Source organism: Danio rerio, chromosome 5 (genome assembly GCF_052040795.2).
Source record: "Danio rerio strain M-AB ecotype USA chromosome 5, GRCz13ab, whole genome shotgun sequence".
NCBI lineage: Eukaryota > Metazoa > Chordata > Actinopteri > Cypriniformes > Danionidae > Danio > Danio rerio.
In genome coordinates, this window is record NC_141025.1 from 64,421,947 (window position 1) to 64,566,125 (window position 144,179).

The following is a 144,179-nucleotide window of genomic DNA, read 5'->3' on the forward strand; positions in this document are numbered from 1 at the left end:
GTTTCCTGTTCTTAAGTGACAGGAGTGGCAACTGGTGTGGTCTTCTGCTACTGTAGCCCATCCTCTATAGATGGTTGTGCATGAAAATCCCAGTAGATTAGCAGTTTCTGAAATACTCAGACCAGCCCATCTGGCACCAACAGCCATGTCAGGTGCAAAGCCACCTAAATCACCTTTCTTCCCCATGTTGATGCTCGGTTTGAACTGCAGAAGATTGACCATGTCTACATGTCTAAATGCATTGAGTTGCTGCCAAGTGATTGGCTAGTTAGAAATTTGCGCTAACGAGCAGTTGGACCTAATAAAGTGGCTGGTGAATATTTGAAAAAAAGTATTTGATTCGAGGAAGGAATCTACCACACACGTTATGATTTTAATCTTTAGGTTTCAAATGCTCTTTTTTCCAAATGCATCCAGAATCTTTTAATATTTAAGGTAAGGGAGTTTATAATGATCACATAATACTTATATGATACTAGAAGTGCACTAAAATACATCAAATATAGTTTATACTTACTCTTCTTTGTAAATATATCAATAAATAATATTAGATAAATAAATAAATGAATCAATTCAATTTCTTGGTTTAAAAATTGACACCTGATATGCTAATTCAAAACTTCTTAAGCATCTGTCAAGTCTTTTGATTCACTATTTGAATTTATGGAAGATTTGCACATACAAAAATAGTTAATCCCAGTGTCCTAAAGTTGTCAATAATCAGTGAGCATAATCAGAGACTAAAAGCAATTTTAGTTTCAAGGCCTCCACTGTAATTAGCTTCAATCCATCACCTAAGCGGGTGCATACTTTTAGATGGTGGGCCGTAATTACCAGCTGTCTGCAACTTGCTGCATCTCACAAACTAATCATACAGTAGCTGAGCCTCCAAATCACCCAGCTGCCCTCATATAGACTCCATGACCATACTCTCAGTTTTACGCCACATTTTTTTTTTATAATTATAACCTCTTATTCTTAAAAACGTTTTATCAATAAGGTTCTGATTGTAATTATGGTGAATTAAAAAGAGCAAAACAGTCATGAAGCAACCTTCATATGGCAAATAGAATGATCTGAGTGGCCTATGATCCAATGTCTCAAATATACGTTGAGTTAATAATGACCTTAAAGGCAACTACTGTATTTGCAAGAACTGTAATGTAATAATCTCTTTGTATTGCTAATTGCCAACAATTAGTACGTAAAAACAAGACCTTCCCAACCTCCTAAGCTGTCATTAGTCCTGTTTGGACAGGGCTAGTTTTGCAAGGGGCCATTAGTGTATTTTAAGTTTCCGAGACATAAATTTGTCTGCAAGGATGATAATGATCACTCTTTGATCACGCAAGTCTTTGGTATCTCAAAAGGCTAAGGTTAAAATCTTGTGTGCCAGGCCACCTTTGCCCTGCATTCCATAGCAACCTGCCAACAGACAGATGCCTTAAAAAAGATGCACAACAGTGGTTCCCTCCAGGTCTTGACCTCCAAATGTCTACAGATTATGCTCATGGATCTCATTTATAAACGTGGTTTACGAACAAAATGGAGGTGGAAATATGTATATGTCACTTCTCATTAGGGTTGTCAAAATTAATTGTTTCTTCATTGCACCGCGATGCAGACGTGGACTATTCGGCATCGGTTCAATAAAATCATAACCAGTTTCAAAGTGCTGATGTCAATAATCTCATATGCCCTATTTTGCTTACTATGCCAAGGTAGGCAAGCGCAAGTATTTACACACTCCAATTACTTGAAAATGCAGAAACTGTCCACCGTTTCACCATTTCGTGTGTTTACTAGACAGTCTTTCACTGACACTTTCAGCAGAAGTCCCAGTTTCACTGCAATTGAGAGAATGAAATTAAACTCCATTTCTCCCTGTCTCTCTCACTGTGGCCCATTTGACCTGCTGGCTTGACTTTTCCTCTCCTCTCGGCTGTTACAGCGATACTTCTGGATACAGTCACAGTTGTGCACAGCTTCTCCACTGTGTCTATCATGGATCAGCTGTGATTGCCGCTGCCATTTATCAATGTCACTCATCTAAAAAGAGCGCCAGCGTGTAAAAGCCAATTGCAGCCCTTTCTGTTGAGCGTGTGACCAATCAATGAGGTGTAAGAAAGAACTTGCCAGACAAGGATATTTATATTTGTTTATTTTCTATAAATGCTTGTGTTGTTTAAAGGTATTTTATATTTATGATTGTATTAAAGGAAAAAAAATGTTTTACAAAAATGTAGTACATTAATATATTTATACATTCAATACAACAATATAAAACTGTGTATGGAAAGCATCGTCAATGCATCCTGATGCGCTAAGATATCAAATTGAACTGAATCGATGGCATGATAACAATAACTGAACCTATTCATGACGCCAGTGTACATTCACACCTCTACTTACCATCCATCCTAAAAAAATTATTTACATCAGTGCCACTAATGTAAAATCAGTGATTTTCAACTCGGGCAGACAGAAAGTCAAACTTTTGGCAAAAAATACTTTTAAATGGACATTTGATTATCTGACATGACAACTATGACATCAAATTTAATTGGACATTCCAGGAACTACAAAGAAAGATACAAAGTAATTATTTTTTAGTCCATTCCACTAATATCTATAAAGATTACTTATATAAATGTCATATATATAAGAATAATTGGTCTCCTATATAAGCTGAATTCCCCAATGTGTCAGTAACTAACGTAACTTCTCTTTCGGGCTCATTCTGAAATCGTACCGCTATATATAATTTTGGAGAGCGCCAAATATGTCAGATGAGCTAAATTGTTTTTGCATTTTTTTTTTTTTGCAAATCCACCAGAGGCCACTGTAAACACTTTTTGAGATCTGCTGTTCGCGAGAAAAATCCACCAGAGGCCCCTGTTGACTGCCTAACTGACTGATTGAATGACTGACTGATCGAATGACCCATCCTCCTACTTCCCTAAATCCAACCAATAGACCTGCCCATACACTTCCCAAAACCTAACTGACAGTTTTAAAAAGCTGTTTAGAAAAAGATAAGCTCTCGTTTGGTTTTTACCACATTTTCAGACTTTACCACATTCTCACCCTGCTATTTACTTTTTTTGGCTTTTGTTTTTGTCTTACCTTTAACTGTTCTTCACCGGAATTGCGTTCATTTTAAAGATGAAATGGAGCCATTTGTAGCTCTGGCTACATAACTCGCGATCTCCAGAAATGTATATATGGGATTTACCAACCTACGTCACACATGACATCAGGTGCGTTTAACTGGGCATGTCGATTGCAAAAGACAAACAAGAAAAATGCACAGTTGTGTGGTATTATTAGATTATTATTAATATAATGTAATAATAATAATAATAATAATAACAACAGTAAAAACAATAAATAAATAATAACAAAACATTACAAACATAGTGTATGTGTATGACAGTTAAAAAAAAAAGTTAGACCTTTAAATACATATGTTCTGGTTGTTTTTGCAGTTTCAGTGATCAGAGTTACAAGAAGACTAGATAGCCTTCATTGTCATTTAACTGTTTATTGTAATAAATGAACATTTAGTTGCTGTTTAAATGTAAAAGTGGTACTCAATTAAATCATTTGGTTGAAAGAACATTTCGTTCTGATTTGCTTTATTGTATTTGGCAAGTTCACAATACCAATCCATGACCTTTCTTTTCACTCTGGCACACGTGTAGTGAAAATGGTGATTTCCTCTCATCTGTAATTTATCTGCCAGACAAAGACCGCTCACTAATGTTAATTTGGCCGAATAACAGTGCTTATCAACAAACTGTTGTTAAACACTTTAAACATTATGTAAAAAATATTTAATAAATATAACTTATCTAATAAAATAATTAATTTTTAATGCATCAGTGTCCTTCCTTCACTGCAAAGGGTAGTGCTATTGTTTTTTTCTGCAACCATGATGCACGCACATTCTGAATGTTTACAAACTGGTAATTGGCATATGGGGGCTACAATTTCAGAATGAGCCTTTTTTGTTCAGTCTTTTTTTTTTATTTAATTTGCATATAATTTCCTGTTTTGTTTGAAAAAGTGTTCAGTTTAAAAAATATATTAAAAAAATAACACCCACGAGTATGTATGCACTGCAGTCAGTAAGGTCATCATTTTCTTTATATTAATACTTCAAAGTGAAAAGTGAAAATACCCTTTTTTTCTTTAGTGAGTGTTATTTGATTGGTCAAATAGGTTTAAAGCAGAAACTGTGATTTTCCAATTAGACACACTGTATATAATTACATAGTGATTTAAGACCCACAAACCTCTTGTCTGTTCTCATACAAAAGATCATGCTCATTTATACACAATTTTCACAGTAAGATTCTGATTGCAGTTTTTGACATTTAAAAATTCCTATAAGCTGACATAAACAACCCTATTAAGATGAATAAAACACTTCAAGCTTCCTACATTTTGATTGTCTGAAATATCTGGGTTGATAAATCATTTTTTCCATTGTGTCTAGATTACCTAGAATTACAGTTACTTTTCATCTCCTCTCTCTTTTAAACATTGACCTTTTCTTGCGTTAGGCGCATTTGAAAGCAACGTTACACCATTTTGTTGCCAGCATATGATCAATGTATGGCAGATTACCCCTTTTAACATTTTTAAGGCCTATTAATAGATACTCCTATGAATAGACTTGTTTATGCTGAGTTAAATATCCTAGTAGCTAATGTGCAGCAGGCCTTTCTGTGAAAAAAAAAAAAATCACTATTCGTAATGCCTGACATGTACTTTTATTTATTGAGTATTTACAGTGCTATTACAAAATATCAGACATACCTTACATTCACTTACTATGTAAATGGGTTCTGGATGATTCTTATTTTTTCAAGGCTGAACAGATTTAATATACAAAGACATTGTGGAAAAACACATACAGCAGGAGTTATGGTGATTAAAAACTGTACATTATTTACATTCCATTATGTTTGCATTCTCACAAACTGACAAAAAAGTTGATTAATTATTAAAAGCAGGGCTCATTTGTTTATAAAAAGCAGTCATGAAAAAAAATACTGTGATAAAAAGGAACATTTTTAGCAATAAATAGTATTACTGTTTATTATTTTAAACCATTCACTACTGTACGCATAAAGCATAAGCTGTAATTTTTTGTAAGTTTACATTTTTCGAAATGAACAACTTACCCTGGACAATGCACTCAAAAGTTCCTTTATTCATTTTAAAATAGATAAATAAAAAGGTCACAGACTTTTCAGCTTAAAGCATTCTTTACTACTCTTAACACTGTATTGTAGAGTGAAAAAAAATGTTCATTTTAAATCTTATTTAAATTTTTTTTTTAAAAGATATATTTACCATGTTTTCATTTCCCCCCATTTTCTATAGACAATAAATCCATAATTTTCTGTATATCAACATGATGTAAAAAAACATAATAATAATAACAATAATAATAACAACAACAATAATAATAATAATAATAACATTAATAATAATCATCATCATAATCATCATCATCATCATCATAATTATTATGATGAAGATGATGATAATAATAATAATAATAATAATAATAATAATAATAATAATAATAATAATAATAATAAATATTTATTTTATTTCTCTAGTGAGACATAAATGTTTCAACTAAGTATAAGGATTTTAAATTCCACACGCAAATTCCATGTTGAAAACAAACATATCATTTGAGTTTATGAAAGACAATTGCTCAATATTTTTTTAATGGTATAATGATTAAATGTGTTTCTATAATTACTCCTTTTTGGTTATGTATTTGTGTGTGTTTGCGTAAAGTTCTCTGCAAAAATTATTCAAATTTATATTTTTTTATCAATTTCTCACTAAATATATCGAATTAATTTTGGTGTGTTTAAACTCTACTGTTTAATTAAACTCTTCTCTTAAAAAAAGAGCTTGGTCACCTCTTTAGGAATAGAAAAACAATCATTTCAATTTAATCTAGAAATATTAATACTAAAAATAAATACTAAAAATAATAAATAAATATGAAATATAAACAAATTTTTTAGTAAATTTGATATTATTTATATTTCTCTGAAACTTGCCTATGTCACTCATTCATTGTTGCTCTTATAGTTGTGTAAATTGCTTCCTTGTGCTCATTTGTAAGTCGCTTTGGATAAAAGCGTCGGCTAAATGACTAAATGTAAATGTCACTCGAGTGTCTGGAGGGGTCATATTGAACATTTATGAATTTGTTTTCTACTGGAAAAAAAAAAAAAAACAAAACTTTAAGTACTCTTCACATTGATTATATACCCAAGGTTCCATCATGTTTCTTAGATTAAATACAGATTTTTAAAGTTGTGGAATTCTTTTTGAATCATCCTGTATTAAATTGGGTGTACTATTTTTTGTAAGATCAGTTCCAGTTTTTTTTTTACTGACTAATCTAACATGCACATGCAATTATCGGCCACTTTATTAGGAACCCCTTTTGCCTTCAGAACTGCCTTAATCCTTGGTGGCATGAATTTAACAAAGAACTGGAATTATTACTCAGAGATTTTGCAGATTGACTTGATAGCTTCACACAGTTGCTGCAGATTTGTCGGCTGCACATCCATGATGCCAATATCCTGTTCCACCACAGCACCACAAAGATGCTCTATTGGATTGAGTTCTGATGACTGTGGATGCACTTGAGTATAGTGAACTCATTGTCATGTTCAAGAATCCAGACCCAGCAGAAATCGAGATTCATCAGACCAGACAAAGTTTTTTCAATCTTGTGTTGTCCAATTTTGGTGAGTTGTGTGAATTGTAGCCTCAGTTTTCTGTTCTTAGCTGACAGATATGGTCAAAGGTGTGGTCTTTTGCTGCTGTAGCCCATCTGCCTCAAGGTTGGATGTGTTGTGAGTTCAGATATGCTCTTCTGCATACCTCGGTTGTAACGAGTAGTTATTTGAGTTACTGTTGCTGTTTTAACAGCTTAGTCTATTCTCCTCTTACCTCTTGCATCAACAGGGCTCTTGCGCCCACAGAACTGCCGCTCACTGGATTTTTTCTCTTTTTCGGAACATTCTCTGTAAACCCTGAAGATGGTTGTGTGTGAAAATCCCAGTAGATCAGCAGTTTCTGAAATACTCAGACCGGCCCATCTGGTACCAACAACCATGCCACGTTCAAAGTCACTTAAGTCACTTTTTTTTCCCCCATTCTAATGCTCGATTTAAACTGCAGCAGATCCTTTTGAACATGTCTACATGCATAAATGCATTAAGTTGTTGTCATGTGATTGGCTAATTAGAAATTTGCGTTAATGAACAGCTGAATCTAATGAAGTGGCCGGTGAGTGCATATACAGTACTATTGTAGAGCATATACTCATTTAAAAGAGGGATATGTAGGAGGTGTTCTCATTTATGTTGAGCACTGTAAATATACAGTGCTTCTGATGAGTTTTGGTAATTTTTATATTGGAATTTTTTATTATTATTATTATTATTATTATTAATTTTTTTTTTTTATAAAGTGGCACTTTATGACAAAAGTGTTGCCAATCCTTGAAGTAAATAAATAATTGAAGAGCTTTTGCACTCAGAGCATTCGCCCACAAACAAAGGCAAATTGCATCTATTTCAGCTTGCTAGTCTGATATTTGTTACATAAAACAACTGAATTTAAGCCCTCATTGAAAAGACTGAGTCATCAGGATCGGCATTGTGTGATGATCTCATAGCAATTCAGGAGCTGAAAAGTGTAGAGTAGTAACAACCATCTGTAATTGGTCATAAAGTTACACTCTATTGGTTGAGCCAGTTTAATGCGATGCTTTGGTAGCAAAAACAGAGCTTACCTATAGTTGTATCTGCAAAATAGGCTGTAATATACTGTAGGATTAAACCATTTGACATAAATCAATACACACTTTAGCTGATATCCTAAAGATATTTTATTTCTGCTGACTATTACTAAAATGATCACTGGGAAAAAAAAAACATTATGCTGGGTATAATCTATAAAATGACACTGGTAACAGAATATCTTTCTCAACAGAAAAAAATGAAGCTTAATTACAATTGAAATAATTATTTATTGTACCTGCAGAATAGTCAAAGGTCATTATCCTGTATAATATAAAATTCTGTATTGAAACTTGTGTACTGCATGTACAGACTGTACAATGTACAATGTATAACGTGCCAATCCAGCGATCGATGTCTATGGCCAGGTTTAAAACAGCTTGCATCATTAAATATTTTCTTCACAAATGATTTGTGCTTTATTTTTATCCAACCACAAAAAAATGAACTGTCACATGACAAATCAAACATCTATTTCAGTGAACATAGCAGTATTAGACAGATAGAAAAGAAAACATAGACACAACGTTATATACTGTCAGATAAATTTGTGTAGTGATGTACACACAATCTACAACAGACATACATTGGCTGCAGTTTAATTCAGAATACCAATGTAACATGCATGATCATTTTTGTCATGGGCTTCAATAAAACTATTTAATTCTTATTTACATTGTCTTTCATAGTCGGTAAGTCAAAGGCATTAATTTCTGTTTGCTTAAAGGTGCACCCAGTAATTTCTTTATAAAAAATATCTAAATATAGAATACATATTATATTTATTTAAAATAAATTAATAATAATAATGATGATGATGATGATGATGATAATAATAATAAGAAGAAGAATATAGGAGACTACTTGAAAATTAAAAGTTTCTCTGGAATTGCAAAGAAATCTTTAAATAAAACACAACAAAACTACTGACAATAAAAAAGGTGCTATGTTTTCAGGCACAGTCTATATTATAGTCTATATTATTTTTTATACAACTATTATGTCTGGTTTTCAAATCTGGTTGGCTGATAGCAGTGTTTTATTCTGCAATATCAGAACCCGTACAGCCTCCACACCCTTCTGTATTACTCCACCCACACTCACTGCAGTTTGACAAATAATGCAGCTGTTGGACAACCTAATGTACTTTTAAGGCTTTTTAGATGCAGTTATGCAGTTTATTTATAAAGAAAATATTTTTCATTTTGGAGATACAGCACCATCCACAAGATAGCAACAGAGACTGCATAATAAGCCATTAGAGGAGAAAAACCAGCGTCATTTTAAGCTACAGCTGGTCAAATCACAATAAAACTAAAACTAAGTGACTTTCTAAGTTGATATCTCTCTTTTGTATAATTAGTGCTTTATTTATACCATAGTAATTGTAGTGTATTAAGTGTGAGATGGGACTCACATATCAGGAATGTATTTTGTGTTGGCCACTCTTTGTATAACCCTGAGTTACTTTTAGGTTAAGCATCTGATTGTTTCTAATGAATATCCTGTTTTCATTACTGCATACTAGTTCAGTAAAAAGAAAAAAAAAGAAGAAAATGCCCCCATGTGTTTAATGTTTTTCCCTATTACGAATCTGGTAGTGTTTGCGTTGCTTCAGCTTTTTCGAGGTTAGTTATTGTGATATCCCAATTGCAGCAGAGCAATACTGACAAATCTTTGTAGACTGATGGCATTTCATGCCATTCAGCCTTATAATCTTAAAATGTCAGCAAAAAGAACCTGTTTTATCATCACTTTAGATATCACGCTAGAGAATCACTCAAACACTAGCTCTAAAGTGACTTTGGTGATTTAGTACAGGCTTTTGCTGCTCTGACGTCAGCTGCCGGTTTTTAGATTCTCCATGTTTGATTTTCTTTTTATTTACATTATTTTGTCATCAAACTGTTGTATAAATGCAATATCACACGAGTAGCAGTGTGATATGGCTGTATATTGTCACTGGTGGGGAACTAAGGCACGCCTTATATACAGCCATATCGCACTTCTACTCATGTGATATTGCTCATTTTCAATGCTAATGCTTTAGCTTCAGAATATTACGCATTAATTGGATGAATAATTCGCATTTTGACCAACTGTCATTGTTGTTTTTTATATTTTAATCTGAAATTTGGAAGAATCCAGATCTTCCAGTTTATTCATTTATTTATTCACATATAAAGTAATTATTGCAAATTGGTGTACACTCTGACTAATCATGTCTGGTTGCAAACAGTTAATTTATAACTGAACACACATTGCGAACTGATTTATTTTTTTGTTTAAATTGCAGTCCTGGCCCCTACGTGTCAGTAACTGTCCAAGACGAACAATCAAACGTAAATAAAAGATTACTGAGTGCACCTTTACAATATCTGTGTTATGTTTTTTTTCACCATATTTTTTTTTTTTTTTACCTCATTTATTTATTTTTTTTACAATATCTATCCCTTTATTAACAAGCTTTCAATTAAATAAATAGTTTGATGGCTAAATAAATACTTGAATAAACAAAGCATTGCGTAATCAGTTTCTCACCACTAAATTGATACAATGATGTAATTACAACATTCAGATCCCTGCTTGCATAAAAGTCTCATTCGCTAGCTCATGTCAAGAAGATACACTTCTTTACACATTCGAACTAAAAAAAAAAAAAAACAGATGCATCCGCACACATGCATTCCACTGTCAGAAATAATGGAGACACATAAATAAAACTCCACTTTTACATTCATTTGAACCTCCATTTTCTGTAATGTATTCATCCGCTCTCTCCTAAAAGCACCGCTTTATAAATCCCCCATTTCACATGGTGGTGAAAGATGGCACTAACCTCTGGTGAAATCTCCCATCTCTTCTCTTCTATGTGTGTGGTGAATAATATCCTCAGCAGTGCAATATCTTTATGAAAGCCTTTCTGAACTCCACATTGAAAGTGGTATATATGATGGGGTTGACGGCGCTGTTCACATATCCCAGCCAAGTGAAGGCATTGTACATTTCCAGCGGCACCACGCAGCTCGTGCAGTGAGTTTTTAAAATGTGAGTAATAAAAAAGGGCAGCCAGCAAATAATGAAAACACCTGCAACAGAGAGAATGAAGCTGAGGTATTCTAAGGACAAGACCTCAATATATGCTGAGCAATTGTTGTGTAAAATGACCTCACCTAAAACGATAGCCAGCATCTGAGTGGCCTTCTTTTCTTTATGCTGGGACATTTTCCTCTTGCTCATGGTTTTGGTCACTGTAGTTCGGGTTTTGCCATTGGGCAGTGCCTGAGTTTCAACAGGTTTGGTTTCTTTTGGGGACTGGACGTCCTTGGCATGGCCATTTTTCTCATCTCCGTTGGACTGATATTCGGCGTGGGATGGTGAGCCATGATTGGGACTTGGAGGGGTGGCCAACAAGTCGACGACTAGCGAGGATGCCAGTTTTTTCTTTTCGGGCGGACTGGTGCCTGCCACCATTTCCATCCCCACATCACCACCCTGGTGCAGGACCTCTTTTATTAGTTGCTGTTGAAGACATGTTTATCATTAGCTGTATGATGACACTTTGAATCAGTATACACTTCACTCTTGTTGTTCAGAAATAATGGCTACATTAAAGGAACACTGCTGGGAGCACTTTCAGCTTATTATAGAATATATAATTAAATCAGATTAGACCATTAGCATCTTGTTTAAAAAAAAGTTTTTTAATTAAAATATTTTGCTTGACAATTCTGTGGTTATGTTGACTGCGAAGTTGTTATTTTGGTATTCAGGGCCAAGGGGCTCCGCCATGAACTGCCACCTTATCGTGCTTGAGAGCTTTTAGTGCCTGAGTGATCCTAAGAGCAATGTTGTCAGGGGCTAATGCCCCTGGTAGGGTTGGTTGGGCTAAAAGCTCTTAGGTGACAAATCAGTCTAAGTGCGATTCAAAACCCCTTTACAATCACAAAAGTATCGCGGACCATGACGTTGCCCAGCATGGCACAGCTGGGGCCCTACCCTTGAGTCAGGTCTGGGGCTTGTATGCGAGAACCTTGTGGCCAGGTTTTATCCTACAGAACCCAGCCGTACTCAGTCAGGGGTAGCTGTAAGGGGCCGGTGCACTGTGGAATGGGTGGTGGTCGAAGGTTAGGCCAACAACTGGATCATCAGGCACAAAAACTGGCTTTTGGGACATGGAATGTCACCTTACTGAACTCGTGGTTGTGAAGGAGGTTGAACGGTACCGGTGAGATAGTTAGGCTAGCCTCCAGGCCCATTTTGGGCTCTGGAACACAACTTCTTGAGAATGGCTGGATTTTGGAGTTGCCCATAGTGAGAGGTGGTAGGCTGGTGTGGGATTGCTTATAGTTCCCCAACATAGCTGCCATGTGTTGGAGTTTTCCCCAGTAAACAAGCAGCAAAAATTAGTTCGTTCACAGCATGGCAGGGCACACCATTATTGATTGGACATTAGGATCCCCCTGAAGGAGCTAGAGGAAGTGTTTTTGGAGATGGACGTCTGTGGTTCTCTCCTGTGACTACTGCCCCCACGACCGGGCCCCAAATAAATGGAACAAATTAAATTATTTAAATAATGAAGGGCCAAGGGACGCTGGATGGTTGCACCTTTGCTGCTGGTTGTACTCACGCTACTCAACTAGCATACGTACCCCAAACGCACAACAAATTCAGCTACTGTGACAGTCTTCATACATAACTCAGTTATCAATTGAAAGGGAATGTTTTGGTTACCTCCATAACACTCATTCTTTAAAAGAAAAAACAGAGACGTTATGTCCCCTTTGCCATTAAAGCTGAATTGCCTTGCTTGATCTGCTAGCCTGCAGGCATGCTTTATATACAGTACTCCTAATTGTGAAGTGGCTGCACCTGGAGGAGCTGCACTCACCAATCCTATACAAATTTCATTGGCTCTTTTTATACAAATCAGAGTAATTGGTCTTCTATGCGAACCCCCTAGTTAATCATTCGACATAACATTTCTGTCAGCATGGAACGAGGATTATGCAAGTGACCAAGACTATAGATGACTCAGCAATCCAAATGTAACAAACAAACAAAACAAATTACCCTAACCTGCCTAGTTACCTAATTAAACTAGTTAAGCGAATAAATGTCACTTTAAGCTGCATAGAAAAATCTTGAAAAATATTTAGTCAAATATATTTTACTGTTATCATGGCAAAGATTAAATTAATCAGTTATTAGAAATGAGTTATTAAAACTATTTTGTTTAGAAATGTGTTAGGAAAATATTCTCTCTGATAAACAGGAATTGGGGAAAAAATTAACAGGGGATTTAATAATTCAGGAATAATATACTGTATATTCATTCATTAACTCATTCATTCATTTTCTTTTTGGCTTAGTCCCTTTATTACACTGGGGTCGCCACAACGGAATGAACCGCCAACTTATCTAGCACATGTTTCACACAGCGGATGCCCTTCCGGCCGCACCCCATCTCTGGGAAACATCCATACACACCCATTCACTACGGACAATTTTGCCTACCCAATTCACCAGTATCACATTGGACTGTGGGGGAAACCAAAGCACCAGGAGGAAACCCACACGAACACAGGGAGAACATGCAAACTCCACAAAGAATTGTCAAGACGAGCTTCATTCTCAGATGACTCCCTGCGTTAACGCTTGTGTCTCTCTGTCTCTCCCACAGCGGACTCCAGCTCGTGACGATCCAGCACTCGAACTCTCACTATCCTTCACCTTCTCCCCGGAGCACCAGAGCACCTTTACCAAGAAGAGCACCGTATTTCACCCCTTTCACTTTGTAAATAAAGCACCCTCCGGGGACTTATTTGTAACTAAACGCAACTGTGTATGTGTTTTCCCTCTGCCTCGCTACAATATATATATATATATATATATATATATATATATATATATATATATATATATATATATATATATAATATATATATATATATATATATATATATAATATATATATATATATATATATATATATATATATATATATATATATATATATATATATATATATATATATATATAGACAGTTGAGGTCAGAATTATTAGCGCCCCAGAAATTATTAGCCCCCATGTTGACATTGTCCCTCAATTTCTGTTTGACGGAGAGATTTTTTCCAACATATTTCTAAACATAATAGTTTTATTAATTCATGTCTAATTACTGATATTTTGGCTAATATTTTGATCTTAAAATGGTTTTTAAATAATTTAAAACTGCTTTTATTCTACTCAAAATAAAACAAAATAAAATAAAATAAGACTTTCTCCAGAAGAAAAAAAATATCAGACATACTGTACAGTGAAAATTTCCTTGCTCTGTTAAAAATTATTTAGGAATTTAAAAAATAAAATAAGGGGAGCTAATAATACACATAGAATATCAAAATGTATGCAGCTGCATGCATATGTCAATCAGAGAAATACATGCTATTTACATAATTTTTTTTTGCTGGTTTTAAAAGTACTTACTGCTTTCTTATTTTTGGCAGGTACACCCCCGTTGGTCTTAATGATAACGGTGCACAGTTTCACATCTTCAGGATGAGTGCACTTTTCCTGTGGCAGAGGTAATAAGAATTTAATTCAGTGTGTGGTCGACATTGCATTTCAAAAACAGCATGAAAATCATTCAGATGTAGATTTGGCACTTTTTGATGACAGACAATGGAAACAAATCCAGGGAACTCGAAAGAGCCCTTCTTGCACTAAAATGGAATGAAAAAAGTGATTGCTTCAGTAATTTTTAAGCACCAAAAAAAGTCCTTGGGACCTTTTAAAACTAGACGGCTGAACCTATTGATCCAAAGGGGCCATTAAAAACAGCTGGTGTGAGAAATCAATGATGAAAGAGCGCAAAGGTCAGAAGAAAGAAATCATTTGTAGCTCTCCAGTACTGCGATGAAAATAGAATATGAATACTTAGAAACTGCACTATATCACAAGCACAGTCTGCCGTGACACATAGATTGCATGGGGAATTATGTTTATAAACCTTACAGCGGCAGAAAAAAAAATGGCTTACAATTGTTGGCATTGTGTTGGTTTTGTTCAATTTGTTGTAATGGCTTGTGTCCGGAGGGTAATGCATATTCAAAAAAGGTTAAATCAATGCCCCATAACAAAATACAAAATCCACAGTGGAGACGCAGTCTAAAGACAAACTACTCATTTTTTGTTTGGATGCCTATTAAGATGCTGTATCTATCTGCCAACAGTGAGAATTCAATTAAATAACTGAACTAAACAAAAACATTGATTTCAGGGCTGAATAATAGCTTTGGGTTTACTGCATACAACAAGTTCAAAATAATTAAAGAGTTTCAAATGTTTTTGAAAGATGTTTGTTCGCCCAAGGCTGAGCATAATTAATTAACAATGCATTAAACAGTAATATTGTAATATGTTTATGAAACTGTCATGACAGACCAGGTAAGGAAAAGGAACGGTGGATCTAGATGCAGCTTTTGGACTGATTTGCTGTAAAGTTATTCCCTTGTTTACAAACAAACTAAATAATTCAACAACAAAGGAGTAGCTCAAGATACAAAACAGGGCAAAATAAAACTAAAAAGAAAGTAAACTAGACACCGGTGACCACAATCTACCTGCATAAAAACAATAAACAAGCAAACAAGATTGAATGGACCAAAGAAAAAGACAACTAAACAATAATTACAAAAGCAAACTGATTGTGACGAAAATACATATTTTCTACTTGTACATTAGTTTTAAAATTAAATTGTATATGAAGAGCCAAAGCAGTCCTTAATCCAATCTTAAGAGTTACATGATCTTTCCGATAACATTGATAGAGTTTTTCATAATAATTCTCACAACTATAAACACAATCTGCAAACAGCAAATTGTTATATACACCCACGGGCCACTTTATTAGGTACACCTGTCCAACTGCTCATTAACGCAAACTTCTAATCAGCCAATCACATGGCAGCAACTTAATGCATTTAGACATGTAGACATGGTCAGGACAATCTGCTGCAGTTCAAACTGACCATCAGAATGGGAAAGAAAGGTGATTTACTGTAAGTGACTTTAAACGTGGCATGGTTGGTGCCAGATGGGCATTAGTATTTCAGAAACTACTGATCTTCTAAGATTTTCACGCACAACCATCTCTAGGGTTTACAGAGAATGGTCTGAAAAAAAGAAAACATCCAGTGAGTGGCAGTTTTGTTGGTGCAAATGCCTTGTTAATGCCAGAGGTCAGAGGAGAATGGCCAGACTGTTTCGAGCTGATTAAAAAGGCAATTTTTAACCTTTTGAGGCTTATACGTGTTATGATCTGTATTGCTGTCAAACTGCTGAAATGAACTTAAATTGTGCTTTCAGTTCATACAAATAAGATCAATACATCAATCACATCTGTTATGTGTCTACTTTTTGTTGTGTACACTAACAACAACAAACGTATTGTAATGATGTAAATTATGTGTTTTTCCAACCTACTGTACCAAGCATGATGTAATACCCCCCCCCCCCCCCAAACAAAATCAAAACCTTGGAAAAGAGCATAATTGAACCACTTTACACAGAAAGCTAAATTCTAAATTTCTAAGCATTTTCTAAAAACAATGTTGCTGTATTACTATACATTTTTGACCAGTAGTGCATCTCTGTTATGGAGCTCCAAGTATTACCACAGAAACTCTATAATAAACTCTGACAGCTACTTCCTATATTTCCTAGTAAGAGGTCAACTCCTTTTATTAAACGCCACTGACACCATGTCTTGTCCAGTGGGGAATGCTCTGTATTTTCCCTCAGGCTATTGTCTCACATGGTGCATATCACCTTGAGAGGGGGTTGAGCATCACCGTCTGTCTTCTGGCAGCTCCGTTTAGTGTTGACCCGTTTCCGCCGCTTGCGAAGAACCACGTAAATCTGCACGTAGACGAGGAGGGTGATAATGAAGGGCACGTAGAACGACATGATGGAGGAGTAGACAACAAAAGCGGGGTTGGCAATTTCACACACAGAGCCATCCCGTGTAGCTAAGAGAGATAGAGATAGGGAAAATATGGTTACTCAATTAATTATGATTGCAAAATGTAATTAGCTCAGTGACACACTAGCAGATGCCTGTATTTGGCAAATTTCCAATAGCAATCAAAAATTACCATGGGATTATAATTAGGTTTGAAACATTCTGGTAAATGTTTACAAATATTACAACAGTATTGGCTCAAATCAAAACTTAATGCAAAAGAACATAAATTCAATATGTTAGAGCAGTTCAAATTTAAAAATATCTAAGTGCCGTCATAATTTTTTATGTTATTTCACTTTAAAGGTGATAAAATAAATATCTGGTGATGATGTGTCGACTTTGTATTTTTTATATAATCAACCTCAAATGGATCCTATTTGTCTTTACTCACCTCAATTTGTTTTAATTTTGATTGTTATTGTATTGTTTAACTTAAAAAAATACATCTTTGACAAGATCTTATAGTGATGATATCATGCAAACCATTATATAATTATTTATTAGTTTGCTTCTGACATTTTCAGAGGTCAAAAGTGAGACAGAAATTTTGTTCAAATTGTTATTTCAGTGGCACTATATGCACGTTTTGCCACTTGAGGTCACATACTCTAAACCAGGGATTCTCAACTGAGGGCCACATCCTGCAGTGATCCTGCAGGTGGCCCACGGGTTTAAAATTAACTTTAAATACTATGATTTTTGAATTTCATTATTAATATACTACATCAAAATGATCAAAGTAATGCACTTTCTTTTGTTCTCTGATTGAGAACTTCAAACTCGGCACAAAAACTCATGATCTCATGATCGCATCAGGTACACGTAAATTTTTTCATACACAACCTATGCTTGAGGTGAAAGTAAAAGTCTGTCTTAATGTATTTTTGTGTGAACTATTTAATATATTTGCATAGTTGTCCAAAATAATGTCCTGTACTATAAATGTTTTATATTGGATGTGCGCCCATACAGGAGGATATAGCGAGGCTCAATGGTCTTTCTGCCATAGAATGTAAAATAAACTTGCAAATGAGCTTCAGACGTGCGCTGGCGTAGCTGTTCACTGTTCCTGTCAGCGATCTCCCAATAACATCCTGCTGCAAACTCAACTGCCATCAGATTGATGCATTTAAACAGGGTATTTTACATTTGTTTGTATCATTTGAAATGATAGATATTTAATAGTGGATATTCAGTCAGTCCAGTTTAAAGCAGAAGCTGGTCTTTTGCAATCTCCCTGTTGACCTGTGGTATATATATGTTTAGTAATAAATAAAGGTTTAAATAAGAATTTCATTCAAACATTTTAGAGAAAATGTCAGACAGGTGGGCCTTCAAAAATTGGTCTGAGAAAGAAGTGGGCCCCGAAATGGAAAAAGTTTGAGAACCCCAGCTCTAAACAACTTAGCATTTTTGCAAGTTTTTTGTTTTTTAAAGATGTCTAATAAACATTAGTCATCTTAGCTAAAACAAGGCAAAATTTGGGCTGTTAGTAAAAAAAATTAATAGATATCTAAGAATAGGCCAAAACTAGACTAGTCATCAAATAAACAGAAATGAATGACTACACATATAAAGTCTGTCTAATCTGTCTTTTTGAAGACTAGTCTAGTTTTGGGCAATTTTTAGATGTCTCTTAGATTTTCACTAACAACTCAAGTTTTGCCTTGTTTTAGCTAAGCTGTCTAAGTTTAGATGTCTATTAGAGGTCTATTTAGCACAAAATTGTTTGCTGGCCTTGTCTAAAATAACCTATACCAGGGGTCACCAAACTTGTTCCTGGAGGGCCGGTGTCCTGCAGATTTTAGCTCCAACCCTAATCAAACACACCCGAACAAGCTAATCAAGGACTTTTTAGGTATACTTGAAACATCCAGGCAGGTGCATTGAGGCAAGTTTGAGCTAAACCCTGTAGGGACACCGGCCCTCCAGGACCGAGATTGGTGACCCCTGACCTATACCATCCACTGTACAGTGCACTCTATTGGGTGTCTTTTATATTTTTGTACAACATTCATTCACTAAATTTGTAAAATCCATTGCTATGCAGCTAAAGAGCAAAATATTGTTGAATGGCTAGTGTGAACACAGGAAGCTGCCAATTCAATTGAAGTATTTATGGGGTTTATTGCTTTTATATAATACAGCAAAGCAATAAACCCCATAAAGACATGGTTTACATTGAATTTACACCTAACAGCTAAGGGCGTTTTAGGCATGGCACAGTTTCACAGGGCTTATTGCTTTTTAAAAGGGTAATTCCATATGCATTTTACAACATAAAGGAAATTTAATGGATTCTTAAGTTCAGTATTGATAGGAGTGTGATGATTGCAAAGCAGCAATCACAAATGCATGTTGTAGAATATATCAAAACAGCATAGAATGTGGCTCATCCAATCACAGTCATGGACTAGAACTATATATTTTATAATTAATAATAATAATAAATCCTTACGAACGAACAAATGTGAATTTGGTATTTTTATTTTAATCAAATAAATATAATTAAAAAGTAAATAGGTGGCTCAGTGGTTGTCAGAAGGTCACCACTTCGAGACCTGGCTGGGTCAGTTGGAATTTCGATGTGGAGTTTGCATGTTCTCCCCGTGTTGGCATGGTGGCTCCGTTTTCCCCCATAGTCCAAAGACACACGGTATAGGTGAATTATATAAACTACATTGGCTGTAGTGTATGAGTGTGTGTGACTGAGTGTATATGGCGTTTCCCAGTGTTGGGTTGCAGCTGGTAGGGCATCCGCTGTGTAAATCATATGCTGGATAAGTTGGTGGTTCATTCCTCAGTGGCGACCCCTGATGAATAAAGGGACTAAGCTGAAGGAAAATTAATTAATTAAACAGTAAATAACAAGCAAGATAAGCTGTTGCTTTGTTCTCTTTGTTGTCAAATAATGTTATAATGGTAAAAAATATAAACTGACATTTAATGCACAAAGCCTAATGGGATTTATTTCAGGACGGTTGTTGTAATGAGACTTATTGTTTAAGTCACTGTCTGAACTCACTAACTCATTTTAGTGCCCTCATTCCTGATATAGTCAATGCAACTGACATGCTTTATATAGTGATTAGTGAGTAGTGAATGAGTGAGCAGTTTTCAACATAGCTATATCCTGATGAACCTGTAAGTTTGCAGGGAATCATAAGATTTTGGGAATTCACACACCCATGGAAAAAAGCAGACAGGACACGAGACTAAAGGAGGATTAGAAATAGGACTAAAGTAGGGTTGAAATTTGACAATATAACTTTTTTATTTAACCATTAAACTTTGTATCAGAGTAACACCAGCAAAGATAATGAATAAGTGCCTTGCAAGATGCTACAGCTAGTATATTAGTATATTTGGATAATGTGAGAACACAAATACATACCATTGTTCTACACTACCTGTCAAAAGTCTTGTTACCCATCCAAGTTTTAGGTACAACAAATAGTAACTTAACTCCTAGTTGATCAGTTGGTGTCAGAATTGGCGGTCCCACTTTAAATTAAGTGTCTACTATGTACTTGCATCAAAAAGAAATACAATGTACTTACTGTGTTCATAATGTATTTGAGAACACCTGTGGTGCTCTTGAGTTGGGATAGGGGTTGGGTTATGGACAGGTTTGGTGGTGGGGGTAGGTTAAAGGGTAGGTTAAGTTGTAGGGAATGGTCAGCAGTGTATTTACAAATGTAATTACAGAAGTTAAATACAGATATAACTACATACATGTATTTAATCAAACATAAGTACACAATAAATACATGTATTTACACAGCAAGTACATTGTAACAAACTATTAACTCCTGTTTAAGTACATATTAGTTAAGGCCACTTAATGTAAAGTGGAACCGAATTGGCTTATACGAAAGGAAAAGGTCTCTAGATTGTGCTTGTTTTACCAAAATAAAAGATGATCATGCCTTGATTTTTAATGATTTAATTAGGACAGTAAGGTCTGACTTTGCTTAGAAGAAAGTCTTGTCACTTAACATAAATAATGTACAGTATAGAATATAAAGTCATGGAGCAGTGGAAAAAAAATTAATAATTGAAAAATTTATATTGAAAAATTAGACATCATTCAACTTGACATGCTTCGTGGGAAGTAAAAAGACCAATTGTATGAATTATGGAAAAAGGGTTGAGAAATTATAAGCAAAAAAGTTATTTTGAATCTCCGGACCACTAGGGGGCAGTGTGTTGAAACGGTGTAGCTATCTTCAGACCATGTTTGTGATAACACGCACCAAGTTTGGTGCAAATACGTCAATGCATTTGGGAGATTTTCACAAGCTCTACGTTAAATTGTTTGCAAGTTATTCGAAAACCCTTCGTCTAATCAACTTGAATTTAACAACTTTTGGTCAGCATGGTCTGTAGATCATTTGATTTTTTTTTTTAATTGGACAATTAGCCAAGTACGAGTTTGTTCAAATTGGTTATGTGAAAAATTCAAAATAACGATAATTTTTTTTAATCGGCTTGAGCAAAGGAATCAAAGGGGAAAAATAATTTTGATTGTAGCTCATTTGGTTGAAAAGTTATAAAGATTAACATAAGTGAAATTTTGGACAAGTGGTGGCGCTAGAGAGTTCAAGTTCTAGTCCAAATTTTTTGTAGATCAGACTGTCCTCTATCAGTGTGCCAAAGTTTGCGCAAATGCCACAAACCGTTCATAGAGCTGCCATACACTTCCCGAGCTAAAAAAAAAAGAAGATGTAAGAATAATAATAAGAACTGGAACGGATACAATAGGTGCCTACTGCCTACACACTTAATTTGTGTTACAAACGATAATAAAGGCAATTAGAACAACATTAGGGTGAGTAATTAATAACATAGTTTTCATTTTTTGGGTGAATTAACCCTTTAATGCACAACTCACAACTTACATATTCGCTTAAAGAATTTTAAGGAAGGAACAAAGCATTTACCTGTGTTATTTAATCCAAACAGCAGGGGGCAGGAAATGGCGAATGAAAGCACCCAAACAACCGAGATCATTACAGTGACCCGTCTCTTGGAGCTGTAGCGTGTGTTGTACAGCATCGGCATGGCAACAGCCGTGTACCTGCACGAGAAGCCCAGAGGGAAAGAGATGAAGAGGTGCTGGATGGGTTGGGCAGCTTTTTGCATTCAAGCCGACAAACAGAAGAAAACAATGACGGTCACATCTGACCAGCTGCTCCTGCTAACAGCTGCCATTATTGTGTCATCTTCTCTCTGGCTTTTGTAACTGTTTTAAATCTAAACATCATCACCACCATCGTTTTCATTTTTAAAGCCTCAGGAGGTCTTTCTACTCTAACAAAAAGCTTGTAAACTTGGTTTATCTCACTGAAATGAATAATGCTGCAAAAATTGTCCTGCTGAAGGAGTTTGAATTTGCATTGTAGAATTTCTTCATGTTTTTCAAAAGACTACTGTTACCTGCCATCCATTCTTATCATTATAGTTTTGATGCTGGTTTAATGGTTTAAGGGTGCTTTCACATCTGTGGTTTGGCTCATTTGGTCTGGACCAAGGGCAACAAATGATATATTGTAGCATTTTTTCTGCCGTTTTGGGTCCTTTTTTTACACCACACTGATTGCTTTGGTCTAAACCAATGATTGTAAAAAATATAGATGACGCAACAGCACTTTTTCCCATTGAACGCTTTGAAGGAAAAAAGCGTCGTGACAGAAAAAAACTGTTGCAAAAAACTGCTGAAACTGAAGCCTTGGCATGCGCAGAAGGGACTACCAGATGGAGCCAGAGGCGAAGCCACGAAATCAAGCTTCCAATCTAACGCTTGTACAATTGAAGTCAGAATTATTAGCCCCCTTTTGATTTTTTTTTCTTTCTTTAATATTTCCAAAATGATGTTTGACAGAGCAAGAAAATTTTCACAGTATGTCTGATAATATTTTTTCTTCTGGAGAAAGACTTATTTGGGGGTTTTTTTTTCGGCTAGAATAAAAGCATTTTTTAATTTAAAAAAAAACATTTTTGGGACAAAATTATTAGCCCCTTTAAGCTATTTTTTTTTCGATAGTCTACAGAACAAACCAACATTATACAATAACTTGCCTAATTACCCTAACCTGCCTAGTTCACTTTATTAACCCATTAAGCCTTTAAATGTCACTTTAAGCTAGAAGTGTCTTGAAAAATGTCAAGTAAAATATTATTTACTGTCATCATGACAAAGATAAAATAAATCAGTTATTAGAAATGAGTTATTAAAACTATTACGCACAGAAATGTGCTGAAACAAACTTCCCTCCATTAAACAGAAATTAGGGAAAAAAATAAACAGGGGTGCTAATAATTCAGGGGGGCTAATAGTTCTGACTTTAACTGTATGTCAAATCAACCACGCCCCTCAGACTTCCCATTTGACCGCCTGTATCTGCACTATAACAAAGGCTTGCTAAATAAATATAAGCACTGACATTCAACACATAATACAAAAGAACATGCAATAATATACAATTTTTAAACAATATGAAGCTGTTTTAAATAATTTAATAAAAACAATATATGTTAGAGTGCAAAATAAACAAACTTTCATTCACTCTAGCCTGAGTTAGACTCAGCTATGAGCACAAAAAAGGGGTAGAAATATCCATTGTAAAATTTGAACAATAACATTATAAACAACACAAACATTTTTAGAGGGGTTTTTATTTTTAATTAGCAATCAACTGGACCCAAAATATACACATCATGGACAGCTAGTTGCCATGCGGGAAAAATCACATGTTTACAATATTAACACAGTAAGATTTCTGAATATCAACATGATATTTACACAACCCATCCATGCACGATATAAAATAATCCATGTCAATTTGTGCAATGAACTTAGCAGTATTAATATATCAACTGATGTCTATATGATATAGGCCAGCTGCTGCAACCTCGCTTGTATATGGTTTATCATTTTTTCCCCCTGTTTTCATTTGGTTTATTCCATACCTTTAATTTCTGGCAGTTTACCATCAAGAATTTACCATCATTTTAATGTTTAGTATGTGTTTTCAAATGAAAAGCCACCGGTAAATGGTGTAGATAAATAATATAACATTTACAGCTCTATTTGTTTTATAAGATTATGCTTCAAGAAAATTTATATTTTTAACAACAAATTTAGAAGATTGACTCGACAACAAGCCATAACTCAAAATTTCACAGATGTCTCTTAAATCAAGTTCAAATAACGTTACAGGAGGTCAATGTGGAGATAGGCTAACCTTAGTTTTGTCTTCCTAATTATTATTTCAGATCCATATCTGCTTGATAACGATCCCCTGTATTTTCCACATCATGTGTCTATCAGCAAACTAATAATAAAGCCCTCACTTTACCAAATAAACAGTGATCCATCATATTCTGTAGGTCAGAAAATATGGTTTACAGCTGAACTCCTTTTATCATGGTAAAATAGGACAGAAAGTTCCGCCAATCTGCTTTGTGAAACTGTCAATCACGATGACACGCCCCGTTTTTATAGCAATTAATGGTTAAAAATATACTGTATACAAAAATGAACATCTGAACTAATATTAGCTTGATAGCCAATGCATCAATTGCAAGTGCAAAACAATTGCTCTAAAACAATGTTTTAATGCATTGTAAATGATGTGCACATCGCACCTCACTTCAAGAGGAGACATGAATTAATTTAGCTAAACTGCGACATGGTCATCTTTTGGAAATGTAAGCAACAATCCATCATGTAATTTTTCTTCCCTCTCTCTCTGTTTTAAATCAACAAATGTTTTTTACTCCACATCTCATAACGCACAGTGCATCGGACTACGGCAGCTAGATTAGTCCAAAAAGGCACAGTACTTTTTGTGATTGGGTCTGTTCTAGTTCAAATCATGTTCTCACCACAAACGAATCACTTCAGGGTTCATTAGAAAGTACCGAGACCACCTCTTCAAGGAGATCTCAGTACTATTTTTTTGGTCCCTTTTTAGTGCACACTCGACTGCGATTTCTACATTCAAACCTACACAAACAAACCCCACCAAGAGGGAAAATGAACTTCAAGAGATTTAACCAACTAAATAAGGCAGGTGAGAAAATACTCTTAGATTCTTTTTTGTGTTTGATGGGATTTTCTATATATACTGTTTTTTCAGCTTTGAATTGATGTTAATCTGGCAATTCCCCAAATTATCTCTAACCTTATTTAAATAACACTCTAACATTTCAGTTTTCACTGAATATGCAAGATGCTGAAACCACATATTATTAAGAGGAAGGTCAAAGGGAGACTCTTTAATCCATAGTATTGGGCACTGACCACTCCAAATCTGTAATGTTTGATTCTAGAATATTTCATCTTTACCATGTCAAACTAATTGATGTTGCTCTCAAAATAAAGATAATGCTAGAACGGATACAGCTGTGGGCGGAAGTTAATAACTGTTATATTGTTAATTAAATGATCCATTAATTGTATTTTATTAACGTCTACCCCTGCCCCAATTCTAAACCCAACCATCACAGTAATGTATAAACAGTAATTATACCAAGTATTATTCATATTATTTATTAAATAACCCACTGAATTGTTTTTTATTGTTTTCTTACCCATAAGAAATCCATATAAAAAATGCTGTTCTAATCTATGCTGACATGGTAATTAAAACGATTGATTTACAGATTTTATGTGCAACTAAAATTATTTCAAATTTTGAAAGTTATAGTCCAAAAGTGTAAACAAATTGTCCTCTAATTCTGATCTCCACAGTGCACTACACAGTGTTCAGCTACTGTATAATTGGTTATTGCAAAAATCTCACCAGTTGTGTGTGCTTGTTTCACATTTACAATTCAGCCTGGCATGAAAACTATATCTATAGAAGTTATGGTGATTAATTAGCTTGGGGAAATATAAAGTAAATCTTAGTGCCTGTGACCAATATTTACAGTCTGTTATTTTTTTTATTATAATATTGTCTTCCTAGATGAAAAAAAAACATTTAGAAGGACAATACAAATCAATTTAAAGCGTCTTTTTCTAAATAAAATAAATAAAGCATGAAGTATATTTATATGTGTGTGTATTCATGTGTGTGTGTGTGTGTGTGTGTGTGTGTCTGTGTGTGTGTGTGTGTGTGTGTGTGTGTGTGTATTAATGGCATAAATTTATTTATAGTGATATTTAGATATTTCAATTAATCAATCAATCCCGATTTTAAAGAGTACAGACTTGAAAGATCCAGAATTTAAAACAGAATGTTTGATCAGCAAATCAGGTACATGTGGCAATAAAAACTGGAGTACTGATCTTTGAACATAGGAATAAATTACAACATACTGTATTTAGGCTAGAACAACTGTTTGAGTCACAACATAGAAGATGTCTTTTTGATATGGCACACAAATCAACCCCCATTCCACTCCACCCTGAAGATCAATATTGATATATGGTAAGATATTATTGATATATGGTATTCGTGTCATTTAAGAGAATCATTAAACATTTCCTGGCCTGATAGTGGAACCTACCTGTCAATACTAATGGCACACAGATTAAGAATGCTGGCCGTGCACATCATGACGTCCAGGGTAACAAATATATCACAATGGATTTTACTAAAGCGCCACTCCCCGACCACCTGAAACAAACAAACATGAAAAGAAAAAAACACTTAAGACAAGTTTAGTTATTCCTTTGATGAACAGAAAGCTTGCAGAGGAGTTTTTACTTCAATAAGATATACTTTGTAATATTATAACAGTCTTAGTGTTTTGTGTCCACACCAAATTAAAGTGATTGCATTTACATAGAATGAATACACTGTATGCAAGTAAAAGGTTTACATTAATATTTTCAAATATTTTAATTTTAATGTTAAAATAAGGATAAAATTGTTTGTCACCATCATTCATTGTAACAATTATATCTGCACTCAATCACTTCACCTTCAGCTTAGTCTCTTCTTTATCAGGGCTTACCACAGCAGAATTAACCGCTAATTATTCTGACACGTTTTACTAGCGGATGTCCTTCTTTCTGTAACCCAACCATGAAAATAAACCCTCAGTGCTGGGAAGCACCCATACACTCTCTCATTCACAAACACACCCAAGCACACACACAAGGCTCTGTTTTAGCGGTCTAGGCGCAAAGTATAAAGAACATGGCGCAAAAGCATTAAGAGCATGTCTGAATCCACTTTTGCTATTTTAAGTACAGAAAAATATGCTCTGCGTCTGGCGCTTGGTCTAACAGAGTTGTACTTATTCTCGTAACGAGTTATGGGTGTGTTTTGAGTATAATGTGTATTAAACCAATCAGAGTCTCATCTCCAATTCCTTTTCAGAGTCAGTTGCGTAGCGCCATGGTGCATTTATGCTTCACTAGCGAGAAAACAGTTAAACAGACCATCTGCAGCGAGGATAAAGAATGAGCCGCCTCCATTTAGCCTCTTTACTTTGTCCTTACTTTAATTTTTACTTTACTACTTTACTTTCATGAATAAGAAAACTAAAGACATCCATTAGCCTACATATTGAATTTTGTTTGTTAAGCACAACGATTTGTTCAAAACTATTTCTAAATTCAGTTCTAATTTCCAGCAGATGAATAAATGAATTCTTTTTATAAATGAAACTATTTATAAATCTGGAGCTCTTATGGGCTTTTGAAATGACGCTCATCGTAGCTGTTGTCACACTGCAGGAAAGTGTCTGAAACCTTCTGACACTGCCAGAACTTCATCAGAGGGAAAAATCTGATCACAACTTTCAACAAGCAGCTGTCTGTGAATATGTCAAACCAACAATCAAAGATCACTGATTTTAGCCTAGGATTTCAGGAATCTTTTTTTTGATTTTCCAAATTGGTCTCAGATGACAAAATCCGTGCTGAAATCTCACACTGTGAGCAGGGCTTCAGGCACAGGTGTCAAAATCTGGAGGGCCGCAGCTCTGTACAGTTTAGTTCCAACCCTAATTAAAGACACATGGCTTAAACTAATTGTGTCCATCAGGCTTGTTTGAAACCTACAGGTTATTGTGCTGGAGAAGTGGTTAGGACTGTTGCTGGTTCACCCCATGTTCGCATGGGTTTTCTCCGGGTGCTCTAGTTTCCCCCAAAGTCCAAAGACATGCACTGTAGGTGAATTGGGTAAACAAAATTGGCCCTAGTGTATGAGTGTGTGTGTGAATGCAAGAGTGTATGGGTGTAATAAGTGTTTATAATAGGTTTGTTTTCTCTGTTTCTGTTGTCAGACACGGTCTGCATTGTGGGAATGTCTTCTCTTGAATCAAAGTAAGTGTGCAGTGTGCTGCTTTTTTAATTGCTTAAAGTGAAAGTGAAAAAAAAGTTGAACAAAGCTGATTTTGTTTGTTTGTTTGTTTGATTCATTCGTTTTTTCATTCTGCAAAAAACTCTCATATTTCATTATGCACTCATTATAAATTCAATGTGTTCCAAGAATTATGATGTGAGTAATTAATGATATAAATTGTGGGTGAGCTATCACTTTAATTATTATTTGGGGACTGCTCTATAATCCTTAAAAAGTGTCTTTTAAATTGTCCTCATTTTGATTCATAAAAAGTGCCTGTGGCTTAATTGAGCACAAATACACAGTTTTGGATTAATTAGGGTGCATAGAGTGGAACCATTTTGACTGTATTATATTTGAAGATTTTTCAAATAAAATTACTTACAACTGAATCCATCATTCTATTTCTATATTACTTTTTGTAAGGAATATCACATTATTTTGCCTTCCTGTCCTTTCATTTGAAGCCTTAATGCATTTTTGTACACAGAGGGTTTTAACATGCCATAGAGCTTTAGAAATACTGCTGAGATTAATACACACAAATCAGTGTGACGGAAAACAGAAGCATTTCTATGAAATATTCAAGCAGGCAGTTTTACAACGCAAGGGATGGTATGATAACTCACAGAAATGTGGCAAACGGCAATTGAGAGGTTGGAGACATGTTCATGCCTTGTTAATATTTTATGTTTGGCTATTTTCAGTTGTAGGTCTGCTGATTTGAATGAATGAGATTATATTAGATGTGATTTGAAGGCATTAGCATATGCTTCATTTACTTTCTATAATTATACAACATTTTTATATAATGTATTAGGGAGTGAATTGCATTAAATTCCTTATGCAGTGTAATCAGATTTGTTTTTGAATTATTCATGAAACAACAAATTAATTCTATGGTTGTTTAGCTTTGGTTTTACTATTCATTTCTTGATATTAGGTTTAAAGTCCATGCACAACCCTTCCATTCAAATATATTAAGCTCTTAGCTATTAAGCTCTTAGCATGAATAAGTAAAGAGGCACTTGAAGTATGCACACTTACAAAGCTAATTATCTGACAGTAACATTGCTTTTTTTTATAAGACCGTATAAAGCATTTGTGTTCACACTAGAATATGTTATACATACCTGTGTTGGGTTCTCTGAAAATCCAATTTTTCAAATATTAAATTAAGACTTTGCTTAGAAAGTGTTTTCTTAATAATGGTATATGCCCTTAACAACTGGGAACCTATTAGCACTCATAAGGCACCATATTAGCCAGCAGTAGCTAGAACCAGGGGAACAGAGGAGGGCAGAAGACTGAGAGAGCTAATAAAAGAGCAGGAATTTTCAAAAAACAACCTGATACAGTATCACCTCGAACTCTTTCAGCCAGCCTGCTTTCTTCTCATTCTCAGGAGACATGATGAATAAATCTCCATTTCCTGTGACTGCTAACCTGTCATATCTAATCTGTCCATCATTTTCACCAAGAGTAAATTGCAGAAATTAATGAAGTTTTTGTAAGTGACAAAAGAGCAAAAAGTTAAACTGTAAACTTTTTAATATTACTACATCTAGAGACAAGCAAATCAAAAGAGTGTCATCAGATCGATAAGCATACACATACTGTAAAAAGATGGATGGATGGATGGATGGATGGATGGATACGTATATAAAAATGTATAGATGGATGAATTGATGGATGTATGGATGTATAAGCATACACATATAAGGATAGGTTAATTAATGGATGGATGGATAGATGGAAAAGAATTCATATATGAAAATGGATGGATGAATGGAAGGATGGTGGATGCATGAATGGAAGGATGGATGGATAAGCGTACATATTCAGTGCATCCAGAAAGCATTCATAGTGCTTCAATTTTTGATTTTTCAGGTTTTTTATTTTTAATAGCTCAGATGGATAGATAATGTAATGTAATGTGTATTTATATAGTGCATTTATTGTGTACGGCCATGAGGGTGGGGCCTCTCCACACCACCACCAGTGTGCAGCATCCACTTGGATGATGTGACTGCAACCACAGGACAATGGCGCCAGTGCGTTCACCACACACCAACTATACTGTAGGTGTAGTGGAGAGACAGTAGCCCCTTTCACACAGTAATACTGGTAAATATCTGGAAAATATACGGAGAGACTTTACTGGTAAATTCAAAAAAGCGCTGTTCACACAGGCAAGGACGTTACAGAATTATTACGGAAAAGACCGCTCACACATCCATTACAAAATACCAGTAAATTCTCATATCATTAACCAGAAATGAGCTCCAAACTGCTGCGCTTGTATTTGTAAACATTTGACTAACATTACAAACTCTATGGATGGATCAGTAACATGAACAACTTTGATGAAAACATATAGAAACACTTTCGCATGTCGAGATGTACATGATATGTGTGTGTGCTGGCGCTCTCTCCTTCATGAGCACAAGCGACACGTCAAGCAACTGCAAGCAGAGCTTGAAGGTAAACAAACAACGGCTTATTATAAACATCTTACCGATAATTAATTACACAGTTGCCAATACGAAGGAGCAAAAAAACGTTATTAGACTAACATCTAGCAGCTAAATGTGTCTGGAAAAATATTATGGCTAAGGCTATTATGGTAAAAGGCTATTATGTACATAAACCGCACAGACGTGAATGCGTCTGACTGTTCTGATTGGCTAAAGTAGACATCTTACGTCAGCATGTTCTAGACGTGCACACGCTCTTTCCGGCGATATTCCTTCTGCATTCTCACAGCACAGCATTCCGGCAAATTACAGGTAATGTTACAACTTCTCTTTGCGGAAAATAGCCGGAACGAATTTACCGGTATTTTCAAAAATGGCCTGTTCACACATACACACCTTGAAAAATTGCCGGTAATTTTCCGGAAAGGTCTGTATGTGTGAAAGGGGCTAGTGATTTCAGTTGATGAAATCAACTTTCAGTTGACCTAGCCAATTCAGTTGATGTGGATAATTGGGAGTTCATGATGGTTAAGGGCCGAGAGGGAATTTGGCTAGGACTTTACGAGAAGTGCCATGGGATTTTTAACAACCACAGAGAGTCAGAACCCTGGTTTAACGTCTCATCAGAAATACGTTGCCCACTGACAGTATGGTGTCCCTTCCACCTTTACTGGGGTATCAGAACTCACACAGACTGCAGGTTGACCCCCTGCTGGCCTCACTAACACCACTTCCAGCAGCAATCCAGTTTTTCCATGTGGCCTCCCATCCAGGTACTGACCAGGCTGAGCCCTACTGAGCTTCAGTGAGCTGTGGCATGGATGAATGGGTGGGTGGACAAAAAGGCATTCAGAATGATTGTGAATGGATGGACAGTAAAGTATTTGACAAAGTAATAGCACTTTTGAAGGGGACATATTGTGCCACTTTTTGCAAGTTGTAAAATGAGTCTTTGATGAAAGACAAGAGAAATTTCATCTCAACACATGACATACATATTTTTAATGCTCCTTTTAGACTAGACCAAATTGTGCTGTTCTGTCGCTTTAAATTTAAATTAGAAATATATGTCAAAATAAGTGGTTTAGAAGTAGTCTGTGGAGACCACATTGTTCATTTGTGCATTCTACAACTTGATATTCATAATGCCTCTTAGTTGCTGGCCTTCTCATTGTCACGGAAACTATAATGACAGACAGCTGCGTCTCACTCAGGGCTTTTATAATGCTAATGAGGGAGGGATCTCCACTAATGGACTGGACTCAATCAAATGTCAATCAAAGTGTTTCTGCAGACTGTATTTATGTGTGTGAACATAAAAAAAAGGCATGAATTAAATTTAACCATTAGAAGCTGGCTATATTCACACACTGTGGCCACACAACTGTTTGCATAATATATATGCCCCCTATAGATGAGAATTTTATGGCTAATTTAGTTCATTCCACTGATAAAAAGTGTTCAGAAAAATATTCATGACACAAATGAACAACCTGTTCAATTGTTACTGCACGTTATTTTATTGTCATGCATTATGTACATGATATTTACATATTTAGCTGTTTTGACACTGGGTTACAATGTAACCTGTTCACCTAATGTTTACATTTGTAATATTTATATTATTTGCTCATTAGTAACCTCATGCGCAAAGAGCAAATCGCAGTGTGCAAACGCATTAAGGGCGTGTCAAAATCAACTTTTGCTAATAAAAGGACAGAAAAATCCACTTTGCGCCGTGGCGCATGGTCTAAAAGGGTTGAGCTTATTTTCTTAATGAGCTATATGTGTGATTTGAGAATAAACCAATCAGAGTCTCATCTCCCATTACCTTTAAGATTCAGCTGCATCATGCCATAGCCAATTTGCTATCTACATTACAACTTTGAAAGTAGAAAAACAGAGCATCTGCAGTGTGAGAACGAGAGATAAGGCCTCTCATTATCTACTTTCACTTTCGCTCTTGTGAATAGGAAAACCTTGTACGCAAAGACATCAATTAGCCTCAATCAATAAATAATTAATTTAGTTTGTCAAGCAAAAAGATTTGTTTCAAAACTATTTCTAAATTCAGTTCTAATTTCCTGCAAGTGAATAAATGAACATCAATAACGTGTGGTCAAAAAACAGAGTTATATCTAAATACACATGCTGTGCCCCATATAATCTAAAACCTGACAGGTGAGTAAATCTAAGCTTGATTTTAATAAAACAAATATAAATATGGATATAATAAATAATACTGCTAATAATAATAACATTATACAAAAGCAAATTGTTATGAATAAACCCTAACCCTAAGTTGAACACTAAACTGAAAAAGCCCCCATCCCACCCCTCGTCAAAACGACTCTTGTTGACTCTGTTGAAACTAGCAAACAACAATTGCATAGTGCCTTGCGCCACATTGCACCGGGTGTATGATAGGACCCTAAATCTGTGTCTCATTTCGGTGTCTGCTACTGTCCACCAGGAATTGCATTTCGGTCATGGACGCATGCTTTGAGAGCCATTCTAAATCAATGAATGAAACGTGGTTTTCCACAAAGGCAATTTCCACAAGTGCTGACATATAATTGGCTAAACTGCCATTGGGCGGGTTAAAAGAACCAGACGTTCTGGCATAAAACAGACATTTTCAAAGCAGAATAACTGACTTTAGCATTGTTTTTCAGATAAACAAGAATGTTTACTTGGCATGTTTCTTAAATTAACATATTATAGTATATTTATGGTTTAGAAGAGTCAAAAACTTACATACAGCACCTTTAACTCTCTAGATCAGGGATGTCTAAACTCAGGCCTGGAGGGCTGGTGTCCTGTTGAGTTTAGCTCCAACCCTAATCAAACACACCTGAACCAGCTAATCAAAAAAATAAATTATATATATATATATATATATATATATATATATATATATATATATATATATATATATATATATATATATATATATATATATCCTTCAGCAAAGAATTGCTCTTTGGAGTAGTCATTAATTTGTCTTTATCTTACTGTTTCAGCCAAGCCACTTTCAAATGCCTCGTATGAAAACACACATCCACCAAATCCCAGTAAATCATGCCCTGTCAGCTAGAATTGTCAACATAACTCAGCATTAATTCTCTCTTGTCTCTCAATCTTCAGTCCTTCACCACAGCGATTCCATTAACTTGGCTTAGTTTTATAAATCATTGCAGACATAATTCATCAGCCTTCTGTGTCTCCGTCCTCTTCATCATTAGATGCAGAAATCACAGTGAGAGCATGTCTGCCCGAGCACATCTTTATAAAGCCATTCATTATTTACAGGTAAACGGTGTCAAGACAACATTTCTTTTACATGGCCAGACTCTCTATCTCTGTCGACAGCTCAATACAGTGTGTCTACAGTACTGCCATGAAGCTCTAGAGTGATTGAGGATCTGTATCTGATCTATCTACCTCTAAATCTTAAAGTAGATGTTGCAGTAAACGCAAACGCTGTGCGCTGGGCCTAATCCAGGCTCTTCAACAGGGGGTCTGTGATGCTACTGCGGGGGGTCCACTAATTATTGTTTGATCTCAAACTATTTTTTGGAAGAAAGAAAATATGTCATGCAAAAAAAAAAAAAAAACAACAACAACAAAAAAAATAAATAAAAATAATTAAGAGATTAAGTTAACTTCAACTAAAATAATATTCAAATACACACTTAAATAGTGAGAGTTTTTCTGTGTAATACAGAAAAAAAAAAATTTTAGTATTAAGTGAGCAAGATTTTAGACACACTATGTCAAGAGCAGAACATGTTCATCTTGAGGCAACTGATCGTTTGATATCTACGATAATTCAATAATCTATTCATGAAGTCAATCGCTTGCTTCTTGTTGAATCCAACATCATGAATGAATCATTTGAATGAACAAATCAGCAAATCGCTAATTGAGATGATTAAAAAGATTCATTTTGACAATACAGATGTAATAGAGGCAAGCTAGCAAAGTGCTATGCAGATAAGTCTTACTCCCCTGAACTCTAAAGGAGTTCTAATGACAGACACTACAGGCCATGGTCTTTACCCTCTTAATTAGAGCAACTGACTCCTATGCAAAGAATCGCCGGTTTGATCCCAGCTAAGATTGACTTGGGTGAAGAAAGTCTGGTGGGTTACATGTGGGCTGTCGTCCAGGATGGGAGTGAAGCTAAAGGGTGTGAGTGTAACGGAGGCTAGCTAGTAAAGCACTATGCAGGTAAACCTCACTCTGCTGACCTCTAAAGGTGCTCTAATGACAGACGCAAGAGGCCATGGTCTTTGGCCTCTTTGTTACAGCAACCGACTCTCATGCAAAGAATCGCTGGTTTGATCCCAGCTCAGACCGACTTGGGTGAAGAAAACCTGGTGGGTTACATGTGAGGGCTCGTCCGGGATGGGAGTGAAGCTAAAGGGGGTGAGTGTAACGGAGGCCAGCTAGCAAAGCGCTATGCATGTAAACCTCACTCCGCTGACCTCTAAAGGTGCTCTAGCAACAGATGCTAGAGACCATGGTCTTTAGCTTCCTTGTAAGAGCAGCCGGCTCCCATGCAAAGAATCGCCGGTTTGATCCCAGCTCAGACGACTTGGGTGAAGAAGGCATGGTGGGTTACATGTGGGGACTCGTCCGGGATGGGAGTGAGGTTTAGTGGGGTTAGTGTAACGGAGGCCAGCAAGTGAAGTGCTATGCAGTAAACTTAACTCTGCTGACCTCTAAAAGTGCTCTAGCAACAGACACTAGGTCTTTAGCTTCCTTGTTAGATCAACTGACTCCTATGCAAAGAATTGCCAGTTTGATACGGGTTGGGTGCAATAGGAACGGTGGGTTACACAGATTTCACCCAGACAGGACTAGCACAAAAACACACATTACCTTTAATTTAATGATTAAACAAAGCTATATATTTTTGGCACACTAATAAGGGGGGAAAATCATTAGGGGTAAAATTTAAGCAGCAAAACGTGGTTGCCTTAAGTAACAATTTTTGCTATGCTGGTTGAAATTCTCTTTACATCCTGACAGCAATCAATAAATGATGCGAAAAGTGTAGGACCAAGAAAAGTTCATTCAAACAAAACATTCAGTCCAACCACTGTGATAGGCTGTCTTCTCTGCGCACTCCTTTCATATAGAAAGGATTACGTCATCAGTGCATTTACAGACACATTTCAGACTGTGAATGATCAATGAGTTTGTTTTCATGTCAGAGCTTCTACTATGCAACAAAATACAGAGACATGAAAAAAAAGATAATAAATATATTAGAATAAAAATAAAAGTAGTGACTGCAAATATGCAAAGTGTGTGTATGTACAGGCACATTTTTGGTATTCCAATAATAACAATAACAAATTTAGATTTAGACACAGAATAGAGTTGACAGGCTTGTTTAAGTTTAATTGAATTATTTCTGCCATTTCGTCTTGTTTTATTGTATCAGATATACACCAACCCAACAAAGTATTGGAAATTATATCTATTTTAAATACACAATAAATTGATATACAAAACAGCATTCATTTGTTACAGACTTGTAATTATTTATTAGAGTTAATGCAGTTTCATATCATATTTATAATAAATAAATCAAATGTAAATGCCCTCTATTAATATTGAAGTTACATTTGATTTGTGCTAGTGTTGCCATACAATAATGTCTTGAAATATAGATACCATGATAACAAAGGATTACACACATTGATGTTACGAGATAGCCCTCTTTGTGTTTTACAAAACCTTTTTTTATTTCTTTTTTTATGCTAGCAAGATTTACTTTCTCTTCGCAAACTAAGCATTACAATTGATATTTTTGATTTAAGTTGTGACTTTAGGCCTACCTTGTAATAACCATTAGTACATTACATAAACCCTTATAATCACTTATCATATAAGCAATACTGTAGGGTTTTTTTTTCAGGGAGGGTGAAAGAGCATCTTTGTGACCCTGAGAAGCGCAGACAAAGGGCAGTTTCACAGACTGATGCGGAGTAAGACGGACATTGGTAAGCGACACGGCAATGATGCCAAGTGGGTCTCTCCTTTCTCTCTTGACCTGCCGTACGGTACATGAAAAGCCAGTTGTGCAGATCCAAAGAATTTCAAAGTTACCAGCAAATGAAAATGTCAGCAAGCTCTCATTTTAACTATGACAAGGCTTCTCGCGTATCTTTAATAATGCTGTGCTTTCAATGAAGTTCCTGCACATACGAGATTAAGCTGATACTTGATATCATTGGCATTTCAGGGACACATTAACATTTATGCACTGAGTTCCAATTTTTATGGCACATGGTTTATTATTTTTCGCTGTGGGAATTTTAGTGAATTTAACATTTAGCTCTAATGCTAACTGTTTTTTTATAGTCTTTTTGCAGAGCAAAATGTCTGACGAACTTGTTTCATTGATATTATACTGAATGGACTGAAAGACCCGCCATTAAATTCTCCATTTGTGCTACAAAAGGCAGACATTTTCTACATTCCTAGCACTATTATCATTATTTCTGCTTAATAGTGCAACCAGAGAGCAGCTCAACAGAAAGTGCTCGTTGAGCTTTTGCAGTGGGATTGCTTTCAGGATAATATTGCCATGAGCACAGGCTGAATTTTATAAATCAAACGGTTGGATTTAGCTTCAAAACACCAAGAGGTTCCTCAGTCATTCAATCTAATAACCAGAGTAAAGGTTTTTTTTCATCATTTTTTTTGCTTTCACCATCAGTAGTAACAGGTTAGCACAAAAATACCATTGAAAATACTGGGGTAAAATAAACCATTTTAAAAATATTTTAAATACATGGCAAGGGGAAATGGAATTTAATGCAGTGCTTCTTGTCCAATCTGAGAACCACTTCTTATCGGATATCAAACAGGCACTGAAGATCACAGATTTTTAGAAAAAATCAGATCTTAAACGTGACAATTTTGTAATAGAAAGACAATTTATTGGAAGCCCTTGAGCTGATTGGGCTTAAAATGAAACGTCTGTGTATAGCCCATTCATATAATGTGTTAAATTGTTTTTTAACAGCTTAATTCAAGGTATTTGATTGGTGCAAAAACTTCTCAGAAATGTGAGAATTTTGGTTAAATGATACATGTTTGGTTTTGACTGTTGCTAAAAGCAACAGTCGATTCAGTTTAAAACCCTGCTGTTAATGTTGACTGACTGACTGACCAACTGACCGATATACTAACCCACTCTCTTCCCTAAACCCAGCCGATAGTGTATTCAAAATCAATCCAAAAAAAGAAAAGCTCTCACAGCAGCCTGATTTTCACCATGTTTAGACTTTATTATTTATTGGATTTATTTACTTGTTTGTTTTATTTTTGTCTTTTGATAATGTCTGACCTGCTTTCTAGAAACCGTTCTTCGCCAGACTCGAACCCCATCATCACGGTCAACTCTGCTCCGCTTCTCAGATCCTCTGACGTACGACAAAGTAGTAAGAACAGAAAAGTCGTCCACACAGATGTAAGAGGTCAGCTGGTAAGCACGAATAGGAACGTGTCATACTGCCCTGCAGCATTCATTTTAAAGATTAAATGCAGCCATATGTTCCCTTGGGTATATAATTTGCGATCTCCAGAAATGTAAACATCTTACATATGTTATTAAGCTAAAAAAGAGACAGAGCTAAACATTGAGCCACCGTGTCGCCCTTTTGTCAGTGTACACTTTCAAATATAATTGTATTTTTATTGTTTACTAAATAATTTTCTTATAAACACTTTTTCATATGTACGTTCTAAAAGATTGCATTTCATTTTGTCATAAATGTATCTGTTATGCTGAATAATAAGGAATTTTTATTTCAGCCATGTTTTGAAATTGGCTTTTTACAAAACTTCAAACGAAACATTAAAGAAGACGCTGTGCATTAAATATGCTTTCCATGAATATAGAATCACTTTTGTAATTTAATCCAGACACTAAAATGTCTTTGACCTTTTTTTCTCACAAGGAGAATCATTTCAGCTGTGTCAAAAATATTTTGCATCACATTTCGAAACTAAGGACGCAAGGAGAAAAAGTGAAATTACTCTATGGATGCATTGCTACAGCTCATTTAGTCCTCTAGTTCCTTTGGAACCTTTGTGGGGCTACAAATTACAGTTTGATGTACAATTTGTTTCAAGGACAAGGGGCAGATCAATCGGTTATCTGGGAGCTGGAAATCACACAGCCGACACAAAAGCTGTATGCTGTCAAAAATCTGAAAGGCAACAGCTTACTGAAACCATCGAGACATGTCCTGAAGGTGTTTTTAAAACATTATCATTATTAAAACATAATTCATTCAATAGCACATATTTAAACAATTTCCAGACTCCTCAAATCATGCCTCATTTCCTGTGTGTTTAAAAGTCAATGTTGGGGCTCATTTTTCCAACATGCTGCATCACAATTCCTAAATTTATCCTAAACCCTATTTGAATATAATTAATGTGTCGCAAATCATAGTATGTTAAATTGAGTATTCCAAAGTTACCTGGCTGTTCTTCTATTTTACTATTATGCAATAATTTGAAGTGCACAACTGTACTCACTCTAATCACCACTATTGTCCATAATACATTTGTCTATTTGATTAAAACTACAAAAGCGGGAAAAAAGTGTTAACAAATGACAAACATGATGGATGAATGAGACTGACTATATAATGGAGAGGTTTTGGTAAAGATATTTGAATGACTGTTAAATAACATCTGACCTACTGGAAAATATTTCAAGTTTTCCATGTTCAATTTTATCTGCGACAACAATATGAACTTTTATTAAGACATGTTTGGTTATTAACTTCTGAATATGCTATTATGCAAACACCTTTTTTTCAGCATGAAAGACCAATGGTGGATTACCTGCTTCAAGGTTTCTGCAGGTTACATCAAGTCAAATGTGAGACTTTTAAAGACCCTTTTAAGAGCATTATGAATTAAATTTTAGACTTATACAGGGCTAAACACTAATGAATATTTCTTAAGGCCTGGTTTGCCACGGCTGTAATTGTAATTTGGACTTGTGGAGCTGCGCATCAATTGATTTCTTCTTCAGTGTTTGGACTTTCAACAGTGAAATTTAAACTACACTGAAATGAACCAAACTGAAATTCAACTCTGAAAACTAGACTAACAAAGTTTTAATTTACTTCTATACTTCTTTAAAAAAATGCATAGGGAATTTTTAATAAAGTAGTGTGCCCCAAAGCCTGCATACTATTCTGTTACACACTTAAAGGTATGTTCATTTTTAAAAAAAAAAAAATTAAATACTAGCAGTGCACAACAGAAATTCCTAACATATTGTTTCCTAACAGTCAAAAGGCTGTTATTATTGTTCTAGAAAAAGGTTAATCCTCCAACTGCTAAACTATGGCTTTAGGAATTGATGTTTACCCTGAATTTGAACAAAACCAGATATTCTTTAAAAGGCACTTGCACAATTTTACAAGTTTTTAGACCCCTTCTTCTTGTCACTTAATGGGGGGAATTCTATTTCCTAAAGCAATGTATTTTAATTAAAACATTGTTTTGATTATTAGTGTATTTGCATACTCACAGGCTGGGGTTGGGGTGTTGCTCAATGCTGTGTTCTTTTCTTTTGTTCGCATGTTTTTGTAAGCTTATGTGCATATCACAATATTTATTCTGGTATTTGGGATCATTTTAAGTCTGCTTGATGACCAAATAAAACTTATTTGACAAAAAAGTAACATACTATAAATAGGCATATTGGGATGCAGCAACAGTCTGTGGTTACTTCTAGCAACCCCGAAATCTGGATCCATGTGACACAATTAATGTTTCTTACCTCAAGATACACCACCCAGGGCATAACTAATGTGGCCACGAGAAGATCTGCCACCGCCAAGCTGACAATGAGGTAATTAGTGGTGGTCTGCAGCGCTTTCTCTCGGGAGACTGCCATACACACCAACACATTGCCGAAGACAATGACAAAGATGAGGAGAGTCAGGAGCATGGCATAGTAGTTATACTGATGCTTGGCCTCACAGCCTGTGCAGTTGAGGGCCCCGGTCCCATTGTCATAATAAGTGTCATTGTAGGGATACTCCGTGAGGAAATCCATGAGCTGTGGCCAGGGAAGAAGCCTGAAACTGAGAGACATAATTCACTGTCAGTCAATGCAACAAACAAAGGATGAAGGAAGCAGTAACACGCCAAGGCAAAAGGGAATGTCATTGATCAGAAGCTTCCCCATCATATCTTGAGTTGTCATTTAAAGCTAAATCTGGTCATTTCAACACCTAAAAAATACTTTTAATTTAGGGTAAAAGACAGCTGTGTTTAGCAGAATTTTACCATGAAAAATATAGAAACATAAACTCCAAAATTTCTAAAACAAGCATATTGAACCTCAAAGTACTCTGGGATATGTTTTACTACTATATTTCATTAATTTCCAATGCTATGCATCAATGTTTTAAAGTACTGACATCGACACAAGGTAAATTTGTTGAACGTCACATGAACTAGTGCTAATCACAAAGAACATTTCCCACAAGCAAAGAAACAAACATAATATACAGAAGGAGCTCAGTTTCATTCAAACAACTAATAGCTATTATGGTTACACACATGAAAATAAAATAATGTGATATATATATATATATAAAACCCTTCAGAAATCACCAATTTATGCTGAACTTTCTTCTGTCAGCAGGTGGCGCTAACATGACTGTGACTCAATATTGGCATGCAGATGTCTTTAGGACTGGAATTTTTTTGAACGTGAATTTTCAGGCAGGTCAGACATTGTGTGGCTGACTTATAAGCCAGACTTCCTTCTGTCAGCAGGTGGCGCTATGACTGTGTCTCAATATTAACATGTAGATTTGTTCAAGTCAGGACTGTTATGAAACGTGTGAATTTTGAGGCATATGGGACAATGCAAGCTTGAGTTATAACAACTTCCTGTTTCGTGGCGAATCGTCAAAGTTTGTGAGCAAAGTTTGCGAACAAAAACTTTAGATCTTTTCAATTTAACATCGCCAAGGCTGTTTAGTGTTGATCAGATAAAATCCCTAGGAGGAGTTTGTTAAAATAAAACACCTGGAAATGGCACTTTTTTGGCACAGGAAGTTAAAAATATCTGACTTCCTGTTGGGTTTGAGATTTTTTGTAGGTATTGACAGGTTTTACATGTGTGCCAATTTTTGTACGTGTGTGTGAATTGTAGCTCAGGGGCCAGTCCATCAAAAGTGCATAGGTGGCGCTGTTGAGTAATTTTGCCATGCCCACTTCTAATACTATAAAAAAAAATAATAAATTTCGCCACTTTGCACTTTCCAGGGCTCGGTGCCTAATTACTTCAAAAGACCAGTGTGATCAGATGATCATTATCCAGAAAATGATCATGTGTAGAATGGCCATAAATAAGGTTGATGTTGTGATCTCGTTCTTCTTGAGTATGCATGCGCATTAGCACGGGCAACCTGAAAATATGCAGATTTTGTTTAATTCAGACATTTAGAAGTGAAACTTATGGGACAGTTGTTGTTTAATTTTAATTGGTGGTTTCAAATATGTAATGTAACCGTAAGCTTGGCAAACAGTTTTAGAGATTTTGATGTTTCCACATTGAGACAGAATGCCCGAGCATACAATTTTTCAAAGATGGTGGCTGAGTAAAATGACTTGCTTTAAAGTATAGGTCTCAAACTCAATTCCTGGAGGGTATTGACTAGACTACTAGACCAGTGGTTCTCAAACTGTGGTACGCGTACCACTAGTGGTACGCGGGCTTCCTGCTAGTGGTACGCGGAGGAACCGCTGAATAATGAAAGAAACAATTAACACTTTTAATCCTTTAATGCCTAATATAACATCGATGTGATCAGCATTGGCTGTTTTGTGAAGCGTACGATCACAACGCTGTGCTTAGAATGTTTATTTTAGTGCATTGTGTCATAAGCTGCTGAAAATCAGTTTCCGAAGTTTAAGAATTGATTCTGAAGCGTGATTTGACTGACATGAAAAGTAGCCAATCACAGTCGACCTTGTCTAGTTGCGTGAAACGTAAGGGCGGGACAAATGCTTTCTGTGTTGCAGAGACAGAAAAAACAACTTAAAAATAAATGTTTTGTTGGATTAATGCTTCTCGGATGTTTTCACTATCGAGATGTCTAGCAGAGTAATTAAACCGCGGACATATTTCCTGCCTTTTTGATGATCTACAAACACGTTTCGCTCTCCGACAGCCAGTCGACTCGCCTCTGACCTGTCACTCCTCTAAATACATTCTGAATGGCGGCGCGGGAATGGAGGTATTGCGCGATAACTCATTTCTACAAATGTGGCGAGTGCTTTATTTTAACACGAGAGCGCATTCATGTACGCAAATCGCTAAAACAGATATGTGAGCTCTTAAATAGGCTTTTTTTTTTTCAAATGAACTGCAAGTCCTCTCAGGATCGCCTGTGTGCTCAGATTGAATACAATCGCGATCTTTCCACTATTAAAGTAGACATTATTTATCTTTGTTCCTTGACTAAATTTAGTCAAAAGTATTCAAAGTAATCAAGTATTAAGAAATAGATTGATACATGATCGATGACAATGCTAATGGTCTTCTTATTTGGCTGTCTTGTGAAGTGAAACTTACTTTTAGCAAAGGTGTATTTTTTTATTTTTTTTCTTTACGACAAATTAATTATGCTGGAAATGTTTCTGGATGAGGTATTTGTGTGATTTATACATTTAGCTGTATTCTGATCTGTCTTAAAGCATTACAGGTCAAAGCAATCCGTTATTACTTATTGTTTATTTATCAAAATTAACAATAAGGCTCTTAAAGCACTGCTTTAATAAATGTAGTGTTGTCATATTTTAAATACCTCAAGTAAAATGAAGTCATTTGTTTTATTTTATTTTTTTACTGACAGTGTACTTGTATTTTTTTTAAAGTTTCTATTTTAGATTAGGTTAAATGTAAAATAAAATCTACATGTGATGTACAGCTTTTTAAGAAACAAATTTGCCATATTGTAAAGAAAAATAGTGTAAAATATGTAAATAAAAGGCTAAATTTAAATCTTTTTACCATATACTTCAATTAAACCTTTCAAAGCTTGTAAATATCGTTTAAAAAAATTGGCAAAAAGTGTCTCTATGGCCTTAAAGATTATTTGGTAGTTTTACCAGTGCTATTGAAAAAGATTAATTGTCATGAAAGGAAAAATCGACCATACTTTCTTTGTTAGTGCAATTTCCTATACATGTAGCTTTGGTATTTAAGCAATTAAACCATTCAATCAGGTTTCCACGTAAAAAAGTGATTTCATAATGAAAATCTGATTTTTTTTTCAAAAGTAACCAACTAGTACTTTTTAAAAGAGTACTTTGTACTTTTACCTAATATTAATATTATTTACTAAAATTTGTGTTATTTTAGCTGTGTAATAGTATTTTTACTTGAGTACAAAAAAGATTTCTCAAGCGTTTAGTGCAGGTTTATTATATTATTAATAATATGATCAATAAATATTATTTTTTTATGTTTTTTATTTGTATCTATTCCTATGCAATGTTTTATGGGTTGCTGAGAATACTTTTCAGGTCTTCAATACATGTCAGTCTTGAAAAAAAAATAGGTGCTGTAATTGATTTTTCATTAGGTTGTGCCTGTATGAACCCTGTCATATGTACATTTAACATACTTCAAGATTTGTCTGAAAGTGTAGGAATGTGACATATAGCCTATATTTATAAGGTCCAAGCAACATCTCCAGCTTTTGATGAATAGGCTACAATGAATACTTTAGATTTCAGTACAGCAGTTTTCTTTTTACTTTTTAAGAACAGCGCCATTTTTTAATGAACTTTTAAAAGCACATTAACAAAAACTTTTTTTTAAATCTGCAAGCACAGTTAATGTTCAGACTATTTCAAATGTTTTAAATGAATGATAATAATACATATTCTTAATAATAGGAATTAATGTGCATCGTTTTTAAACTGTGCACACCTGTGGCTGCTTAATTTGGCCTACGACGCTATTTTTTAATACTGGTTAAAAAATAGCGTCGTAAGGTGGTACTTGGAGAGACAATTTTTTTCTAAGGTGGTACTTGGTGAAAAAAGTTTGAGAACCACTGTACTAGACACTACTAGATCAGTTATGTTTGATTAGGGTTGGAGCAAAACCATGGAGAGCTGCGGCCCTCCAGGAATTTAGACTTTGACCATATATATTGAGGAAACCTACTGTTAACCAGGTTACATATTTCTACTGTAGCATTTTTATCACCATTAAAATCACAGCATTTTTTTTTACAGTGAAGGCTATGTTTGCTAATAAAAATCATTAATTAAAATGATGATGGTTTTCTACCAGATATCCTTAACAATCTTATTTTTTTTTTAAATAGTAAAATATATTTTTTTGTAGCATTTTTGTTGTTGTTGGGAAAATCATCAGTTTTCCAATATATGTTATGCACACTGCAAAGCATAAGCATTAGTCAGTATTTTACTTCACAACTGTACTTAAAAACAACGATTTACCCAAACATAAAAAATGTACCATTTATTCACCCTCAAGGCCTCTTTCTTACTCTTGAACACAAAAGATTCTCCATTGAAATCAACAATTGACATTCACAGTGTCCATGGTGGTCAGCCATTTACATCCACTGTATCCATTAAAGAACCGTGAAAGATCATGAAAGATTCCACAATTCCTCAAACTATCTTCTGCTGTGTTTAACAAAAGAAAGAAATTTGAACATGTTTGTGGCAAATGAATGGTGAGTAACTGATGACAGACGTTTCATTTTTGAGTGAACTATCCCTTTAAGTGCCTTATCTTAGAATTTTTATTTCAAGAGTTCACTCTAAGCTGAAGATTGATAATAAAGCATACATTGAATGTTGTCTTGGGAGAGAGCCCTGAGCTCAGAATATCCTTGAGCCCGGGGCTCCCTCCCGTTTGAAGGGCGAGAGGAGAGTTTGATCTCAGGTAGGTCTCGAGAAGTTCACCTTCTTGTGAACGTGCTAAGATATATCTGCCTGAGAGTTGATTAAGATGCTATTTTGAAGTAGTCAATTTACTTATGGTGTATGTCTTTATATGGTGGGAAGAAACCGGGAAATCCGTGAAAACCCACTCGAACACAGGGAGAACATGCAAAACTAAAACATATTAGTGTAAATGGGGTCTTAGTCTTTAACCTCCCTTTTGGGAAATAGGAGGTCAAAGTCTGGGAAGATCTTAGTGGTATACAGGATAAATACATTTGTAAGAAGTTGGAGTTGTACTGTAACCTGCATTGGTGTCAAAGCATGAAGCCCTTTTAAAATCATCAGCAGCACCTTAAATTGTACAAGTTGCTAAATAGGACTACAGGTGACATCGGAGACATTATACGTCATTGAGCTGAACTGGTCTGGAGCACAGCTCGCTTGCGCTGGGCATTTTGATTTGTCTGTTATAAAATATTTTCATGAATAGTATTTTATAGTTTGTAGTATTTTTATAATTGGTAGCTCATATTGTGGGTAGATAATGCCTTCACATGTAAAGACTATAAAGACAGATTAATTCGTTGATCATTTACTTTAATTAAAAAATATTATGAATAAACTGCTTACCAGTGGAGTCTGTCTCTTTCCTGCTTTCAGTAATGCAAACGTGTGAATAAAAGTGTTTTATTCAAATTAAGAATTTTAATGCGATCAATAGATTTTTCTGCAATAACTGCAATATTTACACTCCTCCATAAAATGAATAGCAGATGTGACTGTATGGGCTGCTTTTCGCTGTACTTTGTGACATAAAAAGAATATTAAATGTTGTTCTCGATCTATAATGGGATTTGTAGGCTTTTGATAGACTTGTCTCTCACGACTCATTTCTGTCGTCTGTTAAGGTAAGCAGGCTGTATGCATGCGAGGAATACTCTTATTTAAATATGTCTTATGCTATATAGGCACATTTATACATACAATTTTAAAACTTTTACAACAACCGTAAAGCAAAACAGATGTATTTCCCATGTAAAAACGATCCAAAAGGCACACTGGTCTATGCATTTTTGCGTATTTAATTGTTTATAATATATAGCGTAGATAATATATTAATAAACAGAGAGATTAACTCTTTGTCATGCAGCATATTTCTAAAAATAAGCTTGAAAAGTAGTCTGTAGCAGGGCGGTGCTGACGTCACAGGCGAGCGCCCCGAGGGCTCTGTAGTCCGTTTATAGCCTAATGTTAGCTTTTCAGCTCTTGCGTTTGCATTTAAGATCCAAAAGTGCTAAAACTTGTATTTTCGCTTGAGGATTATTCGGCTGGACAAAACGTGTAAGTGTAATGAACAGTGTTTGAACACAGAGCTTATTTTTTGCCATCTTCGAAAAGCCAATGGGAAAATTCTATAGGAATTTTATTGAGGAAACCAGTTTTGTGCTAGCAGCCGATTAGCCTACAAAGTGACGTCATAGTTTCTCCACTCTATGGGTACAGGTTTCTAACAATTTTCAATATATCTTTTTTATTGGTTGACACAAGACTCATAAACTCATAACTTTTTTAAACAAGTAAAAAGGAGTACTGAAAATAATAAAAGAATACAATTTTTGGTGAACGTTCGAGGTTACAGAAGTAACCCTTCGTTCCCCGAGGAGGGGAACGGAAGTGCCATAAGTGGATGAAATCCACGATGGGAGGATTCGGATCAGAAGCCGCTTGACTAGAGAGCATTGAACGGGCCAATGAATGAAATTAATTGGCAGCGTAAGCTTGCGCAGGTGTGCGGCATAAGCAATTATCCCAGCATATAAGCGCACCTGAAGCCAGCAGACGCTATCCTTTTAAGCTGAAGAGACTTTCAAATTGCTAAGGGACAGTCATTATGGCGACGGAGTATGGCACTTCCGTTCCCCTCCTTGGGGAACGAAGGGTTACTTCTGTAACCTCGATCGTTCCCCTTCGGTTGGGGAACTTCAGTGCCATAAGTGGATGAAATCCACGATGGGAGAAGTATGGAGAGCGCCATAATGACTGCACCTTACCAACGCCCCCGATGAGGAGATAGTCAAGCAAGCGTGACGCACCCACATCATGGGAGGCGCGGTCCTCCAACGTGTCCCTGGCCCTAATTTATCCTACTTCAACAGAAGTTTTACGGATTTAGATATATTTTTTGGGAAGTCGTGAGCATCTAGATAATTCTAGGAAATACGACAGTACGTTGGGAAGCGTGCAATCCCGATAGGGAGGACGCTGCGGAGGCCATCCGTTACCCAAGGAGGGGATAGATGGCAGAATTACATATGGACTAGCCCTAAAAAGGGGGAGTACTCATAGCAAAAGAGTGGTTAGCGGAGAGGAAAGACACGGGTCTGCCCAGGGGGGGGACTTAACCGTGGCGGAATAAGCATATGGGATTGCCTAGTGGGGATCACGCATAGCAGGCACCTATACCCAAAACGCGGGCTGACCAGCGGGCAGACCTACAACGTAGTGGGCCAGCAAGTGACTCCTCCGCTGAGTCAGTGCTGGGGGCCACGGAGGAATCTGCAGGGCTCACCTGACGGGGAACTTTACTGACAGATAAAAAGGCGCACGTACCTCCGTGTTAGGGAGAATGGCGCAGCAAGCGTGTTTCAACACCCTACCGAGTTGTCTCCTCAATCACCAAAGGGTTACCTAATACCCTTGAGGAAACCGGCTCCACTCGCAGATTGTAAAACCTTGCAAATGTGTTGGGTGTCGCCCAGCCCGCAGCTCTACAGATGTCTGTTAGAGAGGCGCCGCGTGCACGCGCCCAAGAGGATGCAACGCTCCGAGTGGAGTGTGCACAAACTCCCGGGGGACACGGCTGACCTCGACTCGAATAAGCGAGTGAAATGGCATCCACAATCCAGTGGGATAATCTTTGTTTCGATACGGCACTTCCCTGCTGCCGACCGCCATAACAGACAAAGAGCTGCTAAGATGATCTAAAATTCTGAGTACGGTCCACATAAATGCGCAGAGCGCGAACTGGACAAAGTAAAGAAAGGGCTGGGTCTGCCTCCTCCGGGGGCAGCGCTTGCAGGTTCACTACCTGATCTCTAAAGGGGGTGGTAGGAACCTTGGGCACATAACCGGGGCGGGGTCTCAGGATGACGTGAGAGTAATCCGGCCCGAATTCCAGGCACGAGTCACTGACCGAAAATGCCTCCAGTTCCCCGACCCTCTTGATGGAGGCCAACGCAACCAGCAGAGCTGTCTTCAGGGACAGAAATCTTAGAGATACTGATTCGAGTGGCTCAAAGGGATCGGATCGCAGACTCGTGAGAACGAGGGCGAGATCCCAAGAGGGCATGAGAGGGGGGCGAGATGGATTAATTCGCCTAGCACCCCTAAGGAACTGGATGACAAGGTTATGCTTTCCCACGGTGCCGCCAGCTACCGTGCTATGATAAGCGGAGATGGCGGCCACGTAAACCTTGAGAGTGGAGGGCGACAGCCTGCTGTCCAACTTCTCTTGAAGGAAAGAGAGCACAACACTAATCTGGCAATTTCGGGGGTCTTCTCTGCGAGAGACGCACCATTCAGTGAATAGACTCCACTTCAGGGCGTAGGTGCGCCTCGTGGAGGGGGCTCTAGCCTGAGTGATGGCATTAACCACCGCAGTCGGTAGGTTACCTAAGTCTTCCTCGCGTCTAGGGACCACACGTGGAGGTTCCAAAGATCGGGGCGAGGGTGCCAGATGGTGCCCTGTCCCTGAGAGAGTAGGTCCTCTCTCAAAGGGATCCGCCAGGGGAGGGCCGTCGCGAGGAGTGAGAGCTCTGATATCCAGGTCCGGTTGGGCCAAAGGGGCGCAACTAGCAGAACCTGTTCCTCGTCCTCCCTGACCTTGCACAGAAACTGCGCGAGCAGGCTCACTGGGGGAAACGCATACTTGCGCATGCACCGAGGCCAGCTGTGGGCCAGTGCATCCGTGCCGAGAGAGCCCTCGGCCAGGGGAAAAAACAACTGGCAGTGAGCGTTCTCGGGGGAAGCAAACAGATCGATCTGGGCCTCCCCGAATCGCGCCCATATCAGCTGAACAGACTCGGGGTGGAGTCTCCATTCTCCAGGGCGTAACAGCTGTCGTGAGAGCGCATTGGCTGCACGATTGAGCGTGCCTGGAACGTGAATGGCACGCAGCGATTTCAGCCGCGGGTGACTCCAGAGGAGCAGACGGCGGGCGAGCTGAGACATGCGGCGAGAGCGCATACCCCCCATGCGGTTGATATACGCCGCCGCCGCCATACTGTCCGTCCTGACCAGCACGTGTTGCCGCTCCAGCACCGGTAAAAAACGGTGGAGAGCGAGGAACACTGCCAACAGCTCTAGGTGATTGATATGCCAATGCAGCTGGGCACCCTTCCACAGGCCCGCAGCCGCATGCCCGCGACACACGGCCCCCCAACCCGTGTTGGAAGCATCTGTTGAAACAACAACATGGCTGGACGCCTGTCCTAGAGGCACACCGGCCTGTAGGAACGAGGGGTCGTTCCAAGGGCTGAGGGCGCGGCGACACAGCGCAGTAACCGAGACCCGGTGTGTGCCCGCGTGCCATGCGCGTCTGGGGACCCGATCGTGAAGCCAGTGCTGAAGTGGTCTCATATGGAGACGCCGAGCGGCGTGACGGCGGCTGCGGATGCCATATGCCCCAGGAGCCTCTGAAAGAACTTCAGTGGGACCACTAGTTTGCTGTCGAGCTCCCTCAGACAGTTCAGCAACAGGCGAGCGCGTTCCTCGGAGAGGTGCGCTACCATGGTGATCGAGTCCAGCTCCATCCCGAGAAAAGAAATTCTCTGCACGTGGGCGAGTTTGCTCTTTTCTCGGTTGACCTGAAGCCCCAGTAGGCGGAGATGCCGAAGCACCTTGTCCCTGTGCATAATCAACTGCTCCCGCGAGTGGGCTAAAATCAGCCTGTCGTCGAGATAATTGAGTATGCGAATGCCCGCGAGCCCAAGGGGCGCTAGGGCACCCTCCGCGAGTTTGGTGAAGACCCGCGGAGACAGAGTGAGCCCGAAGGGGAGGACCTAGTACTGCCACGCTCGACCCTCGAGCGCAAACCGCAGAAATTGGCGGTGGCGTGGAAGAATGGAGACATGGAAATACGCGTCCTTCAGGTCTATAGCTGCAAACCAATCCTGAGGACGAACGCATTGGAGAATGCGCCTCTGCGTGAGCATTCTGAACGGCAGCCTGTGCAGACAGCGGTTCAAAACGCGCAGATCTAGGATCGCTCTTTTTGGGTACGATGAAGTATGGGCTGTAAAACCCACTCTCCATCTCGGCTGGAGGAACCGGCTCGATTGCACCCTTCGCCAGGAGGGCAGCAATCTCCTCTCGCAAGACAGGGGCGGACAGGGGGTTGACCCTGGAGAAATACACGCCCGTAAACTTGGGGGGCCGTTTCGCGAACTGAATCGCGTAACCGAGTCTGATTGTGCGTATGAGCCACCGCGAGGGGCTGGCCCACGCTAACCAGGCAGGCAGAGCCCTCGCTAATGGAGTCATCGCTACAATCGCTGACGTACCAGCGGTGGGGCAGCGCGGAGTGGGTGTGCTGATCCGGGAAGCAAGAGGGTCCCGCGGAAGAGCTGGAGGAGAGCGATTCGCTCTGGCTCCGCACCCTGACTCCGGAGAGGGGGCTGGAGGGCTGAGGGAAGGGAGACCGTCCCCCCAGCGCTCGTGAGCCACTGGCGAAGCATGTAGAGTCTGCGAGCCAGAAGGCAGCGCGTCCCGGACTGGCAGAACTCGTGCAGTCACATCCGGGGAAGGGAAAAAGTGCTCTTTAACTGATGTTTTGGTGGCACTGAAAAGTACCGTTGTTATAGGGGCCCCGCCCTCCAGCGGGGAAAGAGCAAGTTTCCTCTTCTCCAGATGGCCTGTCTCAGGGACGCTTCGCGGTCCGTTTACCGGACTTAACGGCGCCCTGGGCAGGAGGGGCTGCCTGCTTTCGAGGTGTACGCCGCGCCCGCTTGGCCGGAGACGCAGGCGGGGGCGGGGCAGCACTTGTTGGCGGGCGCCCTCGGCGAGGAACAGCGGAGGTGGATGGCTCGGCGTGCGGAGCGGGCTTACGGCCACGCCGATAGATGACATTGCCCATCGCATCCGACTGCTTTTTCACCGCCTTGAGTTCCTGGGTGAATTCACCGACGGTGTCGCCGAACAGGCCAGCCTGGGATATGGGCGAGTCAAGAAAGCGAACTTTGTCAACATCGCGCATATCGGCCAGGTTTAGCCAGAGGTGGCGTTCCTGAACCACAAGTGTGGACATCGTCCTCCCCAGCGCACACGCGGCGGACTTAGTAGTCCGAAGAGCATAGTCGGTCGCGGTGCGCAGCTCATGTAATAAGCTTGGGTTGGACCCGCCCTCGTGCAGCTCGGCCAGCGCCTGCGCTTGGTAGCGCTGGTAGGTGGCCATCGCGTGCAAAGCAGAAGCAGCCTGGCCCGCAGCCTTATAGGCTCTGGCTCCGAGGGAGGCAGACAACCTACAGGCTTTGGACGGGAGGCGGGGCAAACCCCGCCACGTAGAGGCGCCGCGCGGACAAAGATTGACCGCGATAGCGCGCTCCACTGACGGGATCGCCTTATACCCCCTGGCAGCTCCGCCGTCAAGGGCGGTGAGGGCGGAGGTACACGCAGCGCGGGCAGAGAAAGGTGCCCTCCAAGACTGCGTGAGCCTACTGTGCACTTCCGGGAAGAAAGGGACGAGAGGCTTCGAAGGCTTCGCCTTCTGATCCTCTACGTAGCACCCATCTAGTCGGTCCGGCCGTGGAGCTGGGGGATAAACCATCTCCAACCCCACGGCCGAAGCAGCCCGGGAAAGCACGGCTAACATGTCCGCTTCAGGATCCGATTTGACAGCGCTCACCTGCCCGGAGGGGGCGAGCGGGTTCGGATCTTCTTCGGACAGTGAAAGCCCACCCTCCGATGCCGCGGAGGACATCTGATCTCCGGTGTCAGCGAGTGTGAGAGCTACCATCTGGTTAGACGGATCACTCCCACTACCCGAAGCTTGGATGGAGCGCCGTGAGGAGCGAGAGGTCCGCGAGCCCGTGGGCGGTGGATTATCTCCCGCTGGAACCCTCAGATCTGCCCGAGCGCCCGCTGCTTTTTTAGAACAGGAGGCAACTGGGGTGGCTCGCTCTCTTACGAAAGTTAGCCGCGATCTTAGCTGTGCCACGGTCATGGCATCGCAATGACGACATGAACCGCCCGCGAGCACCGCATTAACATGCTGGACCCCAAACATGCAATGCAGTGATCGTGTCCATCATCCGGAGCCAGGAAACCCCCGCATCCAGAAACGCACAGTCGGAGCGCCATCCTGAAAAGGACGTGCTGCACGACTGTGTTGCTCTTTTAGGAAAGTTTGCAACAATGCGCACCGCTCTGGAGGACCGGACCCAAAGAACCGCAGGCAAGGGAGAAACCCAGCTCGATCGTCTGCCACCGCGAAGACCCACTCTGGACCGGGAGACACACTCGTTCGCTCTGAAGTGCTGAACAGCAAGAGGAACCCTCATCGACTCACTCAGAAAGGATCTGAAGCGAAAAGGATAGCGTCTGCTGGCTTCAGGTGCGCTTATATGCTGGGATAATTGCTTATGCCGCACACCTGCGCAAGCTTACGCTGCCAATTAATTTCATTCATTGGCCCGTTCAATACTCTCCAGACAAGCGGCTTCTGATCCGAATCCTCCCATCGTGGATTTCATCCACTTATAGCACTGAAGTTCCCCAACCGAAGGGGAACTATAGCTTTAATTTATTAACACATGTTCCCAGAAGTTACATCCTTTAACGGTCCATGTTACTTTTTGTGTTTTTTTGTTTTGTACTAGTCTACATGGTATATTTTAGTATTTTCATATATTTGCACAATAAGTGTACACTCAAAATAAATTTTTTACTTGTTCAAACTACTGTACTTAATTAAAATGAGCTGAAACAACACAATTCTTGAGATTTCAGTAGGACAACTTTTTTTTTTGTTTAATCCACATTAATTGTTAAAAGTGTTAAGTTAACTTGATTTATGTTAGGACAATATGAATGAATTGTGTGGAACCCTGCATTTTTACAGTGTATGACATTAATAAAATTAGGCAATTTTAATAATATTTTTATCTTTAATAATGTTGTTCATTAAAGGTCTAGTATACTTAAAAATTAGTATACTAGTATAATAAAATTGAAGAGAAGAAAAAAAAAGATTTCTGGAAAAAAATATATACTAAAGGGCTCTGCTTTCAATTTCCTCTGCTGTCCAAGAATAATAGTTTCAATTCATTTTCTCCTTTATGCTTAACTCATGGAACAGAACTAAGCTTGACAGAATTGAAGAGTCCCCAGTGAGGGGTCATTTATTTAACATGACATGTTTTGTGACTGTTTAATAAAAGATTCAATATCATACAGTTACAAAAGCAGCAAGACACCAAGGAAAAGAAAATTAATGAGAACAGGGAATCACATGCACATGAGCACAATGTGTGTGACATTGAGCATTGTGAAAGAACAATCAACGCGCAACATTCATCGAACACGCTCAAAATCACACCCGTCTTCATTTGCCCTGCATAATATTTGAGGCATTACTGAATATATCTGCCATCCTTCCACCATTCTCTCCTCTAAGCTCCATAACATTGGACAGCTGCTGAAACAGAATTGATTTTTCTGTGTGAATAGTGGCATAATAGCTGTCTTGTATTGATTTGGAATTTACACAGCAAGATCTATTCTTCCTCCAAAATCAACATCTCAAACTGACAGGAAAGAGCTACGAGACTGAAGATACGAGCATAGGGAGGCAATTCTCATGTGTAATTAAAACTGTGCAGGTTTTAATGAAAGACTATTTGAATGCCACATTGAATATATTGTATATGCAGTTTTCTGTGTATTTTGTCCTGTTATTTAAGGGATTTTAAACAAGAGAGTGCTAGGAGTTGTGTGGAAATAAAATAATTAACAAAATTGTACGGTGTATATATATATATATATATATATATATATATATATATATATATATATATATATATATATATATATATATATATATATATATATATATATATATATATATATATATATATATATATATATAGAGGGTGTGCAGGAGCCAATCAGCAATCAATATATACTGATGGATCTCTGAGAAAGGGGCTTGAACCAGGCATACATTTCTATAGATGTTTTGTGATTCAAACATTTAGAAATGAACTAAAGACACAATAGCTGTTTAATTTTATTGTTGACTCTTACTATGAAATTTAATTGTAAGCTTGGCAGGCAATTTTAGAGAATTTGATCTTTTCCCATTCAGACAGAATGCCCAAGCATATTGCCTTAAATCAAAGAGCATAGAATCACCAAGAGGCAACACTCTGTGACTATTTGGCAAACAGCCACTAGATACCACTAGTGTCACAGGCGACCATTTTGAAATGAAAATTCCAATAGGACAACAGCACGGATAACGCTAGACAGAATGATTTAAAATATTGGGTTAAATTTGAGTAAAAATATGACATGTCAGCATTCATTTGTATTATACCAATGAGTAAACTATTAAATTAAAGTAGTTTAAAGTAATTTTATCACTAACGTAATATTAAAAGTACTGATGATCACCACGTTGTGATTGTAAGTGTTTTGTTGTCATCTTTCAGGTTGTATTTCAGCTATAACATGCTTTTAAAAAAATAAATAACAAACAAAACAGCTGCTTGTCATCGTGACTGCAATAAGATAAGAAATGAATGCGCTTCTCTTAAACTTTTGTAGTTAGTAACTCACATGTGCTGCACAGGATGAGGACTGTTAATGGCGGACAAGAATCTGTAAAATTAGAAAAAATACTCATCAATCGTGCCACAAAATCAAGTTTTAAGAAATATAGTAAATTTAAAGTAAAATCGGCAATTTATGTTTAAAAATTTTCAGAGCTCCATGTGGTCAGCAGCTTTCCCCCGGCCAGACCATCTCAGGACCTGCCGCTGGATCGCATCTCTTGCATCTCTTGTCATTTAAAACATGATATATAATTAATCTTTAATGTATCTAATGGTCAGTCTTTTGTAGTTTTGGACCTATCATTTGTTCTTAGGTGTATTTTTTGACAGATCGCAAGATAAGTATCATAATAATTTATGACCATGAATAACGTAAAATTAAACTGTTCCTATATGTTTGGCTGATTTCTTAAAAGAAGGAAAATAAACCAGAATGTTCCCTTATGTGACTTGATGTTTATATATATATATATATATATATATATATAAATATATATATATATATATATATATATATATATATATATATATATATATATATATATATATAAATATATATATATATATATATATATATATATATATATATATATATATATATATATATATATATATATATATTGTTTGTATTGTTTGGGTTTTTACCAAAATCTGGTTTAATTACATATCAACAGCTCCTTGAGATATTTTTTTCCTAGAAAATAAAATAAAATAAATAATTTAAAATTGTTGAATAATTTCTTCCCTCACTGTATAAAACAATCAAACATTCATACCTGTCAACATAAATAATAGATACCCTCATTCATTCAGAACATTATTAATGACCAGAATTAGGAAAACACTCATGATTTGTGGTGTTTTTGAAACGTTTCACCATAAAGTTACCAAAACATTTATTATTTATATTTGTTTTTTATCATTTAATTCAGCTTAAAAATATTCAGGCATAGAAAATTGCATTTCTAACTAAAGATTAATTGCATTTATAAAGGTGTTATTTTACATTTGATTATTAAATATTGCTAGACTTTTAAAAAAATCATAAAGCAATGTACACTGTAAAAAGCAATAGCTGTTCTCACTAATAAAATTAAGTGCAGTTTACTTATTAGGAATAAGTTTGTTCACCTTACAATATTGAAACATGTTATCCCAACTTTTTAGCACATTTAATTACAATTACAATAACTTACAATAATATCTATTTACAACTTTTGAGAGGTCATTTGTCAAAAGAATGTTAATGATAGAGAATGTTGATGAGGCAACAGAGGAAACATGACGTTCAGTGCACTGTAAAAAATTGCTGTTAAAAAACGGTTAGATTTTACGGTAAATTAATGTTTTTTTCACTAAAACAGTAATATTCTGTTAAAAACAGTGCTTTCTGGGTAACATTTTTGTTTTCGAGAAAGTAACCAACTGCAGAAAACTGTGAGCTAACAGAGTTCAGATTCGATGTTTTGAAGTCTGTGTTTAAAATCACACTTTGTGTCCTTGTTCACTATTTCATACACTAGTTAACTAATATAGTTCACCTGACAGTTTTAATGAACACTAATGAGTGAATTCAGACACTGATGAACACCTGCTGTTAATAATTACAATTACTGAAGAAAATAAACAAGAAATACAAACAGTGACTTGAGTTACAGCATTAAATAAAATAAAACAGCTTCAGTCTCAGCAGAGGATTATTAAACAACTCCACAAACAACAGCAGACACACTTATTACTGACTGATTTGACGTCCATACAATTCTCATTGAGAGCCAACAGAAATTAAGGTGTTTTTTGTGTCACCGTAATAGAGTGAGGGACTGATTTAGTTGGGCTCTTCACCCTTGAACTTATTTAAGAAGACTCTCCAACTGCTGTACTACAGAGTTTACAAAACGTTTGTACTATAGCAATAAAGTTGGGAAGTCAATAAATAGAGAAATCTGTTTGTCTGAAATTATTTCTGATGAATGTTATGGTATAAATCTGGATGAAGGGCCTCATGCAATAAATTTTATACTTAGTTGCAGGTATAAATTTAATTAATGAGAAGTGGAAACAGAAATGATACCTCTGTAATTACTTAACAGTTAAGAAATAACATACAAAAACAGTTCAGTTATGATAACTACACACTCAGACCTCATGAATCTGACCTTGTATCTCAACAATGGTAACATCTCAAATGTTTCATGCTGCAATGCATGCTGGGAGTGGCACTGTACAAATATCCCAGCATGCATTGCGGTATAAATAAATGTTGTATAATAGTCTAACAGTTTTCTTTATTTGTGTTTGATTCTGCTGTTGTTTATGTTCAGACTTTCAGTTGCCTGTTTGTGAGTTAAACTGTTAATTTTGTTAAATTTGTTGTTACCATTATTGAGGTTCATATGCTGATTATTGATGTCTCTTTGAGTGCGATTTACACCATAGAGCAGTGTTATTGTCCAAGATATTCTTAAAAACTTCCAGAAATCTTTGTCATATATATATATACATATAATGTAAAACAATAGATTTAACATTGAATAGGAGCAGTAAATTTTATTATAATAAATGAGAACAGACTCTGCCATTCAATAGCAACATGAAAATTACCAGATCTAATTTAGGTTTTTGGCTGGCTTGCCTCAACAAAGGAGCTTTTTAAACAAAGTTCTTAACAATTGCAACAGCCAAGATATAAAAATGTTAAAAATGACAGGGCTGAGAGCCCAACTAAGCAAACTCTGTTCTCCATGATGGTGACGTAAAACTTTAACTTTTTCTCAAGAAGAACTTTAGTAGATGTTATACAAAAATACATGTATTAAGTAATAAGTGTAGCTGGTGATGATGTTTGTAGAGTTGTTTAATTATCCGCTGATCATTTAAATGATTTAATCATTTGTTGTTCTTCAGGTTATTTCATTATAAAGCTGTGACTAAAGTTTTGTATGTTCTGTTCTTGTTTTTTCCCTTCAGTATTTCTTCATTTGTTCATTGTTAATCCTCAATTATCATTTAATTAGTCAGTTAATTAATGAATTTACTTCAGCTTTGCTCCATGTTTCTTGAACACTCAGTAGTGTGGACACTTCAATTAAAACTGAAGTATATGCTCTGGGGTTTAAAGGGTTAAAGGTGTGAGAGGTAAAAACACAGTGTAAAAATGTATTTTAACAGTAATAAACTGTTAATTTACACAACGGAAGTAGACTGTAAAAAAACAGTATATTGCTGGCAACCACAGCTGCCAGTAGATTACTGTTAAATCAAGGAAAAAACAGTATTTTACTGTAAAACCTGAAGCTAATTTCTTCTGTCTGTCACCGTTGTGGAGGAGAGTAGAGCCAGTGTATGAGTTAAAGATGAACAATGAGCTGCTGATGTTATTCTGCATGTTTCTTTATTTAAAAACTACAGCTGTTTAGTTGCTGATGCAGTCAGAATCTCTCTGGTGATTCCAGATTTACATGTATGTGTGCTGTTGTAAAAAATAAGACATTAGAGTTAAACTGAACTTTTCTAATTAACTAAAATAAGTTATCATTATAAGTATGCTTCTAAGCATATATAGCACATTACTTCATAAACTCATTCAGCAGTTGACCAAGTTGAGGCAGTTGCTTTCAGTGAGCAAAATGAGTTCACTTGAGTATTGTGTAAATCAATGTAGTCCATGTATTTTTACAGCAACATACTGTAAAATAACAGTACATTGCTGGCAACTGCAGCTGCCAGTATTTTACTGTTTTTTAACGGGACAATTTTTAACAGTGTGGGTAGCGCTGTCACTTCAAAGAAAGAAGGACGCTGGTTTGAGCCCCGGCTGGGTCATTTAGCATTTCTGTGTGGAGTTAGGTAAATTAGGTAAGCTAAATTGTCTGTAGAGTATGTGTATGTATGTCCTGGTCTTCCAGGTTGGAGGTTGACAGCTAAAAACCCACCTTGTAAAAACTAGTTGTTACAATACACCAACATGGTGCAGCTAAATATCAACTTTGATATAAATTAAGAGTAATAAAGAGTAAGTAAAGTGTAATTTGTTTTGGTCTTTACTTAAATGTTTTAGTTGAGCTTACTTGATCATTGTAAAACAATCGGTTTCTTAATATTTTCCTAGTAATGTGAACAATAAGAAGAAGTTAACACAAGTAATTATTTTAAGTTAATGATACTGAAGTTTAATTTATTGAGAAGTTATGAATACGCTGTTAAGTGAGTTAAGCTCACAATTGAGCTCGACATTAATACACTTTACTTGTGGATGTACACACAGAATCACTTTCAAAATAAAACCAGTGAATTCTTTCCAATAAACATGCTAAAATTACATGTTCAAAATCGCAATCTAGAAAATTAAAATATCACAATGTCATTTTTTTTTCAATATCATTTAGGCCTACTACGCAGTTACCTAGTTGTTTAGCTGGGACTACTTTCAGGTGCTACATAATGTCATTGTGCCTGCATTCATGATGGTTCCTTGATTAGAAAAAAATATAAAAATGATTGGAACTCTTTTTTATTTAATTATTTTATTTATTTATTTTTTTGAGAGAGAGAGAGAGAGAGAGAGAGAGAGAGAGAGAGAGAGAGAGAGAGAGAGAGAGAGATGCTAATGATCTGTTGAGTTTTACCTTTTTTTTCAATTCATTCAGAAGATCTCCAGGTCGGATGGGAACACTTTTAACTAACATAAATCATTTAATCGGATTAGATCATTAGCATCTCTCTCTCTCTCTCTTCTCTCTCTCTCTCTCTCTCTCTCTGTTGTAAAATAAGCTATTCAAAAAATGTGAGTTTTTCTTTACCAACAAGACAAATTACCAACAAGAATGGAAAAAAACAAACAGCCTTTTACTGAAACAATCTCAGTGTCAAAGTGTCATTTATGTTTATTTATTTTTTTAGCAAGAATCTATATCGGCTGGCCTCCACCTGTGCAGCATTACATTTGTAAATGTGTGTGTCGATGGTGTCACCGACTCAATGGAGCAAGTCAAAGCCAATGATTGATGTATAATGGCAAAATGATGTCTGTGTCAAACACAAAAGAGCAGACCCTCCATTTGGCTTTGACCAACAACAATCAATGAACCACACAGCGTCTAGCTTTATCTCAGAGCCACTCATCTAAATTGCTTGTTTTGCACATATCCATTCTTAGATGATGAGGAAGAAATCATTACAAGAGAGAGGGAATGGTAATATTTTCTGTTATTAGAAGATTTTGTAAGCATTATTTGTATATTGTTCATGTTGAGCCAATTTATAGTATACTTTCAAATATAATATAATATAAAATAAAATATATAATATAATATAATATAATATAATATAATATAATATAATATAATATAATATAATATAATATAATATAATAATCAGGGCAAATTTTTGCAGGAACATGCCGAACCCAGCACATCTGAAATCTGATTCAGCACCTCATTTTACCGATCCCCCTCCTCAACCGCTCTCTCCGCTGTCCACTGTTCACTTTTCGCTTTCTCTCGTGAAACCCCTACCCGGCTCACTTTCATCTGTGGAATCACTATACCATCCACTGCATCAACAACAATAATGTATATAATAATGTAATTGTTGTTAGATTTTGAAATTTTCAAATAATAAAAAATTTATGGCTAAAATATTCATTTATTAATTAATTTTCTTTTTGGCTTAGTCCCCCCATCAATCCGGGGTCGCCACAGCAGAATGAACCGCTAACTTATCCAGCACATTTTTACGCAGCGGATGCTTCTCCAGCCGCAACCTATCTCTGGGAAACATCCACACACACTCATTCACACTCATACACTACGGATAATTAAGCCTACTAAATTCATCTGTACCACATGTCTTTGGACTGTGCGGAAACCGGAGCACCCGGAGGAAACCCACGCGAAGACAGGGAGAAAATTAAAATTCCACACAGAAACGCCAACTGACCCAGCCAAGGCTCGAACCAGCGACCTTCTTGCTGTGAGGGAACAGAACTACCTACTACTATTTTTTTTTTTTCTGGTGTGGCCATAGGAAAATTTGGTAAAGTATGTACTTTATGTTGAGCCCTAAAAAGACACGTGAAATAATAACTGATTGCAATGCAATACAATAAAACCACTACTGATTTAATTATGCTTATTGAGCAAAATATAAATCAAGTAATTTTAGCATGCAAAATCAATTTTTGCATGAAAAATATATTTTTCCAAAAAACAACGTTGTGGCTATTGAAAATGGTGAGTGGCTAGTAATGTTGAAAATCTACTAGCCACAGTGGGCGGGGATTAAAAAAAAGTTAATGTCAAGCCCTGATTATGATTTGCAGTAAAAAAAAAAAAGGTGTAAGCGTCAAAATTAAGATTTTTTTTTTTGCTTTCATGTCAAAAACCTTAAGCATGTTCCATGGAGATATTCAGTAAATGTTCTACACTAAAACTTGACAATGAGCTTAAAAACAATTTGGCTTCCATTTATTTATTTTTATCTTTTACTCTGGGGTGACATGGTGGCTCAGTGGTTAGCATTGTCGTCTCACAGCAAGAAGATTGCTGGTTCGAGTCAATTCAATTCACCTTAATTTGTATAACTCTTTTACAATGTAGATTGTGTCAAAGCAGCTTCACATAAAAGATCATTGTAAATTGAAACACTTTAGCTCTGTTTTTTTAGTGTTTAAGTTCAGTTCAGTTCAGTTCAGTGGGGTTTAATAATCACAACTGAAGGTCTAAATACTGGATAGCAAATCCATCGATGTGTAACTCTACCGATCCCAAACCATGCAAGCTAGTGGCGACAGCATAAAGGAAAAAAAAAAAAAAACTTCACCAATTGGCGAAAGGGAAGAAAAAAACATTGAGAGAAACTAGACTCAGATTTCCCCACTGGAGTCCCATAGGATCAGTTGGCATTTCTTTGTGGAGTTTGCATATGTTCCTTGTGTTGGCACGGGTTTCCTCCAGGTGCTCTGGTTTATCGCACAGTTCAAAGACATGCACTATAGGTGAATTAGATTAACTAAATTGGGCGTAGTGTAGGAGTGTGTGTTTGAATGTGAGAGTGTATGTGTGTTTTTGTCACACAACCAGCGATCGATTTCCAGAGATTGCTGGTTCTCACACGAACTTCAGGACTACACTTCCGCATTTCCTGGACTACATTTTCATACATGCACTGCTCCCAGACACCCATGCTCACACATCTATCCTGATTACAATCACCAGCTGAACCTTGTCACAGACTGATAGCCTACCATACATAAACCACTCATGAACTCATCCAGTTTGCCGAGTCTTGTTAGCTGTACCAGTAGCATTACGGTTTCCCTGTCTTGTTTCTCCGTGTTAGACCCTAGCCTTGTTTACCTTTGTTCTCCTGTTTAGCCACCTGCCTTTTGACCTGTTGCCTGTTTATACCGACTACGATTCTGGACTACCTTAATATACCCGTTTGCACCTGTATGACCACTGCTTGCCTGACGCTAAATAAACCTGCATATTGGATCTTACCTCCTGTTGTCCTCTGTCACTCCACCCAGTCGTTACAGTTTTCCAGCACTGGGTTGCAGATAGAATGGCATTCTCGGTGTAAAACATATGCTGGATAAGTTGGTGGTTCATTCCCTTAATGCAGGGATGTCATAATCAAGTCAAATATTAAAGAGGGCCAAAAAAACTAATTTGCTACAAGCCGAGGGCCAGACTGGTTCAATGTTTATTAAAAAATATTGAAATGATTGCATATAACCTATTGAACCGAAACCAATGACAGTGCATATTATTTAATGATCAAATTAATAAAGCAATATTTTCTTATGGCTTCGTCAGTAATTTCAAGATTTATTTTTTTTTTTTTTCAAAAGGCACAAAGAAAAATCATTCCAGATCTGACCCGCGGGCCTTGACTTTGACATATGTGCCCTAATGAATACTGGGACTAAGCCAAAGGAAAATGTATGAATATTTTTAGTATGAATATTTTACTCTCAAATTCCAAATTTAAATAGTAGTATCTCAGCCAAATATTGTCCTATATCCTAATAAATTATGCATGAATTAAAAGGTTATTTATTTATTTATTTTATCTATAAATTTTTAGATGATGCATGAATTTAAATTTTCCAAAAATGGGCGCTTTTGACTGGTTTTATGGTACAGGGATTCATAAGCTGATTGTTTACATATATATATATATATATATATATATATATATATATATATATATATATATATATATATATATATATATATATATATATATATATATATATATTTTTTTTTTTTTACAGAAAACATTTGTATTAATTATATCAGTTTAAAACATCGCTGTTGTTGTGCTACTTCATATTTTTGCAGATTTTTAATGAATAGAATGTTCAAAAGAACCAACATAATATATTCTATTTAAATGAACAATAGCTATGGGCAGATTTGACAACTGTTTACATCAATACTACACACGTATTATGCTAATCCATGTGTGTCCTTGATCTTTATGTTGTGATTGGCAGGTCAGTGTGTTTCAGTGCTCCAGGCATAAAGTATGTTCTGTTATCAGGGTGCGACTGTTGCCTCTCTGCCCTTTGCCTCATGGGAAATCTAGGTGAGGACAGAGATACAATAAGCTTTCGAATTAAAATAATGTTGGAAAGGGACAAGGTTATTTCAGCCTTTGCTAGGAAACAATTAGTCTCAAAGATCTTTCCCCAATCAATAGCATGTGACACTTTAAACTGAATGAAACTGAATGGTTTCCAGCGGCACAGAGGAGCTGATTAGCTGTCCAATACATCTCAGTTTAGCAGGATACAGTATGTGACATGTTTTTTATAGGGCCATGTTTGCGGGCAGCGCATGATCGCGAACACATAAATGAGAACAGACTTCCAGACAAACCAGCCGCTGGTAAAGTATCACAAGACACAGCAGGACTAAATCCAGAAATAGGAAACTACTGAAAAAGAAAAGGCAATTTCAGTGTCATTTTCTTCATATCCGCCCCCGCCCACTATGAAAGTGGTCTTTTCGTGATACGCACTTGAACAGATGATGGGGAAGAAAAATTGTATTGCAATTTCTGCAGGCACAGCATCATTCAACTCCATCTCACAGCAGCTAATACGTGCAGGCCGTGGCATTGGCCTGAGATGGAGGATATCTTATTGCAGAAGTCATGTATCCAATGGAGATATATTGGGTTGTGAAATTAATCGAGAAGGTCTCTTTTCAACGCTCCATGGTAACGGTCATTTTTAACGTTGATTCAGTTTTAGTAGTAACCCTTAAAACCCCCCAAATTCCGTAAAAATGCTAAACATTTCAGAGTCAATTAAAGCAGTGACACTGTGTTCTCCCCCGTCTTCTTTAAATTAGTAAAAGAAAGAGGAATAGGCTACATATTGTATTCATCCAATACTGCATAGAGAGGAAGGAGAGCTGTGCTGGATTATCTAATTTTTTTATTATATTATTATATTTTACTATTACATTCATTTACTATTATAATAAATGCAAGGTTTATTTAAGGAAATCAGTGGATTTTTGAAACTGCTTGTAATACTTCACACATTTCCGTAAACAAATCCTGAACAGAGTCTGGCAGAATGTCCAATATGGACACACACACCAAACAGCAGCAGGGGAGAGGTGCATCATTTACAGAATCCAGCATAGGGGTTCTCAAGTGTCCGCCACGCTCTGTTTTTATATTATGCACTGGGTTTGTCATTAAGTGATCTGTGCTCAAGGCTCAATGGCATTCTGTATTTTGCCTTTCACTTGTATGGTGGTCTCAATTGTCAAGACATATCTCAAAACCATATTCAGATGGAAAAAACTGAAAAAAAAAAAGATCCCGATTGAAATTTTATATTACAGATGAACGTTTCAGATGCATTGTGTTATCATGATTGACAGGTTGAATTTATTTTTTAGCAAAACACTCAATGGCCACTTTATTAGGTACACCTTACAAGTACTGTGTTAAACACCCCTTTTCCTTCAGAACTAATCTTTCATGGCATAGATTTATCAAGGTACTAGAAAATTCCTCCGAGATTTTGGTCGGTCCATATCATCATTATTGCATCACACAGTTGCCTCAGATTGGTCAGCTGCACATCCATGATACAAACCTCCACATCCCAAAGATGCTCAATTGGATTGGGTTCTGGTGACTGTGGAGGCCATTTGAGTACAGTAAACTTATTGTCAAGAAATCTGTCTGAAATGATTCGCGCTTTATGACATGGCACTTTATTCAGCTGGAAGTAACCATCAGAAGATGGGTACACCTTGGTAGGCTGTGGTGTTGACATGATGCTCAATTGGTACTAATGGGCCCAAAATGTGACAAGAAAATATCCCCCACACCATCACAGCACCATCACCAGCAGCCTGAACCATTGATAAAAGTCATGATGGATCCTTGCTTTCATGTTTTTGGGGCCAAATTCTGACCCTACCATCCGAAGGTCGCAGCAGAAATCAAGACTCATCAGACCAGGCAGACGTAGATTATACTTATTAAAAACCAGAGATGGCATGAAGAATAAAAGTGTGGGTATAATTAGTTCCAAAGTAACTAGTTAAAATGGTTAGATTACTTATCCACCAGTAAATAAAGGGATTTATTTACTTACAGAGATGTAATAAAGGGCATAGGTGAATAAATAGGAGAATATGTTTAATATGTTGAATGCAGAACTGTTACAATAATGTACTTAAACCATAAATTACATATATTACTATGAATAATATAATTAAATTCCTCACATAATTGCATTACTTGATTTTTAAATTAGAATTAGTAATGAATCACATTTTTGAAATAACTTACCCAGCACTCCCTTTTGCAATCATGTTTTGATCCTGTTTGCATTTAATATATAATTTACTTGTTTATTTCAGAGATTTCCCATGATTCAAATTTGTTTAACTTTTTAGCAGTGAAATTTTTAAATAATATTCTTGTACATCTTAATTCAATTACGCAAAAGACAATCTAACATATTTGAGTGACCTGTTTAGACATGAGAATATAAAGAGAGACCTTAGTTGCACCCTAGAAATTACATCTTAAAGAAAACTTAGACATTCTACAAACATAATTAATTATTTATTATTATTTTTTAAAATGAAAAACCAAGCTCAAAGCACAATTTGTTAAGTGCTGTACTTGCAGTTTAAAGGGCACATTTGCATAATGGTGCAGTGAACTTTGCTTATCTTGGGTCCTTAAGCATGCCAGAAGTATGTGAATATGTGAATTTTGCAGTGGAGAGCGGTTTTCTTATTTCTCTCAGAAATGTTAAGGTCAACACATGGAAGGATGTTCTTAAATAAATCACAAAAGGGACCTGCACCTGGAGAATGTTGCCCTGCATTTGTATCTTATCTCATCAGGAAAATCACAGCTTAAATCAAGGGAAACAGCGGGAAATTTCCCAGGATCTATTTGCAGTATGTCACTCTGCGTAACACAGAAACGTGCCTTTGATGTTTGGCCTTGGCCATTAAGGCCAAGTTTTTAGAGGTGCTAATCAGGAAGCTGTGCATTTTGCATTATGTTCAGTGTAAGCCATTCTGATATTTTTAGATTTATTATACACTGTAAAAAAAATTCTTGCTACCTGTGATTTTTTTTTGTTGAATCAAAGAACTTTTATAGTCGTCTCAAAGTGATTAAATAAGAAATAGTTAAACTTTACTAATTTATTCATTCTATTCGACTTAGTCCCTTTATTAATCTACTGTAGGGTCACCACAGCAGAATGAACTGCCAACGTATCCAGCATAAGTTTTACACAGTGGATGCCCTTCCAGATGCAACCCATCACTGAGAAACATCCATACACTCTCATTCACACTAGCACTAGGCACTGTTTTGCCTATCCAATTTACCTGTACTTGTCTTTGGACTGTGGGAGAAACCGGAGCACCAGGAGGAATCCCACACAAACATGGGGAGAACATGCAAACTCCACACAGAAATGCCAAAGAGCCCAATCGAGGCTTGAACCAGCGACCTTCTTGCTGTGAGACGATTATGCTATCCACTGTGCCACCGTGATGCCTAGTTAAACTTTATATAGCTTAAAATAGGTATTTGAAACCTGATTAACTTATTAAAATAAGTAACAGTAACAGAAACAGAAACATTTGTTGCCATAACATTTTTGTTAAATTGTTTTTTTGCCGTGCAGGGATGCAGACGTTTACTTTTTATGATCTGGCAAAGCTTGTTCCACTATCTGTGTGACTGTGTAGTTCCCTGTTAGTCAATCATTGCTCCACTTACATCAGCTCTGTCAGTCATCCCCTAGTGGATTTTTCTAAATATTCATCATAGCTCCTCTATTCCCAACACAGGCTCATTCTGAAAACGTACCGGTATATACATATTTGGAGAGCACCAAATACGTCACAAGAGGTATGTTTTTTTTTTTATTTTGCAGTTTTTGTTTTTGCAAATGCACTAGAGGCCACTGTGTGTGCTTTTTGAGGTCTCAAATTTTTCTGTGTAACTTATCTTTATTTATTTATGATTTGGTTATGGGTAAAACAAAGACCATGTGGGTCAGGTAGCTGAAACGGTAGGCTACAAATAATGAATCCGTTATAAGTTAATTAATTATTTATAAATAATTAATTCACCGATGCCATTGTCCATTGCAATGTTTCACATCGTATGATGCCAAAAACATTTTTTTCACAGAACAACTTGCTGGATGCTAACCTCTCAGGCTTCAAAAGGGGTAATTCCACTGAGACTGCTTTGCTATAAGTCACTGAAGCCCTGTGGATTGCTAAAGGGGGTTCTAAATCATCAATTCTGCTTATACTAGACCTGTCTGCTGTCATTGACATGGTGAATCTTCAGATTTAATGGGGTTTACTGGAATCCCTCTCCACTGGTTTCAGTCTTATCTCAATGATAGATCTTTCAGCTTTGCCTTGAGGGGAGAGGTATCCAAAGCGCATCAGCTAATCATGGGAGTTTCTATGGAATCAGTTTTTGGACCTCTGCACTTTTGATTTACACATTTTTTGTGTAGTGTTGATCTGCGATGGCTCATTCATTCATTTTCTTGTCAGCTTAGTCCCTTTATTAATCCAGGGTGAGATTGAACAGAATGAGCAGAATGAACCGGCAACTTATCAAGCAAGTTTTTACGCAGCGTATGCCCTTCCAGACACAACCCATCTCTGGGAAACATCCACACACACATTCACACACACACTTATACACTATGGACAATTTAGCCTACCCAATTCACCTGTACAGCATCTCTTTGGACTGTGTGGGAAACTGGAGCACCCGGAGTGAGGGCAGGGAGAACATGCAAACTCCTCACAGAAACGCCAACTGAGCCGAGGTTCGAACCAACGACCCATCGACCTTCTAGCTGTGAGGCGACAGCACTACCAACTGTGCCACTGCCTCGCCCGGCTCATAACATCATACCAAAATTTTGGCATGTTAAATTTTTTACCTTATTGTTTACAATGGGTTCTGTCATGGGTGACATTTACCAAAAAGAGCACATCAATTCTTTTTACGTAACAAAATGAAAGAGAGAGGACAGTGCTGCTTCCATGACATGGAAACAAGCTTTGTGGAGTTATGGCAACGGTATAGTTGCCTGTATTATATGTCATCACTGGACTCCCATGAAAGATTAAAAAGATAAATGTTGGCAATCAATAGCTGGGGGACTTCTGCAACCTGGTAAATGAGTACTGTAATTACTATGTAAGGTAACCAATATCTTACTACAGTATGTATGCAATCAAAACGAGATAGGTCAATTTTATTTGAGTGTATCATTGAATAAGGTGACACGGTGACGTAGTGGGTAGCACTGTCGCCTCACAGAAAGAAGGTTACTGGTTTGAGCCCTGGTTGCATCAGATGGCATTTCTATGTGGAGTTTGCATGCTCTCCCGTGTTCACATAGGTTTCCAGGGTGCTCCGGTTTTCCCCACAGTCCAAAAACATAAGCTGTACAGTAGGTAAATTGGGTAAGCTAAATTGTCCATAGTGTATGTGTGTATGTCCTGGTCCTCCAAATTGGGGGTTTATGAGGTTTACAGCTCATCTCATAAAAATTAGATGTTACAAAACACCAACATGGTGAGGCTGAATATCAACTTCGATATAAATGGCCCAGAGATTAAGTAAGTATCTTTGAATAGACTGTCTACTAATTTGTTTACAGACGCTGCTGGGGAAAACAAAAATAGAAGAAGAAAAACTTGAGCTCCAAAAGCACCTCTTGCTGGCACAGCATGAATCTAAACTTTTCAATTAAATAAAAAAAACAAAAAAAAAAAACACACACGCACATATATTGAGGAAACTGGCATCTTTGGGAAACACTTAATGGACAATAACAGAAACATTTGTAACAAAAAGCATATGGATTCTTGATGACAGAATGAATGTTACTGCTTCAGTGATTGACACATCTGGACTGATTGTATTTGTTGTTGGAATGTATAAACTGAACCATGACCACAGTACCATGTCGGTTTGGGACAAATGTAGGTTTACACTCCTACTATACATATATTCATTTATTAAAAAAACAAATCAAAATGCTTTAAAAAATTGGCACTTTCTCTTAAGAAGACAAAATGATAAGTGCTTAAGCACCCATTTACTGTATGTCTAAGGCCTCTGTTTTGACGATCTAGGCACAAATTCCAAAGTGCAGGGCGCAAAAGCATTAAGAGCGTACCAGAAACTACTTTTGCTATTTTAGAGACAGAAAAAATCCGCTTTGCGCCCGCCACATGATCTAATAGGTTTGTACTTATTCTTTTAATGAGTTATGGGTGTATTTTGAGATTAAACACATCATAGTCTCATCACCCATTGCCTTTAAGTGTGAGTTGCATCGCGCCACAGCGCATTTGTTATTTACATGGCATATTTGTAATTGGAAAAACTGTGCACTTCCCTAGCGGGAGAACAGTTAAACAGACCATCGCAGCGTGAGAATGAGAGAATGAGCCTCCTCATTCTTTACTTTCACTTTCACTCTCTTTCTTGGACAAGGAAACGTGTTGTACGCACAGACATCCATTAGCCTTCATAATTAATTTTGTTTATTAAGCACAAAGATTTGTTTTAAAACTGAAAGCGGTGTTTTTTATATTTACGTAAAAAATAATTATTTTTGTAATATTTCATTACTTTAATTCTTTTTTATTTGTAAAGATATTTGCGTATTGCTGTACATCCCTTGTGTATTAAGCAATGTTTAAGTGAGGCGCACAACTAACGTGCTCTGCGCTGGACTTTAGACCTGCACTTAGCTGGTTTACTGTGCTGTCTATTTTAGATCCTCAAAATAGCAACGTGCCAACAATACTCATTAACACACCTCATTTCTAGATCAAAACACCCATGAGTGCACAAGGTGGCTTAAATGGATTTGCTATTTAAACGACTTGGCAGAGAATGGGAAAATTATGGTCTGAAAATAGCAACACGTCATACAAACACGTCTTGTGCCTTATTGCGCCGGGTGTATGATAGGGCCCCAAGTTTGCATATGCCTGCTGAACTGGTTGAATCTCACATTAAATTATTAAATTACTTTGGCTTTTGGTTGGTAAGGAAGAAACAGTGAGCCTCTAAATCCTTTTCCAGAACCATGATGAGCTATAGCAGCAGAATACCAGACCAATGCCACTCCTGTCTATAACTAGTTAAATGGCCTCCACAGCCAACAAATAAAGAATTCAGATGCAAAGTGCCATCTGAAATTTTCTTTTAAAATCACTATTTTTCTCAGGCTTCTGTCTATAGGTTCAGTAATTTCACATTTATGACAAATAATAATTTATTTTATTGTCTTTAAAGTGAAAAAACTGAACATAAACATTGGAACCTGAAAAAAAAAAAAAAAAAAAAAACTATTTTTAGACAAAAATTTCAGATGGCACATAGAGGTAGTTGGATCTCTTCAAATCTGAATTCAACAGAGGACAGGAGATTGCAGACAACAAATTTTCAGCAACTATGTTATGCTGTCGTGTAAAACTGAACCAAAAATCTTTAAGGAATGTTTCCAGCACCTGTACCACTAAGAATGTTTTTTTTTCTGTAAGCAAGAGAATCCAACCTGATTCTAGCAGTTTGTGTCTAATAGAGTGGCTGGTGTAGAATATATCTGAGTGCTCATGTCTTGCTGCGCCATCTGAGAAACAACCCATCTGAGACCTCATGACAGACATTCTCCATCCAAGCAAGATAATGCACCTTCTCTAAGTTCTGTGCGCATGTTCTGTGTCTGGGGTCACATCAGAGAGTCTGCCTGTGGAATCGCTCACTGTCTCTATTAGAGTTGTGTTGGAATATGCTAGTGCCCCAGGCCACTGTAGCTCTGACTTTGCCCCACTGACGCCCATGCTCTGTCTGAACTCATTAGTTGGTAGGGGTGCAGGTAAAGACAACAAAAGAGGGAGGGAAGGACAGTAGAAAATGAGATGGGAGGAGTGATGGAGAATACAGAGAAAATGAAATGAAAGATGGAGGAGTAGTGAAGAATAAAGAAAAGAAGGCATTCATTTAGACAATATCTTAACCCAGGCTCACTCTGAAAACACACCGCTATATACATTTCTGGAGAGCACCAAATATGTCAAAGGAGGTGCTTTTTTTGCAGTTTTTGTTTTTGCAAATTCACCAAAGGCCGCTGTGTAAGTTTTTTGAGATCTCAAATTTCTCTTGCGAGTGCCCTTCGCACCTGATATTTTCATATTAATTCACCAGAGGGAGCTGTTGACTGAATGACTGACTGACTCACCCATCTCGTTCCTTAAACCCAACCAATAGTTTTTTTCAAAAGCACAGATTGACCCAAACCACCCACTTCCCTAAACCCAAACAAGTTTTATAAAACAATCCAGTAAGAAAAGCCCTTGTCTGATTTTTACCTCATTTTCAGATTTCATCACATTCTCTCCCTGTTATTCATTTGTTTATTTTATTTTTTGGCTTCTGTTTTTGTCTTACCTGCTTTCGCCACTTTTGACGCTCATTAACAATCATAAAGTCCTTGTGCTGCAGGAATTAGGAGGTTTGCTAAAGGTCCAGCTGTCGTGAGGTGAGGGGAGAGGGAGTCTTTAATAAGCTCTGGCAAACCTCTTTCAACCGGGCCAAGGCCGGCCAAGTGAAAAGCGTCTGAGGCAATTCAAAGCACTCACACTTCTAAAACGTTCCGGGAAACGGGCTTGGGCACGGTTTGGATATGTAGAAAATAATATTTTTTGTAATATTTTATTCCTTTAATTATCTAATTAATTTAACTTTTTTTCATATGTGAAGATATTTGCGTATTGCTGTACACTCTGTGTGTATTAAGCAATGTGTAACCAATTAAGGAGCACAACTAACGTACTCTGCGCTGATCTTTAGACCTGGGGCTTATGTATCAACGCTGCATACGCACAAAAACTTTGCGTACGCCAGGCTTCACGCTCAGAATCGCTTGGATTTACTAACGATGAACTGAACGTGGGAATGTGCGCAGCTCCACGCCAGCTTTGTGGCTGGTGTACGCACATTTTTTGTGCGTGTCTGTTTTATTTCCATTGGCGACTCCTAGAGGCAGTTGTGTTAAATTGCTCTCTACAAAGTGTCTGAGCCTTGCAATGGCAGCTGTATGAGACGGGCTCATCTAGCAGGTATATAAGGATTCCATACCATACAGTTGACCAGCTAAACATTAAAGCACAATTTGTAGCGATCGCCTGTTTTGCCAATGTAATCTGAGCTATCTTCTGCACGCACATTTCTATAAAGACACTATCTGAGGATGAATTTGCATGCGTGAATCAGAAACATTTCCATTCAATAAATGTGCAAATAAAATATGATGCAAAAACTTATTATTAATTCCTACTAGTCTTTCTCGTGATAAATAGTTGGCAAAATCTGATATGTAGCAGGGGAAAAAAGAAGAAAGAGTTCATCAGACACTGGATTCGAACCGAGTTCATGCTCGAACGTGTCAAAACATGTTGACATGCGTCTTACGAACTGCGCCACTGAGACTATTAAGGGTACTGCAGCATTTTAACCACACTATTTCTTTTTTAAGTCACTCAGTCTAAACTCTCCCACTCTATTTTTTTTTCTTTTGTTGTTAATTCCGGAGAACAAACTTGCAAATAACACCGCTTTTCTCTGGTCTCCTCCGAAAGCAGCACCTCCAATTCACATTCTGTTCAAAGTTTCTCTTTTTTCGCTTGCTTTTGAAATTGCTTTTTCTTTGGGTTTTGTCAAAGTAGAGTCATTAGCATATTCATACGGGGGAGGAGGCAGGGAGGGGTTTTGTGCTCGTGCATGTTGCGCTCAGTTTCACGTTCATTCGGATGTACAAAAGAATATGCGTGAGATTCGGCGTACGCAGTGTTTCATACATCTAAATTTTTTTCTGCGTACGCACAAAGCTGTTTTAGTATGATTTCCACGCAAGTCTTCGCACATGAGGCCCCTGGTCTCAGTTGGTCTTTTGCACAGTCTATTTAAGTTCCTCAAAATAGCAACACTAAAACAATGTGCCTTAACATACCCCTTTTGTAGACTGACACACCCATGAGTCCACAATGTGGCGCAAATGGATTTGCTATTTAAACAAGTGGTGGAAAACTGAAAAATTACTGTTGCGCTAGTCTGAAAATAGCAACACGTCCCATCAAACACGTCTTGCCCTTTATTGCACCGGGTGTATGATAGGGCCCTATGTTTTACGCAGCAGCCTACCCAATTCCCCTATAGCACATGTCTTTGGACTGTGGGGGAAACCTAGCACCCGCCCATGCAAACACAGGAAGAACATGCAAAGTTCTCACAGAAATGCCAACTGATGCAGCTGAGGGTCAAACCAGCAACCCACTGCCCCACAGCACAGCCCTATTATTATTATTGTTATTAATTGTAATATATTATTATTTTTTATTATTTGTAATGTAATTTGCTATGTCAAATTAAACACTTTGACTAAAACAAAACAGACATACTGTATATCACACATTTATTTACTCATTTAAGTTATATTTGACTGCTTTATACTATAAAAATGACATGGTTACACAATTTTGTAAGCAAGCTCTCTGGGATTTTGAAGAGAAGAGAAGAGAAGAGAAGAGAAGAGAAGAGAAGAGAAGAGAAGAGAAGAGAAGAGAAGAGAACTATTATAAAGACATGAGAGAAACGAAAGCTGGCCTTTCATCAAATTAACGCAACACCACGAAGAAGGACACTTCATATATTTAACAACAAGGCAATTTTATCTTTAAAGCTAGTCAGCTAATTTGGCACAAATACATTAAGGCAGGCAATTCAAAGACAGTGTGTGCTTCACAGGAGGTGCATTGCAGTTTTCCCAGCCTTAAATTGCCAGGCCAAGATGAGAAAAAAAAAAAAAAAAAAAAAACACTCAAGGAAGGCATAAACAACTAATCTTCAATTGTAAATTGGGTGCAGATTGACATGTTAGAAATCATAACCATCCAATAACATAACCACTCTTTTCAGCTGTTCTCTGCAGACTGTTTAATTTTCTCTCTGTTTCTCAGAACAAAGAAGATCTGTCAGCAAAAGCTATATCTGTAAAGCAACTGCAGGTGATGTTCTTGGTATGAAATCTGTCAAATAAATGTATATTACTGCACTTTTTCCTAACCACAAAAAAAAAAAAAAAAAAAAAAAAAATTATGCATCTTTTTGAGAAAACTGAAATGTATTGCTCTATGTAAATATTTCTGTTGTTTCTAGGTATTTCAACTCTGTCGATTGTTTTAAATCACACTCTATTTAACTGTCATATAAACAGTATTTTAATTCTGAATGTCGCAGCAGAAATCGAGACTCATCAGATCGGGCATTGTTTTTCCAATCTTCTATTGTCTAATTTTGGTAAGTCTGTGTGAATTTTAGTTTTGATAAAAATGTATCTCTGAAGGCAAATGGTCCGTTTTAGGATGTATTTTAACCAAAGGGAAGGGTCTCTTCACCAAAGGAAGGTCTCAGGTGGCTTGGGATGTCATGAAGGTGAGATTATTTAATAACATACATTATTTTTTGTGAACTAACCCTTTTAGGCGGACAGGGGTGCATTTTCATCTAAACCTAGCCATATTAACCCTAAACCCATTTCAACCTGGATTCAAATCTAATTTTAGATCAAAAATCCAACCTCAAAGGAGAGGACAACATTCTCTGATGCATTTAAGCCACTTACAGAGCATTCAAGGTTCATTCTATGTGATCTGGGAGTCGAAGTCATGACCTTGTTGTTGGTAGTGTTACGCTCCATTAGTACAGCTACAGAAAACCCTTAAAAAAGGTTCACAACAGCATATGTATCCAGCTCACCCTCAGGCTGCTCTTTTACATGTGACATGTGAATTATTTTCAGGTCTTCTGGATCCATATGACAGTTCTGTCTGAAGAACAAATCATGTTTACCCATATAGAAGTCTGGTACATGGAAATATATGCAAATTACTTATATGACATGCAAGTTTATATTTATTTTTTACACATACAAAATATAAGACATTTATTTAATACAACCCCAAATCAGCAAAAGTTAGGACAGCATGGAAAACGCTAATAAAAAAAGAAAGTAGTAATCCTAAATTTATTTTGACTGTAATTTCTTTGCTGACACAATGAACACAAAATATTTCATGTTTTGTCTGGTCAACTTCATTTCATTTGTAAATGAACATCCTTTCCTGTCATTCAGACCTGCAACACATTTCAAAAAAATTTGTGACAGGAGCAATTCTGGGCTAGTGCTCAGGTAAATTGATTAAATAATGATGTGATTTGAAACAGGTGATTTGATTATGAGTTGGTATAAAAGCAGCATCCAAGAAAGGTCTAGTGTTTTAGGAGCAAAGATGGGATGATCACAAGTTTGCCAATAAATATTGAGAAAATTATTGACTGACTAGTAATTTGTGTGACTTAGCCACTAAACTGACAAAACGTAAAATACTTTAGTTTTCTCATGAGATCAGGCTGATATTTCACCTTTAAAAGTCCATAACATAATTAAAAGATTCACAGAATCTGTAGGTATTTCAGTTTGTAGTGCACAAGCCTAAGCCAAACAAATGCGATATCTGCCACTGCATCAAGAATCATTCATCTATAAGCGATATCACCACATGGGCTCAGAATTATTTTGGCAAACCTTTGTCAAGTACCTCATTATGTAGTTAATCCACAAATGCCAGCTAAAACTGAACGGTGCCAAAAAGGAAGCCCTATGTTAACAGTGTCCAGAGTCGCTTTTGTCTTCTCTGGACTGAAAAGTATTTGGGATGGACCAGGACACATTGGAAATGTGTACTGTGATCAGATGAATCTGTATTTCAGGTTTTTTTTTTATTTTTATTTTATTTATTTTTTTGGCAGAAATAGACGGCGTTGTGCTCCAGACCAAAGAAGATAAGGATCACTTGTTACCAGTAACAAGTCCAAAAGACAGAGTTTGTCATAGTATGGGGTTGTGTCAGTACCGTTGCCAAAGGTAACTTGCACTTTTGTGATAGCACTATTAACATTGAAAATTACATATACAGATGTGACCACTACAAAATGTGCCCTCTGGTGCTATTGTTAACGCCGCCGCAGAGGTACATAGATGCGCCAGCAGCTTTTGACCGCTGATTGACACTTTAACCATAGACTTTTAGCTTTGCCTTATCACAATACTAGAAAGGATAGTAGGCTACTGTTTGTGTATCTTATGGGATGTGGTGTGTTAAATTGAAATATAATTTTATTTGTTTTGGGGTTTTTTTTGTAATAAACATGCCTTTACACTTCACTGGAAGTTTTAGAAAAGATAATACATGGTGAGAAGTATAGCCCTTAAATGGAAATATAAGAATTAAGTTTTAATTAAGAATTAAGTCTTTTAGCCTTTATGGTGTGCTATGAAATTGGGTTGGGGTGAAAAAAATGTGTTTATTTCATAGACCATAATGGCGATGTTATTTCCTTAAATCTGCGCACACTGCAAGATAGGAAAACCATGCACAGCACACACTACAAACTACAACATATTAGGTTATTGAGCGGATGGAGCACATCACCTGATTGCAGTATAACTTGCTTTATCAATAATAATTATTATTATTAGCACACTATGCTGCCTTCTTTTCCAGGGACGCCCATGCATATTTTAACAAGACAATGCAAAACCACATTCTGCACACATTACAAAGTCCTGGCTGTAGAGAAAGACAATACAGCTAATAGACTGGCCTGTCTTCACTCCCGACCTGCCTCTAATAGAGTTTGTGTGGCGCACTTTGAAACACAAAATGCAACAACAAAAACCCTGTACTGTTGCCCACCTTACAAGCAAGGAAATTTTCACATCACAGTATGTCCGATTATATTTTTTCTTCTGGAAAAAAGTTTTAATAAACATTTTATGTCAAAATTATTAGCCCCTTTAATATATATATATATATATATATATATATATATATATATATATATATATATATATATATATATATATATATATATATATATATATATATATATATATATATGGATTATTTGCAGAACAAACCATCATAATACAATGATTTGCCTAATTACCCTAACATACCTAGTTTACCTAGATAAGCCTTTAAATGTCACTTTAAGTTGTATAGAAGTGTCTTGAACATGATTTTGTCAAATATTATTTACTGTCTTCATGGCAAAGATAAAATAAATCAGTTATTAAAAATGAGTAACTAAAACTGTTATGTTTAGAAATGTGCTAAAAAAGCTTCTCGCTGTTAATCAGAAAATAGGGGAAAAATAAACAAGGGGGCTAATAAATCAGATTTTAACAGTATATATATATATATATATATATATATATATATATATATATATATATATATATGCACATATATATATATATATATATATATATATATATATATATATATATATGACATTTTATGACATGTCAAATACAAGTATAAACTTGTATGTCATGTAAGTAATTTTTATACATTGCCAAATATCAGGTTTTATATAGATATTTTACATTATGAGACAAAGATGTTATTAATAAAAATAAATGAACTAAATTTTAGTTTTAGCACAACATGTGGTTTTGTAGTTAAGAAAATGTGCAAATTTGAGCAAAAATGTATTGGACGTTTTTAATTAAACTAATTAATAATTTACGTAATTTAATTAATTTAAGTAAATTAATGTGCATCTATGGATTGCTCTTCGGTGTTTGGACTCCACACTTAAGTGAGCTAAACTTAAATGAAAAACTCTGAAAACTGAACTGTTTCAATTTACTATAATCTTCTATGTAAAGCTGCTTTGACTAAATCTACATTGTAAAAGTGCCATACAAATTAAGGTGAATTGAATTGAATTGAATTGGATAATAGCAAATATGCAGTATTTGGCTGTATAAGAGCAGCTTGTAATATAAAACTGTTCACCTACTGTGACACAACCTTTTATCTCAACAAAAAGGCATCCTCATATGGAAGGTCACATGTTAAACAGATTAACCTTGACTTTGGACTTTTCATAGTGCCTCAAGTTATATCACTGTTGATATCTCCAGGTTCAGTATTACTAAATCTAGTAATTTGCACTGGATTTACCTCCAAATTTATTATAGTCCCAAAGTATAGAATATATTCACAAAGCTCTGGTTAGAGTGTTTAAATTATCAGCATCTGTCGTTTGGCAGCCTAAGCACAATAACCCAACGTCTGCAATAACCCAAATATCTACATCTTTTAAAATCTGGAAATTATGATTTTGAATAGCTATTGCCAAAAATAGATCCATGCATCATAGGATTTAGTGACCCAGGGTAACAAATAATTAAATACATTTAAAATATTTTAAAATATATTAATAATAAACCCCTTCAGACCCTACATCCATTACAATGGACATCACATGACATTCATTTTTCTGAAATTTGGAACATAATTCAGGTCTGAAGTGGTTAAATCAATTAGGGGCTCGAACCAGCGACCTTCTTGCTGTGAGGCGACAGAACCTACTGCACCACTGCATTGCCAGTTTATTTATAACATACACACAATAAATAACCAATGTATAATGAGATCTTGCAAGATTAAATTGCGACGAGAAGTTGCGTTGAGGTGAAAAGTCTCATGAGCTGTGATGTCCAGCCTGATCTCACCAGGAAACAATAAGTATTTTACATTTTGTTCATTTAGTGGCTAATTTGTACGAGTTTGTACGAGTTCAGTCGTACAAAAATGTACGAGTTTAAAAAGGAGACATGACACCCAACACCCCCCCTAACCCCAACCGTCATTGGGTGATGAGCATTAAAATTATAATGTAATAAAATTGTCGAATTAGATTGTACGAATTCATACGAATTAGCCACTAAATCAAAAAGTTACGAATTGTAGTAAGATTGCGTTGGCAAATCAGGTGCTTTGCAAATCAGGAGTTGTGCGTGTGAGGTAATCACTTTTTTTCACATACACATTAACCACGCTTTATAATCATGCGATGGAATAGCACTTTAGATATGCTGGAAGTCATAATCGTCGTAAACACAAATTAAATGAAGACATGTCGAGCATTTGTATTTCACTTGCATTATGGAAGTACAGTACAGACATATAAAGACCTGAATCATTCATTCATTCATTTTTTTTTCGGCTTAGTCCTTTTATTAATTCGGTTCCCCTTCGGTTGGGGAACTTCAGTGCCATGACTGGGAGGATTCGGATCAGAAGCCGCTTATCTGGAGAGTATTGAACGGGCCAATGAATGAAATTAATTGGCAGCGTAAGCTTGCGCAGGTGTGCGACATCTGCAATTATCTCAGCATATAAGCACACCTGAAGCCAGCAGACGCCATCCTTTTCGCTTCAGATCCTTTCTAAGAGAGTCGATGAGGGTTCCTCTTGCTGATCAGCACTTCAGAGCGAACGAGTGTGTCTCCCGGTCCAGAGTGGGTCTTCGCGGTGGCAGACGGTCGAGCTGGGTTACTCCCTTGCCTGCGGTTCTTTGGGTCCGGTCCTCCAGAGCGGTGCGTATAGTTGCAATTTTCCTAAAAGAGCAACACAGTCGTGCAGCACGTCCTTTTCAGGATGGCGCTCCGACTGTGCGTTTCTGGATGCGGGGGTTTCCTGTCTCCGGATGATGGACACGATCACTGCATTGCATGTTTGGGGGTCCAGCATGTTAATGCGGTGCTCGCGGGCAGTTCATGTCGTCATTGCGATGCCATGACCGTTGCACAGCTAAGGTCGCGGCTAACTTTCGCAAGAGAGCGAGCCACCCCAGTTGCCTCCTGTTCTAAAAAAGCAGCGGGCGCTCGGGCAGATCTGAGGGTTTCAGCGGGAGCTAATCCGCCGCCCACGGGCTCGCGGACCTCTCGCTCCTCACGGCGCTCCATCCAAGCTTCGGGTGGTGAGAGTGATCCGTCTAACCAGATGGTAGCTCTCACACTCGCTGACACCGGAGATCAGATGTCCTCCGCGGCATCGGAGGGTGGGCTTTCACTATCCGACGAAGATCCGGACCCGCTCGCCCCCTCCGGGCAGGTGAGCGCTGTCAAATCGGATCCTGAAGCGGACATGTTAGCCGTGCTTTCCCGGGCTGCTTCGGCCGTGGGGTTGGAGATGGTTTATCCCCCAGCTCCGCGGCCGGACCGACTAGATGGGTGCTACGTAGAGGACCAGAAGGCGAAGCCTTCGAAGCCTCTCGTCCCCTTCTTCCCGGAAGTGCACAGTAGGCTCACGCAGTCCTGGAGGGCACCTTTCTCTGCCCGTGCTGCGAGTGCCTCCGCCCTCACCGCCCTTGACGGCGGAGCTGCCAGGGGGTATGAGGCGATCCCGTCAGTGGAGCGCGCTATCGCGGTCAATCTTTGTCCGCGCGGCGCCTCTACGTGGCGGGGTTTGCCCCGCCTCCCGTCCAAAGCCTGTAGGTTGTCTGCCTCCCTCGGAGCCAGAGCTTATAAGGCTGCGGGCCAGGCTGCTTCTGCTTTGCACGCGATGGCCACCTACCAGCGCTACCAAGCGCAGGCGCTGGCCGAGCTGCACGAGGGCGGGTCCAACCCAAGCTTATTACATGAGCTGCGCACCGCGACCGACTATGCTCTTCGGACTACTAAGTCCGCCGCGTGTGCGCTGGGGAGGACGATGTCCACACTTGTGGTTCAGGAACGCCACCTCTGGCTAAACCTGGCCGATATGCGCGACGTTGACAAAGTTCGCTTTCTTGACTCGCCCATATCCCAGGCTGGCCTGTTCGGCGACACCGTCGGTGAATTCACCCAGGAATTCAAGGCGGTAAAAGAGCAGTCGGATGCGATGGGCAATGTCATCTATCGGCGTGGCCGTAAGCCCGCTCCGCCCGCCGAGCCATCCACCTCCGCTGTTCCTCGCCGAGGGCGCCCGCCAACGAGTGCTGCCCCGCCCCCGCCTGCGCCTCCGGCCAAGCGGGCGCGGCGTTCACCTCGAAAGCAGGCAGCCCCTCCTGCCCAGGGCGCCGTTAAGTCCGGTAAACGGACCGCGAAGCGTCCCTGAGACAGGCCATCCGGAGAAGAGGAAACTTGCTCTTTCCCCGCTGGAGGGCGGGGCCCCGATAACAACGGTACTTTTCAGTGCCACCAAAACATCAGTAAAAGAGCACTTTTTCCCTTCCCCGGATGTGACTGCACGAGTTCTGCCAGTCCGGGACGCGCTGCCTTCCGGCTCGCAGACTCTACGTGCTTCGCCAGTGGCTCACGAGCGCTGGGGGGACGGTCTCCCTTCCCTCAGCCCTCCAGCCCCCTCTCCGGAGTCAGGGTGCGGAGCCAGAGTGAATCGCTCTCCTCCAGCTTTTCCGCGGGACCCTCGTGCTTCCCGGATCAGCACACCCACTCCGCGCTGCCCCACCGCTGGTACATCAGCGATTGTAGCGATGACTCCATTAGCGAGGGCTCTGCCTGCCTGGTTAGCGCGGGCCAGCCCCTCGCGGTGGCTCATACGCACAATCAGACTCGGTTACGCGATTCAGTTCGCGAAACGGCCCCCCAAGTTTACGGGCGTGTATTTCTCCAGGGTCAACCCCCTGTTCGCCCCTGTCTTGCGAGAGGAGATTGCTGCCCTCCTGGCGAAGGGTGCAATCGAGCCGGTTCCTCCAGCCGAGATGGAGAGTGGGTTTTACAGCCCATACTTCATCGTACCCAAAAAGAGCGGTGGGTCACGGCCAATCCTAGATCTGCGCGTTTTGAACCGCTGTCTGCACAAGCTGCCGTTCAGAATGCTCACGCAGAGGCGCATTCTCCAATGCGTTCGTCCTCGGGATTGGTTTGCAGCCATAGACCTGAAGGACGCGTATTTCCATGTCTCCATTCTTCCACGCCACCGCCAATTTCTGCGGTTTGCGTTCGAGGGTCGAGCGTGGCAGTACAAGGTCCTCCCCTTCGGGCTCTCTCTGTCTCCGCGGAGGGTGCCCTAGCGCCCTTTCGGCTCGCGGGCATTCGCATACTCAGTTATCTCGACGACTGGCTGATTTTAGCCCACTCGCGGGAGCAATTGATTATGCACAGGGACGAGGTGCTTCGGCATCTCCGCCTACTGGGGCTTCAGGTCAACCGAGAAAAGAGCAAACTCGCCCCCGTGCAGAGGATTTCTTTTCTCGGGATGGAGCTGGACTCGATCACCATGGTAGCGCACCTCTCCGAGGAACGCGCTCGCCTGTTGCTGAACTGTCTGAGGGAGCTTGACAGCAAACTAGTGGTCCCACTGAAGTTCTTTCAGAGGCTCCTGGGGCATATGGCATCCGCAGCCGCCGTTCGGGTTGCTCCATATGAGACCACTTCAGCACTGGCTTCACGATCGGGTCCCCAGACGCGCATGGCACGCGGGCACACACCGGGTCTCGGTTACTGCGCTGTGTCGCCGCGCCCTCAGCCCTTGGAACGACCCCTCGTTCCTACAGGCCGGTGTGCCTCTAGGACAGGCGTCCAGCCATGTTGTTGTTTCAACAGACGCTTCCAACACGGGTTGGGGGGCCGTGTGTCGCGGGCATGCGGCTGCGGGCCTCTGGAAGGGTGCCCAGCTGCATTGGCATATCAATCGCCTAGAGCTGTTGGCAGTGTTCCTCACTCTCCACCGCCTTTTACCGGTGCTGGAGCGGCAACACGTGCTGGTCAGGACGGACAGTACGGCGGCGGCGGCGTATATCAACCGCATGGGGGGTATGCGCTCTCGCCGCATGTCTCAGCTCGCCCGCCGTCTGCTCCTCTGGAGTCACCCGCGGCTGAAATCGCTGCGCGCCATTCACGTCCCAGGCACGCTCAATCGTGCAGCCGATGCGCTCTCACGACAGCTGTTACGCCCTGGAGAATGGAGACTCCACCCCGAGTCTGTTCAGCTGATATGGGCGCGATTCGGGGAGGCCCAGATCGATCTGTTTGCTTCCCCCGAGAACGCTCACTGCCAGTTGTTTTTTTCCCTGACCGAGGGCTCTCTCGGCACGGATGCACTGGCCCACAGCTGGCCTCGGGGCATGCGCAAGTATGCGTTTCCCCCAGTGAGCCTGCTCGCGCAGTTTCTGTGCAAGGTCAGGGAGGACGAGGAACAGGTTCTGCTAGTTGCGCCCCTTTGGCCCAACCGGACCTGGATATCAGAGCTCTCACTCCTCGCGACGGCCCTCCCCTGGCGGATCCCTTTGAGAGAGGACCTACTCTCTCAGGGACAGGGCACCATCTGGCACCCTCGCCCCGATCTTTGGAACCTCCACGTGTGGTCCCTAGACGCGAGGAAGACTTAGGTAACCTACCGACTGCGGTGGTTAATACCATCACTCAGGCTAGAGCCCCCTCCACGAGGCGCGCCTACGCCCTGAAGTGGAGTCTATTCACTGAATGGTGCGTCTCTCGCAGAGAAGACCCCCGAAATTGCCAGATTAGTGTTGTGCTCTCTTTCCTTCAAGAGAAGTTGGACAGCAGGCTGTCGCCCTCCACTCTCAAGGTTTACGTGGCCGCCATCTCCGCTTATCATAGCGCGGTAGCTGGCGGCACCGTGGGAAAGCATAACCTGGTCATCCAGTTCCTTAGGGGTGCTAGGCGAATTAATCCATCTCCTCCTCTTGGGATCTCGCCCTCGTTCTCACGAGTCTGCGATCCGATCCCTTTGAGCCACTCGAATCAGTATCTCTAAGATTTCTGTCCCTGAAGACAGCTCTGCTGGTTGCGTTGGCCTCCATCAAGAGGGTCGGGGACCTGGAGGCATTTTCGGTCAGTGACTCGTGCCTGGAATTCGGGCCGGATTACTCTCACGTTATCCTGAGACCCCGCCCCGGTTATGTGCCCAAGGTTCCTACCACCCCCTTTAGAGATCAGGTAGTGAACCTGCAAGCGCTGCCCCCGGAGGAGGCAGACCCAGCCCTTTCTTTACTTTGTCCAGTTCGCGCTCTGCGCATTTATGTGGACCGTACTCAGAATTTTAGATCATCTGAGCAGCTCTTTGTCTGTTATGGCGGTCGGCAGCAGGGAAGTGCCGTATCGAAACAAAGATTATCCCACTGGATTGTGGATGCCATTTCACTCGCTTATTCGAGTCGAGGTCAGCCGTGTCCCCCGGGAGTACGTGCACACTCCACTCGGAGTGTTGCATCCTCTTGGGCGCGTGCACGCGGCGCCTCTCTAACAGACATCTGTAGAGCTGCGGGCTGGGCGACACCCAACACATTTGCAAGGTTTTACAATCTGCGAGTGGAGCCGGTTTCCTCAAGGGTATTAGGTAACCCTTTGGTGATTGAGGAGACAACTCGGTAGGGTGTTGAAACACGCTTGCTGCGCCATTCTCCCTAACACGGAGGTACGTGCGCCTTTTTTATCTGTCAGTAAAGTTCCCCGTCAGGTGAGCCCTGCAGATTCCTCCGTGGCCCCCAGCACTGACTCAGCGGAGGAGTCACTTGCTGGCCCACTACGTTGTAGGTCTGCCCGCTGGTCAGTCCGCGTTTTGGGTATAGGTGCCTGCTATGCGTGATCCCCACTAGGCGATCCCATATGCTTATTCCGCCACGGTTAAGTCCCCCCCCTGGGCGGACCCGTGTCTTCCCTCTCCGCTAACCACTCTTTGCTATGCGTACTCCCCCTTTTTAGGGCTAGTCCATAGGTAAATTCTGCCATCTATCCCCCCCTTGGGTAACGGATGGCCTCCGCAGCGTCCTCCCTATCGGGATTGCACGCTTCCCAACGTACTGTCGTATTTCCTAGAATTATCTAGATGCTCACGACTTCCCAAAAAATATATCTAAATCCGTAAAACTTCTGTTGAAGTAGGATAAATTAGGGCCAGGGACACGTTGGAGGACCGCGCCCCCCATGATGTGGGTGCGTCACGCTTGCTTGACTATCTCCTCATCGGGGGTGTTGGTAAGGTGCAGTCATTACGGCGCTTTCCATATTCTCCCATTCATGGCACTGAAGTTCCCCAACCGAAGGGGAACGTTCGAGGTTACAGAAGTAACCCTTCGTTCCCCGAGGAGGGGAACGGAAGTGCCATATTCCGTCGCCATAATGACTGTCCCTTAGCTGTTTGAAAGTCTCTTCAGCTTAAAAGGATGGCGTCTGCTGGCTTCAGGTGTGCTTATATGCTGAGATAATTGCAGATGTCGCACACCTGCGCAAGCTTACGCTGCCAATTAATTTCATTCATTGGCCTGTTCAATACTCTCCAGATAAGCGGCTTCTGATCCGAATCCTCCCATTCATGGCACTTCCGTTCCCCTCCTCGGGGAACGAAGGGTTACTTCTGTAACCTCGAACGTTCACCAGAGAAGAACGAACCACCAACTTATCCAGCACATGTTTTATGCAGTGGATGCCCTTCCAGCTGCAACCCATCTCTGAGAAACATCCATACACACTCATTCACACTCATACACTATGGACAATTTAGCCTTTGGACTGTGGGGTAAATTAAAGCACCCAGAGGAAACCCACACGAACGCAGGGAGAACATGGAAACTCCACACAGAAACGCCAACTGACCTAGCCGAGGCTTAAACCAGCGACCTTTTTGCTATGAGGCGACAGCACTACTTACTGCACCACCGCGTCGCCAGATCTGAATCAAACTATTAATATCGTGAAGGTCTTTTAGCTGCATTTTGTAACAGGACATATACAGCTGTTCGGCTGTTTGACACTATTCTTTGCACCTACTATATTGAGTCAGTAAAGTACCCCAGATACACACATTTCTAAGTACGTACACACACACACACACACATAAACTCCTCGAGACTTGTCACATCATTAATACAAGTACCAAAAATTACATAATTTTTTTAAGCTCAATTTGTGGAAAAGAACTTGATTTCTTATGTATAGCTAAATATTTTGCAGTGTTTACCTGTCCTTCATGGAATATAATTCATTAAAAAGAAGTAAAAGATAAGATTAAATATAAGATTAAACTAGAAATAACATACTATCCATTGCATTTATTTTTAAAAGCACCTAAATTGTTTCATTCATTCATTTTCTTTTCAGTTTAGTCACTTTATTAATCCGTGGTCGCCACAGCGGAATGAACCTCCAACTTATCCAGTACGTTTTTACACAGCGGATGCCCTTCCAACCGCAACCCATCTGTGGGAAACTTTGCATTTTGTGTTTTTTTTTTCTTTAGTTGATTAAAGATCTATTTTCCATTCACATATTAGTAAATAATTTGCTAATATTTAAAAGTATATGTAAAAAGACTATTTCCCATTCATAAACTGTATAAGCAAAATATTTTGCAGTGTTTGCATGCCCTTTACAGCATATAATTCATTAAAATAAAATAAAAAAAAACATTCATTAAAAGTTGGTTCAAAACATCATTTAAATAGTTCGCATTTTGTGATTTCTTGTTTTTCAGTTGAATAAAAGACTATTTTCCATTCATATATGTCAAAAACGAAGATTCCAAAAAATAATATAAAATTCTTGTATCGTCTGGTTCTCGTGAACCCAATCTTGTGTCTCGTCTTGTGGAGTATGCATCTCATCACACCCCTAATAAATAACCATTTTAGTTCTGCATTTGAGTTCTCATCCTTTCCCCACCCATCATTTTTTACCATCACTTATTAATAATCAGATATTGGAAATTAAAAGCTGCAAACGTGTAACATAATATAATTATGAAATGATAATAGAGTGTAAGCAATTATAGTTTTCAGTCACATATATAGCACAGAGGACCTGTCAAGATCACCCGCTTCGAATGTTATCACTCAATTGAATAGGCGTTAGTGGTTAACAGCTGATAGATATGGGCCAGTAGGGGCCTTCTGCGCCGCTGTTATCATTCATCAACATAGTTAATCAGCCATAATAGAGAAGACTCCAGATCTCTTTTTACATTACTGTGATGGTTTGGTTAAGGGTTATGGTAGGGGTAGACGGTAATAAAATACAATTAATGTAAAATTTAATAAATAATATAAATAATTCTCGTTAACTTCCGGCCGCAGCCGTATGTGATCTATAACGTTAACCATGTGAATATATGATAACAGCCAATTAGTAGGTGCAGAAGGTATATCTATCAACTGATAACCATTGATAACGCCCATGTTAATTTTTGCTCCAGATAGCATTACCCCAATGATCAGGCAAGTTTTGGGGGGTTTGTCATCTTCAAATTGCAGTGATATTAGAAATCTTGGTGTCATGTTTAATCGAGCTCTGTGTTTTAATAGCCATTTTAAATCTGTTGTTCGTACATGCTTTTTTCAACTGAGGAACATTGCAAAAATAGGAGATATTGTGTCAAAGGAAGAGATGGAGATGCTTGTTCATGCCTTCATCTCTTCTAGATTGGATTATTGTAATATTCTTTTCACTTGTCTAAACAAATCCTCCATGGAGTGATTGCAAGTTGTGCAGAATGCAGCTGCGAGATTTTAAACCAACACCAGTAGGAGGTCACACATTACACCTGTGCTTCATTGGCTCCCTATCAGTTTTAGAGTAAATTTTAAGATTCTGGTCATTACATATAGAGCTCTGCATGGTCAAGCACCCCTATATATTTGAGATCTTTTAAGTAGTCACTCATGCAACCGGTCACTGAGGTCTTCTGACAAAGACCTTTTAGCCATTCCCAGAACTCGTCTTAAAACTAAAGGTGACCATGCCTTCTGTGTGGTGGCCCCACGGCTCTGAAACTCTCTCCCGATAGCACTGAGAACTCTGGGATCAGTTGAACTTTTTATAAAAAAAGCATTTAAATACACACCTTTTTGGTCAAGCTTTTAATTAACAGTATTAGCGATGTTGTATTTGGATTTTTTATTAGTTTTAATATGTTTTAACATGCCTTTTTTATTGTCATGTGTTCTTTTACTTGTTTTCTCTTATTGTAAAGCACTTTGTGACTCAATGTCTGGGAAAGGTTCTATATAAATAAACCTTTACTTACTTCAATCGAGTGATAACATTTGAATCAGCTCCCAAGATTCTGTTTGTGTCAAACTTTTGGCTACAGATACTTTTCACCCTTATTTTGGTGATTACATGAACACTGTATTGAATATAAAAATGCTTATCGTCATTTTTGAAGATTCCTTATAGAAATGAGCACTGTGGACATTTCCATAAACAAACTATTTTGTGGTCTTTTGGAGAAAGAAAGTCATATAGTTTTGAATATGTCAAGAAGATGAGTAAATTCATGTTTTCCTACTGTAGTAGTGGTTCTGATTTGATAGCCCTTGTAATTTACACCCTTTCAAAACTGATTAAATCCGAATGTTAGAGAATTTGTTTAGGTCTAGGTTTGCAGCTACATGTGAATGGGAACCACAGTATGAGCAAAATCTAAATCAGCAACCTTTCTAATCTTTAAATATAATATGAAAACATCCTTATAAATTGTGTATGGCAAGCAGAATGTATTGTGAAAAGCAACTGACAGCATCATTCTCCCCAGCATGTCCTAGGTGGATTAAGTTACCAGGCCATTCAATATTTAAGGCTCTTGACTGACAGTCTCTCCTATTGAAATGACAAGGGCTTTGCTAAATTCACCATATCGAGATGCATGGAAAGAATAAATCTGCAGGTGCTAAAGCGTGATGTGGGATCAGAAGCAAGGAGTTTTCATGCATTTAGCTGATACACTCTGTCTCTCATACACACAATTATACGAAAGGCTTTGTAAATGGATGCATGAATACAAATAACTCCAAATGCTACAAAAAATAAGGATGTAGTACCAAAAAAAATGCTACCTTCCTTACAATGTCAAGATAAAATACAATGTATTGCATTCATTCTTCTCGAAACATATGATGAGACAAGCTACAAGAGAAATGTATATTGAAAATGGCTCCTTTCAACCTATTGATATTGAAATTAAAATTGAAAATCCACCTGCTCCTCTTGACATCAAATCATACCTAAAAGCATTTGTGCCAGACACGGAAGCATGGCTGCATTCACACTGCCGAATGGGTAAATTATACAATTCATCTAATAGACATTTTCTGAATGCCTCCCTTTTGCTGCTACGGTTAGACGGGGAGCCGTACCTGAACCTACAATGAGCACAGTGACCTACATGAAAAGGTGGAAATCTCTTAACATTTAACCACAAGCAGTCAGTTTGATTCAATATAAGAAGCGTCACCCATGCTGACCCTGCACGTTACACCAAGACATAATGACTCTTCAGTTCTCTGCGTTCATGTGATCCCGAGGTGAATTGTTTTCCAAAATGGTAAAGAAATTGCCTGATACAGCCCAGCAACCGCTAGACAGAAGGTTAATGTAAATGGCTTTTTCATTGAACAAGCTGTTGGAAGTATGAGATTATGATAACACTTGTGCCATGACATTTACATGCATTGTTTAAAATGCATTAGCGGAGAAATATAAATTGTGAGATTTGTGCTAAAGTTTGATAATACGGTCATTCATAAAAAATAAAAAAAAAGTGTTTCTGTTTATAAATCCCTAGTAAGTCCCATAAAAAACTATATTTTTATCATGGTACAACTGACCTTCTCAATTTAACACTGCATGTGAATCTAGCTCGATAAATGTGGATTATTGCTGCTGAAAAGTCAAAATCAATAAGCAATTTTCTTAATCTCTAAATTTTAAACGCTCCCATGAAATAAATACTCGGTGCAGTGTTTCTAATTCACACAGCAAAATAAAACACTGACCACACATTTTCCCCTGTATGCCCTACAGCTGGATTAAGTTACCAACACAGAAAATACTGAGCTTTGCCGGATTCTCCCCTTCCACCTTGAAATGGAGGTTAATATAAATAGCTTTTTCATTGAACAAGCTGTTAGATAAATGAGATTATGATGATGCTCATTATACTGTAAATCATCATGAATTTTAAAACGACATCATGGGAGTGCTGTTAAATCTTTTTTTTCCCGTAAGGTGAAGCAATTAAACAAGCACAGATTTTAATCTAATATTTTGACATTAAAACATCTTAAAATGATATTTCAACATCTATATCAATTAACACACTGTAAGTGTCAGGAAATAAAATTAATGATTCAATCTATTGTTATTTCAAGATACAGTACATTCCCAAATGTTTTGGTACATCCATTTTTATACGCATGTGAAGTTTAATGACGACCAATCTTAATTTGTGGGATTTATTATAGATCTGATATAGATTATAGATCCTTTTGCAGCTATAACAGCTTTAACTCAAATGTTGGGAGTATGTGGAACTTCTTGACCATTCTTCTAGAAGTGCTTTTGTGAGATCAATCACTGATGCTGAATTAGAAGGTTTTGTCGGTCTCCACTCTTCTTCAGTTTTATTTGGTTGAGGTCAGGACTCTGTGCAGGCTAGTCGATTTAAATGGCTAAACAGTTGAGGGTGGAATATTTAGGAAATTTCACAAATGGGCTCATTGCACAGGTGGCACATTATCATAATAGCACACTTGAGTTCATTGAGCTCCTGAGAGTGACCTATTCTTTCACAAATTTCTGAAGAAACAGTCTGAATGCCTAGGTACTTGATTTTATACACAGATGGCTATGGAATTCATTGGAAAACCTGACCTAAATTATCTGAAGGTGTACCAAACTTTTGTCAATGCATTGTATCTCCTTGTTACGGTTGCAGACGCGTGTGCTTCCTATTTCTTTGGTGTTTGTTGTCACGTGGTTGTGTTTTGCTTTACTTCCTGTGTCGGTGATGCATGTGTTGTGATCATGTGATTAATTTACGTAATGCTGATCAGCTGTTCCGATCAGCAGCTCAGATGTGCCATATTCAGTTGCATCATTATTTGAGCGGCAGTGCTTGACTTGGTTGTCAGTGCGTTATTATTTCATTAAGTTCTTTCTGTGTTTTGTCAGGACTCTCGTTGAACGCTTCTCTGCCGTGTATCTTGAACATTATTCACACCCTGCTACTTAACTGATCAATGTTATTTAGTTTTTGGACTCTTTTTGCACCCTTTTGATTTTGACCATTGTTCATTAAAGACTTGCAATTGGATTCACCTTGTTGTTTTCTTTTTTCTTGATTGAGTCTTTTTATTTACTTGTGTAGATGTGCGTAAATTAAGACTTATTCAGTCTTTTAAATTAATTTCAGTGGTATTATTGACAAATTTGAAAATGTTTGTATGATTTATTTACAGTACAGTTTGGAAAGTAATATTTTCTGTCTTTTAGTAGATATATTTATATGATAGTTTGTTAACATATTGTATATACGTGATTTTGGAGGTAAGCACAGTGCAAATTACTAGATTTAGTAACACTGAACCTGACACTGTAAACAGTGATATATCTTGACACTCCCAATATCATTCCACATATATCTGCAAATTTATATATATATATATATATATATATATATATATATATATATATATATATATATATATATATATATATATATATATACCAAAACACAGCATCAATAAAATGCAGTAGTACTAGTGTGGTGTTTTAAAGATATGTTATCATGGCTAGTTTTTGGGAGATGTGCGTTTTCATATTTCATACATTTTTCATACAGCCCAAGCCTTTACTGTATTTTCAAGAGCAACAGGTGCAACTTGCATGTTGTTTTGTATTTGTTTTTTGTTTTTTTTACTCTCATAGTACTGGCAGCTGTTGACTTTGGCATTTTACCAATCTCCAGGGACCACAGTTTCAGTTAATGATTTTTTAAATTTTCTGTTGAACAGAAAAAAAGACTCATCTTGAATGACCTGAGAGTTGTATATTAACACCAAAATTTCCTAATTTTTTCAAATTTTTTGGTTTTGGCTGAACTATTCTTTTAACTTTATCCTCAGTATGACCTAAATAAGGTTGTTTTGAAACATTTACGATTTGACAAAAAATAGCTAATAATAATAATAATAATGATGATGATAATAATAATAATAATAATAATAATAATATATAAATTAAAACAATAAAATGCAATGCAGAGCAATTATGTCTGGACATAACTGTACATTGACTTGTAGGGTTTTGTGATTTAATTTTTATGCCATGGTCTGAAATTACTACCCTGGCATTTCATGATGGAAGAAAAAAAATCAATTTACCCAAAAGGCCACAGTCTGAGTTTCTGTTCCACCCACAGGTGATCAAAGCTTTAATGGAACAAAGATTCTCCACATAATCTGAATTAAATAAGCACACAGAACAATGCTGTAATTGTTAGAAAACACTGATTTAAGTATTGTGGTGTGTCAAACCCACATTATTCCAGTGTTCCAGTTCTGTCGGTTCCTGAACTCACTCATTCTGAAGCAACCATTAGGGAAACTGGAGAAACGTCTGCTTCTTGGAGAGCAGCAGCAGAGAAACACTATAACAAGCCTCAGATGAGCTCATTAGGACTGTGTGCCCATGCTGTATCCTAACAACCGCGTCTCAAGCCTGTTTCCTGTATAGGAAGGTGTCACCATGTCTCAAGGGTCAAGCAAGACCTCTCCTGCCACAGCAGATTGGAAAATGTCATCAAGCGGATGATGATGTGGGTCTGGAACACCCTCTTTTTATATAGCATTTGGCTGGTGTCAAAGCAAAACAATTATGTGTAGCGTGTTAGGGACTGCCAATAAATCTAATTTAAAACATATCAAAATTTAGGGGATAAAAGCTGCAATTGTAATGATGAAACCCAGAAAATCACAAAAGCAGTTGTTGATTAAGCATTAATTAACTTAATGATTAAGATTAAGATTAAACTGCGTTGTGTCACAAACTCCAACAATTTAGTCCTCGTGGATCGCTGGAGAACTACACACACACCACATTAAAAAACTACAAATACAAGCATGCACCTTGCACACACCAATTCCTGTTTTCCACTGATAGCAAAGACACACAGCTAAGGCTATTCATGCACTGATCCAAGGATTAAACTGTTTGGTGAACTTTGGTTTTTCTTGCCTATATTTGACCCCTGCTTTTTCTATTTGCTTACTGTTGATACCAAAGGCCGTAGCACACTGAGAAGTTATGCAAACGGCTGTCATTAATGCAGAATGATTATTTTCGGTTTCATTCTTGTGTGATTACCATTAGAACTACCGAAATTCTATAACTTCTAGAATGAAGATGGAAATCATTTTGACCATTCATATAAAACTGCACTGAATTAACTTTTTGTCACATCATTTTTACATTTAAAGCCTCCATTGAGTTAACAAAGACTATAGAATACATAAGACAAGTCACTCGTATAGTTTTGAATGGTGAAAAGTGTAACGATCAATATGGCGAATGAAACCCCACCTACAAGTACAGAAGCCAATCATTGATTGCTATAGACTGATGTTTCTCTGGGGAGAAGCTCGGATGAGATGTGTGCATTTACAGCAGTTTGGTGGTCAATGAACACACTAGAATCTCAACAAATATTTCCTTCAGGGACATAAGAAATATATCCACATGAAGCTTGAAATATGTACTTTAAGTTCACTTAATAACAAAAGTTTTTAGGATTTGTAATCAGTCTGTCCAGTCAAATGCACCTCACATGACAGCATTTCTGGGGCAGATTTGCCATCAAAACCAAGTTGTGGATTACTTCAGAAGAGCAGCAAGATAAGGCGAAAAATTATCCTAATTAATTATTTAATTATCCTAATTAAAAATTAGGATGATAATGTATAGAACAGCCATAAAAGAGGTTGGTTTTGTGATCTTGTGATCTTCCTTTTGAGTGCGCTTGGGCAACCTAAAAATATTCAAATTTTGTTTGATTTTGACGTTTAGAAATGAAACTAATGAGACAGTTGTTGTTTAATTGTATTGTTGCTACCTAATATGTCATGTAATAATAAGCTTGGCAAACAGTTTTGGAGAATTTGATGTTTCCACATTCAGCCAGAATAACTTGTCTTAAAGGGATTTTGTTGCAGTTTTTTGCACGTTCTTAAGCTGATTATGCTTAATAAACTGTTATGTGCTGATATGTATGTAGTGTAAAGCTTTATCCAGATTTCTATTATAAGTTAAAGGTTTAAGACAGCTTAGGCCAGTATCCAGACTTTGTATTATCAACGTTCTAGTAGTTTATTTATTTGCACATGTCTGATTGTATGGTGAGGTACAGCACATGTCACAAACAGAAGTAAAAAAGACAACATCCTGACTACCAATAGTTATAGGTGCAGTATGTACCATTGACACCAGTAGTTGAACTAGGTATTACATTCCTGGATCAAACAAAGGTTGCCAGATCAAGGACTAAAAAGAGCGAGTCTGATGATCGAGCCTAAAACCTGATTTAAATCATGTTCTATATAAAAGCAACGGCATGTGATAGAAGAAATATTTTCCATATTAAAATAAGTTTTTGTTCTAAACAACACCTTGAATTAAAATATCAGAGAGGGCTTCTATTTCTTGCAGCTAAACAACAGAAAACTAACAATGATTACCTCAGGTACACCTCATGTGCTTTATTCGGTGTTAAATGCTAATAATGTGAGTTTGAATGTCATTTCACATGACATGCATTGCCATCCTACTGAAAGCAGCAGCAGATAGTTCTCCTCAGATCTTGAAAATAAAATGAACCGTTTGAATATGAACTTTAAAACTGTGACTCACAACCAACACATAGTAATTCATTATGTACATTCAATAATGTTAAAGGGGTTTAATATGTATTAATTCTATTACAAACCTCACCATTTTGTGAGTGAGTCTATGGTATGCAAGGAAGTGTTAAAGCATAAAAATTTAAAATGACCAGTGATTAGTATTTTGGGGCAGCACCGTGATCCTAAAATAGTCTTTTTATGATATCGTTTGGTAAACAAACTTATTACATTGAATGTCATTTGAGCGAGTATCTTCTCTAAATCATGGTAAAAATGTGCCATTTGTCACGATAACCAGCGATCTTAATCAATAAGATCGCTGGATTTCACTCTCTATAACCTTGGACTACAATTTCGCCATTGTTGGACTACATATTCATACATGCACTTCGCCCAGACACACATGCTTCCTCATCTAAACTGATTACATTCACACCACCTGAGGATTGTCAGCGACTGATTGCACACACTATTTAAGTCACACACTCACCTATTCAGATTGCCGAGTCTTGTTATCTGCCATAGTGACATTACTACGTGGTTTCCTAGCCTTGTTTTCCTGTGTTTTGACTCTAGCCTTGTTTACATAGTTATCTCTGTCTGCCACCTGCCTTTCGACCTCTCGCTTGTTATATCAACTACATTTCTGGATTTGCCTTTATACATCTATTTGCACCTGCATGTGTTGACCATTGCTTGCCTGACCACTGAATAGACCTGCATGTGGATCCAACCTCAGTTGTTTGTGTCACTCCCCACGGTTACACCATAATTACTTAGGAAAAAGACATTAACACTCTTCTGTGTTTTGCACTTTAAATACAATAACCATGTTACAATGAAATATACACACATCTAGAAAAGGTTAGTGCTACAGTTATTTAACAAAGCTATTAAATTACAAAATTGAATGTACATCCATCTGTAAGCGCATGCTAGAGATTTACTACTAAAAATAGACATGTCTTCACTGAAAAATGCACAATACAATCACCTTTAATCTTCCTATTTTTATTTTAAATGATCAAAGCCAAAGGCAGCATTGCTTAACAGGGAAAGGCAGTGTGCAAAGTTCATCCGTATTAAAAACAGGACATGATGATGAATGCATCCTTAGGTAATTAGCTTCATGCCATTAACATGTAAAAGATGCAACACATTAATCAAGCCTTTAGTAGACACATGATGCTTTTTTTGTATGTTTGCAAGTAATAGGTCAAGGATCCTTTTCCCAACGACTTATGTTTACAAACCAAAAGTACATTGTGAAGAGTGTAAAAATAAATGCGGTTTTTACATGAAGGTGAGCATACAATAAAAGAAACCAATTCTGCCAGCAATGTGCTTATATTTGCAAATTAACATGCTCATATTTTATTTTGATGATCTGTTAGAATAGATGCATAATATTTATTGTATGGACTTTTGTGTTTTATTCTTATTGCTGTTTGTGCATTATAGTTATTATTTGTTCTTGTTGGGTTTTGTAGGTGTTTTTTAACTGACATGGCTGTTGTTATCCTGTTAACATAGACAAAAAGAGGTTTCATGTATTAAATGTAATAAAGTGTCTTGATGAGAATTGGTGTCTTTGTATATTGTGTCTTGAGTAATAATGACACATTTTTAACATGGTTTAAAGAAGATGCCCAATGAATTGATCTTCAGTGTAACAAGAGTTTATATATCAAAACTTGTCATAAAAAGACTATATCAGAGTCTCAGTGAGCCACAAAAAAAACTAATTAATGGTCATTTTGTATAGATTGCTTGTACTTCATATACCAGTCTTAAAATTGCTATGCACATTTTGATTGTCTCTTATTTGATAGTGTACATAAAGTTTGAGCCAGAGATTATTGTACTATAGAAAGAGTCTCTCCCCTGGAACAAACACAAAATTTACCTGTTCACATGAAGCATCTCACAGACAATCGCATAATGGCCTTGTCTACTTCCCAGTGTACCACCAAAGATGCAGCATTAGCATTATTATCCATTATGTTTTTTGGTTTTTTTGGTTAATGGTTTCAGGCTTCCATACGCTTTACAGGAGATTATTATTATTATTATTATATATATATATATATATATATATATATATATATATATATATATATATATATATATATATATATATATATATATATATATTACAATATTGAATCATATAGTTTGATGTTTACAAGCCCGATTAGTTACAAGTCAGAATGATGTTTTTCATATACAGTTGGAGTCAGAATTATTAGCCCCCCTGATTTATTACCCCCGTTTATTTTTCCCCAATTTCTGTTTAACAGAGAGCAGATTTTTTTCAACATATTTCTAATCATAATAGATTTAATAACTAAGGTTAACTAGGCGGGTTAGTGTAATTAGGCAAGTCATTTTATAACCATGGTTTGTTTTGTAGACTATCAAAAAATATATATAGCTTAAAGAGGCTAATATTTTTTGTTTTTAAAATGATGTTTAAAAAATTCAAAACCGAAATAAAGCAATTAAGACTTTGTGTAGAAGAAAAAAATAAACAACAGACATTTTGTGAACATTTCCTTGCTGTGTTAAACATAATTTGGGAAATATTTAAAAAAGGAGAAAAAATTCAAAGGGGGGCTAATAATTCTGACTTCTGTATATCTGTTGCATTGAATGACTATTTCACCATATTTTGACATTTTATTTCTTTACAAGGGATTTGAAGCACTAAAGTAGACAGTTTACTTGTATGTGTTATGCTTTCTAAGTAAATAAACAATCACTTTTGGACAGCAAAAGGAGGACATCTTGCCTTTTGAACTCTATGTAGCCTTGTGTTACATTTTTATAAATTTGACTTCAAATCATTTACCTCTTTCTTTCTTTGATCTTTCAATTACTATTACAAAGTCGGTTCTTTTTATCTGCTTTAAAAATTATTAATTAAAATAAAAAATGAAAATAAAAAGCACAATAAAGGGCGATAAACTTGACAAAATAAACTTGCTTACTCATATCGTCATGATGTCCCAAAAAGCAGTGATTCTTGTCAGTAATGCATGATGCATCAAGTGCTCTATGTATGTGCATTGCTTAGTACTTGTAAGCAAAGAAAAGAAAACCCTTGGATTATATCACTCCATTAACATGCATAATATAAAAGTACTTTCTGAATGTTAAAAATGTTTTCAAAGAACGATATTAAACAAAATGTAATGTTTTTAGTTAGCTAACTCAAAATTATTTTAATTTTGAATCATCAATCATTAATTAAAGGAATTGATTGAGTCAATTCAAGTCAAGTTGAGCTTTATTGTCATTCTGCAACATGTGTGGATATACAGTAAAATGAAATGTCATGTCTTGCAGTACTGTGTTGGTACATGAATAAACATAATCATAAATATAAACAAAAGAGTAGAGGTGAGAGCTATTTTAAACCTATACATAAATACAGTAGCATACCTGTAACTACCCGCACTTCCTAAATACTGATGTCCATGCATTTTATTTATTGAACATCATGAAAACTAAAACAATAACAAACAAACAAACCAAATGTTTCACACGCAAACAATATTTCTTTTACCGCATTGGCCTATTAACCAGCAGTAGAATAATGAGCATTTAACATGTGTTGGCATTGAGATCTCACTTTGCTGTCTAAACCAACTCTTGCAGGTTAAATGAATCAAGGAGGATCACATGACCTTAGACTCCATCCAACAAGGAAATTTGTAAAATAAACGTAAACCAATACACATTCAAAAAATGAAATATGAAACATAACAAACATAAAAGAAACACAAGCTGACCGATTAGTGTCAGCTACAATACTCAATATCTATACATATACAGTTGAAGCCAGAATTATTAGCCCGCCATTGATTTTTTTTTTCTTTTTTTAAATATTTCCCTAATGTTTAACAGATTTAGGAATATTTTTACAGTATCTCTGATAATATTTTTTGTTCTGGAGAAAATCTTTTTCGGCTAGATAAAAAGCAATTTTTTACTTTTTAAAAACTATTTTAAGGACAAAATTATAAGCCCCTTTAGGCAATGTTTTTTTTTTTTTTTTTCGATAAGCTGTGCAGAAGTGTCTTGACAAATATCTAGTCAAATATTATGTACTGTCATCATGGCAAAGATAAAATAAATCAGTTATTAGAAAAGAGTTATAAAACCTATTATGTTTAGAAATGAGTCGAAGAATAATACTATCCGTTAAACAGAAATTGGGGAAAAAAATAAATAGGGGGCTAATAATTCAGGGGGGCTAATAATTCTGACTTCAACTGTCCAATAAATACTTAAATACACATAACTTAAGACAGACTATACAAGTGTTTTTACATGAGACAAAACCATAAAGCAAGATATTGTGCAAAATAGGTATTTTAATGTTGAAGAAAACAAGTAGTGCAACATGATTTGTGGTATATCCACAAGTAAAAATTGTTTCCCTTATTGAGTACTAAGATGGAGTTTAAGTGTACGGTGCATATAAAAAGAAAAGTGTTTCTACAGGTGGCTTGTCAAGCCCACTCACCTGTGTGAAGCACATTCAGTGCTTTTTTTTCTATAAAAATGGAATTATTGTAAGAAAGTCTCTGGCGCAAATGTGCAAACTGGTGCAAGTGTTGGTTAAAATGTCAGAGAAATAAAAGAGTGTTTTCTACAAGTGGTTTGTCAAGCCCACTCACCTGCGTGAGACACACTCAGAATTGCATAGTGTTTTGAGGTTTTTATGTGATGTGAAGGGGAGTAGATGGGGACCTGGTTTTGGGAGATGGCACTGTGGATAATATTTCAGAGATTGGAGTTGAGAGCTCTAACAGATTGTGGGAAGAATTTGTTCAGTAATTTAGCCTTAGAAGGGTGCCATTATATCAATGCGACTTGCACATAACATTTCAAGTCATCTGACGTCATACAAAGGCTTTGTGTGACATTTATTATTCACTGAGCAAAAAATCTGAAATCAATATTTCACTTTTGCAAAATCTGCATGATAATACATCTGTATTTGTATGTTATTTGTTCCAAAAATGCTGGGTTATTTCAACCCAAGTTTGGGTAAAATATGGAGAAGCTTAATCATTATTTAATTTTAGTTTAAAATGTAGTTGAAATTCATTGATGCAACAGCATTTTTAGAATGTACATTTATTTTTATTATTATTATTATTATTATTATTATTATTATTATTATTATTATTATTAAGCTACTTGTTTGTTATAACTACATTTAATTTAACTAATATTAATTAAATTGAATTTGTAATTATATTGTATTTTTAAGTGCATCTTGAGTGCTGTGCACCCTAGGCTTGAACACAAGTTTCTTCCAGAAATGTGCATGCTTAAAATGGTTGTAAAATGTCCGAACAACTCTCCAGCTGGGCCCGCACTTGCTGAAGCATGCACATTTTAGAGACAGTAGTTATTTAAGTTTGCCCATGGTTATGATCCATAACATTAGTCATGGTCTAAAGCCCCTTATGTCTCTGCCTTGTCATCTAAATTAAACAGAATCGCATTGTAGGCAGCAAGGTAAAAAGAAAGCTAGAAATGTCATGAAAGATTTTGTCTGAGTCAAAAATGCATACATTAAATGTGATCTTCCTATGAGTTATATGCCATATGCTGGATTACATAGAGATATAAAGACATCGTCTTGCATAACAGTGACCTTTGTTAGATTCTTAAATAGAAACCCATTGTGTACTGTACAGTTGTAACCACAGTTAAAATCACAGTGCTGACATTTCCGAGACACAATTTCCCAGACGGAATATCTTTTCCACCATCTGTTACCAAATATATTTAGACCATAATGTGTTGAATGAAAATCTTTCTACAATAGGTTTTCTGAGTTCAGTAGTTCCACAAAATTAAGCATTTATTTGCTTGCCTCTCAATATAATAAAATAAATCCATGAGTGTACTTTCAAACTATGCAAATACTAGGGATGCCACGGTTCTCAATATAATATTGAACCGTACGGAACAACCTCCACGGTTCAATACACACTTGTGAATTGTGGTTTTCTCGGTCTTGCGTTTAAATAATTTCAAAAGTTCACACTTAGCTGGTGATTGATTATAAGCAAGTTTGGCATGCTGTCCCGGGAGAGAGCCCTGAGCTCAAAGGTTCTTTTGGAGGGCGATGAGAGGGGAGCCTTGAGCTCAGGTAGATCTCGACAACTCCCCCTTGAAAAAACTGATGACTAAAAATTTAATTCTATGAAAAGATATGCTGCATGGTGAGAGATTAACTGTAGTGCAAAATGTAGATTTATCAATTTACTTGTTGTGCATGTTTTTTGGAATGTGGGAGGAAACCGGAGGACCCGGGGAAAACCCACGCAAGCACGGAAGAACATGCAAACTACACACAGAAACGACCGCCGGCCTGTTAAAGGACTAGAACCGGTGACACTCTTGCTGTGAGGCGACAGTGCTAATCACTGGGCCACTGTGCTGCCCTATGGAGGGAAAGGTGAAGAGGTAGGTGTGGAAGGGGGATTCTTCAAATCGAAGATGACTGTAGTAAAAAAACCCTGGCTCTTTGTAGTGGGTTAGGAATGGCCTGATTGGTGGATCATGCATGCTAATGCAGAACCAGCCGTGTTCAATCATAATCACGTGCTCCCCTCGAAATTAGTTTATGAATAAACTTCACTTATGTGCGTTTTATATCCATGAGCTGAGATGAGGAAACTCCTCCCTGCAAGTAAATATCTAATCACTATGCTCTAAAGTTAGGGGGCGATTGACTATCATTCCACACTTTAACATTGCGACCGGCGGTGAAGTGAGGCAACAGTACAAGGAAGTGCCGGCGAAGTGAGGCAACAGTATGAGAAAGCACTGGCGTCTTTCATATCTGCGGTGTGAGGACATTTAGGTTTTGCCAGTAAGTATAATGCCAATAAAAGAAAAAACGATGAACAAAAAGTAACTGTGTGCAAGCATTGTTTTACACGTAAAAAAATTTCTGCACATCTGCTGCACCATCACTCAGCAATATCAATGTCTGAAGGCAGGATAGCAGAGAAGGTAATAAAATGCTCCAAATAGCAACAATCCTTGAATAGTTCAAGCAAACATACCCAACTGGTTCTGAGAGACACATATAAATAACAAAGGCAGTGCGGATGTTTATTGTTAAAGATTTGCAGCTGTTTTCGGTGATGGGAGATGTGGGCTTTTGTCATTTTATAAAAGCACTCGATTTGCGTTACAATTAAGATGGTTTATTTATGTCTACTTAAGTACACATATGTTTTTTTTTATGGCCAATTTATCTTTATTAACTTAACATGTATGTTTATTTTCAAAGTGTAGGATTTTATGTGTTCCAGTTTGTACATGGGCTACCAGCAGCCAGCTGGGAGATTTCAGTGTTTATTTTTTTTATACAATACACTAGGAACTAGTTTACTTTTCTTGGCTTTTAAGTAAAACAAAATATATATATAAAACACGTGTCAACCAAACCGAACCAAACCGAAAACTGTGTTAAGAAACCAAGGTATGTATTGAACCGTGGTGGGCTAACTGTATTGTTGCATCCCTAGCAAATACTAATGTGCCAAATATTAAATGGTCCTGTCAGAGCCCAGCTTCTGGAATAGAGTATACAATGTATTGACCACCTTTGCTATTTGTGATATTTTTTATTCTAAGCCCCAGGTACATTTTTGATCAATACAAGTAACTGCCATGCATTATTATGGTTCATTATCTGTTTTTCCTGTTCTCAGTGGTTTAAATATGTTCTTGAAAGCTGTTGTGAAACACTGCCCCCTGTTCTACAAGCCCCTAAAAGCAAGCTCTGTTAAATAACAAAAGGGCAGTCTGTGGTGTCTGCCTCTTCCTCCATGAAAAAGTCAAGAAAATGCTCTCTGGTCCACGCCTCTTCACGCAAGAAGCCCCAAGGGGAGAGAGTCTTTCATTTTTCCACATGAAAGTATTTCTCGTGCGCTTCATGCTTAATGTCATTCAGTGCGGTCATTCTAACCAAGAGATCAATTTTTGCAGGAAACAGACTATTTCATTCATCATACTTCCTTCCTCATGTCAAATGATTCATACACTTGACTCTTGCAGAGATGAATTTAAAAAAAAATCATCATGCACAAATCAGCGTCTATAAATTTGAACAGCATCTCCCCTATTTAATCAATGTACTGTAAGTGAGTTAGCACATTTTTACATGCACTTTATGGACTCATTTTAACATCTGTAGATTAGGCAACTTGGTTTTTGTAAAGGAAGACAAAAACACCATGTCACACGAACACTGATTGTTATTATTACAATTATTATTATTATTATCATCATCATCATCATTATTAATTAAATGTACTCTAGTAAAAGGGTCTAAAGTGTTAAATATTATGAACTAAAATGTCTCAAGATGTAGTGAGTTAAAACGTGATTATGTAATTGTTAATCAATCTTCAGAATCTGTTTTTCCCCCTTCAAAAATCTCTCGGGAAAACTTTGAGTTCACATGAGCTTCATCTCTCTGTTTATAAACAATGTTTACGATCATCTCACATTTATTTACTCTGTATAAAAGTCATCCTGTCCTGTGTAACATGGATTGCATCAAGAATGTTAAGAATTTTAATGGAGAACTATTTTAAAATGCTGCCCTTAAAACCTCACAGGTTATTGTTTTAAGTAACTTTAACATATATTACAGAAGAGACAATGACTTTTTTTTTTCTAAAATACAGTGAAGAAATGAGGATATATGCCCAATATAATCAATTGTATGTTTATTATAAGTCATTGTTTAAAGAAAAAATAGGTACCATGTAATCTGCAATGAAATGCCAAATTATATTTGTTTTAAATATAAGTTTCATTTAAATAATAGAATTAAAAATTGATGATTGAATTAAAATTGAAATTGAAGTAATCAAATTGATGATGTCATGCACATTATGGTGTTTATGTTATCTAATGTATGATGTTTATTTAATCTAATGGATAACTTAATATAAAACATTCTGTTATTTAGCAGTATTTGAATTCAAGGTTAATATTTGTTAATATTAATAGTTTGGCAAGCGTTTTTTTTTTTTTTTTTTTTTTTTTTTAAAGTAAATGTTTTATTAGTTCAATTGGTAACTTTGGCCTTGATTTTTCAAACATTAAAACAATGTAAAAAACCTACTCAAAAAGGCAATTGAGTGGCTGCAATTAAGCAGTTGCTTTTTAAAGGAAAAAACACAAAAACATTAAATAGTTTTGTGTAAAACATGCACCTCACCTTCAAGCCATAGGATATTATGAATGAGCTTCTTTTCGTTTATATCCACAACTTCTTGATGCTGAGCATCTTTTCCTCGAGCAGTGTGAAACTGTCCATACTCGTTTAAGCCAGAGCGTTTAGTGTTATCGAACTGTTCACGACGCTATTTATGAAACGCAATTATCTCTCTTGTTGTGGCCAAGTGTATAAGCAGTCAAGAGTTACGTTAAAGTTCAAACGGCAGTTTTATATAGTTAGATGAAGTGCGTGCTGTGAGCAGAGGAGCGCGTACTGTATGCCAGGCGCAGCGCAGCTCGGATCCAGCAATAACTGAGCGCGTGGCAGGTGGAGGCGGAGTTGACTGATCTCAACACAAGAGCGGTGCTGAATCGCCCAGAGGATCCAGTGACGGATGAACACCAAATAAGCTACAATGCAGAACAAAACACTGCCAGATGCACAGCGACCTTTCTAAACTGTTTGGAAAGCCAGAATTTACTTAGACATGCAGTGTGTCATTAGACAATAAAATCAATTGACTAGCACAAACACACTTTTCTATATATGAATGTTTACTGGATTGTAAATGATATAATAATCCCGTTACTTAAAAGGAAAGCAAAAAGTGACACTTAGTGAAACGGTAGTGCAGTAGACATTAAAGGGATAATTCACCCAAAAGATGAATTAATTCATTAATTTTCCTTTGGTTTAGTACCTTATTTATCAGGGATTGCCACAGCAGAATGAACCACCATTACAGCATATGTTTTACGCAGATGCCCTTCCAGCCACAACCCAGTACTAGGAAACACCCATACACTCTCACGCACTTATACTCTAAGGCCAATTTAGTTCATCCAATTCACTTACAGCGCATGTCTTTGGGCTGTGGGGGAAACCGGAGCACCCGGAGGAAACCCACGTCAACGCAGGGAAAATATGCACTCCACACAGAAATGCCAACTGAGCCAGCCGGCACTCAAACTACACAGCAAATTTTAGATAGTAGATTTAACTACCTTGGAGTTAAAATTAACACTCCCTCAGAGTTTATATGGGAACCACTATAAGTGTTAAAAATAACACTTTTGAAAGTGTTAACATTATCAACACTAAAAGAGTGTTAATTAGCAAACTCTTATTGTGTAAAATATCTGTTAAATTTCCGAAAAAATACCAGCAGCTGTGGTTGCCAGAACCTTTTTGTGAAAAACATGGAAGTTTTATATAACTGTATAAATTTATAAAATATAACCATATTTCATTAACTAATACATTGTTCATTTTACAAAATCATAGCTTAGTGCAAAAAAATTTAAAGTCTTTAGATGCAATAATAATGTTTTCATGTGTGATTGCAATTAGCAAACAGATTTTGACAGCATTAGTAACTACACAGTTACCTTTAAACAAAAGAAGAAGCAGCATTACATCAAATTTTCCCAGTTCATCTTGGACTTGAACAGAGACGCTATTATCCTCCACAATGGTGACACAAAAACCGTTTTGCTGTTTTTCTTTCTTTTTTTTCATTTTTAGATTTTACGGAAAAATACCAGCAGCTGTGGTTGCCAGTAATCTGCTGTTTTTCACATTCATAAATTCAGTTTACAGAATATTTCTGTTAAAAGCACATTCAACAGTCTGTATTTTTTATCGATCTCACACTGCAAATTTTAGATTTGGTAGATTTAACTACCTTAGAGTTAAAATTAACACTCCCTCAGTGTTTATATGGGAACCACTATAAGTGTTAAAATAACATTTTTGAAAGTGTTAAAATTTTTAACACCCAGAGTGTTAATTAGCAAACTCTTATTGTGTAAAATATCTGTTAAATGTATGTCAAAATACTGGGAGCAGTGGTTGCCAGTAATCTGCTGTTTTCAACATTTTAGATTCGTAAATTCAGTTTCCAGAATATTTCTGTTAAAAACAAATCCCAAAGTCTGTATTTTTCATTCGAACACACGTAAGCCTTAAATTCCAGAGCAAAATCCTAACTAGTGTCCTCACTACAGAGGGCTGAACACTCAGACAGTGATGAAGTTAATTAGACAATTAAGTGTCTAACTAAAAGAGGATTGAGAATTGTTGATGAAAACTGTTAACAAGCAGAATCACTGAAGGACAGAAAAACACAAGCCAAAACCAAAGATGAAATCAACTGAGAAAAAAAAAACTCTAAATAAAATAATAATCAATAAAAATAAAACAAATTACACTATAAAAAATGTTATTTTTCAACATCTTTAAAAAAAACTCATCAAATTAAACAACTTATCATGGAGCTTCACCTATTACTGACCAGTGACTTTATTTCTGTCATGTGAACAAAAGCTCTTAATAAAATTTCTGTTGTTCATTTGAAGTCACCATGATGGAGAACAGAGTCTGCTTTAGTCAGCCTCTTCAACTTCTTACTATAAATGTCTTTTAATTTGGCTGCTATAGATAGTGTTAATTACACTATTTAAATATATAGCATGGAAAGCTGAAAGAAAATTAAACTGTCAGTCTGAAGAGATTATTTTTGATAACATAGCCATCCTTTCCTGCTTGTTTTTTTAATTCAATATCATATTAGTTATGTGTGAGAAATAAATAATATACATAAATGAAACCACTGAAGCTCCAATAAAATACAAACAATATTTACAATGAGAATGTTTGATCTATGGCAAAACTTATAAACACACAGACATCAATAATTAGTCTTTGAATCTCAATGATGGTGACAAACAAAAAAATAAAAATCAAGTAAAAAAAAAAACACTACTGAAATATCACCTTCCAAAAACAACAAAATAAAGGAAAAGAAAGAGATTGTAAGAACATAAAGCTGCATAATTTATTCATGCTGCAATGCATGCTGGGAGCTTTGTACTATGCTGGCACCCAGCATGCATTGCGGCATGAACTATGCAGCTTTTTTTTTTTTTTTTTTAGCAACCACGGTTGAGGTTCATGTCCTGATTCTTGATGCCTGTGTGTCGTAAAGAGCAAGCTTTAGCTTGACTGTTTAGTGCATGACACTCTAATTAATAATTGCATCCTAATTGTTTGTTGACTTTTCTATGAAGAGCAGCAGACTCCCAGTAGTATTGTCCCATGCAGCTTTAATTCAACTTTATTTGCATGTCTTTATGAATCAATTTAATAAACACCTGAAACTAAATCTATAACAACTAAGCATTAACAGTATAGTTTCTCTTGACCTTTCTTGCTATAGCTAATGAGTTTTAGAAACACAGCTATAGCAGTCAGAGAAACATTAGGATATAGGAGTAAAGCTTCAAGAACTCAAATAAGCAGCCTCTGATCTCTATGATGGTGAGGTCAAATGAAACCTCTGTTCATTGTCAAATATTCTTACAGAAATTAAGTCAAACTGTAATCAGTGAAGCTGCTTATGCTATTATTTAATGGAGTTGTTTAATCCTCTGTTTTAATTCAGCTGGTTTGGTGTGAGGCTGTGTCTGTAGATTTATTTCTTCCTTTAATTTCTTATTCCTTTAGTGATTGTGCTTGTTAACAGCAGGTGTTCAACAGCAGGTGTCTGAATTCACTTATTTGTGGTCATTCGCTCTGTCTAGTGGACTAAACTAATTGATCAATTTAAGGGCCAGGTGAATGAGGGTGTGGCGAGATTTCAGACACTCTGATTAGTTTCTCAAATACAAGGGTTTTCTACAAAGGTAGATACGTTACTCTGTGTGACAAGAAGGCAAATCAGCTTCTTACGCCGAGAGGGTTATTTTACCTTTATCTAACTCTAGAATTTTAACACTTTACTCTGAATTACCACAACACTTGAAATTTAACACCAATGAATTTGCTGTGTAGTTACCTTCTACCCATGAGGCAATAGTGCTAAGCACTGAGCCATCATCCATGATTTCAATTTTTTTTTTTTTTAAGTTGAACATTAGCATTTTGAGTGTCAAAAATTTATACAAGGTGAAACAAAATTAATAGTTACTCGAGGCTTCTGACTAAACACTGAGGTCTTATGAAGTGAAATGATCGTTCTGTGTAAAAAGAAAAATTTAAACCAATGTCATTCTGATTTCATACCCCTATTCATCTATATACGTTTCAGGAGATGGCAAAATATGTCTCTGGAGCTTATTTATTTATTTATTTATTCATTTATTTATTTATTTATTTTTTTGCAGTTTTTGTTTTCGCAAATCCATCGGAGGCCACTCTGTATGCTTTATGAGATCTCAAATTTCTCTCAGGAGTGCCAATTCGTGCCTGCTGTTCTAACACCAGAGGCTGCTGTCGACTGACTGACTGACTGACCAACCGATCGTTTTCACCCACCCACTCTTATCCCTAAAACCAACCAATATTGTTTTAAAAAACTCCAATTGACCTGATCAACCCCTTTCCCAAAGCCAACAGACAGTGTTTTCAAAAGCATCCTGTAAAAAGAAATGCCCTCACTGCTGATTTTTACCACATTTTCAGATATTACCATGTTCTCATCCTGTGTATTTGTTTAATTTATTTTTGCTTTCGTTTAATCTGCATTCTGGAACTGTTCATTGCCGTACCTGAACCCCCTGGTCATAGTCGACTCCTCTATGCGTTTCAAGTCCACCGACATACATGGCGAGCAACTGGGCAAAATGGTAAAAGTGAAAAAAAGGCTACCACATGGAGGTAAATGGTCAGCTGGTAGCACAAAAAGAAACAGAAGCCATCGGCAGCCTCATTCTACCCCAAAACGTTTATTTTAAAGACATAAAGAAATGCAGCCATACGTGGCTCTGGCTACATAATTCACGCTCTCCAGAAATGTATATGAGGGTAAGTTTCACATGGAGCCTATGTTGCAAATACATTAATACCTCTATCCTTTAATACAGCCTGAGCATATGTTCCTACGTGCATTTAGGTTTGGAATGCTTGCTTAATTTTGCAAATTGGCATATGCATTCCATTGGTGTAAAAGATTTTTTTTTAAGGATGGATAAGCACTATTTGTACAATTTTAATACTAAATACAATGAATATGCCCTTTTTCTCTGTAAACAAACCGTCATTTTACTTATATTGTTATAACCACTAAACACATCAAAACATTTGTATATATTATGTAGGTCTACGGTATATTAAAACCATTCATTTGAATCATAGTCAACAAAAATTTTGTTAATCTTCTACTGAAGATCACATTCACCTACAGTATATCTTGGCTGACACAAGGATCTGTTAATTAGAAGCAAATTTAAGTATCTTGGTGTACATTTTGGAAGGAACTACGGTGGTTACATACATTGAGGTAACCATGATATTGGTTCACATTTTGTTGACTGATTCAAATCCACTGCAGGAAAAACAAAAGAAGAAATAACTACAAACTACATAAAAAATTACTACTATATAAAATAAGCTCTTTAGTTTGTTTGCAGATTGTCCATGAATGCATGCTACATTTTGTGTCCAACACAATGACATTTTTTAAAGTGTTCAGCTTGGATCACTTACGTGTAACTGCACTGCACAATGCAGTAACCTGCAATTCTTCAAAGAGGTATATTTTACCCCATCACTGTACCTTTTGGAGTTCTAAATGAATGTATTTAGGTTGTTTCAATTGCATAACATACTTTTGACAGCATAAAATCAGTCAAATAAGTTGTTACCATTTTAGGCTTCCATTTCCAGTGTAAAAGTAGGCTATAGTTGTCAGGGCATGATTTAATCACTCCAAGGAGAGGATCAAAGTCACGCAATCAAACTTTAATAAACACAATCAGAAGTACTCAAGAGAACAATACCCAAGGCAGGGGAACAGAAATGTGCTCTAAAAGTGTTTGCGTCCTTGCAGACCTTGTAATTATAACTTGAATATTCTGAGAGCTACAGCTTGTACCATACAACTGCTGTACCACTTGACCTCTACAAATAATTAAACTGCAAATAAATCAAAATCTTTATTTTCCCAATATCACTTACAAATTTCAATTTTGAAATGCTCTTTTTTAGATATAGTGAAAAATTCCCACCCTGCATGCCGACTTCTTTTCAGACTACCAATATGATACCATTATGGTGGGTGACATATCATGCTATTCATGTAAACTTTTCCTTCAACTAAAGCTTTTTAAAAAAAAAAAAAAAAAAAAAAAAAAAAAAAAAAAAATATATATATATATATATATATATATATATATATATATATATATATATATATATGTGGAGAGGTAAGCATGATCAAACACCCAATGAGGGGGGAGAGCATGCTCAGAGCCCGGCGGCTAATCAGCAGGCCAATCAGAAATAATAAATAACACCTGTTTATTCTAGTGATGGAGCCGGAGAGACACCCTTCTTAAGGAGAAGAGAAGGAGCAGCCGGGAGGAGAGAGAGAACACACATATACACACACACACTCACTGCTACATGTGTGGTGGCGTTTGAAATTAATAAAATCATTTGCTTACCTGAATCGCCGACCCTGTCTTCTTCTTCCCTCAACAACAACGAACGATATTACAGTGGTGCCAAAACCCGGGAAGAAGAAGAAACTTCGCTGCCAGAATGGTTACTCCGTCTACCGATCCATGTGCGGAAGTCATCCAGGCGCTCACGGTCCTCCACCAACAACAACATCATGCGCTGGTGGAGCTGAGGGAAAATCTGGAACGACGCTTCCAAGTCCTCGTAGAGGCCCAGCGGGAGGACCGCGAGCTAATCCGGAGTCTGCTGAACCAGGAGATCCGGCCCGCTCCGACATCTGCCGCCCACCCTCCCATCTCGCTACAGAAGATGGCACCGGAGGACGATCCGGAAGTGTTTTTGGACCTCTTCGAGAGGTTAGCGGAGGCGTGTGGCTGGCCGCGGGCCGAGTGGCCGGTACGAGTCATCCCGCTGCTGTCGGGAGAAGCACAGATCGCCGCACAGCAGCTACCGGCTCGGAATCTCCTGGTGTACGCTCACCTAAAGCGAGCCATTATCCAGCGGGCTGGCCGCAACCCGGAAGAGCAACGCCAGCGCTTTCGCTCCATGGAGCTGGAGGAAAACGGCCGGCCCTTTGTGTTCGCTCAGCAGCTCCGTGACGCCTGCCGCAGATGGCTGGTGCAGGATGGCCGAACTACAGCCCAGCTGATGGATGCCGTGGTGCTGGAGCAGTTCATCGCCCGCCTCCCCTCCCGAACATCGGAGTGGGTCCAGTGCCACCGGCCGAACGATCTGGAAATGGCCATCCAGCTGGCGGAGGATCACCTGGTGGCGAGGTCCAGGGTCGGCGAGATAACCTCTCTCTCTTCTCCCCCTCTTTCTCTGTCTCTCTCTCTCTCCCGTCCTGTTCCCAGGCCCAGAGTGCGGAGACCGCCCACACCAGCACCCAGACAGCAGTGCGCAAAGGCGGGTCCGCAGCCGGTCTCGCTGAAGGGGTGCGCCTATCAGGACGGAGGGGCGGAGTTTCGACCCCTGGCTGCTTCTAAAACAGCGTCAGGTCTCTCTCCGGTTCAATCGGTTGGTCCTGCTGGCCCCGGGGGTATAGTGGGAAGGTCTGGGCCGATGCATTGGCGCCGCGGGCGCGAGGATAGCGCACTAAAAAGTTGCTCCGCAAAGGAGGTGAGTGCGTTGATCCGCGTACCCGCCGCGCCAGTCAACGCCCCCGGTCGCGACGGGCTATACCGGATACCTGTGAGTATGAAAGGGGGTACGTATCAAGCTTTGGTGGATTCGGGGTGTAACCAGACCTCCATCCACCAAAGCCTGCTTCAAGACCCGGCATTGGATACTAGCCGCACGGTAAGGGTAAGGTGTGTGCACGGGGATATAATTCACTACCCGCTAACGGCAATAGACATTCAATTCCGGGGGAAAAAGCATAGAGTAGAGGTAGCAGTTAACCCGCACCTCAAACACCCGCTAATTCTGGGAACTAATTGGCCTGGATTTAATAGATTATTGGGAGTTTTATGTGCGGGTGCTTCTTGGAAGAAGAAATCGCTGGATAGGGGACGTGACGCTCAGCTGGGGGAATCCCAAGCAGTGACGTCACGCGCTGACTCAGGGGAAGGGCTGGGAATTTCCCGGTGTAAAGACTTTCCCCTTGAGCAGTCGCGTGATGATACACTAAAACATGCACTCGAAAGAGTGCAGGTTATTGATGGGAAAATCCTCCAGCCTGATCGACCCCTCTCCTATCCGTATTTTGCGGTTATTAATGATAGGGTGTATCGAGTGACCCAAGACACTCAGACAAAAGAAAATACAACCCAGTTATTAGTACCAAAGAGCCGCCGGGAAATGCTTTTTCAGGCGGCTCATTCTAATCCTATGGCCGGTCATTTAGGTCAGGCGGCCACACTAAATCGCCTCATGACCCGATTCTTTTGGCCGGGCATTCACGGTGACGTCAGCAGATGGTGCGCTGCGTGCAGTGAATGTCAGCTGGTAAATCCGCCGGCCACCCCAAAAGCGCCGTTGCGCCCTTTACCGATTATGGAGATCCCCTTCGAGAGAATTGGTATGGATCTCATCGGGCCATTAGAGCGATCCGCACGCGGGCATCGGTTTGCATTAGTTCTGGTGGATTATGCAACCCGATACCCGGAAGCAGTCGCGCTCCGTAATATCTCAGCAAAGAGCGTTGCGGAGGCGCTGTTTCGCCTCATCTCCCGTGTGGGAATCCCCAAGGAGATTCTCACTGATCAAGGCACCGCGTTCATGTCACGCACGATGCGCGAGCTTTACGGATTATTGGGCATTAAATCTATTCGCACCAGCGTCTATCACCCACAAACAGACGGGCTGGTGGAAAGATTTAATCGCACGCTTAAATCAATGATCCGTAAATTCGTTCACGAGGACGCAAAAAATTGGGATAAGTGGTTGGAGCCCTTATTATTCGCTGTGCGGGAGGTTCCCCAAGCCTCCACGGGGTTTTCCCCCTTCGAGCTTCTCTATGGCAGACAGCCCAGAGGGGTTTTGGATGTTGTTAGAGAGGCTTGGGAGGACGAGCCTTCTAATAGTAAAAATGAAATTCAATATATTCTGGACCTTAGAGAAAAACTCCACACACTGGGGCGGCTCTCTACAGAGAATTTGCTTAAGGCCCAGGATGACCAACGCCGGCGATATGATAAGGGCACTAAACTCCGTAAATTTTCACAGGGAGATAAAGTACTTGTACTGCTACCCACTTCCAGCTCTAAATTACTCGCCAAGTGGCAAGGGCCGTTTGTGGTCACACGACGAGTCAGCGATCTCGATTATGAGGTAGTTCGTTCGGATAGGGCTGGTTCACGTCAAATATATCATATTAATCTGTTAAAACAGTGGAGGGAGCCGGAGGAGGTGATGCTGGCTACGCTGGTTACAAATGAGGATGACCTGGGGCCAGAGAGCACCGGCCGACAGCGGCCGGGCACTCTGGTCACCGGGGGCGATCATCTCTCGGCTAGCCAGCTCATCGATATCCGACACCTTCAACGAGAGTATTCTGACGTGTTCTCACCCCTACCCGGTCGAACTAATATAATTCAGCACCACATCGAGACCGAACCGGGCGTGGTCGTTAGGACCCGGCCGTATCGCCTGCCTGAACACAAGAAAAAAGTGATTCAGGAAGAATTGAGTAATATGTTGAAAATGGGAGTAGTAGAAGAATCCCACAGCGACTGGGCCAGCCCGATTGTCTTGGTACCTAAGATGGACGGCTCGGTCCGGTTCTGTGTGGATTATCGCAAGGTGAATGCTGTGTCGAAATTCGACGCCTATCCAATGCCGCGTATTGACGAGTTGCTCGACCGGTTAGGTGCTGCTCGGTATTACTCGACATTGGATTTAACGAAGGGATATTGGCAGATCCCCTTATCTCCAATATCCCGCGAAAAAACAGCCTTCACTACGCCGTTCGGATTACACCAATTTGTGACGCTTCCGTTCGGGCTGTTTGGGGCACCGGCGACGTTTCAGCGCCTGATGGATAAAATACTCGGCCCTCACGCAGCATATGCCGCTGCTTATTTAGATGACATCATCATTTACAGTAATGACTGGCAGCGGCATATGCAACATTTGAGGGCGGTATTGTCAGCGCTGAGACGGGCCGGGCTCACGGCCAACCCACGGAAGTGCGCAATTGGGCGAGTGGAGGTAAGGTATCTGGGCTTCCACTTAGGTCACGGGCAGGTGCAGCCCCAAATTGATAAGACTGCAGCTATTGCAACCTGTCCGAGACCTAAGACCAAAAAGGAGGTGAGACAGTTTTTGGGGCTGGCAGGATATTATAGGCGTTTTGTCCCTAATTATTCGGCCCTTGTCAGCTCATTGACCGATCTCACTAAAAAGGAGGTACCGGATACCGTCCAATGGTCGGAGCAGTGCCAACAGGCCTTCTCAAAGGTAAAATCTATACTTTGCGGGGGGCCGCTATTGCACGCTCCTGATTTTGCTCTCCCCTTTATTTTACAGACGGACGCATCCGATCGGGGTCTGGGGGCGGTTCTCTCCCAGGAGGTGGCAGGAGCGGAACGGCCGGTGCTGTACATTAGCCGCAAACTCAGTAAGAGTGAGGCTAAGTACAGCACCATAGAGAAGGAGCGTTTGGCGATAAGGTGGGCCGTTCTCACTTTTCGTTATTACCTCCTGGGCAGGGAATTCGTCCTCTGTTCAGATCATGCTCCTCTCCAGTGGCTCCACCGTATGAAGGATACCAACGCGCGGATCACCCGTTGGTATCTAGCATTACAGCCTTTTAAATTCAAGGTGATCCACAGACCGGGGGTGCAGATGGCTGTAGCCGACTTCCTCTCCAGGGCGGGCGGTGGGGGTATGTGGAGAGGTAAGCATGATCAAACACCCAATGAGGGGGGAGAGCATGCTCAGAGCCCGGCGGCTAATCAGCAGGCCAATCAGAAATGATAAATAACACCTGTTTATTCTAGTGATTGAGCCGGAAAGACACCCTTCTTAAGGAGAAGAGAAGGAGCAGCCGGGAGGAGAGAGAGAACACACATATACACACACACACTCACTGCTACATGTGTGGTGGCGTTTGAAATTAATAAAATCATTTGCTTACCTGAATCGCCGACCCTGTCTTCTTCTTCCCTCAACAACAACGAACGATATTACAATATATTCATTCATTTATTTTCTTGTCAGTTTAGTCCCTTTATTAATCCGGGGTCACCACTGCGAAATAACCCGCCAACTTATCCAGCAAGTTTTTACGCAGCGGAAGCTCTTCCAGGCACGTCCCATCTCTGGGAAACATTCACACACACACTCATACACTATGGACAATTTAGCCTACCCAATTCACCTGTACCGCATGTCTTTGGACTGTGGGGGAAACCGGAGAACCCGGAGGAAACCCACGTGAATGCAGGGAGAACATGCAAACTCCACACAAAAACGCCAACTGAGCCAAGGATCGAACCAGCGACCCATCGACCTTCTTGCTGTGAGGCGAACATGCTTCCCACTGCGACACTGCGTCGCCCATATATATATGAGCGCTGTGAGCTTGTTAAGACAGGGCCTGTTCAAATACAATACAACCAGGGAAGAGTAACGGCCACATACAGCAATTATTCAGTTCATATGAAAAATGGTGACAAGATTGATTGATTGTGAATTCAGTTTGTTAATGTCCCAATAAGCCGGAAGCTGCGATCATTATTTGTTTTTGTATTGTGATGCAGTTCCTAAGGAAACTTAATTTTAAATGAGCAAACAGTGGGCGTGGCTTGTTTTTTTGTTTGTTTTTTTTACTGTGGACTGAATGAATGTATTAAAGTTGGGATTTCATTTAGAAAGATCGGGAAATGGCTTTCAGGCGAGTTATTACAATCTAACAGACACCTCCAGCTCACCATTTCTGTTTGTTGTCTAAACTGATAGTTGAACCAGCATGGTTACAGTAAGTATGTTAGTGATGCACACTTCCTTAAAATCAGGTAATCTGAGAATTAAACTTAAAAAAAAAAAAATGTGAGCTTATAAAATCATATGATTAGTTTTGATTTCTTGGGGACTTTAAATGTTTATTTTAACTGTACATGGTTAGTTTGTGGACTTTTTTATTTGCGAATTTGTTGCATTTCATTTTACATTTATAAAATAAAGGTTGCTTTAAACATAAAAGTAAATAAATATACTTAAAAAACCTTTTTATAATTTTTATATATTTTTTAAGAGTTCACATTTAGCTGATGAATAATAATAAAGCGTGTTTGCCATGATGTCCCGGCAGAGAGACTTGAGCTTATAAGATCCTCGAGCCAGGGACTCTCATTTGCAGGGCGAGAGGGGAGTTTGAGCTCAGGTGGATCTTGGGAACTCCCCTGCCGTTAATAGCTAATGACAAATTAGGAATTGCTTTGGAGAGATATGCTGCTATCTACAGTAGGAGCACATCTATGGAGCCAATTAAAATTAGTTAATTCACTTATGTCGCATGTTTTTGGATGGTGGGAGGAAACTAGGAAACCCACACGGGCACAAGGAGAACATGTAAACTCCACATAGAAATGTTGATTGGCTAGGTGAGGACTTGAACCAGTGGCATTCTTATTGTGAGGCAACAGTGCTAACCACTGGGCCACCATGCCACCCAATCTAGGAAAAGAGAAGGAATAGGGGCTGAAGGGGAAATTCTTCAAAATGAAAATAACTGTGGTATAAAATTCTGATTATGTAAAGTGAGTTATTATAAGCACTCAATCCTCTGAAAATTAACTTCTAAATAAAATTCACATAAATCCTTTTTTAACATGCTATTTGTTTACAAAAAATAGATAAATAAATAATCTACAAAGAAAAAATATGTTGAGAAAGGAAATGTTTTGAGTTTCATTGCCAGTGCTGCATACTTGGAATTGCTTAGGGCCCTAAAATCACTAAGTCTACCCTTTCTGTGTATAATTACAATGTACCTACCTATTTAAAGTGACTAAGGTTACACAACAAAAATGTTATAATGTTGCGCGTTATGATTTATATTTCAATGCTCGCGTACCTTCTGGAACATTATGTAGCAGACTAGCTTAGCGGGAGGAAGATTCATTTGAACGGGGCTTCAAATGAATCGAATCTTTTGATCCGAACAAACGAATCGTTCAGCGATGCTATCAACATAAAATTTGAGCAGGGTAGCAAGATCAAAGTTCAAGACATTAGATTCATTAATATACACAGGCACCTTTCTTTATACAAAATTAAACTTTATTGACTAATCTTACACAAAACTAACACCTAACACAAACACACATTCATACAAGCATAGGGAAGAGTAACGTGAGGTAAGAGGTTGAGAAGGTGTAATGATGGGAAAACCTCGGAGTTTGTAAGAACAAACCAAGCAAACCAAACGTAATTAAATTCAATATAACCCTTCTAGGATGTTTAGCTTAGGTACAGTTAAACATTATATGCATGAGTATTAAAACCAAAAATATTAATACAGGAGAAAGGCAAACTTTGCAAAACATATGATTAAACTTAAAGCAAGTAAAGTTTATATGAAAACATCAGTGTTAAACAAGCAGTATAAAGAGTCCTTTGTAGGTCGTTCTTGTGTTTAATGCCACATGGCACATTCCTTTGGGTCGTAAATACCTTGAAATCAGGTTTCGAGTCTTCTCTGGGCAAAGTTGGCTCGGTTGTGGAATAAAATGCAAAATATTTATGTGTCTGGTTGGCCATATTCGTTACACAAGGCTGTGGTGATGAAGTAAAACTGGTTAAATCGATGCATTTCATTACAAACATGTACTGTTTTTAACACTGTTTTAAACTTGTAAAACTCATTCTTGATCACATTTGATGATGATTGATGATCACAATGAGCTGAACAGGTATGTTAATCCCGGTTGCTTTGCGCACATCCTGTCTTGTTGACATGATTATATGCGTTACTACAGAGATATGTTAATACGCAGCTAACAATCAATTCAGTGGAAGGGGAAACCGCACTCCTACACCACAAATTAAGTTGTGGTGGACCTCAAAATTGAAAGGATTTGGATCCTATTTTGTCATGAAATGTAAAAAAAAAAGACACATGTTGTCTTTATATCAATCTAATCTAGATGTGGAACACTATCCGTACACACAGTTCTGTCCAAACAGCTTACAAAAGATGATTTTCTTCATAGGTGCCCTTAAAGAAAGAGTACATCAATTGTGACCTAGAACTGTTAAACTGACTGTTTTATAATTACGCTTAAAGTTCATTAACTTAATCATTTTAAGTCAACGGGCTTACTCAATTTTTTTTAAGTAAAATTAACTAATTGATTTTAATACAATGGATTTACTCCTTTTTAAGTAAAGTCAACTATTTCTTTTTACCTATTTAGCTATTACTTTTGTGGATGCCTTCTTATTTATAAAATCTATACATAGTATGTACATGTAAAGAGGTATTATAAAAGAAAGTGCAACCAAAAACTAACATATCATAATAAATCTCCTCACAGAAAGGTTCTTTGTGGAACCCAAAATGGTTTTTCCATAGCATCACAGTAAAAAGAAAAAAAGGAAAAATGAATAAATCCAAATGAATGAATCCTATCTCTTTTTTCCGTAAAGACATGTATTCATTTAAAACACTAGGCAGTTTATTTCTTCATTACTGTACAGTACATGGCCATTATCACTTTGTTGTTGTTACAAAACTCAGATACCTTTAAAACAATTTTATCTCCTTCACCCATATAATTGCTTTGCCTTAAGGGACCGAATGAGTGTCACAGTCAGCAGTACACCCCCATAGAATCTGTCAATACATTCCATACCCTGCACTAAAAAATAAATAAATAAAAACTGTGATTCATCATATTGTGTTCTAGCTATCACTGGACAGGGGGAGGTACAGTACCTTGAGGGGAGTGCTGAAGACAATAAGGTGAACACACCCCTGCAGCTTCTCTGACAAAAGTGCTCTGGTGTTTATGACAACTAGAGAGCACGCTTTGCATTCACAGAATGTGTTATTGTGTAGAATGATGGCTGAATACATTTTGATTTTATTCATCCACAGCATGTCCGGAATGTAATCAGGGCTCATGCAGCGCTCCCATCCATCATGCAAAATTCATACTATGCGGGTATTGTGCATCCAAGCCATGTCGTTTCTTCTGGCACACTCTCTGAGTCACTGAAAGTGTTCTTATTTTTTTCTTAATACATGCTTTTATCAAGGAAAATTACCATTTAGTATCAGGTAATGTAACACTGTCAGGTGGAAAATACTTCTCTTTTTTTACTTTTTTATGACTTGCTTACTGAGGGCTTGTAAAATATTTTTTTTTACCTCCTCTTATAATAAAGTTAAAGGGAAAATGATTAGCTCTCCTGTGAAATTTTGATTATTATAAAACATTTCCCCCAAGTGCTGTTTAATGGAGAGATTTTTTTAACCAATAGTTCAATAACTAATTTATTTACAGTCTCAGTCATGATGAAACTACATAATATTTTAATTATAATAATAATATTATAATTTTAATAGTTAATAGTTTTTAATAATTATAATAGTTAAAATAATAATATTTTAACTAAATAATAATATTTAGCTTAAAGTGTGATTTAATAGCTGAATTCAAATGTTGTCATGCATAGGCATTATCAGTTGTTATCAGCTGATAGACATGAGCCAGTAGGGGCCTACTGCACCTACTGGTAGGCTCAGAAGACTTTTATCATCCATCCACATAGTTAATCAGTTATAGATCACATACGATTGTGGCCAGAAGTTAACTAGAATTATTTATATTCTTTATTTAATTTTCCAATAAAAGTATTTTATTAACGTCTACCCTTGCCCCAACTCTAAACCCAACCATCACAGTAATGTAAAAACAGATCTGGATCTGGAGTCTTCTTTATTAGTATAGCTGATTAACCATGTGGATGGATGGTAACAGCCTTCTAAGCCTACCAGTAGGTGCAAAAGGCCCCTAATGGCCCATATCTATCAACTGATTACCTCTGATAATGCCTATTCAATCGAGTGATAACAAAGCAGGTGGATTTAAAGCAACCCAAGCTCATTTTGTAAACGTACCTCTACATACATTTCTGGAGACCGCCAAATATGTCCCAGGAGGTACTGGAGGTAATCCACCAGAGGCTACTGTTTATGCTTTTTCAGATCTCAAATTTCTAGTGCCATTCGCTCCTGCTGTTCTTGCGTAAATCCATCAGAGGGCGCTGTTGACTCACTGACTGACCCAACTAATAGTATTTTAAAAAGCACAGATTGCCCTGCCCACTCACTTATCTAAACCCAACCTACAAATTAAAAAATAAGTCCAGAAAAAGAAAAGCCCTCACCTGATTTTTGCCACATTCTCACCCAGTTAATTACTTGTTTATTTTATTTTTTGTTTTCTGTTTTTGTCTTACCTGCGTTCTGAAACCGTTCTTCACTGGACTCGAACCCTGTCATGGTAGTCATCTGCGTATCAAGTCCACTGACGTACATTATTAGCTAACTGGACAAACTAGTAACAACGGGAGAGCTGTCTATATGGAGGTAAGCGTGGTCAACTGGTAAGCTTGAAAATGATTGGCGTTATACTGTTCCATAGCATTAGTTTAAAAATGAAATGCAGCCATACATACTTCTGGCTACATAATTTGTGAAAGCAGAAAAGTATATAGAGCTACGTCTTCAGAATGAACCTATGTTGATTTAAAGGCTTAACTAGGTTATGTAACCAAGGGGGAGTCAAGTTGACCACTCAGTTCCAACAAGCAGTTTCATGTAAGAATTATTAGACAGGCCATGGTCAAACAGGAACAAACAGAATCATAAGAGTAATCTAAAAGCAAAATCGAGGTCACAGGCAAAGAGGTCAAAACAGGCAGCAAAACAAACATGAACAAGGAAACAAGGCAATAATCAAACATGGAAAGACTAGACAAGCATACGTTTTGTAATGTCAACAACAAAACTCAGCAATGTGTGTGAGAATAAGAGCTGTATATTGTGGTGGTGTTTAGTAATTTAATGAAAGCTACTTTACGTTAAGTCAAAAGTTGTGCATTGACCAATCCCGTGCTGTTTTGTCATCACATGGGAAGTTAGATAACTGTTGTGTGTGATTTTAAATTCAGTTGTATGCTCGCAGGTTCCGGTGTGGATGATTAAGAAACCCCTCTGCACTGGGCGAGAGCATTACCCCGCTGCTGTTAAAGTGTTACTTAAGTAAATGCTTTTCATGGATTTTAGTTATTGTGTGCCTTTTTTACGCCTCCACGGACATTTAATACATGGATAGTGTCATAGGATAAATGCACAACAATATATATTCCTGGTCATTAGCCCTGTCAAGCTTCTGTTGTGTGTGTGTGTAATCATGGGTAATCCGAAGCTGGTGTGTGTGTGAGGTGCATGATTGGAAATGTAGTTCAGTTTAGTGCCAGAATTGTAGATCGGGTGATAATAAATTTCCTCCAGCGATCTATGAATCCTCATTGCACTACGAGTGACTCGCAGTGGCAAAGCGACAAGTGACTGTTCATTTCAACGGAGAGCGAGCAACTTCCGGTGACCTCCGTCTATGCAAGTGACAGCAACTGTTGCCAACCAGGTGGGTGTGTTGAGCTATGCAACAAAGTTAAAAATACTTCAAATTTATGAAGAGCAATTTTCTTGAGCAACAGCCAATAGGAGCACCTGTAGAGCTCATGTGATCTTCACCCAGCTCGTTCTGAGGCCAGTTGTATTTGTGCAGTATATACCTACACAGACCTGCATTTGAAGCAGGTCGCCACCCAGAGTGATAGGCAGCTTCTTGTGTGAATGAGGCATAAGGGCTAGATCGCTGGTGATCATGACAGGTTAATTAGGTTCATTAGGCAAGTCATTTTAATATTGACCTTAAGTGAAGTTTATTCATAAACTAATTTCGAGAGGATCACGTGCTTATGATTTATCACGGCCGGTCTTGCATTTGCTAATCACTATCTTCCCATCATATGAGCCCTAAGCTACTATAAATAAACACAGTTTTCAGTTCACTCTATCTTCGTTTGGAAGAAACCCCCCTCCTCCCCTATTCTCCTCCTTTACCACTGATTGGGCGGCACGGTGGCCCAGTGGTTAGCACTGTGAGCCCCACAGCAAGAACATTGCCGGCCCTGGTTCAACGGACAGGTGGGTGTTTCTGTGAGGAGTTTGTATGTTCTCCCCATGTCCACGTGGGTTTCCCCTGGGTTATCCGGTTTCCTCCCACCATCAAAAAACATTCAACATACATAACAATCAAGCATTTGTCTAACCCCTTGTGTTCCTTTAGCTACCGCAGCAGGGGAGCTCTGAGATCCACCGAGCTCAGGTTCCCCTCTCACTCTGCCAACAGGAGGAAGCCCCGGGCTCAAGGAGCCCTTGAGCTCGGGGCTCTCTCCCGGGACAGCATGCCAAACAAGCTTTTATAAATCATCAGCTAAGTGTGAACGCTTGAAAAGGATTTAAACACAAATAAAAAACTCATTTAGTCTAGGCAAACTAAAAGAAATACAACTTTCTCCGGAAGAAAAATATAGGAAATGTATTAATTCATTCATTTTCCTTTGGCTTAGACCCTTATTTATCAGGCGTCGCCACAGCGTAATAAACCGCCAACAAGTGCCTTACAAGTGACAAGTTAACTTTACTTAAGAAAGAGAGTAGATCTGTTGTGACTTAGAACTATAAAGTTTACTTTTTATAATTACGAACTGTTATAAGTTTGTTTGCTTAATAATTTTAAGGCAACAGATTTACTCATTTTTTTAAGTAAAATCAACTAATTGATTTAAAAACAAAGCATTTACTCCCTCTTTAAGTAAAGTCTACTAATTTTTATTTCAGAGACTTTTAAAATCTATGATATGTTCACAGTGTGTGCATTCATTCATTTACTTCGGCTTAGTCTCTTTATTCACCAGGGGTCACCACAGTGGAATCAACCACCAACTTATCAAGCATATGTTTTATGCAACTGATGCCCTTCCAGCTGCAACCCAGTGCTGGGATACACCCATACACTCTCGCATTCACACACTCATAAACTACGGCCAATTTAGTTCATCCAGTTCACCTATACTGCATGTCTTTGGACTGTAGGGGAAACTGGAGCAGCCGAAGGAAAGCCACGCCAACACGGGAGAAACATGTAAAGTTCACACAGAAATGCCAACTGATCCTGCCGGGACTCGAACCAGCGACCCTCGTGCTAACCACAGAGCCATCGTGCCACATTTAATATAGGAAATACTGTTGAAAATGTCTTTGCTCTGTTAAACATCACTTGTTAAATGGTTGAAAAAGAATTCAAATTGAACAGAAGAACTTCAACTGTAAATGTTGCAAATATTGGATCAAATCAGAAGATAAAACTGAAGTCAGACATATAATAAGCAGTCTATTTATTTTAAAATAGATTAAATAGAGGCTTTTTCTCTTTAAAGTACTTGAAGTCTGGAAATATATCACTGTAGTGAGAAACCCATCACATTTGTGTTACTAAACATATGCTTAAGGGTCAAACTTTCAGACTTTGTAAACAGTAGCTGTTTGTCACAGCAGGAATACTGGACATCCTTTCACCCTTTCCTCTTTCTCTGTGCTCAAAAATCCCCAGAGTGCAATTTTGTGTAGAGAAAAAATAACTTCTAAAATTAACCTTGTATCGTATCAAATTACAAGATGAATGAGACCCCTGTCAGATACTAAAACTGTTCAAGGTTACTCTGCATCAAGGCAAACAAATGTGTGGTAATTTTGGATGAGTCAATGTCATTTAAAGTGTCACTCTAATTTAGAGACTCTTAATGCTTCTCGTGGGACACCATGTTCTGCATCTCCACATATGGATTGTCCTTGCTTATGACTGTCCTAAAGAGGTTAGAATGAATGATAATGGCAGATGATGTTTTTAAATGGAATTTAAAAGTTTAATAATAATTGTACATTGTTAATCTCCTATATTCTACCTTAGATTTTTTCCTAAAAGTTGGTTGATCACCTTTACACACTTTAGTTTCAGAACATTTGAAATACAATTTTTTTGGTTGGATTGGACATAAAAAACAATAAAGTTGTCCCTGAAAAAAAAATTGAAGAATTGTGATGATTCAACTCATTTTAAATAACTGGTTTGAACAAGCAGCAGAAATCTTTTTTTCCGAGTGTGAGATAGAAAACATGGAAACTACCACCTCCATAGTCTCTATGGAAATTTGGGACAACTATCTCATTGATCTCTTGGAACTCAGGGACAGCCTTGGTGGCCATGGCAGAGAGGTCAGAAGCATAGAGCCCTATTTCAGAGTAATGATCAAAGCCAGAGGAGTCCAGTGGTGTAGTGTGTGTAAACAACAGCCATCATAGGGAACAGTAACATGGTAGCAACTAAATGCATTTATGCTTGTAGACATGGTCAAGACCAGGGGTGGCCAACCCTGTTCCTGGAGAGCCACCTTCCTGCAGATTTCAGTTGCTACCCATATCAAACACACCTGAACCAATTATTGCAACTGAAATGTGCAGGAAGGTGGCTCTCCAGGAACAGGGTTGGCCACCTCTGGTCAAGACTATCTGCTGCAGTTCAAACCGAGCATCAGAATGGGGAAGAAAGGTGATTTAAGTGACTTTAAACAAGGCATGGTTATTGGTGCCAGTCAGGCTGGTCGGAGTATTTCAGAAACTGCTGATTTACTGGGATTTTTTACACACAACCATCTCTAAGGTTTACAAAGAATGGCCCGAAAAGAGGAAATAGCACAGCTGCAGAAAGACTTTTAATGTGTTTTTTTATTTCACATTTACCTAGTGCGCTCTACAAAACGAAATGCTTAGCGCATATGGACAATTAACTTGCATTTAACTATTATGTATATAATATGGACGTTTTTTTTTTCCTAACTAAATTAAAATGAAAATTTATCAAAAGATGAAATAATAAATGAAACTTTTTTCCTATTCTCTGTTAGGGGTTGGTGGAGTCCCCTGGATTGGGCAAAATTCTGAACATGTAGTCCTCTCCTGAAAACACATCAAATATGAATGTAAGTATGCACTTGCAAAAAGAAAACTAAAGTTCATGAGGAAAAGGTGATGAAAAGAGGTCAAGTGGCGACCAAGGTGTAGCCATAGAATTTCTTATTACCAGTTCATATTTTAAAGCCAGAACTTGTTCTTTGCCAAGCAAACTCAACAATGTTTCCACAGACATGTGGAATGAATGATAATATACCACTGCTACATGTTGTTTACTTGAGTTGGTCTTAAAACAGCACTGCGTGTCCTAGTCTTTCTGCAGGAAATCCAGCTTGTATTTGTTTCACAGTGCATGGAATGATTGTATCAGCAGAAGCTTGCATAAACTTCTTGTACTCTCTTGAGTTCTTTCTTAGCTGTGCTGTTAAAAAAATCCTAGGTTCCACACCATTCCTTTATGTTGTCCCAACACAAATTCATTAAGTTAACTTAATTGTTTTTACAAATTTAAATGGATTGAACATAAAACAATAAAGTTGTCCCTATAACAATAAGTAGTTTGAACTAGCAGCAGAATTTTTTTCTGAGTGTGAGATAGTAAACATGGAGAATACCACCTCCATAGTCTCTATGGAAATCTGGGACAACTATCTCATTGATCTTTTTGAACTCAGGGACAGCCTTGGTGGCCATGGCAGATAGGTCAGAAGCATAGAGCCCTATTTCAGAGTAATGATCAAAGCCAGAGGAGTCCAGTGGTGTAGTGTGTGTAAACACACATGATGGCAACAGCCATCATAGGGAATAGCAGAGACAGGGTAAAGATCTTCACTGACTCTGAGGAACAACAAAACAAGTAGCACAAACCTTGAGACTGCAATACTATATTATAGGTACAAAGGTAAGCAGGGTGCAGTATTTCAAAAGGTACAGAACTTACCTGTTTTCCCTGAAGGATCTAATATGTATTTTCAGGGTATTATTTTACCCAAGGTCTATTTTTTTTATTTTTTTATTTAATAAACATGACATTTTTTAAAATGACATGGATTAAAATTGAATTTGCAGATTGGATTAATAACATGCTCGCTGAATGCATAAAAGTAAATCTAAATAGGGTACAACGATGTAATTTGTGAGGAATTTGTCTTAATCATAGCTTTTGGATTTTTTTTTTCTGAGACTACTGTAATATATCAGGATAGACGCTGTTTACCCTACAATAACAGATGATGAGATGATAATAAAATATGCTTTTTCATAAAAAAATGTGAGCGGGCACATTATTTGACAATTAAATCACTCGATAATCAATAATGGTTGGCCATGAATATAGAAGAAACAAGAAACTGAAACTGTTTTAGGTCAAACCTTAACCTTTTTTCTTTTTTACATGCTTTGATGACAAAATCTAATTCCTGGGAGAAATATCCAGGTTGCATTTCCTAACTAAAATCATAAGTGGATAAGATTGACTAAGCCAAGTAAGCAAGCAAATTACCAAAAACTCTTTATTTAACTAACTAACTAACTAACTAACTAACTAACTAACTAACTAACTAACTAACTAATAAATAATCATTGTTTCAGATTTTAATTTTTTAAATAAGCATTTATTATTGGCGGATTCTATGTAAATAAGTTGTTACTTAGGTTGCATGGAGTAACGTCATTATGGAAGTAACTATAGAGTGGTTTAAACGATAGGTACTGTATTTGACAGGCTTTGGGAAACATTTGTTGCTGTTCACTATGTTGTTTATTCCCGAATGATAAATAAAACTATAGTTCAGGTCTGAGATAGGTCGTTGTTTGGATAATACATACACAATTGTCAGGATAAACAAGAACAGTATTCAGCACCATGGACAACGCTCATTTAATACTCAAGCACAAACAAATAAAAAATACTACTTTTTATTATTATTTTTTTATTGCACAAACCATCAGGAACATACATATATACAACAAAACAATTTAAAAGGTGAACATAAACTAATATAGCAATAGTATAACATTTAAATAATAAAAAAATTAAAAATGAAATTAAAAAAAAAAAAAAATCTAATATATATATATATTTGTAGATTTTTTATTTTTTATTTATTTTTTATTATTTAAATGTTTTACTATTGCTATATTAGTTTATGTTCACCTTTTAAATTGTTTTGTTGTATATATGTATGTTCCTGATGGTTTGTGCAATTAAAAATAATAATAAAAGTAGTATTTTTTATTTGTTTATATATATGAGATTATTTGAATTGCATCCTTATACTAAAAGAAAAATAAACTTTTATTTATATTAAATGTAACTATTATGATTTAATGTGTTTTTTCAGCATGTTTACAATATAAAAAATTATTTTGTATTTGAAATATGGTTAAAGTGCATTGCCAAATTTACTGATGCTCTATAAGACTAGCTCAACTTATTTTCTTCATTTAAGGACACATATATTTTGTCAAAAAGTGACAATTGGTTGTTTTTGCGTTATTTCGAGCAAATTTATTTTACTAGTTTGAAAAGAAATTTTCAAGCTTCGTCACAGCTATGAGATCCTTGTGTAAATTCCAGCATGGAGACTGGATCTCTGTACTGGCCAGTACAAAGTGTTGTCTTTGAGTTTACAGAATTAATTCATGGAAATACTTGATTCGAACCAATCAGCACTCTCAATTGTGAATGAGTTGTAACTTTGTTAATATGCATGATAGCTTTGTTTATACCTGCTACAGTGTTCAGATGGCAGAGAGACCCCATGTTGTGTTGCCAACGGTAATTAAAACAAGTGGAAAAGAAGAAGAATTGTTCAGAGACATACTATGTTAGTTTTGCGCTTATAAATGTGCTGTAACAAAGGTTTTGTTTCCATTTTCCCGCAATGAGAGCACCCACATTGCAGAATACAGTGGTATGCTAACTTGTGCAAAAACTCTGTTGTAGAAACATTTTTTACCAGAGAGCTTTTTGCAACTGAAAATGGTTTTGCATCCGAAATCTATGAATCAGACTGAGATGTTTGGTCTAGAATGGTTGCTAGACAAATACTAATAGGATAACAAGTCAAATATGCATTTATGAGTAATACAACCATTTAAATGAAATATATAGGATTCTAAGTTACAGTACATGTCTGACATTTGTTCATTCAGAAACATTGTTCAGTCACTGAAACATTAAAGAACAAATCAAACTTTTATGACTAGTTTTAAACTCTCTATGTTGAGCAAACTAATGTGGAATACTAAACATGTTACAGAAGACAGGAAACAACTAATATCCAATTAAAAATTCATGGTGGAATGTGAAATTAATAATGGACAGTTTGCACATTTATATTTTAATTAGGCTTGTGCTTTTGGACAACAGATGGAGAGCAAAAATGCTAACAATTTAGTTAGATCATTCAAAATAGAAAGGTGTCCCTGCAAACCTTTAGAAATTAGTTTGTTGAATAGATTTTAAAGGAATAGTTCACACAAAAATTCAAAAGTACTCACCATTTACTCACCGTCAAGTAATTTCAAAACTTTGTTTCTTTTTTTTTTTGAAAAATTTTAGAAACCTGTAACAATTGGCTTATATAATAAGAAAACAAATATGATTACAGGTTTTCAACATTTTTCGAAATAACTAAAAAAGATACATATAACGTTTTGGAGGGCACCACAGTGGCATAGGGGGTAACACAATCGCCTCACAGCAAGAAGGTCGCTGCTTCGAGCCCCGACTGGGTCAGTTGGCATTTATGTGTGGAGTTTGCATGTTCTCCCCGTGTTCGCGTGGGTTTCTTCCAGGTGCTCTGGTTTTCCCTATATTCCAAAGATGTGCTATAGGTAAATTGAATAAACTAAGTTGGCTGTAGTGTGAGAATGAGTGTTTATTGATGTTTCCCAGTAATGGGTTGCAGCTGGAAGGGCATCTGCTGTGTAAACCATATGCTGGATAAGTTGGTGGTTCATTCCGCTGTGGTGTCCTCTGATGAATTAAGGGACTGAACCAAAAAGAAAATGAATGGCAATATTTTGGAACTACTTGATAGTAAGTAAATGCCGAGTACTTTTTAATTTTGTGTGAACTGTCCCTTTAAAATATATTCAACAAACCTCAAACAAGTTGAAGTGGAGGGTGAGTAAAAAAATGACAGAATGTTCAGGTTTGGCTGAGCTATAACTTGAACACAGTGTTCCTGCATTTAAAACCTCCTGCATTCCATTTGGCTTCTAAAAAAGCATCCAGTACAGACTTGGATCGTATTGTTCAATTCTTAATCTTTGAGAGTTTATTCTTGAGGTGCCATGCTGAAGTCATTCCTATGATAACACTTCTGTCTACATGATGTATTACATTCTATTTATGTGGATTCTTTCTTTTTTCCAATTTCAAAGCAGTCAAAACAGTAACTTGTAGTTAATCTCCGGCTGTACAGCTGAAAATGACTTTTATTGAATTCTGGAAGTGCTCAGAAAAAAGATAACCATGAATTGTGTCATTGGAAATGAAAACCTTCTCAAGTAATAAAGCATGTTTGTTTGCAGCATGACGTGGAGTCATTTTGAGTTTTAATAGCAATTCACTTTGCCATTATTTGTGTGACTTTTTCTAAAGCAAGTAAAGGGATGCTGTACGTAAATGGCCTAGAAAAGTGTATGACTACACAGATTAAGGGTTATGTTAGAAATCTATAGCAAAGAGTTTGAGGTTAAAAGGCCAGTTTTGTTTACTGAACTGTGAATAACAGCATAAAAAGCTCAAGGACGGAGTAAAAACTTCTATATGTGAAAAAAAAAAAGTTTAAAAGAGTTCACCAACAAACAGAAAAGTTATCGTGAATCTCTAAACTATGAGGCTCTTTTCTCGTCTGTCGGCACAAGACACATATTCTATTATGGCTAATGGAACAGATGGGTATAATAAAGTGTCAAAAAACTCCATTTGAAATGATAGCTTACACAAGGACTGACTGTAATAATCAAGACATCATAGCTTTTTGACCACAAGGGACAAAACAACAGATGTCCCAGTGTAGCACTCGAACTACAGCTTTGTCAGTTTAATTAGACTGGGCAATTCAAATGATTTAGTTTTAAATGCTGAAACACATGCATTATCATTTGAGCTCAATAGGGATTTGGTTTTCTTCATGTTTTTGAAATGAAGAAGCACCTCAACAGCTAAAAGTGATTAAGCAATATTTGAAAAATACACTTTCAGCCAATTAGCAGTAAAACAGTCTAGTAATGATTTGGGGAAAAGAGTGACCAGTGACTATAGATTGATTATACTTTACAAAAGCCAGATTTAAAGTTAGCAAAAAATAACAAAAATAAAAATAACAAAAATAAAAAATAAAAAAATAAAATAAAAATAAAACAAATTAAGTATGTTTCTCTCAAATTGTTAGAGTGGCTGACTGTAGTATTGGTAACCCAATAACCAAAACTAAACAAAGCAAGAGAAAATGAGACAGCAGATTATTCATGTGGGTGTAATTTTTGCTATATCAGTATTTATTTAGCAAATACATTTTCATCTACCGTTATTAACCTTTTTTCGTACAAGTCCAAAACCACCTAAGTAAAAGTTTCCTTTGTGTGAATTAAAGGACTTTTATTAGCAATTTGGTGTTTTCATCACTCGTTTCTCATCTACTTCAAAATGTGCATGAACAAAGACTAATAGAAATGAAGCTATGGAAAGAGATGGCAGATTGAAAAAAACAAGAGGAAAATCAAAACAACAAAATATTATGAAGAAGAGTGTTAAGGTCACCAAAAGATAGACTTTTCAGGATCAGCTTTTCAGGCTTGGAAAGAACTCAAAGAGCAGGAAATTGGTGGGCTGTGGTGGGATGAAACCCAGAAGTATATTATCAGCACTGCAAACATTGCAATAACATACTGTGGACTACAAACCTCCAGCGGTTGCAGAGATTTAAAACTGCAGAAATGGTGTAAACATCAATTTAATATCATTCAGTAAGTTTAATTTAAACAACTAAAAGCATATTAAGCATCAAACAAAATCACAATCTCTAAGAGTAATACGCTTAAGTTTCCTCTTAAGCTTCAGTTCATGGCACCAGGTAAACTCCTCTGCTTCAGCCTATGTAATCCGGTGAGCAATAAAACAATGCAGTCCTCCTTTGCACACCCTCATGTTGTCTGTAATAGTGTTGTCTCGTTACTGAAGTTTTAAAAATGTCCATTTCCCGCTAACATTTAAGCACTGCTGAGCGTGCTCTTAAACAGCTGACTTGCCATGATATTGCACTCGGGAGACCACGAGAACAGAGTGTCATAGCCCTTCATTGTCTGTCTTTTCTGTGTTGTCTACGTTCTATATGTCTATGTTTGTGTTGTGTTTAAACACATGGCTCAGCCTTTGTTGGTGTTCACCGTGTGCTCCTCCGTTCCTTCCTCGTTTCCAGCTGCCACGCCCCCTTGTTTAGCCCTTGTCTAGTTCTCGTTAGTCTCAGTTATTACACCTGGTCTTCATGTTCTTTCCTTCCTTTATAATGTGCTCTCTTCCCTCATGTCTTTGTCTGTTCATTGCTTCTTGCTGTATGTTGTTGACTGACCGTGCTCGTTTATCTGTGCTGTTGTTGTCTTTTGTCTAATGTTTGTTTGTGTTTTTCAGTTGGCCTTTAGTATCATCCTTGTCTGGTTAATTTCCGTTTAAGTTATTCCATAACTCTAATTTAGTAGCTTTTAAATTGTTTAGTTCCTTTTAATTGGTTTTTTTTCTTCCTGTTTATTATTAGTAAGTTAAAACTTATTTCTATTTATCTTTGCATTTGTCTGTAGTTTGTCAATAGTTTCTGTATTAACTTTTTATTTTCAACCCAAGCTCATTCTGGAAACGGATGTTTCTGGAGACCGCGATTTACGTGGCCGGAGGTACGTAAAGGCTGCGTTTGGTTTTTTTCGAGCGAACGCTGCAGGGCGATGTGTCGCCGCTCCGCCCCTCCTCTTCGCGCTCGCCGGCCGACGGCTCGCCTCCAAGTGGAGGGCTCTCCCGATGCAATCAGTTTGTCCGCTTAGCTCACAGCGTTGCGTCGGCGGAGTGGAGGCCCCGGAGGAGGAGCCGGCTGCGGAGGACAACGACCGGGATCGAGTCCGGGGAACAGCAGGTTCCGGAAATCAGGTAAGACGAAAAACGGAATCCGAAAAATAAGGGCGAGAATGCGGCGGGATCCGAAAACGCGGTCGAAATCGAAGACGAGGGCTTTTGCTTTTTTTTTTTTTTTTTTTAGCGCGAGAACGGCTCCCGAGAGGCGCCCGAGACGCAAAAAAGCGCGCACAGCGGCCTCTCGCGGATCCGCGAAAACAAAAAACGCTCGAATAAGTACCTCCCGGGACATAAATCACGGTCCGCAGATACGTCCACGGGGCTACGTTTCCACAATGAGCCTGGGTTGTTTATTTTAGTTTTTTTTTCTTTCTTAAATTAGTGTTCCCAGTTTGTTTTTGTGTGTATGCGTGTGTGTTGTCTTTGTCTAGCTCTGCCTGCTGTGAGTCCCGGAGTGCTGCTGTACTGTTGGGCTGCTAGTACACCACTCTTCAGGATCGCTGTCAGCAGTGCCTCCAAGGCCTTTATCACCTCTTGCCTGACCTGAGCATATCTGCTCAGTCTCCTGTTCTCCTGACATTATGTGGCTGCTGTTTACTCCATCCAGGACTCTCAAGCACGGTCTCCTCTGTCTGTCGGCTCCATCCAAGATTCCCCTGCAGTACCCTATCCATCACCGTTGGACTTTCACCTTACCCCTACGTCATTTCACATTATTGTCAATAAACATCCACTGTACTCATTCTGCATTTGGGTCTTCCTTCCTCTAACCATGACACAGAGAATGCAATCTGTGAGAAATGAGACGCTGTGTTCTTCATGATGGTCACATAACCTTTATGCGTTTTTAACTGAAAATTATTTAAACATTACAGCATTCATACAACGATTTATTTTCTTTTCCTATTTCAATATATGCATAACATGCACTAAACCCTTACAAATATACTTTGCACAATATAAATAAAATTGATTGTAATATGAATTTTAGCCAATAAACACCCTTAATGTGTTTATGTCTTTATTAAGAATTTTATGTTAATGTTTACTTTCACCGATTCATTTAGGGAAACTACTGAGACAAGTAATTTATATCTCTGAACTTAATCCTAATGGATTACAATGGCTCCTGGAACTTCTCGAACGAGTTTGGTGCTCAAGTCTGCATCGGTGCATTCTCGATATGAAGAACACATCCAAGAACTCTGCTAAAGATAATTTGGGAAATATTTAAAAAGGAAAAAAGTAACAGTAAATAATTATATATATATATATATATATATATATATATATATATATATATATATATAGGGTCACACTTTAAAGTAAGGTTCATTAGTTAATGTTAATTAATGCATTTACTACTGTATTTGTTCATATTAGTTAACATACAGTAAATACAGTAGTTCATTGTTAGTTCATGTTAACTCATGGTGCATTAACTAATGTTAACAAGCATGGACTTGAATGTGGACTTGAATGGACAATTATGATAAATAAATGCTGTACATGTGTTGTTCATGATTAGTTCATGTTAGTAAATGCATTAACTGATGAATCTTATTGTAAAGTGTTACCATATATGGCAGCAAATCAACCCAAAATAATGCCACAAATATTAAGAAGAGCCACAGCAAAATCAGTCATTTTAGGTTACAAATTTTATAAAGTCCAGCGAAATCCTGGAGGGTCTGTATATATTCTGCCGTCATTGTCAGCACGGTTGTGTGGAGTAGATGTATAAAAATAGGGGTGAAGTTTTTGAGTGTTTGTTTTTAATGGCTTAAATTTTAACAATGTTTGTCAAGATTCACTTAGCTCACCTCAGAACTAAACGGTTGCATTTATTTGATCAGAAATACTGTAAATATTGTAAAATATTATAGATATAAAAAGTTTCAAATGAGATTCATGGATCATGCTTTTAACATTTGTTGAAAGGCTCTATTGGACAGAAAGGCTCTTTTAAGTTCTTAAAAGAGTAAAAAGGTTTTTTTGATTATTTAAATATTCTTTAACTACGGTTCCTTTAAGAACAATTTACTGAGAAGTGATTTCGGAACCTTAAATAAACCAATGCTGCAAAAACCCAATTTTAGAATTTATTTATTTATTTATTTTTTGTATTTTATTGCCGTAATGGCAAACTTACCCTTGTAGCGAAGGCAGTTTTCAGCAGACTGTTTCTCTTTACTCACAAGTTTTACCACCAAAATAACAAGGTTCAACCTTCATATTTAGGGAATGAAGATGGCAGGAACTGGCAAACATTTAAACAACTTTAATAAAGAAATAAACACCAAACAATTGAGCGATGGCAGGATGACTACCATCTAAACAGAAACATAAAAGGTTCTATAATACATCCAGCGCAATAAGGCGCCACGTGGTGCAAACGCTTTTTTTTTTTTTGCTTTTTTCAGACCAGCATGGCCATCACTTACACATTTTGTGCTATGTTGTTGAAATAGCAAATGTATTTGCACTATTTTGTGGCTTCATGATGCTCTATTTTAACAATTTTTAACTGTTTTCTCGCTAGTGTAACATTTCTCGCTAGTGATTTTTGTCACTTACAAAGTCCGCCATGTACATAGCAAATATGCCATAGCATGATGCAACTGAATTTTAAAACGAAAGGGAGACCAGACTCTGGATAGTTCATTCTACATTATGCTCAAAACACACTCAGCACTCAATAAGAAAACTAGGACAACTCTTTAAGACCATGCGCTGGTGCACTGACCATCTTTTTCTGTCCTTAAAATAGCAAAACTTGATTTGGATATGCTCTTAATGCTTTTGTCAATGTCAATATCAATTTTATTTATATAGCACTATTAAACACAAAAAAAGGTTGACCAATGTGCTGAGCAATAAATCCCAAAGAACAAGTATAAAATTATAGGTAAAACAAACAATTCTCAATAATAGTTAATCTAGCTAAAAACAAACAAATCTCACTGAAAGTTATTATAGCTAAAAACAAACAATTTTCACTGATAAAATGCCAAATCAAAAAGGTAAGTTTTCAACCTAGATTTAAAAACAGACAGAGATGTAACAGACCTAATACAGAGGGGCAGAGCATTCCACAAAGTAGGACCAGCTACTGCGAAAGCCCGGTCACCCCTGCATTTCAGCCTCGACTTTGGAATGTATAATAGTCTCTGGTTTGATGACCAAAGAGACCGACCAGGCTGATGTTTAGTCAAAAGGTCTAACAGGTATGAAGGAGCTAAGCCATTTAGAGATTTAAAAACCAGAAGAAGAATTTTAAAAGTGACACGATAGTGCACAGGCAACCAGTGCAGAAAGCGCAGAACTGGTGTAATGTGGTCATAATTTTTGGTACTGGTTAAAAGCCTTGGAGCAGCATTTTGAACTAGCTGTAGGCGGGATAGAGTTGTCTCACTGATCCCAAAATATAGCGCATTACTGCAGTCCAATCTTGAAGTAATAAAATGATGAATTATTTTTTCTAATTTTTTCCTAGATAAAAGACTGTTTTTAAAAGTCAAAGCTGAAAAAAGCAGGATTTGACCACTGGGTTAATCTGTTTATTAAATCTTAAGCCATCATCAAAGATAACACCCAGAGTTTTTACACAAGGCTTCACAGACAAACCCAATTCACCAAGATCAGCTGGTGATGTCCTAGAATAATTTGACGAGCTGAACACAATTGTTTCAGTTTGCTCTCATTAAAATCCAGAAAGTTCAAAGACAATCAGGCCTTCACATCCGACAGGCAAGACACAAGAGTCTCCAGTCCACTTGAATTCTGTTTCAAAGGCAGGTAAATTTGAGTGTCATCTGCATAACAGTGGAAAGACAGACCATTTTTTCTAAAAATAGAACCCAGCAGAAGCATATATGAGGAAAAAAGAATAGGGCCTAAAATAGATCCCTGGGGAACACCACATGACAAAAAGGCTGCCTCAGAAGAATGTTCACCAATGGTGACTTTAAAACTGCGATTGGAAAGATAAGACTTAAAAAAATCCAGGGCACTTTCTTTTATCTCTACACAATGCTTCAAGCGGGCCAGCAAAATAGCATGGTCTACTGTATCAAACGCAGCACTCAGATCTAGGAGCACAAGCACAGCACAATCTCAAGCATCACCAGTTAATAAAATATCATTTAAAACGTTCACGAGTGTGGTCTCAGTTGAGTGATATTTTCTAAAACCTGACTGAAAGACCTCAAAGATTTTATGATCATCTAAAAATCTTTGCAGTTGCTGCAGAACTACTTTTTTTTTAAATCTTAAGTAGTTGGTTCAAACTGGCTAAAAACAGCAGAGCAAACAGAGGCAACAGAAGGATCAAAGGAAGATGGAGAAATCCCCCATCGGATATTACTGATCTTATTAATAAAAAATCTGAGAAAATCATCACACCTTGTCTTTGACCCATCTGGGAGCACACCAACAGATGGATTACACAACAGCATTAAAGATGGTAAATAGAGTTTTTGTCAATGATTGCCGCAAAGTACCTTGATTTTGCTAGTCTCATTTCCTTTTGAAATTTGACCAATGACTCTTTTAATTTTTCAAAAGAAATTTGAAGCTTATCCTTCTTCCACCGACGCTCTGCTCTCCTACACATTTGCCTTAATGAGCGTATATTGCCGTCAATCCAGAGCTCAGATTTTGATTTCAGTTTTGAGGATCTAATAGGAGCAACTGAGTCTAAAACTTTCACACATGTGGAGTTTAACTTAGATAGCTCAGCTGTCACATTGGCTGACATCCACTGATTGAAAAGCATCACTAAAAGCTAATGAAAAAGCTTTGGTAGTGTTAGAAGTGATTAATCGAGATTTTCGCATGAGCTGGTTGACTTTAGGTGCATTAAAAACAGAAAGAACAGAGAACATAACAGTTTGTGCCATCCACTTCAGACATCATGCTTAGACCATTAAAATAGAGACCAATGAGTGCCAAGCCTGGTGCTCTAACATCTTTCACTGCCATCACTCTTCTGTTTATCCTTCTGGAGCTCCTCTACATGGGACTCAAGTCACATGTGACGCTGAGGTGATGATCATAAGTGGTTGCACTATCGACGTGGGCCACAAATTTAATGTTCACCTATTGAATACCAATAGGAATGGTGTCATGTAGGAGGAGTAGTAAGATTGAAGGAGTTCATACAAATGCATCGAAAAAGCACTACTAAATGTATGCAAATATTGCAATTAAATGCACAGAAAAAGGTTAGATGTAAAATGACAAATGTTTGTTTGTTGACTCATCGATAGGACAGGGACTAGGGACTTGTACACTTATTTTCATAACATTAATATGTTCAGGAAAAACAGAACGATAATTACAGTTATTATAATAAAAATAGACAGAAGAACAGGAACAAAAAAGTCTACTCTGATATGCTGTGACAGCAGGTCATCACATATTAAAAGGAGTGAGTCATTTACTAAATCTGTAATTTTAATACTAATAACAATACTAATTACAAAGTTTACAGTTATTCATCCAATGATGAGTTATATTCAGCTTAAATGGAAAGATCTTGACAATTTTATATTATGACATGTGGCAAGAGTTTGCTTAAAGCTAGTATCTTTTAGCATGGCTTTTATTTGGAATTGCATAGACTGAATCAAACAGACCTAATATATGAAAAGAAGTTATACCATAACATTTGAATGTGAAATCAGACATAGTTCACAATAGTGTAGGCTATATGTTGCTTATTTCTTGTTAAATTTCCAACCTGGAACCAGCCTTACTCTGTCGGTCTATATTCTCTCTGGTCTATTTGTCAAAGTGAAGCATCCATGACATAAATAAAAATGTGTCTCGGTATGAAATGCCTGGTGTTTAGAATCCATCCACAGGGAATTGTAAAAAATAGAGCAGAACAGCAATGACACAAGATCCCACAGTGCATTATAAGTACAACAGTGCGCAACAGACAGAAACACATTTCGTGCCATTTAGAAAACAATATAAAAGTGAATGCCTCAATATTTCTGTACATTGCAAGCAAACTTTTTATATGAATATGATTATGCTGAATATGCATAATGAAGTAAACATTTCACGGGTTGATTCCCAGAAAACACTGTGGCTATGCAGTCTGAATTAATCTGTCATGAGTTTATGTTTGCCTGACCAATGAATGATTAACTGAGGGATTGTTTTTTTTGAAAATGAACTTTTGCAGATGTCGTATTAAAGTAGACTGATATTACAAAAAAAAAAAAAAAAAGTTTAGCAGCACTGACAAATTGTTGGATTGCTAATTGGGATTTACCTAAGGTTACACAGGTTTAAATAACAGTGGTAATTACTAATTGTTCTTTATCATATAATTGGATTTCTTTATTCAAGTTATGATTAGCATCGGGTTTTTTTGACCTTGAGTTGAAAAAGCTGAAAACAGAGCCCCAGCGAGAGCAAATAATTGCAAGATAAAAATAACATTTCCTGCTTCCCCTTGGCAGATATTAAACTGATTCTGTTTCCTGCCCATATTCATTCCTATCTCAATCAATAGACCTCTGTGCTTTTTTTAATACATTTTTTTTTTTTTTTTGAGTTTTGATCAACTTCATTACATTTTATCTATACTATATGAAGAACATTCATTTGAGAAAGGATGGGAGAACAACTTTAAAGAGCTCCTGTTATGGGTTTTTGAGAATGAACTTCCATGTAGTGTGCAAAACAGCTCTAAATAAAGCAAAAGCCTCACCCCTTTGTTGCATGCGCTGACTTGGGAAATTGAAAGCCCTGCCCACAAACAAAGTAGCAAAAAAAAAAAAAAAACACTGTAGAAGATTCTGGATGAATCATGTCGCAAAGACTGTGCTTTGAAGTGTGAGGAAAAGTTAGTGTTTCCTACCCAAAGATGAGGCTGTGAAGAGTCAGTGGTTGATTTTTTTTTTTTTTTTTTTTGTAAAAATACCTCAGCATTTTAGCCCCAGCCTTGTGCTGTGTTCCTGTCATTTTTGTGACATGTGCTATAAAATTCTATACACTTACAACGAGGGATTTGTCAGCTATTTGTTAAAGAAAGGATCATAAAAGACTATTGATGTATGGGACTTTATTAGTAGACAGTTCATAGATCAGTTTCTTCCTCCATTTCACGATTGTATGTAAATGCGACTAAAATGGCTGCCTTATTGTTTTCTTCAGCTTGCAAATTATGTATTTAATTGTGTCTTGTTAGTTGTAATGGCTCCACGCCAATGTACTGTATCTGGTTAACTCTATATTCACATATCGCGTCTAAAGCCATGTTGAAAATGTGTCACAGGGCACTTTCTTTATGGATTTAAACAGGTTTGTGAGCTCATGATCTTCTCCCATTTGTCATTGCTATGGCCATCGTCAGCTGTTTCTGCACATGTGTGGTGGTCAAGTTTAAAAATGGTTCATCTTTTGCCACTGTGTGGATTAATACTTAATGAGTGTCATGGTTAAAAATAGAGCAATAGGCTGGTGTTTAACTGCAATGCTTTTATGCACTCCTGCATTGGGCTCACACATAGGCTGCTTTTTCAATTCCAAGAATGCAAAGAATGGACTTGCATTCTTGTGAAGACCAGTCTTGCTAGGTCACCTTAGAAGAACGAACTCGGGAGACCGCAATGACAGAGAATGCATCCTGAGAGAAATGAGACGCTACGTTCTTCCTGATGACCTCATGACCTTCAAGCATTTTTAACCAAAAAATATTTAAACATTACAGCATTTATACAATGATTTATTGTTTTTTTCCCTTTTCACAATTTATACCATGCATATAGACCTAACAAATATACAAATAAATCAAATAAAACAGATTTGAATAGGAATTCCAGCAAAAAAAAAAAAAAAAAAACACCCTTAATGTGTTCATTCCTTTATTAAAAATTTCATGGTGATGTTTATATTCACTGTTTCATTTAGGGAAACTCCTGAGACAAATGAGTTATATTTCTGAACTTTAATTATAAATATATATAAAATGCTGCGCTTCCCACCTCCAGTCACAATGATATCTGTGACTTCCAGAGTAAGTTTGGTGCTCAAGTCTGCATCCATGCATCCTCGATATCAAGAACACATCCGGGAAGTTTCACCCATCCTCTGTTCTTGCGTATTGGAACTGAACTTTGGCAGTTGATAATGACGTTACACGAGGACGCAAGATCGCTGAAGAACACATATTGAGAAACAGCCATACACTCTGCACTCTGACTACTTCAAAATTGTTGATGAGCCATGGTGGGCAATTCTCTCTGTCTTGTGCTGAACAAAGTCGACCAATCACAACTGACTGGGTCATCGGACCAATCGGCGCAGAGTAACATAGTGCTAAGTTGAGGTTTGAGAACAAATGAATAACTAAAGGAATTATATGGGAGTTGTTGGAATAATTAGGTAAAAATAAATGCATAAGACAATAAAAGTGTTTTTGACCCTGCACATACAGCAGCCTGTTGTTAGAGACCCCCAAAACCAAAATATGACATTTTTAGTGCATAATATTTAATTTAATTGTTTGTTTGCGTGTATGCCCATAAACCTAAATCACTTCACAATCATACAAGGGGAGGGGGGTGGTTGGGGGGTCTCTCCACACCACCTCCAGTGTGTAGCATCCACTGTAATGATGCGATGGCAGCCATAGGACAACGGCGCCAGTGCACTCACCACACATCAGCTATTGGTGGAGTGGAGAGACAGTGATAGAGTCAATTCAGTGGATGGCAATGATTGATGAGGGCTGATGGAGGGATTTTGACCAGGACACCAGGGTAACACCCCTTTACTTTATTAAAGTGTCATGGGGTTTTTAAAGAACATAGAGAGTCATGACCTTGGTTTAACATCTCATCCAAAAGACGGCAAGTATTAGCAAATACTGACTATGATATTAGATAAAAACAGTCTCAGCCATGACAACCAGTTCTCTTCTGGCCAAATTTTTTTGTGGTGTATATGTTGTTAGTTTGGTTTGTGTTAGCTTGGTTTAAATTTTGTGCTGTTTTGTTTGATGTTCCTTTTTTCTTTTGTTTGGATATGTATTCTTAGTTTTGTTTTTTCTTTAATTTTATTTGGTTCGGATTTATCATTTTGGGTTGTTCGGGGTTCTTGTGTTTTGGTTTTTGTGTTCTTGGGATTTATTCAGCATTATTAGTTAATTGTGTGGTTGGCTTGAATTTTCGTTTGGTTTGGTGGTCTTTCCTTTTGTATTGTGTTTTTGTTTAGCATTTGCTTGTTTGGTTTGGGTTTGTGTTGTGTTTTCAGAACCTGATTTGACAAAATGCAAAGTGAAATGCAATGTTATGGAACAACATTTCATTTAACCAATCAGATTTGAGGGACAAGATTACGGTTTGTGACAAGTTTAAGCTTACAATTGGGGTTAGGTGTTACATCATTACTATTTACTCATGATTTCTCTTGATTGTCTTAATAATTTATACACTGTACAAAATGCTGGGTTCAACACAATTTCTTTAGTTTTCCAACACAAATCTATTAAGTTATTCTTTTTTTTTTTTTTTTTTTTACAAATTTAAGAACATAAAACAAGAACGTTAAATATTTAGGTTGTCCCCAAAAAATTAAGAATTTTGTTGTTTCAACTTATTTCCAATAAATAGTTTGAACAAGCAGCAAAAGTCATTTTTTGAGTGTAGGCAGACCTATAAAACTTTGTGTGTTCCAGGGTCAACAAAATGTATTGACCCAGGAACGTGTTTAACTGAATAAATAAAAGGACATGCATACTCTTTTGTGCTCTTGGGTTTTGTTTTGCTACAGCCATATCACCCTGCATCCCAAGACTCACTAAAGGTTACTCACTGAGGCTAAGCAGGGCTGAGCCTGGTCAGTACCTGGATAGGAGACTACATAGGAAAACTAGGTTGCTGTTGGAAGTGGTGTCAATGAGGCCAGCAGGGGGTGCTCAACTTGTGGTCTGTGTGAGTCCTGATGCCCCAGTATAGTAATAGGAACACTATACTCTCAGTGAGTTGCTGTCACATCATTCAAGTGGATGCTTTACACTGGGGGTGGTGAGAGTCCTACCCTTATGATTGTGAAGTGCTTTGGGTGTATGGCCATACACAATAAATGTGTTATATAAGTACACATTAATTTTTTTTCTATATTTTGTTTAATTTATTTATTTATTTATTTTCATTTTATTTAGTCTTTTCATTGGTTTGGATTTATATCCAAAACAAACCAAGAAATTATAAATAAATTTGTATAACAAATTAAGGCATTTCGATGATGACAAATGTGATATTGTGACACTTCTCTAATCTTTTCTACAAGCTCCATGTATTATCTCCGTAAGATTAGGAATATGACTGGATGATAAACTACATATTGAACACATCTGTGTAATATGTTTACTTTCCCTCCTGAAGTCTTCTAAGCTGCGTTGCCCTTCAAACCAGCAAAGACTACTTTGCTCACAGAGTAGATCAATCATGTCAGACAGCTGCTGCTCAGGGAATATCTTACAACAAAAACGCAGCCATGTTTAAGATGGTTAATATGTTGTAAAGACTCTGTGGACTTGGTTCAGCCTGATGTAATGACAGGCAAAGAGGAAAATGAGTTATTGTTGTTGATGGAAATGGATGATGGCTGATGTGAATCTACGGGGTTTGTTAATGGAAAACAGAAGATGATGAAGTGATGAAGAGCACAGATAACCTCAACCTGTCAGATCGCTTATTGTTGAGCCAGAAAGAGACCTGATTAGAGATTAGTTCAAAGACATGAATTCAGTCTGAACTCAGTAAAATGTGCAGTCAGAGTTCATTTGTGCACCCATACAGTATGTGCTTCCATTACAATTTTGTGTTCCACTAGCAGTTTTCTGTATTGTGGAAACAATGTTTTTTTTTTTTTTCCCTCATGTATTTATTCTTTTGATTTGCATTATGGGAGCTTGATCTTTCTTCCAACAATTGTTAACCTTGAAAAGTTCGAAAAAGTGACTTTTATTAACATTTCTAATAGTTTAAAGTGATATCATGTGTGGGTTGGTGTGGTTTATAGTACAAAAATTTTTAATACATTCCCGGTACATTTTTTGTTATTTTACAGACCTATTTCTCTATATATAATTTCTTGTACACTATATTATTTCAAACTACTAAAATGTTAATATAAGTCACTTTGGTAAACTGTAGAGTTTTTTTTTATTATCAAAAGTCAACAGAGCAGAGATCAAGAGTCCCATAATTCAAGTAACAATCATAAACAAACGAAAA

General features: G+C 37.8%; 1 protein-coding gene across 4 annotated transcripts; it reads right to left on the reverse strand.

Moving 5' to 3' along the window:
- Nucleotides 1-9,063: 9,063 nt before the first annotated feature.
- On the reverse strand, nt 9,064-105,204 carry drd2b (dopamine receptor D2b). 4 transcript variants are annotated; one of them, XM_087251411.1, is made up of 9 exons: nt 104,891-105,204; nt 55,502-55,543; nt 40,497-40,803; nt 26,404-26,513; nt 21,828-21,964; nt 16,689-16,888; nt 14,346-14,432; nt 11,030-11,378; nt 9,064-10,945 (listed from the first exon to the last, which is right to left on the reverse strand). In XM_087251411.1, the coding sequence occupies exons 3-9, from the start codon at nt 40,773-40,775 to the stop codon at nt 10,749-10,751; spliced, it is 1,359 nt and encodes a 452-aa protein (XP_087107537.1). In that variant the 5' UTR covers nt 40,776-40,803; nt 55,502-55,543; nt 104,891-105,204; the 3' UTR covers nt 9,064-10,748.
- Nucleotides 105,205-144,179: the final 38,975 nt, after the last annotated feature.

Bases quoted from the DNA above. Each gene is read 5' to 3' on its own strand.
- drd2b (XM_087251409.1), bottom strand. From the start codon at position 40,814: ATGTCTCTCAGTTTCAGGCTTCTTCCCTGGCCACAGCTCATGGATTTC. The intron at 14,433-16,688 runs GTGATATGCACC...CCTCTGCCACAG, and splicing joins ATGCTCAACCCCCTCTCAAG to GAAAAGTGCACTCATCCTGA. The intron at 11,379-14,345 runs GTAAGTACTTTT...TGTCTTCAACAG, and splicing joins CTGCCAAAAATAAGAAAGCA to CAACTAATAAAAGAGGTCCT.